The 124,772-nt window shown below is 45.4% G+C and overlaps 2 protein-coding genes across 5 annotated transcripts; both read left to right on the top strand.

The window, feature by feature from the left end:
• Positions 1–40,629: 40,629 nt before the first annotated feature.
• SEPHS1 (selenophosphate synthetase 1) lies at positions 40,630–68,114 on the top strand. 3 transcript variants are annotated; one of them, XM_084781792.1, is made up of 9 exons: positions 40,630–40,971; positions 43,488–43,758; positions 49,613–49,716; positions 52,010–52,117; positions 53,237–53,391; positions 56,992–57,082; positions 59,054–59,153; positions 64,181–64,393; positions 66,184–68,114. In XM_084781792.1, exons 2-9 carry the CDS (start codon positions 43,566–43,568, stop codon positions 66,396–66,398), a joined length of 1,179 nt encoding a protein of 392 aa, XP_084637918.1. In that variant the 5' UTR covers positions 40,630–40,971; positions 43,488–43,565; the 3' UTR covers positions 66,399–68,114. The 3 variants fall into 3 exon arrangements, with proteins under 3 accessions (XP_084637918.1, XP_084637919.1, XP_084637920.1); XM_084781793.1 differs by lacking the exon at positions 40,630–40,971 and adding an exon at positions 41,019–41,694; XM_084781794.1 differs by lacking the exons at positions 40,630–40,971; positions 49,613–49,716 and having other exon boundaries at positions 43,505–43,758.
• Positions 68,115–81,937: 13,823 nt separating this feature from the next.
• On the top strand, positions 81,938–109,547 carry PHYH (phytanoyl-CoA 2-hydroxylase). 2 transcript variants are annotated; one of them, XM_084781619.1, is made up of 9 exons: positions 81,938–82,093; positions 86,093–86,151; positions 87,644–87,754; positions 90,298–90,466; positions 91,710–91,791; positions 94,150–94,331; positions 102,656–102,805; positions 106,547–106,681; positions 109,099–109,547. In XM_084781619.1, the coding sequence occupies exons 1-9, from the start codon at positions 82,019–82,021 to the stop codon at positions 109,150–109,152; spliced, it is 1,017 nt and encodes a 338-aa protein (XP_084637745.1). In that variant the 5' UTR covers positions 81,938–82,018; the 3' UTR covers positions 109,153–109,547. The 2 variants fall into 2 exon arrangements, with proteins under 2 accessions (XP_084637745.1, XP_084637746.1); XM_084781620.1 differs by lacking the exons at positions 81,938–82,093; positions 86,093–86,151 and adding an exon at positions 86,228–86,517.
• Positions 109,548–124,772: the final 15,225 nt, after the last annotated feature.

The following is a 124,772-nucleotide window of genomic DNA, read 5'->3' as shown; positions in this document are numbered from 1 at the left end:
AGTGCATTAGAGGCCTGGGATGATAGCCTGTGCCGTGACAGGAGGAAGGTGGGGGCCTTTGTGACCACATGGCCTCCTCTCCTGATTCAAGCAAGTATAGCTCAGGGTCCAGGGTTCTGGACACATGAAGGCCACCAAAGCCACCCCAGGCCAGCTCCTCCTGGTGCTTTGTCTGTGACTTGAAGAATGAAATTCATATACAGGAGGGTGAATTTGGAAAGGAGTTTTGTTTGTTTTTTTTTTAATACGGTTACTGCTGGGAATTCAAAGGAAACAAAACAGAGCTGCCAACAGCAGAAATGAACCTGAGAAAATGAGGTGCCACCAAGCTGTTAGCCCAGGGGGTTTTTAATGGCAGAAGCTGGGGTACAGGGAGGGCTGGCTCATGAAGCGGGGCCATCCACCAGGCGCTTTCCAGTTTCCTTCCCGTTGCTCTGTTGTTTCCAGGCAGGCTTTCTCACTTAAGGGAAGACAGAGACCAACCAGACCTCCCTCCTGGTGCTCTCTGCCTCCAGGAAGCTCAGAAGCACACAGAGGACGAAGGTCATTTCCAGCTTCAGTCAAGGACAAGAGTCAAAATTGTCCGTGTTTGGGGACCCTACCCTAAAACTGCTTGACCACAGGAGAGGCAGGAGGATTGCTGTGAGTTCGAGGTTAGCCTGGTCTACAAAGCGAGTCTAGGACAGCCAAGGCTACTACACAGAGAAACTCTGTCTCGAAAAACTAAAACAAAACAGAAGAAAAGAAAAACCTGCTTGCCCGATGCTTATCTCCTACTTTCATCACCAGTACTCCCAAGGTCTGAGACGGCAGTATTGCTGTGAGTTTGAGGTCAACGTGGGTGACCTAGTGAGTGCTAGGCCAACCTGGGCTACAGAGTGAGACACACTCTCAAATAAACAAAACTCAAATAACGATCAACTAATCAGCAACAGCAAAAACCCCTGGAGCATAGCCTGGGACACTCCAGGAATGAAGCTAGATTCCTAGCACTGAAAAAACAAACAAACAAACAAACTTCATCAAATACTAAAAATAATTTGGTCCAATTGTCAGCACTGCAGAAGATTCTTGATGCTTCTCCTGCCAGACTTTTGACACTTAAACTCATTGATGCGCCTGCATCATCTCGAGAAGAGATTCTAAAGGCTTGTGCATATATTTAAAAAATGTGTCTTGTCAACACTGTTTTTGTCAACATTTTGGGGCCCCCCTCCCCCCACGGGCCCCCAACCTTCCTTCAAGGGTCTCTCACTGGAGCTGCCTCAGCACTGGCTCCTGCTTGCATCTCAGTCCTAATCTGTGTTTTTCCTCATTTGTCCCTTCATATCTATCACGGATATAGAATCCCTCTGTCTTCCTCGCTGCCGATACTTTCCTGAAGATTTGTCTTCTGTTCTGTGCAGTAATTTAGTTCTCTAATTTGCCTTGTCCTCGCTGACTTATTACCTCCACATCTTTTTCATTATCTCTGTCACATCCTCTCCCTGGTAGGGAAGAAAACACACAGACAGAGTCAGACATGGTGGCACATGCCCCAGTACTCCAGAAACAAAGACAGGAGGATCAAGAATTCAAGACCAGTCATGACTAAAACAGCAAGTTCCAAACCAAGCTGAGCCACCCAGTGTGTACGAGGTGTTACTATACTGCCCCAGTCTGCCTAACAACCTATGATGTCATTACCTGCCTGCCACTAGGTAGGCCACCTACCCAGGATTGTAAAAAGGACAAACTCACCTCTCTCTTTCTCTTGCTCCTCTTGTCTGTCTGTCTGTCTGTCTGTCTGTCTCTGTCTCTGTCTCTCTCTGTCTGTCTCTGTCTCTCTCTGTCTCTGTCTCTCTCTCTCTCTCTCTCTCTCTCTCTCTCTCTCTCTCTCTCTCTCTCTCTCGGGCACCCCTGCCACTATAATAAACCTCTCCATATCATATCTGTTGGGTGGCACATATTTCATATTTTATTGGTATTTACAATTGGTGGACCATACAGGGAAAGCAGTCCCAAGGTGTTTATCATGGGAACTTTCTCTACCTGCACACAACAGATCCGCTTTCTCAAAGCTCTATTCTCAGGTCATTGCCGGCCAGTACTCCCTCTCCCCAGTTGCTTGGCTTCTGCTCCGTCCTCCTTTGTCCGAAAGACTGTGACACCTGTCTGGTTCACTGGGAGCGGAGGTACCCAATCCCAGTCTACATGACTGTGGCTGGTTCTTCTTGCTGACCTAGAATTAGAATTTTTTCCACTGGGAAAGACTGCTGACACAGCTCTTTTTCTGCCGCTACCACTACCCACTGTCACCAGGCACTGCTGCCACAAATCCTAGTACTGAGTGGGCCGTGTCCTCAGGCAGCTCATCCACCGAGCCGAGCTCTCTTGGTGGCTGACCAGCACTGACGAGTCACTGGGACAGTCTGTACCTACCTTTTTTGAGTCACAATCCGTTTCTGGGGATTACTGACTTTACCTCCCCATAGGAAATAGTCGACTCATTCCCCACCTTTCCAGGCTACTCTGGGATGCATTCCGGAGAATTTCACGTCTCTATGCCCACCTTAAGGGCTTCTAAGCTTACACACCTCTGCAACCAAACTTGGACAGATCCAAAATGAGACCTCTTTAATTACCACCAACAATCGGGTAAAATGCAAGCTTTTCTGTTCTGTACTGCAATACTTCCGTCTCTGCTCGCTCTCCCAAAAGTTCTCCCTAACTTACTAACTTTGCCCTCTGCCCATCTATACGTTCTAGTATCCTGCCAAATTCCCTACCTATGACATCGTCAGAGCAGCTATCCAGAGGCGCTCCAGTCCAGCCTCACAGATGGTGTCAGCTGGACTGCATTGCCTTTCCCAGCTGCAGACGTTCTCAGACCCTGGACAGCAAACACAACAGCCTGCTCTTCCTGGGCCTGGCCAACATTTCAGCCTTTAACCCACTGTCGCAGCCCCACTGTCAGCAGGGAGCAGTCAAAGACATTGATTTCTTCATCCCTTATCCATTCACAAAAGGCTGAACTGGTGTGCCCCAGACCCGGGACACACAGCCCCAGGTTCTCCCCGCACTCCTCAGCACTATCTGCTGCAGGACATGGCTGACGTTCCCTGCCCTCTACCCTAAACTTCCCAGAAGAGAGCTCTAACTTCCCCTTCACCATGTAATCTGGACATTTTGTTGCTCTTGCTTTTTTTTCTACCTCCAATGAACCTACATTTATATATTTTCACTTACCTTACATGAAAAACAATCCAATACCCTCATTTTTTTTAATTATAGGAAAAAGGAAAGAATGTTAGCATATTGCCTTCAGTCTGCCTAGCAACCTGTGATGCCATTACCTGCTGGCCACTAGGTAGGCCATCGTCCCAGGATTATAAAAAGGACAAACCCACCTCTCTTTTTCTCTTGCTCCTCTTATTCCTCTCTCTTACCCCCCTCCCCCCCATCACTACTATAAACTTCTCCATATCATATCTGTTGTGTGGCACATATTTCATGTTTCATATTTTATTGCTATTTAAAACGAGGTCCTGGGGCTGGAGAGATGGCTCAGCAGATAAGAGCACTGACTGCTGTTCCAGAGGTCCTGAGTTCAATTCCCAGCAACCGCATGGTGCCTCACAACCATCTATAATGGGATCTGATGCCCTCTTCTGGCCCGCAGGGGTACAAGCAGGCAGAACACTGTATACATAATAAATAAATAAATAAATAAATAAATCTTTAAAAATAAATAAATAAAACAAGGTCCTGGTTTTGATTCTTTAGGACTGCAAAATAAATAAATAATATAAAAATTTAAAGGTTTTCCTTTATTTTTTTTAAACAGTCTCACTGTGTAGCCCTGGTTTGCCTAAACTACCTATATAAGCCAGCTAACCTCGCGCTCACCTACTTCTGAGATCAAAGGCCTATGATGTGTGTGTGTGTGTGTGTGTGTGTGTGTGTGTGTGTGTGTGTGTGTGTGTGTATGTGTGTGTGTAAGCATGTGAGTACAGGTGCTCTTTGGGACCAAAAGAAGAAATAAGATAACTAGATCTGAACTTTTAGTTGATTATGAGCTGCCAGGCTTGGATGTTCAAACCAAACGTGTGTCCTCTGCAAGAGGAACATGTGTTCTTAACTGCTAAGCCTTCTCTCCAACCCCCCCCCCCACACACACACAACATGTTTTAAAGAGGCAGATACACAGACATAGAGAGAAGACAGGAAGACTTTTCCCCCTGAATGCAACAGAGGATGTGGTTAAGGGATGGAGTGCTTGCCGGGTTCTAGTCCCAGCTGGGGGAGATGACATTTTGTGTACACCTCAGTCTGGCCATGTTTAGGAACTTGTGTGGTGGCCCAGAACTCTGACAGCAGAAAGCTGCACACCCAACCTGGGTACGCCTGGGTTCCTCACTCTCTCTGGCAGCCCCTGTGGGTGTGGCTCACCCTGGATTGGTTGCTTTCCTCTCCCTGCCCCCTCATCTTCCTTGTCCCTCCATCACCCACACCCTAGCCACCTCCTCCATCGTTTCACCAGTTCTATGGTCCGAAAGTCCTTGAATGACAATCCTCTTTTATTTCCCTGAACTTTTGGCCTCCTCACGCATCTTTTAACCTCTGGTCTTTGGTGATCAGCCTTGGCTTATCTTATTTGCCCTTTGGTCACACTGAAATTGTTGCTCAGAGACAAAGTGGAGTGACTAGTTTTCACCAATTCGCGGCTCTATTCCTCACCTCGGATCATACAAACATATGATGACTGGTTTTCTCCTTTTATAAACCTCTCTCTGGGGCCAGCAAGAGGGCTCAGCCAGTAATGGTGCTGGCAGCAGAAGCCTAGTGACCTAGGTTCAACTCCTGGAACTCATGTAAAGGTGAAAAGGAGAGAAATGAGTCCATCAAATAATTATTAATTAATTAATAAAATAATAATTAATAAAATAAACTCCGTCGCAGCTATCCCTTGTTCAGCTCCTCTGTGCTCTGCTGTACTCTGGGGAAGCCCCTTCCAGATGCTCACCTGCCTCTCCAGCCTGCTCCCTGACACGCTGGTCCAGCCTTTAATCCCCATGAAAATGATACCATCTCACTCCCACCACCACACCACACACACAAAGAATTTATACGGACTAGTCAGTTTCAAGAATCCCAAATTGGAACTGGAGATATATGGCTCAGAGGTTAAGAGCATTGGCTGCTCTTCCAGAGGTCCTGAGTTCAATTCTCAGCAATCCTCAGCTCACAGCCATCTACAATGAGATCTGGTGCCCTCTTCTGGCCTGCAGCTGTACATGCAGACACAACACTGTATACATAATAAATAAATCTAAAAAAAACAAAAAGGCCCAAGTTGAAATTCACAGGTTGTAGCTGGCATGGTGGCACACACCTTTAATCTCAGTACTTGGGAGGCAGAGGCAAGCGGATCTCTGTGAATTTCTAGGCCAGCCTGGTTACAAAGAGAGTCTGCAACAGCCAAGGATCAAAAGAGAAACCCTGTCTTTGAAAAACCCAAAATTAATGAATTAAAAAAGAAATTCACAGATGTGACTTCCCTGGCTCGGCCCTGCACCCTGGTAACCCCCACCGTGTGCTGAGATGGAAGGTTCTCTCACCTTGCCTTGCCGCGAACTGGGCCAGGAGCTCCCTCCCTCGGCTGCTGCTGCCCCACCTTCAGTACTGAGCCATATAGAGAGCGCATCTTTCACGGCCATCTGCTTTCTCATTTAAGACATAAATTGGTAATTTCCTGTTCAACTCCATGCGGTGCAATTATAAAATAAGTAAGAGGTCCCCGTTTTCAATCCTCAAATTTTTGGTGCTCATGAGGCATGTCGGGAACTCTCCATCTCTGCATCCAGCGATGAGCTTTTTCTAGGAATCTAAATTTCATAGTGTGTCTTTGGGGACTATAGTCAAGATTTTGTCATTTAAATTCTCCTCACAAAATTCCTGTTGTAGAATATTTTTCAAATGACAGAATATCCTTTCTAAACGGCCAATGACCCATTTTTTTCAGATCAGCCAACAACTGGTATTTTATTCAGTGAGTTTCCTTTTTTGTCTTCGGAGACATTTTAATAATAACAACAGCGCCCCTCTGAAAACCTGACACTTCCCAGTAAATATCACTTTTCCTCTTTTCTCCCATCTCATGTCAGCCTAACTATTCTCTGCATTTTATTTTTTATATAGTTTGTTTTATTGCTTTGTTTCTTGTCTGTCACTGAAGCTCATTAGGACACTGTTCCGGGGGCTACTCTCTGAAAACATCAGAATCGGTCACTCATCCAATCAGCAGGCATCCAGAGCAGGCGCTGGAAGGCAATGAATCTGTATGTCAAGCAATATGAAAACACAGGTGTATTTAGGTCCACAAGAGCTCCAGGACAAAGGCTGTAACAACAAGAAGAATCAACCCGAACCACAGAAGGATTGGGGGGGCGGGGGACGGGACCAATTCTCTGTTTGGTTGGAGGCTCCACCACTAAATGCTTTCCATGCAAATGAGGACAGCCCTGATTGGCTGATGTTTGACTCTGCACAGGGCAAGAAGCTCTGTGTGGTACCTATGAGGAAAATGTACTAATACCATTGAATTGTGTACTTTGGAATCCTTAGTTTTACCTTTCAATTGAAAGAAAAGGTAACCGGGCGTGGTGGCGCACGCCTTTAATCCCAGCACTTGGGAGGCAGAGGCAGGCAGATCGCTGTGAGTTCGAGGCCAGCCTGGTCTACAAAGTGAGTCCAGGACAGCCAAGGCTAACACAGAGAGACCCTGTCTCGGAAAAAAGAAAAAAAGAAAGAAAGAAAGAAAAGGTAGAGAGAGACAAACAGGTGAAGAAAATGCACATTAGATTAAACAGATTGCGCGCACACACACACACCCTTCCTTCTGATGAGGACCAGAATCAGGTACTTCACGCAAGGTCTCAGAGTCAGACATAAGCCTGGCTTCCTGCCCTCAGAGTTAGGCCCCTTCCCACTGCCCTAACCAAAAGAGCAATTGCTCTGGTCTTTAAGATCATATCTTCAATATCAACTTACTGAGTGCCCGAGGCAAGCCAGAGGCTGTCGACTACTTCCCCTCCTACTAAGCAGGTCTTTCCTTGCAAGTATGTGATTGAATTGGTCTTTAGAAGCCACCAATTCTAATTTTTTTTAATTCATTTTTAAGGGGCTCAAGTGGTACGTGATCTAAAACTGTTGCCATACGACTTAAAAGGAGTTGTTAGGGTTTTCTTTTGACTTCAAAACAACCAGCAGACAATTAAGATTAAAGAATCGTTGACATGTACATTAAAGACTTCTAAGAGATACAGAGTATTACAGTGGCTTCAAGCTCAGAGCAAGTCAGCAGATGATTCGGGTCAACTCTACCAGCATCAATGGACTGGCCACAGCACTCAAGGCCTGCTGCCCAACACAGCAAGGGGTCTAGGCAAGCCTGGCCCCTCACATTCATCATTGTCATGGACGCCATGGCGACAGAAAGGCATGAGGCAGAGAATAATAAGGGCTGGGAGGAGGGCGTAGACTCAGTGGTAAGGTGCTTGCATGGCAGAGACCTCTGGTTTGATCCTCAGCACTGCAAAATAGATCAAGAAATTAAAATGGGGTTAGCACAATCTGCCCTTAGGTCCAGACCAGTTCTCTGCTGGGAGCTGACCTGAGTCTGTCTAGAACAGAGAAGGGGGACAGTGACCAGGAAGGCAACCAAGGCTGACCCAGGAAGGGGGATATTAACATGGACACGTGTGGAGGGCAGGAGAACCCTGACAGCATCCGCTCCAGTTTGGACTGGGGACATTTGGAGCTAGCGTGCACTGCACAAGGGTAAGAGGTGGCATTTGCCCCCAATTTACCTCTGCTCTGTTCTGACATTCATGTTATTTTCAAATACACGCTGTAATTTCTTGAGCCCTAAACCATGAGGATCCCCTTACACACTGCCATCCCTTCCCCAGTACTAACATCTGGCCCAGTATTTTTCACCAAGTGGCTTCCCTGCCCCTCAAAACCTTTTTGTTGGACTACACACATGCATGTATGCTCCCCCCTCCTTCCTTGCTTCTTTTTTTTTCTTTCTGGTTTTGTGTGTGTGTGTGTGTGTGTGTGTGTGTGTGTGTATGTGTGTGTGTGTGTGTGTGTGTTGTTTTTCGAGACAGGGTTTCTCCTGGCTATCCTTGCTTTGTAGACCTGGCTGGCCTTGAACCCACAGAGATCCGCCTGCCTCTGCCTCCCAAATGCTGGATTAAAGGTGTGAGCCACGACACCCGGCTGCCACTTCCTTGATTCTTATTGCTCACATTATTTTTGGCAAGGATAAAGTTCAGCTTTAAAATGCAAGGGCACTCAATGACATGATATACTTTAAAATAATCCTAAACACTGCCCCAAAGTTAAATAATAATAATAATAATAATAATAATAATAATAATAATAATAATAATAATAATAGAAATAGAAGTTTGAGCAAACACAAATTTTGTATGCTTCAAATGAGGCTACCCAAAAAGAGTAAAAATATTTGAAAGGGAAAAATATTTGAAAAATCATATACCTAATATAAGTCCAATGTTCAGGAAACATAAACAAACTCAACTGTAAGAAGACAGTATAGCCTGGCGGGGTGGCACATGTGTTTAATCCCAGCACTTGGGAGGCAGAGACAGGCGGATCACTGTGAGTTGGAGGCCAGCCTGGTCTACAACGTGAGTCCAGCCCAGCCAAGGCTACACAGAGAAACCCTGTCTCAAAAAACAAAGAAGAAGAGGAGGAGGAAGAGGAAGAAGAAGGAGAAGGAGAAGAAAGTATAATTTTAATAGGCAGAGGGAGGGACGCCTCAGCACTTAAGAATTTTCTCTTCAAGAGAACCAGGGCTCAATTCCTAACTCCCACAAGGCAGCCAACAACTGTCTGTCCCACCAGCTTCAATGGGTTGACGCCTTCTTCTGACCTCCACTGGCACTGCATACATGTGGTACACAGACACACATGCAGGGGAAACATTCATACAGATAAAATTAAATCTCAAAAAAGTATTTTTTAATTGGCAAAGGACCTGAATAAATAGGCATTTCTCAAAAAAAAAAAAAAAAAAAAAAAGACACCAAATGGCCAATAGGCTGATGACAGAAGCTTAGCACCATTAGTTAGCAGAACAATGCAAACCAAAGAAAGCCACAGTGAGCTACATGTCTACTACTGGCTAGAATAAAAAAGGCAGAGCACAAGTTTGGGGAGATGTTAAGGAAGTGGGAGCCCTTATGCAGGTGTTGGTGTCAAGGCACCAACGTGCAGGCTCTTTAGAAAACAGTCTGGCAGCTCCTTAACCATTGCTGTGGAGATGGCTCAGTGAGTTGGTCAAGCCATCTGCTGCCAAGCATGGCCAGCTCATCGATCCCTGAGATTCACATAATGGAAAGACAGAAATGACTCTCGCATAAGTTGTCCTCTAGCCTCCATTTGCACACACACACACACACACACACACACACACACACACACACACACACATACACACTCACAAATGTAATTTAAATTTTTTCCAAATTAAACATAGCACTGCTATAGACATGAATGTCTACTCTTAGTGTCATACCCAAAGCACATGAAAACTAAACCTTCTGAGCCCCACAAAGTCTCAGAGCATCAGCGTTCACAGACCGTGGAAACACAAATGCTTCTCAACTGATAGACAAGAAAACACTATCCAGGCATAAAGAGGAATAAGTTGCTGGCTCTCAGGACAGCATGGGTGAGCCTGGAAAACAGTCTGCCCATTGAGAAAAGCACCGCAACACGGCCTCATGGTGTGGTTACTTTTGTAGAACTGGGCAAGTGTCTAGAGACAGAAAGTAGGTGACCAGTTGCCAGAGGCTGAGGGGGAACGGAATGAGGAGTGACTAGTGATGGGCAAAGTTTCCCTCAAGAGTGACAAAATGTTCTAGATGCAGAGAGTGTGGTGACAATTGTACAGCCTTGGGAAGGCACTAAAAACATCAGATTACGTACTTAGAAGGATAGATTTCATTATCTATGCAGTGTGTCTAAAGCAAAAAATCCTAAAGTATAAGCTAGTTTGACTCTCTCTGTGTCTGTCTTTCTGTCTCTGTCTCTGTATCTGTCTCTCTCTCTCTCTCTCTCTCTTTCTATCCCCTCTCTCTCTTCTTCCTCCACCTCTCATGTATGTGTATGTCTGTGTGTGTCTGTGTGTGGTACATGCATGTATATACACGTGTTTGCTTCTGCGTGCACATGTGTACCTTCTGCGTGAAGGTCAGAGGTGCCCTTTAGACGCACTCTTCACTTGCTCTCTATTTCTTGAGAGGTGCCCTTTAGACGCACTCTTCACTTGCTCTCTATCTTATTTCTTGAGACAGGGCCTCCCACTGTGAGCCCCCACAGCCTGCCCATCTCTGCATTCCCCCTCAGTGCTGGGGTTGCAGACACGTGCTGTCATGCCCAGCTTTTCCATAGGTGCTAGGGCACCAAAGTTACCTTCTCACGTTTGCACGACAAGCAATGCGCACACCGAGCCATCTCTCCGGTTCAGTAACCAGCTGCTTCTCTGAGAGCAAATACTTACTGGAGCAGAATTGAGGATGCGAGGGGAAAGGTCAGAGGGATCCAAGTTCACGGTACAGACAGGCCCAGACGGGAAGGTCAAGCCACCCTGCCCACACTAGTCTCCTTCTCTGCCTACCTTTCCACTCCCCCTGTCAAAGCAACATAGCCTCAACATTGGGACAGGAAGCAACACCCTGGGCCTTAAAGGTTGTTGCAGCCCCAAAAGCCCAACAAGGGACTTGGAAAATGACAACCAATGAAACACATACATGCTTTTCTTATAGCTAAGAACAGGAAAAGATAAGAGAAATGCTGGCGTTGAGAAGTGTACACTGGCCAAAACATAACTGAAAGCATGTAGTTCCCACAGACCTGGCCGGGTCTACACAGCAGTCTCAAGACTCCTGCTATGAGCTGCTGTGGTTGTTGACATAAAACAGGTTGCTGTCCTTCAAGGGTACCAATAGGATGGGTAGAGCTGGACTGCTTGCACCAGCCTTTGGAGAGGGAACCTGGGGATTCTGAGCTCTTGGAGCATCCTCGGGAGGCCTACTGGCTTGGCTCAGATGTCTTTGAACCTGGCTGGATTTGTAACAAAAGGAGATGGCTGATCAGTAACCTTAGAGGCAGACCTGACTTTTAAATTGTTAACAGATTTTGGATCAAGAGGAGCACTTGGCAGGGGGAAAGCAAACACACTTTTGAGTGAGTTCCACGGCAGCTTGGACATTCTGGAAAAACACTGAGCTGACTATACTCCCAAGGCTTCCCTCCCCCCAATTCGGTAGAGGCCAACAGTCGGCACTGGCTGATGGAACTGGCTTCTGACTTAGGTGAAATTACCCAGTGCCGATGATGGGCCATATTGATTAATACATAGGATTGTAAAACGATTTTTACGGAAGCGTAAGGAAGAATGTCAGAGCTAGTCAAGAGGAAAAGAATGTTTCGAGTTTGCCCCAAGCAGAACATCTGCATGTGCAGTCTTGGGGAAGAAAAATGCTGGTCCAAAGATGAGACATGGGTAGGGGAAGCCTGGAGGAGGGGTGTGGAGATCAGATGCAGACACAGAGTGAGAGAGACCTAAAACTGTCTCCAGTCGTGAGTGAGAGACATCAACTGAGGGCTGCTGAGGTGGCTCAGCAGGCAATGATGCTTTGGCACCAAGACTGATGACCTGAGTTTAAGACCCACATGGTAAAAGGACAGAATCAACTCCCATACTTACCCTCTGACCGCCACATATGAGGTGTGACATTAGTATGCAGACCTATGTGACTCTATGTGCACACCCATGTGCATACCCATGTGCATGTATACACACACACACACACACACACACACACACACACATACACACAAATGTGAAAAACAAATTTAAAATCAGGCTCAGAACCTAGCAGAGGTGCCCAACCCTTGTCCCTCAGGCCACACGTGGCTCAGGAGAGTTCATCAGGTCACAGTGTCATACAAAATAAATGTATGCGCTCACAATCCACAGGCTGCAGGTTGGACAACCCTGGACTTATTGTGTGGCCCAAGACAGCTCTCCCTAGTCTCAAGGGATCAAAGGTCGGGCACCCCTGCCTCACCCTCTAGAAGCATCTAGAAGCAACAACTGAGCTAGAAGCTAAGGCAACAGATGAGAGCAATAGAGTACCAGCTCCTGGTACTCCGCAAGTGCCTCTTCTCATCTCTGCCGAAGGACACTGAGCCGCATCTGAGAAGCACCACTGTACAGCGCTATTCTCCAAGCCGAACCACAACCACCTTTAGGCACCCTGCTGAGCCTGCTTGTAAAAGATCATCTCGGCTGGGCCTTCCGACCATTTGCTTTCCCTCATAGGAGGAGATAAGGAGGCTCACAGGACCCCTGAGTAGCCATCCCTCCCAACCAGCTGGATAAAAAATCTTCTCTAGTTAATAACATGGTCTCGGTGGAGAGGTTGGAGACTATGTGGTATGTGGAGGGTACGGGGGAGAGGGGAAGGGTCCCATCTATGCAGCCATCTTCCAGGCTGGGTACAGACTTTCCAGTGTGCCTGTTTTAAGGTCACCCATGCTCCTGTCTATAACCCCTCACCCATGGCCCTGTAAGTAATCCTAAACTCCCAGGTGCCCCTGGGTGAATTGTGCTGAAATGGTGCCTCAGTTTGTTTACTGGGACCTGAGGAGGGGAGCTGCCTTCGATCTCTCTCCTGGGAAGGGATTTTAGCAGGAGTGGTCATAAGCTTTGAGCTGATTCTTTTTTTTTTTTTAATGGACATCGCTTTTTAAATTTAACATTTTTAAAGTGCTATGTATAGGATAAGTGGTATGTGTGGTGTGTGTGTGTGTGTGTGTGGTGTGTGTGTATGTGTGTGTGTGGTGTGTGTATGTGTATGGTGTGTGTGTGTGTATGTGTGTGTGTATGTGTATGGTGTGTGTGTGTATGTGTGTGTGTGTATGTGTGTGTATGTGTATGGTGTGTGTGTGTGTATGGTGTGTGTGTGTGTATGTGTGTGTGTGTATGGTATGTGTGTATGTGTGTGTGTGGTGTGGGTGTGTATGTGTGTGTGTGTGTATGGTGTGTGTGTATGTGTGTGTATGTGTGTGTGTGTATGGTGTGTGTGTATGTGTGTGTGTGGTGTGTGTGTATGTGTGTGTGTGTATGGTGTGTGTGTGTATGTGTGTGTGTGGTGTGTGTGTGTATGTGTGTATGGTGTGTGTGTGTGTATGTGTGTGTGTGGTGTGTGTGTGTGTGTATGTGTATGGGGTGTGTGTGTGTGTGTGTGTGTGTGTGTGTGTACAGGAATGCATGGAGGCCAGAGGAGGTGCCACTGGCTCCCTCAATAACTCTCCACCTTATTGCTTTTGAGGCAGGGTCCTCCCCTCAACCTGGAGCTGGCATCTCAGATAGGCTGGCAGCCAGCAAGCCCCAGTGACCTCTGTCTCCTCTGTCCATCCCCAACAACACTGGGGTTAACCAGCACACACAGGACCACACCCACTTGTCACTTGGGATCTGAAATCTAGGCTCGGGTCCTCGGGCTTAAGCAGCGAATGCCCCTACCCACTGAGCCCTCTCTCCCGCCCACTGAGCCCACTGTTACCATTTTTTGCATAATGGTCTATTGAATTCTCACTTAACCTTGTCATCAGAACCTTTTCCTTCTGACATTCTGTCTGTGTTGGCTAGCTTTACTGTCACTGTGACAAAACACCTGACAAACAGCTTTAAGGGGAAGAAAGATTTCCTCTGCACAGCCTCAAAGGTTTCCATCCATCACAGTGTAAAGGGCACGGCTGAGCAGCTCACTTTGCAGCCAGCCAGAAGCAGAGTTGGGCGGCAGCAGGAAGGAAGTGGGCTAAGATAAATCCCTGAAAGTGACCATTTCCTCTAGCCAGGCCCTACCTTCCTCAAAGCCATCATTTCCCCAGCAAATTCAAGTTTTGAATCTATCCATTGAGTAAATCAGAACCCTGATGATGATCTAATCCTTTCTGGAAACACCCTCACAAATACACCCCGTGACAAGCGTTACTAATATCCCGTGTTCTTTTCAGTCCTGTGAAATTATCTATTGTCTTAGCTAGAGTTCCTATTGCTGTGACTTAAACATACCCAGAAAGAAAGCCGGCGAGGAAAGGGTTATTTGGCTTACACTTCCATATCACAGTCTAATCACTGAAGAAAGGCAGGACAGGAACTCAGAGCAGGAACCTGGAGGCAGGAGCTGGTGCCAAGGTCATGGAGGGGTGCTGCTTACTGGCTTGCTCGCCATGGCTTGCTCAGCCTGCTTATAAAACTCAGGACCAACAGCCTAGGGATAGCACCACCCACAATGCACTGGGCCCTCTCCCTTCAATATTAATGAAGAAAACGCCCTTCAGGCTTGCCCTCAGCCCAGACTCATGGAGGCACTTTCTCTACTGATGCACCCTTCTCTCAGATGACTTTAGGTTGTATCCAGTTGCCATAAAACCTGCCAGCACGTCTTTCAAGACTACCATCGTGATACTGTCAACTGTGTGCTGCTCTTTAAAGGGCCCAAGCTCAGTTCTCAACACCTATAATAGGCAATTCACAACCACTTCTACCTACCTCCAACTCTAGGGGATCCAACACCCTCTTTTGCATGCACACACGCACGCACACACACACACACACACACACACACACAATTAAAAATAAAAGTCAAAGGCTGGAGAGCTGGCTCAGTGGCTTATAATACTTGCTGCTCTTGCCGAGGACCCAGCACCCACACAGCAGCTCACAGCCATCCATGCCTCTAGTTCCAGGGCACCCAATGCCCCCTTCTGACCTCCAAGGGTGCCTGGCATGGGCATGTGCCAAGAGCCGCCCTGTTGAGGGGGCTCACTAGGCATGTGGGCTGTCTAGGAGGTGATCTGGTGTTTGCAAGGTCTTATACCATGATGTACCCTGAAACTACTTCCAGCCTCTAACATGCTGTCAGGAGCCATTGATTTGGGAAAATCCAGGAGGCATGAGAGATCTCTGGAGGTGATCCGATATTTGCAAGGTCTGTATCGTGATGTGCCCCAGAATTGCTTCCAACCTCTGACTACCCTGTCAATTGTGCCCTGCTGCATCTCTCTGAAATCTGGCATTAGAGCCGGGCATGGTGGCGCATGCCTTTAATCCCAGCACCCAGGGAGGCAGAGGCAGGTGAATCACTGTGAGTCTAAGGCCAGCTTGGTCTACAAAGTGAGTCCAGGACAGCCAGGACTACATTCATGGCCAGCCCGGTCTACAAAGCAAGTCCAGGATAGCCAAGATTACACAGAGAAACCCTGTCTCGAAAAACCAAAAATAAATACATCTGGCATTGGTGTGAATTGTTATTTTCTGGGTACTGACCAGCTCTGATTGAGCAAACTTCCTAGAGGTTCTTATTGAAGATGTACTTTTTGTTATCCAGATGAATTAATCCCTGATTATGGAATTCCTGATTTGGCTCAAATAGTTTTAAAAGTTAAAGTTCGTTTATGGCTGCAATAAATACCTTTGTGGACCTCCAAATGCCTCACTAGGATAGCCTACCAGCAGATTTGTGGCTTCAGATAAGCCTCCACCGCAGATGGCACCACGAATCCTGGTATTTGACCATAAATATAGCCAACTTTGTTTAAACTCCATGTGAACCTATGTGGAATGAAGTTACCTAGAGATGTCTGAATTTACTCTGTTTCTTAGAATGAGAAACAGACAAAATTATTGTCCTGAGCTCATAACGAACTAAGAGATAGCTGGATAATGTATAGTCAGGTCCATCCTAACTGATAAGTTGTATACTCTTGTAAGTTTCTGACCCTATTAACCTTAGACCCTGTCAATCTTTGTCATTCTGAACTCACCATGAACTTATGTAATGGATACATAGATAAGAAATGTTTAGATTTAAAGCATGTAACCTGTTGTATTTTAGAATTCATCTGCTTTTGTGATTAATTGTACTGTTTTGACTATGAGGTAATTCCCTGTTCTCAGAAGTATAAGTATGGTCTTCTACAATAAACGAGGAAGGAGAGAAAGGAGAGAAGGAGAAAAAGGAGAGAGAGAAAGGAGAGAAGAGAGAGAAAGGAGAGAGCGGGAGAACAGAAGAGAAGAAATGAAGCAGCTCAACTTCAGTTGAAGTTAAGATGCCTGACTTCATCCACCTTTTCTCCTGATCCTCTTCTCTTGAATGTATGTGTGTGAGTGGTTTATTTTCTATCTCCCTCTTACTTCTTATTTCTCTGTAGATTCGCAAATAAGTTAGCAGACTCAGGGCCATCAGCCTTCTATAGCTAATAAGCCTAAGTTTACACCAACTTATTGGAGATCTCCGTAAAGAGGCCTATCTACAGATCAAAGCACCTCCTTTTACGACCCCGTGCAGTTTCCAGCCAGAAGCCGCTTTTACAGCCTCAGCCATAGAAAAAAAGGTGGTCAGTTTAAGTTCTCCTCGGCCGCAGTACAGCCAGTCCCTAGAGAAGAAACCTTGGGCTCTTTTTCCCTTTCCTTCCTTTTTCTTCTTTCAATCCTGATCGGTTGCCTGAGCCATCAGCTCTGGCCACCCAAGAGATAAAGTGAACAAGAAGGGCACCCGCAATCCAACCCCAGAGAGTGAATCTACCCTGGACCCTCTCCAGAGCACTAGCCGGGCATTAACAACTGGCGCCTTCGAACAGGGACCTCAGATAGGTAAGTAATTGTGGGTTTGCCCTTCTTGGGAACTTAAAGAGGATAGATGAGCAAACAGAAAAAGAAGCATGAGTCTTGATATAGAGAAAGAAATGTCAATCGCCAGTCTAACTGGCCCCAGAAAAGAAAAGACAGAATTGTCAGTGATAGTCATTCAGATATAGAAAAAGAAATGTCGATCGCCAGTCTAACTGGCCTCAGAAATGAAAAGAGAGAATCATCAGTGTTAGACGTTCAGATATAGAAAAAGTAATGCCAGTCGCCAGTCCAACTGGCCCCAGAGAAGAAACAGTGGAAGAATCGTCAAGTCTTAGTAGTTCAGACATAGATAAACGCTAGTCGCCAGTCCAACTGGCCCCAGAGAGAAAGAAACAGGAAGAGTCGTCAAGTCTTGGTAGTTCAGATATAAAGAAAGAAACGCTAGTCGCCAGTCTAACTGGCCCCAGAAAAAAGAAAGAAACAGAGAAAGAATCGTCAGTCTTAATCGTTCAGATATAGAGAAAGAAGCGTCAGTCGCCAGTTTAACTGGCCCCGAACAAGAGAGAAAGAAGAAAGAATAGATAGTCTCAGTTGCCAGTCTTAGAGTCGAATTCACCTGCTGCCATCAGCACAGGTCGATAAGCTAAGTGCCATCAGCACCTAGCTGCGTTCGTGGGTACCAGAAGTACCCGATTTCTGTCAGGTGCCACCAGCCCTGATTTTATTGTGTATATCTCTTGAATAGCCCTCAAGATGGGACAAGGTAAATCCACAGATAGACGGATTTTCGCCGATATTATCAAACGTACAGATAAACAGATTTTCACTGATATTATCAAACGTACTCTTAAGAAAAAGGATAAAATAGAAACAGATATTAAAAAACGGTTGAAGGAAACTGGAGGAAAAGGCATGCCAATGACAGTGCTTACTATATGGAATGTGCTCAGACAGACATTAACAGATGAAGGAAAAACCCCACGTAAATCAGAGTCTCTAGCCTCTTTTCCTTATGAAGGAACCACTTTGTTGAAATCCCACGCAGGATCTAGGAACACTGTTTATCGTTTAGTAGAAAAGGACCAGGAAAGCAGTTCAGAGAAAGATAATGACGAATCAGGAGAGGAAACTTCAGCCTCAGAGGAGGAACTTGACTTAAAAAAGGAAACTAAAGTACATAACCCAAAGTGGTCTTCCTTGCAGCGCTTGGTCATAAGCCACCCCCCAGGATTACCTAAAAAACGTAAAAGGAAGCCAAAAGGACCTGTGGGATTTGCTGCTGCTGTTAAGCAGGCCCAACGACAGGGTGAACCACTGAAGTGCTTTCCTGTGATTATGGGAAATGATGAATGGAATGAGGAGCCTTCATGGGAGCCTCTGCCATTTAAACTACTTAAGGAGATAAAACAGGCCACATCTGCCTATGGACCCACTTCTCCATACACTCTCACTCTTGTGGAAAGCTTAGCCTCTAGATGGATGACACCTTTTGATTGGTTCCAGGTGGCAAAAACCTGCTTAGGAGGAGGAAGTTTTTTACTTTGGAAAGTTGAGTATGAGGACTCAGTTCATAGCAAATTGTCTAAGGTGACTGGAAAGAAGAGGGAAAGAAAAGAACTAACCTATGATATGCTTATGGGTGTGGGAGAATGGTTTGAAGCATCAGCTCAGCTAAAATTGCCTAGAGAAGCATTGCTGATAGTTACAGCTGCTGCTATAGAAGCATGGAAACGCATACCTGCAGGAGATACAGATACCAGCCATCTCTCTAGTATAAAACAAAAGCCAGAGGAGCCTTTTGAGGAATTTATTGCTCGGCTAACAGAAACAGTGGAGAGAATGGTTCCTACCACTGAAGCAAAAGATATCCTTTTAAAACGATTGGCCTTTGAAAACGCTAACCCTACCTGTCAGTCATTGCTGAGGCCAATAAAAAAATCTGGAAATATTTCTGACTTTATAAAAGCCTGTGCTGAAGTTACACCCTCTTACCTCCAGACCATAGCAATTGCAGCAGCTCTACAAAGTCAGACTACTTCTCGATTTCCAACTACCCAAGAAAACAGAAAGTCTGATCAGGGAGGCATAATCTACAAATGCTATTCATGTGGTCAGCCTGGACATGTTAGCAGACAGTGTTCCAATAAGACAAGAGGTCTCACTAACCTTCATGCTCCTAATCCCACTCAAGGTACAAACCCAAACTTGCCTGGTTCGCTATGCCCTCGCTGCCAGAGAGGATACCACTGGCAAAGTGAATGTTATTCTCGTTTTCATAGAAGTGGCACTCCTTTATCTAATATTGCTGTATATCCTAATAATAAAAAAACACCATTGAATCCAGGAACCTGGGTGAGGGGCCTGCCCCAGACCCCTCAAACAATTGGGGTAACTCAACTGCCTCAGACAAATCCCTTTGTCAACAGAGATCAATCCATCAGGTGCAGTGAGCAACTTCAGACAGTACAGGACCGGACCTCAGTGCCGCCTTTACAACAGTATTAACTTCTGATAATTGATTCTGACTTTACAGGAGAAATTAAGATTATTGTACTGCCTCCTACAAAAACAGTTCAGATTCATTCAGAACAGAGAATTGGTCAATTGCTTTTACTCTCATATCAGGTTTCAGGTAGCCCAACTACTCAGGCTCCACTCAGAACTATAAGATTTGCCTTAAGTGACAAAGCTTTTTGGGTTCAAAAAATTATACTACAGATTAACATGTTTTATCTTAAAGATCTAGAAATGACAGTTTACACAATTAAGCCACTGTCTTCCGAAGAAGTGCTTGTTTGCACTGATCATTCAGCTTCAAAAAAGACTACTTTGAGTGCTGATATATGTATGGATACTTATTTTCATATATTCATATCTCTGCCTGATCTAGAGATGCTTTCAAGGCTATAGTAACATTTTGGATATGCCTAGAACTTTAAAAACTTTACTGATTGTATTTCAGAAGCTTTTAAAAACTTGTTATCTAACATTAACATGTCACATTCCACTAGTACTCTCTGTAATTCACAGAGACAGGCTCAAATGCACAAATATCAAAAATTACAAATTGGAGATTGTAGATATTTATCTCCTCATCATACTTAAAATGATGCCTTATACCGCTTATGAAGTAAAATGATCACTAACCAAATGATAGAAAAAACTGGATGTCCATCCGGGGAGAAGTTTTGTTTATGTTTTCACAGGACACTGATCCACCTTCATGAGTTCCTGACCTGCTAATTGAACTTTATGGCAGACCAGTCCCAGACCGGATACATCCCAAAAATGACCCTCTGCAGCTCAAAGACTTCCCCCTGTTGCCTTCTTTATGCCTACCTCATCCATCAACATTTCCAGTTTCTCTGCCTGCACTGGATACCCCAGCAAAAAAGGACACTGATAACACGGTTCCTGATCATCCTGATGGACTCTGATCCTGTGTTATTTCAACTTCTACTATTATATATCCAGGGAATATAAGACACATATATGGACCTACGTATAACATTTCTATAAAAATGCTATTTGACTATTGTATAAGTCTCACTATAAACCAACCCTAATGTGTTTTCTCATCTGTACTTCTACCACCTTACCTTATCTCTTACAGCTTTAATGTGAAAACTTTACTACATATGCATTGTGTTGGGTTGCTAATGATCTTTTACAACCAAGTAGATCTATTACTACGCTTATTCTGGATAGTAGGATCTGTATGTCAGTCAGCTTCAGCTGCCTCTCTAGTTCAACAGATTCACTCTGCTAATTGTGTATTTTTTGATTCAAATGTTTCCTTAGCTCTGATTTCTCAAAATATATTGACCAAGGTTTTACAGGTAAAAGTAATGCCTTAGATAAAGTCATAATCTAACTCAGATTCTATATCTTAAGACATGTCTAACTACCTCATGTCATGCTGATTATAGATAGATTTGTGTTACTCCTCTGTCGTCTGTTAGGTCAGACATCTCCTGGGACCTGGCACACCATTGAGGCATTAGGAATGGTTCACAACTTGCTATTAATTGGAAACTCTACATTCTCAAATTAGTGCTATCAGTCATTCATATTTACAGGGTTCCTCTGTTAAGGAACTGTCTAGCAATATATTTAGGAATAATCATGGGATTGATCGTCTAACTTCTGTTTATTCTCTCAGTCATCTTCAGACAACTAGGAACTATGGTCCATTCTGCCCAGAGAGAAATTCACACTCTTCTTTTAATTAATTCGAAAGGGAGAGATGCCAAGAGCCGCCCTGTTGAGGGGGCTCACTAGGCATGTGGGCTGTCTAGGAGGTGATCTGGTGTTTGCAAGGTCTTATACCATGATGTACCCTGAAACTACTTCCAGCCTCTAACATGCTGTCAGGAGCCATTGATTTGGGAAAATCCAGGAGGCATGAGAGATCTCTGGAGGTGATCCGATATTTGCAAGGTCTGTATCGTGATGTGCCCCAGAATTGCTTCCAACCTCTGACTACCCTGTCAATTGTGCCCTGCTGCATCTCTCTGAAATCTGGCATTAGAGCCGGGCATGGTGGCGCATGCCTTTAATCCCAGCACCCAGGGAGGCAGAGGCAGGTGAATCACTGTGAGTCTAAGGCCAGCTTGGTCTACAAAGTGAGTCCAGGACAGCCAGGACTACATTCATGGCCAGCCCGGTCTACAAAGCAAGTCCAGGATAGCCAAGATTACACAGAGAAACCCTGTCTCGAAAAACCAAAAATAAATACATCTGGCATTGGTGTGAATTGTTATTTTCTGGGTACTGACCAGCTCTGATTGAGCAAACTTCCTAGAGGTTCTTATTGAAGATGTACTTTTTGTTATCCAGATGAATTAATCCCTGATTATGGAATTCCTGATTTGGCTCAAATAGTTTTAAAAGTTAAAGTTCGTTTATGGCTGCAATAAATACCTTTGTGGACCTCCAAATGCCTCACTAGGATAGCCTACCAGCAGATTTGTGGCTTCAGATAAGCCTCCACCGCAGATGGCACCACGAATCCTGGTATTTGACCATAAATATAGCCAACTTTGTTTAAACTCCATGTGAACCTATGTGGAATGAAGTTACCTAGAGATGTCTGAATTTACTCTGTTTCTTAGAATGAGAAACAGACAAAATTATTGTCCTGAGCTCATAACGAACTAAGAGATAGCTGGATAATGTATAGTCAGGTCCATCCTAACTGATAAGTTGTATACTCTTGTAAGTTTCTGACCCTATTAACCTTAGACCCTGTCAATCTTTGTCATTCTGAACTCACCATGAACTTATGTAATGGATACATAGATAAGAAATGTTTAGATTTAAAGCATGTAACCTGTTGTATTTTAGAATTCATCTGCTTTTGTGATTAATTGTACTGTTTTGACTATGAGGTAATTCCCTGTTCTCAGAAGTATAAGTATGGTCTTCTACAATAAACGAGGAAGGAGAGAAAGGAGAGAAGGAGAAAAAGGAGAGAGAGAAAGGAGAGAAGAGAGAGAAAGGAGAGAGCGGGAGAACAGAAGAGAAGAAATGAAGCAGCTCAACTTCAGTTGAAGTTAAGATGCCTGACTTCATCCACCTTTTCTCCTGATCCTCTTCTCTTGAATGTATGTGTGTGAGTGGTTTATTTTCTATCTCCCTCTTACTTCTTATTTCTCTGTAGATTCGCAAATAAGTTAGCAGACTCAGGGCCATCAGCCTTCTATAGCTAATAAGCCTAAGTTTACACCAACTTATTGGAGATCTCCGTAAAGAGGCCTATCTACAGATCAAAGCACCTCCTTTTACGACCCCGTGCAGTTTCCAGCCAGAAGCCGCTTTTACAGCCTCAGCCATAGAAAAAAAGGTGGTCAGTTTAAGTTCTCCTCGGCCGCAGTACAGCCAGTCCCTAGAGAAGAAACCTTGGGCTCTTTTTCCCTTTCCTTCCTTTTTCTTCTTTCAATCCTGATCGGTTGCCTGAGCCATCAGCTCTGGCCACCCAAGAGATAAAGTGAACAAGAAGGGCACCCGCAATCCAACCCCAGAGAGTGAATCTACCCTGGACCCTCTCCAGAGCACTAGCCGGGCATTAACAGGCATGGCCTACATACATGCCTACATACACACTGGCATGGACATGGCCTACATACATGCCTACATACACACTGGCATGGACATGGCCTACATACATGCCTACATACACACTGGCATGGACATGGCCTACATGCATGCCTACATACACACTGGCATGGACATGGCCTACATACATGCCTACATACACACTGGCATGGACATGGCCTACATGCATGCCTACATACACACTGGCATGGACATGGCCTACATGCATGCCTACATACACACTGGCATGGACATGGCCTACATACATGCCTACATACACACTGGCATGGACATGGTATACATACATGCCTACATACTCACTGGCAAAACAGTCACACGCACACACAGTAAAATAAATCTAAAGTTAAGAAAACAAAACAATGAACCATTTTACTGCCCCTTAGCAACACTATACTTGCCATTATTTTCCATGCAGCTCTTTGGTAACTTTTTTGGGTCACATCTATCTGGGGTGGGGACTCTCTGGTCTCAGTGCTGCCCAATATAGCAGCCACTATCCAGGTGGCTACTAAATTCTTAACAAGTGGTCAGTCCCAACTGGCATATACCTTGTGGTGGTTTGAATGAAAACGGCCAGTGTAGTCTGATCTATTTCATGTTTAGTTCCCATTTGGTGGAACTGCTTAGGAAGGATTAGGAGGCGTGGCCTTGTTGGAAGAGACGTGTCACTGAGAGGTGGGCTTTAGGTTTCAAAATCCCATGCCAGACCCTATCTATCTATCTATCTCTGTTTCCTGCTTATGGGTCAGGTGTAGCTTTCAGCTACTCTCAGCATCATACGTGTATGCCTGCTGCCTCTGGGGCACGATAGTCATAGACTAACATGCTGAAACTGTAAGTAAGCCCCCTTGCTTGCTTTTTTTGTTTTGTTTTGTTTTTCAACACAGGATTTCTCTGTGTAGCCTTGGCTGTCCTGAACTCACTTTGTAGACTAGGCTGGTCTCAAACTCACAGGAATCTGCCTGCCTCTGCCTCCTGAGTGCTAGGATTAAAGGCGTGTGCCACCATGCCCAGAAAATGCTTTCTTTCATACATTGCCTTGGTCATTGTGTCTCTTTACAGCTATAGAAAAGTAACTAAGTACCTAAGTAAAAACCACATTTCAAAAGTAAAATATTTTTAAAGTTTTTGGTTGCAGGTTGAAATGACACTATTTAGGATTTCTGGGTTTAAATAAAACAGTACTAAGCTTAATTTTCTGCGTCTCTTTCATCACTACTAGACCAGTAAATGTTAAAGCTATGGTTTGTTTCAACTCTGTTTCTGTTGGTTAGAGATTTGATTTCCTTTAAACAAAGTTACTCTGAGTTTGTAAGATGCTAATGGACATTATGAATCCCTTGAAACACAACAGGCAGGGTTTACAAGCTTATGTGACCACAGTGTCATAATATCTTCTAATTACCTAGTTTTCCTCATGAACTCCAAAAACATCAGCATTTACCACAATTCTCTTGATCTCAGAGTCTCCTGTGTGGAAGATCAGATGTTTCACACTCAGCCCAGATCTCTGCTTCCCCAAAACTTCAAGTATTGAAACAAAGTAGCTTGTTATTCCAAAGACTTTAACTTGGCCAAGAGACTTACAATGTGACTCAGTTGCAGCCAGCACACAGGAAGTACTGGGGTCAGTCCCCAGCACTGTCTAACCTGAGCCTGGTCTTGCATGGTGTCCTGGTTTGAATAAGAATGGCCCTCGTAGGTGTATAGATTTGAATGTGTGGTCCCCGGGGAGTGGCACCATTTGAAAGGACTAGGAGGTGTGGCCTTGATGGAGAAAGTGTGTCCCTGGGGGTGGGGTTTGAGGCTTCAAATGTTCAAGCCAGGCCCAGGGTCACTCTCTCTTCCTGCTGTCTGCAGATCCCAATGTACAACTCTCAGCCACCTCTCCAGCACCATGTCCACCTGCGTGTCACCATGCTTCCCACCATGACAATAATGGTCTAACCCTCCGAATATAAGCCAGGCCCACTTATATGCTTTCCTTTATAGGAATTCCCATGGTCATGATGTCTCTTCACAGCAATGGGGCAGTAACTACGACACACGCCTATAACTGCAGCAGGAACAGTGTCAGGAAGATCAGAAGTTCAAGGTTATCCTCGGCTACACAGTGAGCTACCTTGAGGCTGAGCAAGTCTGCAACGGCATGGCACTGTCCTGGCATTTGTGGCTCTGATTGAGTTGCTGGCACTGCAAAAAAGAGCATGCTCCAGGCCAGCAAAAGCATCTTCCAAGCAGGGGCTCAGGAGGCAGTAGCTCAGCAAAGAACAGTAGAGGTATGGTCCTACTGCACCCCACAGAACTGCAGAACCTGGGGTTTGGAAGGTAGCTACTCAATACCTAAAGTCGTAGTTAGCAGGAAGGATCTAACCAGTATTCAGACACCAACTGTCACCAATATGCGCTCTGTTCCGGGCACACACTTCATACCCACCAAACAACTCGGCAAGTTGGTTCTACTATGATTAGCCCAATTCTGTAGGTGCCAGCACAGACAAAGAGGTTGAAGCCCCTTCCTGAGGTCGCACAGCTGTGGAGAGGTCAGCATGCTCCCTTAATGTGTGTAGAGAGATCGGCAAAGACATAAGTAACACGTTCCTCTGCAGCAGATAGCAATATATCTTAATGTTTGCACCAAATAACGGCAACAGCACACTGGAGGATGTTATTCAATGTAACAACATACATACAATGTAGACATGGAAGGCCAAACCGGAGCACAGGCCTGTGACCTGGGTACTCTAGAGGCTGCGGTGAGTGAGGTCCAAGTTCAAGACCTTCCTGGGCTACAGAGTGGGTGAGTTTGAGGCTAGACTATGCAATTTAAAAAAGGACTGATAATAAAAACCAATGACAGAGTATGCTCCAGGCCCTGGGTTCTGTAAAGAAAACAAATCAGAAATTCCCAGGAAAATTCTTGTTTTGTTCAGATTTCTGTAGCAGTGGGAAGTTTGTCCGATTTCTTTTAGTTTAATTTCTCTGTATACTGGCATTCTACAAGGCACGCCTTCCTAGCTTTTGATTTTTATCTCTCCTGTGCATTCACATACTAGACTTTCTCTCGACAAGAATGGGAATAAGACCAACTCAGAAAAAGCGCTGAGCTTTTCAGATTTTACAGCCAGGTCAGAGCACAGGCGCACAACAGCATTGCATGCAGCTGCGCCTTCCACAGCGATGCCTGGATCGCCCACTGTATTTGCTGTCTTGAAGGCGTTCAGCTATTAACAACACGCACTCACACTCCCCACTACAGATAATGGAGGCGGGGGGGGGGGGGAGAAGGGGCGGGGGGGGAGAGGGTGCACAGAATTGAGGAGCGACTTCTCTTTGCACCAGACTCCAGCAATGCGAATCCTGACTCAGACCACTGGGTTATGCTGCCGCCTGCCGGCCAGAGTGACGCACTGCACCAAAAGCACTGGGAGGAAAAATTATAATTCAGAACTCAACTTGATTAACAAATAATACACAGACTCTCTTTAAGAAGAGTGATGGTAAATGTCTTTGAAATACATCAGCAGTCCCCAGAGTGAAAACCACCACTCTAAACGTTACAAATGACAAGGACGTGAGTGCAACAACCAAGCCTCAAGTTCCACGGGGAGTTATCGGTGGGAGTCCCCGAAAGGTGGGCGTTGGCTTATTTTTCCTTATTGCACACTTGGAGTCATCCCGGAAAAATCTTGCTGTAGTAATGACCCCTTGGCCAGGGCACCACTCCCCTCACTCTTAGTGCTGTTTATAAGCCCATTCTTACGCTGGTGTCTGGGAAAGCGCCCCTGTGTCTCGCAGGTATGGATGTAAATGTTTGCATGTGTGTGCACTGGGATTTGCGTGTGCCTGCATGTAGAGCCCAGAGATCAACTTCGGGTGTCATTCCACACTGTCCACCATGCGCTCTCTTGCTTTCGTCCAGAGTTTGCCGGCTTCTGCTGGCCGGTGAGGCCCAGCGATCCTGGCAGACCCAGTATTTCAAGCTCCTCCCATCCACGCTAAAAGAGAAGGACTTTGCCTGTTCTCCATACTGTGTCCCTTTCCCAGCGTCCTTTTCTGAGATGCCGCATCCGCAGCAGCTTCCTGAGAGACCTTCTTCCTGTGAAGGTGTCACATTGCTTCCTCCCCGCATTACTTCACTAACAGAACTGTCTCCAGACCACTCTGATTCCAGACTGTGACAGCTGCTGTCACCTTTTATAAAGCTATGTGCCTCACCCGTTCCAGCCACTGAAGGGCAAAACAGCACACAATCCACGGCTCTGAATAATACATGTTTATAGCCCTGCATTAGAAAATGTGCTTCGTGTTATTAAAGGAATCATCTTGACTATGATGTTTCGTTAAAGGTCCACAGCCTAAGAGGACACAGATAAACACCTAGAATTTGTGACAGGGTGTGATGGATAGATGGCAGTTTCCAGAAGTTGATCGGGCTCTGCAGTGGCTTCTGGCTAAAGCGGGAGGAAACGGTGTTTGAGGCTAATTTAAAGCAATAAGCCCTGTATGTGGATGGGGCAGAGGAGCTGTGCCCTGGGCAGCTGTTCCAGGTAGCAGAAAGAAAAAAATAGGATGAAATAATAAAGCTTAAGCCTCCAAGACAAGGAAACAAACACATCCTCTTAGCCAGTAGAAGTGTTTGTTTTTCCAGAACCTTATATAATCGAGGGGAGCGGGCAGAGAGAAAGAGAAGCCACGTCCTCAGGGCCTTTAAAAGCCGAGCTAAGGAAACTAGGGCGATGGCTCATAAATAGCTTACTATGCAAGCTTGTAAGGGTAGGCTTGATCCCCAAACCCACACAAAAGTGATGAGCGCACACTAGCAATCCCAGCACTGGGGAAGCAGAAACAGGCAGCTCCCTGAAGCTTGGTGCATGGGGCGGGGAGGGGGTGGGGAGGGGGCGGGGCGAGGGCAATGAGAGACCCTGCCTCAAAGAGGAATGTGGCATTCCTGAGGGTGGCGCTCAAGGTTGTTTTCTGGCCTCTACATGCATGCACATACATACATACATACATACATACATACATACACACACACACACACACACACACACACACACACACACACAGACCCCAAACACTAAAACCAAAAAATCAACTCTTTAAATAGTTGTTTCTCGATTAGGCAGAGACTTTGATTGTTTTGACAACAGGCCAGAGCGTCACACACCTCCTCCTCAAATGCTTCTAGGACTTAAGCTGTACCCCACCTTGCTGTGGGTGCTCTGAGATAGGCTGGTCTCTATTACTGGGTGAGCTATAGAATGCTTCCCAATGGGGGCAGTTTCAGGTGCCCACAGAGGCTGCCAGAGAGACCCAGGCAAGAAGAATTAAGATAGATCTTGCCGGGCATGGTGGCGCACGTCTTTAATCCCAGCACTCAGGAGGCAGAGGCAGGTGGATCACTGTGAGTTCGAGGCCAGCCTGGTCTACAAAGAGAGTCCAGGACAGCCAAGGCTACACAGAGAAACCCTGTCTCGCAAAAAAAAAAAAAAAAAAAAAAAAAAAAAAAAAAAAAGAATTAAGATAGATCTCATCCAAATTGGATCTCCGAACACCACAGGGCAGCTGAGCCCTAAGCAGCTAGAGCTGTCCCTAGGTGGCATCTGTGGCCCTGATGAAGGAGCAGCACATAAGAATCTAAAAAGAATTTCCTTTGTGATCCTTGCAGCAGCCTTTGGTGGGGCACCCAGCTCCTTGAATTGGGTGTGGGGTAGAGGGAGTGTGTGTCATCACATCAGAGCAGAGGTCACCAGACCCTGCACACTAGAACCCCCCCTCCCCAATGTCAGTCAACAGGTGAGGTACAGGAAGACACCAAATATGCCTCTCCACCAAATTCCAGGGGCGGGGAGCAGATGCAGTGAGTCTAGGGACTGGCTTTTTTTTTTCTAGATAGCGTTTCTCTGTGTAGCCTCGGCTGTCTCGCTTTGTAGACCAAGCTGGTCTTGACTCAGAGATCCAACTGCCTCTGCCTTCTGCCTCCTGAGTGCTGGTATTAAAGGGCTAAGCTGCTGCCTTTGAAAGTCACTGGAACAAGAATGTTGCCTAAGGTTAAGGTTTGGATAATAAAGTCCAAATGCTAAAGACTTGGTTCCCAGGAGGGCTGGAGAGATGGCTCAGAGGCTAAGAGCACTGCATACTCTTCCAAAAGGTCCTGAGTTCGATTCCCAGCAACCACATGGTGGCTCACAACCATCTATAATGAGATCTGGTTCCCTCTTCTGGTCTGCAGGAGTTATATGCAGGCAAGACACTATATGCATAATGAATAAATCTTAAAAAAAAAAAAAAGACTTGGTTCCCAATCTATGGTACTAACCGGCGGTGGTGGAACCTCCAGGAGATGGATCATGACTGCATCCCTCTCCTTTTCTCCTTCTTCTTCTCTTCCCTCTCCCTCTCTCCTGTCCAGATGCCACGACTTAGGCAGCGTTGCTCCACCGCACTTACAGTCATGATGCACTGCCCAAAGCAACAGGGCCAAGCAAGCAGGCATGGAAGCTATGACCCCCAAGTCAGCCTCCACAACCGGACGGTGATTATTCCAGGTAGCTTTCCACGAGGAAAGAAAGATGGCATCAAGAGTTCCAGACCGAGCCGGGCGTGGTGGCTCACCCCTTTAATCCCAGCACTCAGAAGGCAGAGGCAGGCTGATTGCTGTGAGTTCGAGGCCAGCCTGGTCTACAAAGTGAGTCCAGGACAGCCAAGGCTACACAAAGAAACCCTGTCTCGAAAAACAAAACAAACAACAACAAATAGTCCCAGACAGTTTTGTTGTGGTTAATTATCAATATGGCCTAATAATGTTTATTATCAGGCCTAAATTATTATTATGGCGGTATTTTCTAATCTGCTAGCAATCAATAGAGACACAGAAACTTATTATGTTTTTAAATAGCCTTAGTTAACCTGGGGCAGGGCAGATATTAATCGCCTAAACTACTTCCCATAGTGCGGTAGGTATCCCATATCTGCCCCAATCCATGCCATCTGCTTATAATTTCTATCAAGCTACCTCCCATCCATAATCCCAAATATTTGCTAATGTTCTTCATCTAGGCCAAGTCTCCATCCATGGCAGCCACGTGCTTCTCCTCTACTCGATGCATGGCACACACTTCTTCTCCCCCTCCCCTCCTCCGGCCTCTTCTCCCAAGATTCTCTCTGTCTCCCCAAGCCCTGGAACCTTAGCCACACCTATCCTATTTGCCTGGCCAGGTGTGATGACCTTTTTATTGGTCAAACAGTTTAGGCTCTTAGACAAGGTACAGGTGGGGCACAGAGACAGCAAGCAGTAATTAGCATCAAAATACATCAGACCAACCTCCAACACAGTTTTATTTACTTCAGTATCCAGCATCTGGCCAGGCATCTAGAACACAGAAAGCCCTCCAGATAATACCTAGGTAGAACTTGCTCAAATACACAGCACTAGCAGACCTAGGGAGATAGCCTAGTGCAAGAAGTGCTTGCTTCAAAAACACAAGGACCTGAGTTCAATCCCCAGAACCTACATTAAAAGCAACAACAACCCAGCGGTAGCACACACCTTTAATCCCAGCACTAAGGGAGGCAGAGGCAGGTGGATCTCTATGAGTTTGAGCCCAGTTTGTTCTGAAAAATTGAGTCCAGGACTACCAAGGCTAGCAAGAAAAACCCAGTCTTGAAAAAACAAAACCAGCTGGGCGTGGTGGCACACGCCTTTAATCCCAGCACTAAGGGAGGCAGAGGCAGGTGGACCACTGTGAGTTTGAGGCCAGCTTGGTCTACAAAGTGAGTTCAGGATAGCCAAGGCTACACAGAGAAACCCTGTCTCGAAAAACAAAAACGAAAACAACACACGGGAGGTAGAGGCAGGAGGACCAAATGTTCAAGGTCAGCCTCAGGTGCACAGTGAGTTCGAGGCCACCCCGAGCTAAGTGAAACTCTAGCTCATAAAACTAAATAAGAGAGAGAGGAATGGCTCAGTGGGAAGTGCTTGCTGTGCGGGCAGAAGGGCTCACGCTCAGATCCCACGCACCCACAGAAAAGCTGGCATGGTGTCATACGCTCCACATCCATAGCACTGTGGGAGGTAGAGACTAGAAGATGGAGTTTATTGCCCACACCAGCTTAAATCCCAGTTCAGTGAGTGACCCTGTCTTAAAGGGAGAAGGCAGAAGGCCAACCCCAACACCCAAGAACCTCCTTTGGCCACTGTGCTTTTACACGGCACACCCCAACACACACATGCATTTACATGATCCACACATGCGTATACACCACACACACACAGCTCTGTGTAACAGTCTCCTCTGAGATCAACAGTCCACCCTGTGGGCGAGCTTCTTAACAGGGAGGTAAAGAGCACAAAAAAATGGCTACAGGAACTCCCTGAAACTGACTAGAGTCATTAGGCGCCACCCTACCAAGCAAGGTAAACAGAACCCAACTCCAAAGAAAGTTCTCAGACAGAAAGAGCTGCCTGGAGGAGATGTAGACCAACCGAGGAGCCTGGAAAGGACGCTCCGATCTGCTGAGCTGCCTGAAGGCTGTGTGGTGTGAGCCACGTTTTCCAGGCCTTGTGAGCTGTCACTCAGGCTGGGGTGGGCCTTGGTGATGCAGTTGTCTTTGAGTCGTTGCTGCTCTCTGGCTCACCTGGGGGGAACTGCAGCTGTGCTGGTACAGACCATTACTTGTTTTTCTCTGCAGTTGAAACATTACTTGTTTTTGTCTGCAGTTGAAACATTGTGCTCCACTGGTTGCCTTCATTTTCCCTGTTTTTGAGTCTCATTATTTGGCCCTTGGTTTGCTCCCTCGTGGGGACTTTCCACAGTGCTGTTGGATTGCTGGTTGCTCCCCTACATAGGCAGCTCTGTTACTCCCAATAAACGACGTCTCTTAGCACAAATGACCCGTTGTTGTGTCGTCTTTTCAATCCCCAGACCCTTGCAGGCGCTGCACTCACGAAGCTAGACTTTGGTGGTAACTGCACTTTAGTCTTTAGTGAGTTCCCTGTAAGTTTTGTCACACCACACACACACACACACACACACACACACACACACACACACACTTTAGTTAATTTAATCAAAACCGAAGACTAGCATGGTGGCACATGCCTGTAATCCCAGCACTTTGGGAGGCAGAGGCAAGTGGATCTCTGTGAGTTCGAGGCTAGCCTGGTCTACAAAGTGAATCCAGGGCAGTCAAGGCTGCACAGAGGAAACCCCATCTCGGAAAACCAAATAAAGAAAAGAAATGAAATGAAATAAAGATCAAAACATAAAATGACTCAGCCTGTTCTTGACCTCCATAAATTTTGGTGTTTGTCATCTGCATTTCAAGGGTGGGGACAAGAGGATTCGATTCGGGTGACTGTGCAATGAGCTTTGATGTAAAGCATCAATGGCCTCAAGTTTGGGGACACGGGAACACGTTGGACTCTCCTGGGAATTTCAAAGGGTAGACCTAAGCAGGAATGCGGCAGACAGATGTGTGCCTCACCACTAGCTTAACACACTGGGTTCAAGAGTGAGGGCCTTTCTTCCATAGACAGAGGACCCTCCCTAGGTGTTTAGGACAGGGTACACAGCATTATCCGTGCTGTGTCTGGAATGAATAACATTGGGGGAAACTTAGAAGTGGACTAAAAGGGAGGGTGGGGACAAAGACTCATGTCAGGGGACTACAGCAAGTCATCCCTTTAAATCATCTGCAAATCTGGATGAGGACATGAGTGGATACAGTCAAGAAAAATTCAGAAAAGCAGATCCAACAAGATGCCAGGCCTGTTCAAGAAATTGCCAGTAGCCGAGAGTCAGGATGCACCGGCCCCTCGTGTGCATTGCATACTCTGCAAGTAAAAAAGGCTCTGAAGGCTCATGAATGCAGCCACCCATCTGTCACTTGGACCGCCCTGCTAAGCAAGGGCGTGGAAACCTCTCGGTCCTGGAAGGAAGCAACACTGGAGGCTTCCACAGGATCCTGTGAAGAACCGAGGAAGGAAGGGTGCTCAGAGAAACTGCTGCCAAGAAGCTCAAAGCTGGGGCTGGAGAGATGGCTCAGTGGTTAAGAGAATCCTGAGTTCAATTCCCAGCAACCACATTGTGGCTCACAACCATCTATTATGTGATCTCATGTCCTCTTCTGCAGATAAAGCACTCATATACAATAAAATAAAATAAATGCTTAAAAAATGTGCCAGAGTGCTGTGAGAAATTTGGACAAATCGTATTTCTTTTCCTGTCACTGTCCACTTCATTACCCTCAGCTTGCATTTTTGCTTGCAGTTTTGTGGTTTGTTTTGTGTGTGTGTGTGTGTTGTTTTTTTTTTTTTTCAAGACAAGGTTTCTCTGTGTAGCCTTGGCTGTCCTGGACTTGCTTTGTAGACCAGGCTGGTCTCGAACTCATACAGAGATCTGCCTGCCTCTGCCTCCCGAGTGCTGGAATTAAAGGCGCGGGCAACCACGCTGGGCTTCTATTTTGTTTTGAGACAGGCTCTTAGTATGCATGAGGCTTCTCTGAAAATCACACCATCTTCCTGCCTCAACCTTCCTGGATACTAGGATTTCAAGCCTGTGCCACCTTGTCCAGCCCTCATCGTTCATTTTACCTGTCAAGGTTTAATTCTGGAGACACAGAAGGCGGGTCTACTTGCAGAACTGTCTCTAGCTAGCATGTGGCTGAGGGCTGAGCAAATGCCAAGGACAGTGCCTGAGAGGCATGACAAATAGTTTGCAAGTCTTATCTCTAGCAACCTCTGGCCAAAGGTCATCACGGAAGATGGCCTACCTTAAGGCAAAGGGTAAAGGGTGCCTTGGATTCAAGGTAAGAAACCAAGAAACAAAAGCTTCCCCCTTTGCTTGGAGAACAGTGAGCTGTAGTTAACCCTGGAACATCTTGGAGCCAAGTTTTACTTAATGATGTCTCCGAGCAGACAACAGCAAGTCTGAAAAGAGCACCCAGTGTCTACCTCCTGTCCAACTACACTGTCTCTCTCTCTCCCTTACCTCTTCCCAGTTTTCCTTCCTACTATGCTGTGCCTGGCATCTAGTAGTCATCCTTTGTTGTAGTAGGAGCAAGAACACGTGGGTAACCCTAAACACTAGGGGACAAAGAAGAGCCTATCATATGTAACCCCGTCAGGGCTCAGGGAGCTACCCAGAAGGGGAGGAGAGGGGGCAGAAAGAGTAAAGACCACATAAGAACTCACAGAGACTGTGGCAGCACACACAGGGCCTGCTCACAGGTTCAAGGCAGACAGGGTCCCGGCACTGAGAGGGGGAACCGGGCATGAGCCCCCATCCCTAACTGTGACGCTATCTCCAATTGATCATTGTTCGAAAAGGAAAAAGTCATTTTCTCCGGTAGAGTCTCACAGGGTGGTGTATATGAACCACCCTTAGGGTGTGGCCCAGGGCCAGCAGCAGATGGCCAACACAAAACAAACGCAATGGCCTGGCTGGATACTTGAATTACAAGCCTGTGCCACCTTGTCCAGGCCCCATCTTGCATTTTATCTGTCGAGGTTCAATTCTGGAGACACAGAAGTCAGTTCTAACTCTTTTTGTTGTTGTTGTTTTCTTCAGTTTTACTCTTAACTCGGAACTGTCTCCACCATAAAGCTAGCACCCTGCCAACACAGAGTCAGTGCCAAGGGCATTTGGTCACTTTGTCAGCAGCCATGGTTTATTATCTCTTATGGCTTTCTCTCTTGTTTCTTTTTGTCCATTTAATGTTTCTGTGTTTTGTTTTGTTTTTTGGTTTTTCGAGTCAGGTTTCTCTACGTAGCCTTGGCTGTCCTGGACTCACTTTGTAGGCCAGGCTGGCCTCGAACTCACAGCAATCTAACTGCCTCTGCCTCCCAAGTGCTGGGATTAAAAGTGTGAGCCACCATGCCTGGCTCAAAGTTTCTGTGTTTAATCCCCAAGTAACCCCCTAATCTCTAATCCTTCTGTGAGATTCACCTGGTGGGACTGTTATTAAGATGCTAACAGAGAAAATGACTGACTCTGTATGAGCCCTGGCCCCAACCCACCCCCAGAAGGAAAAGTGCCTAATGCTTCCTACCTCAGGGCCTGTGGAGAGGAAGCACCTAAAGAGCAGTATATAAGGGACACATCTCATCCAATAGTAGGTTCTTTGGAGGGCTTTTAGCTTTTGTTTCTTTTTGAGACAGGATTTCTCTATGTAGCCTTGGCTGTCCTCAACTCGCTCCATAGACCAGGCTGGCTTTGAACTCATAGAGATTGACCTGCCTCTGCCACATGGATCACAGGTGTGTGCCACCGTGCCTGGCTTGGTAGTAGGTTCTAAACCAAGGTGAGCTGCTGTCAGAGGGCTGTAACTGGCCACCAGTTCCTCCCAGCATCCCTCAGTCCTTACCTGTTACAAGGTACAGCAGGCTTGGCCAGCCCTTTACCGCTGCCGCTAGGGATTGGGCTGCCCTTCCCCTTTGGAATTAGAGTTACCAGCTGCTGTAGAGCGGTGTGCATTTTTAAACTATGAGCCATCTCTCAACCCCATGCCTGGGCACTTTAAAGGTGATATAAATCATTTCGTAGGTTTCTGGAGGCTGGTTACTTGAAGTTAAGTGTCAGTGTGGGACAGAAGAGGAGAACAGAGAAAACCTGGGAGACATGGGAAAGGAAAGAGAGCCTGGGGGAAGCTCTCTCCAGTTAAGAATCCCAGCACAGCTGCATTCAGGAGGCAGAGGCAGGCAGATCTCTGTGAGTTCAAGGCCAGCCTAGTCCACATGAATTCCGGGGCAGCCAGAACTGCATAGTGAGACCCTATCTCAAATAAAAACAGTGGGGTGGCTCAGCAGTTAAGACTGTACTGCTCTTGAAGAGCTCAGTTCACAGCACCCCTGTATGATGGCTCTCGAGTGTCTATAAACCCAGTTCCATGGTATTTGACACCTCTGGCTTCTTCAGGTTCCAACCCTCACACGCACATACACATAATTTAAAATCTTGAAAAAGAACTTTAACATAGTCAACATTTACTTAATACCTTTCTCCCTTCCCAGATGTGATTTTTCTCAGACTCTTGACAGAAAGCTCCTTTACAGTAAAGGGACATGCTCTAATCCCCAAATGGAGTTGTTGTTTTGTTTTTGTTTTTTTAAAGGTTTTTCAAGACAGAGTTCCTCTGTGTAACAGTACTGGCTTTCTTGGACTCACTTTTGTAGACCAGGCTGGCCTCAAACTCACAGAGATCCACCTGCCTCTGCCTCCCAAGTGCTGGGATTAAAGGCATGTGTCATCACCTCCTGGCAAACTGCCTTTTAAAAAAAAAAATTTTTTTTTAATTTATTATTTATACAGTGTTCAACCTGCATGTGACCTTGCACGCCAGAAGAGGGCACAAGATCTCAGTATAGGTGGTTGTGAGCCACCATGTGGTTGCTAGGAATTAAACTCAGGACTTTTAAAAGAGCAGACAGGACTCTAAACCACTGAGGCAACTCTCCAGCCCCGAATGTAGTTCTAATGATGTATATTTTAACCTCAGCAGATGATAATCCCATCGAGGCACCATTGGACCTACCCTATAAATTATGCAAAGAAAGGAAAATGTTTCTTAGCAACCCTCTGAGACTTTCCTTGAAAGCCACTAAAAAGATACCTAAATCTGTTTTTTATTTAATTGAAATTTATGTGTGTTGGTGTGGGGGTATTAGATCTTGGAGTTATAGACAGTTGTGAGCTGCCATGTGGGTGCTGGGACTTGAACCCACATCCTTTGGAAGAGCAGGCAGTGCTCTTAACCGCTGAGCCATCTCTCCAGTCCCTGATACCTAATCTATTGTTAATTGCTTCTCTCCCCTGAGGACCCCACAGGCACACATGGTGTGTCTTCTTCCCAGAGCACCTTTCTCTTAGTTCCCCCATCTGCTCTTAAGATCTGTGTTTAAAATGCCATTTAATAAACTGTGACTTGCCAGGCATGGTGGCGCACACCTTTAATACCAGGACTCTGGAGGCAGAGGCAGGCAGTTCTCTGCGAATCTAAGGCCAGCCTGGTCTACAAAGCCAGTCCAGTACAGCAAGGGTACACAGAAAAAACAAAACTAAAACCAAAGCAAAAAAAACAAAAACAAAACACAACAACCGTGTCTCTGGCTGTTTCTAATATGTCTGTTTCTAATACACCCCAATTCTATTTCTGACCAGTCCTGAAATTACTTTGTGTGGAAGCCAAGGATCTGGTTTTACCTGAGTCAAGTTCCCTAAACAATCATGGGGAGTTCCTCAGGCTGCTGTGGGAGACAGTGATGCACTTTGTCCCTATGATGGAACTTGTTCCTTTTCCCTAGGGAAGACACCTTCCTTGCCTTTTCCAGGAGCTTGCTGATTGTCCTTGGGGTGTTTCCTTGTGGCTGTGTCACTATCTTGGCCATTGTCTTCATATAACTGTGTGTCTGAGTATGTGTGTGTGTTTTATGTGCCCATGTGTTCAAATCAACTTTTTAAGAAAATAAATTGGGGCTGGAGAGATGGCTCAGAGGTTAAGAGCACTGGCTGCTCTCCCAGAGGTCCTGAGTTAAAAGCCCACCAACCACATGGTGGCTCACAACCATCTATAATGAGATCTGGTGCCCTCTTCTGGCAAGCAAGCATACATGTAGGCAGAGCATTGTATGTGTAATAAATAAAATAAATCTTTGCCTACCAGTGGTGGCGCACACCTTTAATCCCAGAACTCAGGGAGGCAGAGGGAGGTGAATGCTCTAAGTTTGAGGCCAGCTTGGTCTACAAAGCAAGTCCTGAACAGCCAAGAGAAACCCTGTCTTTAAAAAAAAAAAAAAAAGGAAAAAAAAAAAAAGATTTATGTGAATCGGTGGTTTTGTCTGCTTTATGTCTATGTACCACATCCATGCCTAGTGTCCAAGGAGGTCAAAAGAGGACATGTGATCCTCTGAAACTGGATGTGTGTGTGTATGTATGTATATGTATTATATATATATTTTTAAATTATTATTATTATTATTATTATTATTATTATTATTATTATTATTATTTTGGCTAGGTCTCACAGTGAAGTCCAGGCAGGCCTAAAACTCAAACTCATGAAGGTTTACACAAACATGCCTAGCTCCCTTTTCTTTCTTTTCTCCTTTTGGTACGTGTTTGTGTGCGTGCCTATGTGTACGTGTGCCATGTTAGTCCTTGCCTTTCTACCTTGAGACAAGATCTCTTCACTGCCATGAAAGCCCAGCTGGCTGCCTCCCACCTCCCTTAAGGAACACTGGGAGCCTTTCTGTAGGTTAAGTGGAGTTTTATATGGGTTGGGGGATTCAAACCCAGGTTATCAGACTTGCGCAGCAAATACATGTACACCTGAGCCATCATCTCCCCAGCCTGATTCTGTTTTCTTGAACACCACCAGCCATAAAATTTAAAGTTGTCTTGATTCATTTAAAGTTGATTTCATTTGCAAGGACTTTTCTAAAGAGTCCTTTTGTACTGTTGTTTTCTGGCAAGACTAGAAATGGAACTCAGAGCCTCACACATGCTAGATTAAAAAAAAAGAAAAAACCAACAACAAAAGCAAACTAAACCCCCATCGAGCCCCATTTCTAAATAAGGTCACATTCATATGGTAATACAAGCCAGAGAGGCTCAGTCTCAGGGGGAGCCAGTAGAACCTGGGAGTTAACTAGGCAGGTGGCTCCCTGCAGTGGGGTCCTGAGGCCCTCTCAGGCGAGCCCTCAGGAGGGATAGGTTAACAGTAGCAAAGCAGCCTCCTGTGGCACAGAAGGGACAATGGTGCTCTGGATTTGCTAGCCTCAAGGCTCTGGTGTGTCTGTGGCTCCATCAAGAGTCTGCGGCCGACACTCCAGAACACCGTGTTGGTCTTGGAGTGTAGAGCTCAGTGGTAGAACATTTGCCTAAGACAGGCGTGGGTTCCGAGCCCAGAACGTGAGAAAGGCAGTTGTTTCAGAGCTGCTGAAGCTCTGCAGCCCTGTCAGGGCGAGGAAAAGGTGACCCTGGAGGTACTTGTGACCTCACAGGCAGGGATGGGCCTTTGCTCAGCTAGGCCTTGCATTTCCCACAGTGTAGTGCTCTCTCTATGACCTCCCTCTGAGGCTGAGGAGACGAGAGATTTGCATCTCAAACTCCAAACTGGTTTCTCAGCTACCTGGAGTGTTCAGGAGGTTTAAGTTATCTCAAAACATGTTTGCTTCCCCCTCGTTGCAATTTTAGAAGCCTGACTCACTTAGTCATGCAGTCCCCCAAATTAAAAACTGGAGCATCTTGATGCTTACTCCTCTCTTTGGTCCACATTAAATCGTTATCAAACCCTTCCCTTTGGCCACCCCTGGATGCTTTCAGTTCAAGTCCACGTGCAGGCTTAGTATAGTTTAATTAACAATAACCCCCTAGTCACAGCGTGGTCTCATCTCCACTGGGAAAGAACATTCAACATTATCACAGAGCTAAAACTTGGAGTGACACACAAATCTCGACATGGGGTCCTGCTGACCTCTACTGTGTTATGAATCCTCTACACTGCAAAGCTTTTATTTTTTATTTTTCTCATCGTGAAATCTTTAGCTTAAAAAAAATCGCCTTTAAAAAAAAACTAAGTAAGGGGCAAAAAATATTGTCACAATGTTTAAAATGCAAACTCAAATTTAAAAGGCCAAGAGGGGGGCAAAGGTATTTTTAAAATCCTTTCCTTCCGGTTCCTGAGTCCTGGAGAGGTACCTGGTGAGATTGTTTGTGTTCTCTCACCTGATTAGTGACAAGAAACTTTGTGTTCATCAACGAGAAATCGGTGTCCGGAAGTCTATCGCTAAGGAGTCCAGGTGCTATTGTATTCTCCCTAATGTACTGTGGAGAAAACACACAAAGACAGGAGGCGCCTGTGTCCATCTGGCCACACTTTGCATCCTAGATTCCAGTCCTAAGAAACTGGCAAACAATTTCAGGAATGAAAAGGACGTTATCTGCGAAGCGTGCAAACCTAAAAGCAGCTGTAAAAGCCCAGTTCGGTTACCCCTAACGATTCTGCTTCCCAAGACTCTGGAATATAAGAACCTATTCCAAACCATTTGTGCAGCTCGGCTTCCCAGGAAGTCCTTCGAATGGACGCACTTTGCACTAGCAATGCATTACAAAGTCGGAAACCTGCAGTTACTTCATGAGGAGAAAGCACATCACCAATGTCAATCCATGCACACAGATTAGTCTGCCATGTTTACAAGGATGTGGGAAGAATAAATGGTGTTACCCGGCAACATATACTCCCGATCCCCAAAATGCGTACCAAATATTAAGAAACTTTACAGGGGCATTTGCACATTTCACCAGGGCTCCAACGAATTGGGGACCTAGGCTTAAACAATAGAAGGAGGAGATTGGGAGTCACTGAGAAGGAAGCGCGGGGTTAGGTTGATTTTCAAATGTCTCACTGGGGGCTGAGGCGTTCGTCCTTAGCTCCTGCACTTCTCTGCAAACTTCTCACGGTCGCCGCCTCGCAGCAGCATCCGGGAGCAGGTACTGCGTCCCGTGGGTGTTGCGGGAGTCGCACCCGGCCAGGTTGTGGAAAAACAAATCAAAAAACAAAACAAAACTCTGGTTCCATCCGTGGGGTGCGAAAGTAGGTGGCCCCATCACTCAAGGTTGCGGGCAGTGCAACTCGCAACTTTTGAGTTCAATCTAACCCCCCCTCTTTTTTTTTTTTTTTCTTTTTTTGCATCATGCAACGGATGCCACCGTTCCTTGGGTTTGCAACCCCCCACCCCTCCCCCGAGACCAATCATTGCCGCGCTCGGGCCTCTGCACAGCGCCCCCGCCCCCTTCCCGGGCCGCACGCAGCCACGGCCACCGCCGCCACCGCCACCAGCAACACCGAGCCGCTCCGGCCACCGGCCCGCCGCCTCTTAAAGGGAGGTGGCCGCTCTTAAAGGGACCCTCGCGCGCCCGGCCGGCGGGAGCGCGGCGGCCCGGTTCCCGGAGGGCCGCGCCCAGCCTAGGCCGAGCTCCACGCGGCGTCCGAGCGCGGGGCCGTGCCGCTGCCACCGGGGGAGCAGCATTTTTATTCAGGCGACGCTTAAGGGAGCCCGGCGCGCCCAGTGCATTGTGGGAGCGCCGCGGCCCGTTTTCGGGAGGAGGCGGAGGGCGCAAAGCGAGCCGGTAAGCGGCGGGCCTGGCGAGGGGGGGCGAGACAGCAGGCTTAAAGGGGAATATCGGGCCGCAGGCCCGGCGCGGCCGTTGCAAATCCCCCTCCGGGCCGCCCGGGACGACTGGGGAGCCGTGCACCGGGGCCCTTCGCGCGCCCTGCCTGGAGAGGGGCCGAGCCCAGGGTTTGGTGGGGCCGCTTTAAAAAAGAAGCGCCGCCCGCGCCGCTGCCTCCTCCGCCGTCGCCGCCGCCGCGGCACGCGGGGCCGGGGTTAGGAGGGAGGAGCGGAGGGGGAGGGCGGCGGCGGCCACGCAGGGGTTAATCATTTCGCCCGCCGACATTTTTGTGTGGCGGCGCGGACGGGGAGCCCGCGCGCCCGCGCGCGCGCTGCGCCATAGCCGCCCGGTGTCCTGGCGCTGCGCCTTGGGGCCTCCCCGCCCCCACTCGGCCCTCGCGTCCCTCCGGTCCCCGCCGGCGACGGTCCCCGCGGCCGCGGCGACGCCGAGGACTGTGGTGTGGCATGGCCCTGCCGCCGGCGGCCTGCCCGCGCCGCGGAGCCGTACAAAGAACGCGGCCCGCGCCCTTCCGTGCCTTTAAAGGCGGCAGCCTGAGACTTAAGGTGTCCCCCTGAGTGGCACCCTCCGCGCCCGGCCACCATGGAGGACAGGGGGTCCCGGCGTGCACGCCCCGGCGCCCGGGCCTGTGTGCACGCGCGGGGCCTCGGGGCCGGCGGGGAGGTAGGTCTGCGGCCGCACCGCACCCGGCTGCCTGAGCCCGCCCCGCGCGCGGCAGCGAAGGGGTTAAACGCGGTTTTAAATATTCATGTCATTGTTTTAAAGGTGTAAACATGTGGCTTCCAGGTCCGGAGTACTCTCCTCCACCCCCCAAAGCACAGCCCGACTTCATCCTCCCCAGATTGCTTGAGTTTTCTTTGAGGGTAGGCCCGTGTGACTTAGGTGTCCCTTGCACTTGGAGTTTTCTTGATGTAAGGTGGTTTTAAACTTTCCTTACAGAAAGTGTAGGAGCTAAAAGAAAGGGACGCTTCAGAGTCCTTTTACTTACTGCGTTTGGTTTGGGGGCATGAGGATTGGAGGTAGGAAAATTGATTACTTAGGAAGTGCAGTTTTCCCCTTTTGTACCTTGTGGAAGGTGAGGCAAGTGTTAAAAGCAAGAAACTTCTTGCGAAGGAATTTGCCGTTACAAATCTTCCTTCGAAGTTGAGTTGTAATTTGCACTTTTTCCCCAACTGAAATGACTTCAAAATTCCCATCTCAGCAACTTGCTTGGCTCACATCGCTCTTTGAGAAGTTTGGTTTCTTTAAATGATGTGTGAAATCCGTGTCTAGTTTCCCGCTGAAATTCTTGCTCATGGCGTGTTTGTCACGACGGTCTGGATTCCTGCCCAAACTTGGGCTTTGAGAATTTTACTTTAAATGAGTGATGTACTTCCTGGGGGATGGAAAAACTCTATAAATGGGAATTATATTCTCAATCATAAATTTTATAGGGGAAACCGACCCTAAAACTTGGGGTGTCTGTAGCCCTATGCCCAATAAAGCATCAGCCAAAAAGTTTGTAAACCCCGGGAGCACTTCCTGAATATTGATTTACCTGGAAAGGTGCAAACAGAAGAGCTTGTGGGGACATGCAGGAAGTGGTAGCCAGTACCATAATACTAGTGATTTCTTCGTGTGATACTGTTTTATTTGTAATAAGCACCGCCGTGTTTTGTCACTGGTGTGTGTACTGGTTTGTTGGGCTGGTTCGGTGTTTGCTTTCTAAGAATGCTAAAAACAGAACTTTGCACGCGTTCTCTTGAACACTACTGTGTTTTACAGCCAGTGGAAGTGTTTGGAGTTTTTTGTTGTGTTTGCTTTTGTTTTAAGTAGTGTCCTTAAGTGACTTCTCCCATCAGTATGGTACTGTGCTGTCTGGTTCAGTGGGAGACTTGTTTTTTGTTTTTTAATTAGGATTTCGTATCTTGAAGAGTATTGAAGGGCAGAGTGGTGCATACAGTTCCCAAGCTCTGGAGGCAAAGGCAGACAGATGCATCTCTGTAAGGCCAGCCTGAGTGAACTCCAGGGCAGCCAAAAGCATGCGTTTGTGCTTCCGTTTCTGCGGTTTCTGGTGGCTGTTGCACTATTTGGTGTGAGAGAGCAAAAGACAGCCAGAAGTTTTCCAGAAAAATCACTGTAGCGAGGACCTCTGCGTTCTAAGCAGAGAACTTTCAGTTATAGTGAATCATGTTCTCTGAGCCCTGCATCCATGAACAACTTTGGAGAGTTCACTGCCAAGTGGCAGGTGTCACAAGAGCTTGCCCGAGGAGCCGCTGCTAGACCCACGAGCCCTATCAGGTCTTCCTAGGTGCCCATGACGGCATTACGGATCACCCTGACTGACTGTTTCCCTGTGGTCTCGGCAGCCTTGGCCCTGGTACTTTCCCTGGTGTGTGTGCATTTACTTGATTCTTGACAACTGCTGGCTCAGAGTTTTTTTTAACAGTGACTTTCTGTGTTTTGGTGGCACCTAGGTGGAGCACAAGTAGAAAGTCCAGTGGATCGGAAGAGGGAGGGCAAGGCTGAGCTGCGAAGAGTGTGGCCCCAGAACCATGTCTGCTCGGGAGGCCTTTAACCCAGAAAGTTACGAATTGGACAAGAGCTTCCGGCTAACCAGGTTTACTGAACTGAAAGGCACAGGCTGCAAAGTGCCCCAAGATGTCTTGCAGAAATTGCTGGAATCTTTACAAGAGAACCACTTCCAAGAGGATGAGCAGTTTCTGGGAGCTGTTATGCCACGACTTGGTATGTACACCAATGCTTTGATGCTCTAAGACGCAGAAGTGTGGTCAACAGTCAGTCAACAGCCAGATTCTCCCTTGTGTTGCTTTGACTTTTAAAGTTCTGTGGGAAGATCTCAATACTCTTAATGCCCCTTATCTAAGGGGAGAACTGGAAAGCCTCAGGGCATGTGGTTGGCAGGTTGTAAATTACAGGTATCTATGTGGCGGCGTTACACTACAGGAAGACTTTTTTTTTTTTTTTTTTACTTTTAATTTTTTTGGTTAGCTGGGGATAAGTAGAAGCTCCTTTCTGCCGCTCTCTCATGGCCTCTACAGTGTTGTGCTCTAACCCCGCCCTAGTATCCTAAGAACAGCATTACAGGGAGTGGCTGGGCCCTAGCAGGATGCAGGGGCTGAAAAGTTGCAGGTGGGCCACACAAGGCTGCCGTAGACTCAGGAGAGAAGACTGGAGAAAAATCTTGTTTGGTAAAGTTTGAGGACCTTAGTGAGTCTGATCCCCCGAACCCGTGCCTTTAAAAAAATGGGTGTGTGGTGGAGTGTGCTTGTAATCCCAGCACTGGGAAGGAAAAAACAGGTGTGTCCCTGGGGCTTGCGGGCCAGCCAGCCTAGCCTGCTTGCTAATTCTCAAGTCAGCTGACAGACTGTCTCAAAAAAAGGTGAACCATGTCTGGGACTGACACCTGAGGTTGAACTCTGGCCTGCACATGCATATCCACGCATGTGCTCTACCCATGTACACCGTCCAAACACTCTCAAAGGAGAGATGGCAGCATGAATTTGAAATTGACCCCAGAGTTCCGAGTGGCACTGAGGTCCCTGTTGTTTTCTTTTCTAAGTTCTTCATATCGTCCCTTTCTCAAACACAGAGCTCAGAAATTGCAGGCTCTGAGATATGGCTCTTCGGTGTATTTGATTATGTGCATGACGTAAAGCTGAGAGGTGTGGGTGTGTCCTGGGGTTGGATGTCTTACAGTTACAGAGTGACTTGATGAGCTTTCTTAGCTAAAGTTTGTATTTTACTTCCCTTGCCTGTGACTTTTTTAAAAAATAATTTATTTTTATTTTATGTGCATTGGTGTTTTGCCTGCATGTATGTCTGAGGGTGTCCAAACTTGGAGTTGCAGACAGCTGTGAGCTGCCATGTGGGTGCTGGGAATTGAACCTGGGTCATTTGGAAGAACAGCTGTAAACTGCTGAGCCATCTTTCCAGCCCTGCTTGTGACTTTGTTGTGAAGTCTTGTCTTAGCACCTTGGCTTTGCCCTGAAGCGCTTGTTTCTTCCAGGGATATAAAGCAGATGGTAAAAACAGAGTTGCTTTGGTTGAAAGGAAAATCTAAACCCCTAGACAGAAAAGCAGGTATAAGAATACAAAGGCCGCAGGTCTGATTACATAGAACTTCTCCCCCTCCCTCCCTTCCTCCTCCTCCCCAAATATGTATATGGGTGTTTTGCTTGCATTGTGTATGTGCACCATGTGCATGCCTAAAGTCCAAGAACCTCAGAGGACAGCATTGGATCCCTTGGACTGGGGTCACTGACAGCTGCCGTGTAGGTGTGGCAATCAAACCCCGGTCCTCGGCCAGAGCAGCCAGTGCTCTTAACTGCTGAGCTATCTTTCTGGTCCCCTTCATAAAACTTTTGAGAAGTAAATAAAATTTAACTTTTCCTCAGAAAAATATAAATCCCCTAAATTTGATCATAGGGTGATTCCAGGATTACGCCCTTCCCCCAGGGTGTCACTATATAATTCTGGCTGTCCTGGAACTCACTATGTACACCATATTGGCCTCCATCTCAACAGAGATCCCCTGCCTCTCCCTCCCAAGTGCTGGAGAAAGGCGTGCCCCACTATTGCTATTCTCTAAATGGTATTCTAGCTCTCTAAATTGTATTATTTAAAGGATGAGCCAAAAGACCCTTAAGATCTACATACTTACTAGTATTGCCCAAATGCCTTAGTTAGGGCTTTCATTGCTTGGATGAAACTCTATAGGCATGGTGTTCCTGTGCGCTGTGTAAATGCTGACTTCCGTGCCCTCATCTGGTTGCAATCCTTGTTTTGAGAATCTCCTGTCTAAATTTTACTTCCCAGTTGTCCCCTGACATGTTGATAAAGCAGTTTAACAGCCAGTCACTGAGGAGAGGAGAGAATAGGACCGGATCTACTGCCAGCCAAGGAGCATAGGAGGGAAAGAGAAGTGAGACTCAGCCTCGGGTAGAGAGAGGTCCAGGAGAAGCAACGAGGAGAGCACAGCTGGAAAGAGAAAGCCAGGAATGTAACTCTCTCGGGGACTTTGGCAAAGAGGAAGTCAGACTAGAATACAGTAATAACTGTGCAGTATTGTGCTGGAAAGCTTATTAAATAAATAACACAGTCCAGTCTCGGTTATTTGGGTGCTAGCCAGATTAAAAGAGAAACTGCAGCACACAATTTTAAAGCCAATACTAACAAAACACTATGACCAAAAAGCAAGCTGGGGAGGAAAGCTTATTCGGCTTACACTTCACGGCGCTCACTGTTCATCACCAAGGAAGCTTGGGCGGGAGCCTGGAGGCCGTGGAGGGCGCTGCTTACTAGCTTGCACTCCATGGCTTCCTCAGCATGCTTGCTCATGAATCCCAGGACCACCAGCTCAGGCTTGGCAGCACCCACAGTAGGCTGGGCCTTGCCACATCAATTCAGCCTTACCCCTGGATATTTGGTTTTGGTTTTGTTTTGTTTTGTTTAGAGACAGTTTCTCTGGGTGACCCTGGCTGGCCTGGAGCTAGCTCTGTAGACAAGGCTAGCCTTAAACTCACAGAGATCGCCTGCCTCTGTGTCTTGAGTGCTGGCATTAAAGGTGTGCACCAGCACCTCCCAGCTACAGCTTGATCTTATTTATTTATTTTTGGTTTTTTTGTTGTTTGTTTTTTTGTTTTGTTTTGGTTTTTGGTTTTTGGTTTTTTTGAGACAAGAGTTTCTCTGTGTAGCCTTGGCTATCCTGGACTCACTTTGTAGACCAGGCTGGCCTTGGACTCACAGCAATCCCCCTGCCTCCGCCTCCGGAGTACCACCACGCCCAGCATGAAGGCGTTTTCTTAATTGAGGTTCCACCTCTCAGATGACTGTAGCTTGTGTCAAGTTGACATAAAACTAGCCACTCCACTGAGTAAAGGAGTGTCAGGAGCTGGAGAGGCAGCTCAGTGGGCAAGGTGCCTGCTGCACAAGCATGAGCACCTGAGTTTGGCTCCCCAGCAGCCATGGAAAGCTCGGCATACCTGCTCCTGTCTACAGCCACCACTGGGGGAGGGGGAGCAAAAGCAGATAGATCTCAGGAGGCCAGCAAGTTTCTGAGTCTGAGCTTTCTGTGCAGCATGATAGAAGACAACATCCTGATGGGAAAACACACACACACACACACACACACACACACACACACACACACACACACGCTATTGAAAGTAGGTGTTTCTTAGAACCAGTCCATTTATTTTCTGTACTCGGAAGCTGTCAAGCATGAGTTACTGGTACTATAGTATGATCATAGTGTTCTTTTATTCATTCATTTGGTTGGTTTCTTGAGACACAGTTTCTTTATGAGGTCTTGGATAGTAGATTTCACTCTGTAGATCAGGCTGACCTCGAATTTAGAAACTCACCTGCCCCTGCCTCCCAGGATTACAGCGGGTGTGTTCTTGACAGAAAAGTTTCAGTCTTTGAGAAGACCTGGACTTTCGGTAGTTTAGCCTGAGCTTCGCACTCTTGCACTTAATCTCCCCTTGCTCTGTTCCTGTACCTGGACTATCCCTGACTTTATATTTGAAGCTCTGGTTTTTCGAGACCTATTGCAGGCTTACCCCTTCTTTCCTTACAATGTCAGAGAGGGGGTGTCTGTGTCTGTGTGTGTGTGATCAAATCCAGAGCTGTATGAATGCTGGACAGACACTCTTCCAGAGCAATAGCCCCCACTTCCCAGATACTCTCCTGGCGCCCTTTGTGATGGAGGTAATAGTCCTGAACGCCTGTGTCCTCTCTGTAGAGGTTCATCTTCTCTTAGCAGTTCTCTTTGTCATGACCCTCATGACGTACAGTAATATATCATTAACCTAATTACATCCACAGGCTAGGCTGGTACCTGGAGCTCTTCCTGTCAGCTACACACTCAAGTTTCAGGAGAGTCCTCTTAGCGAGCAGTGCTGGCGCACACCTTTAGTCCCAGCACTAGGGAGGCGAAGGCAGGTGGATCGCTGGGAGTTCGAGACCATCCTGGTCTACAAAGCAAGTCCAGGACAGCCAAGGCTACACAGAGAAACCCTGTCTCGAAGAAGAAAAAAAAAGAGTCGTCTTCTTCCATGTGCCTCTCTAAATTTGTCCAGATTGGACTTCATGCAGTGGTCTGGCCTCTCATCAGCTTGCCAAGGTCTCCCCTGTGTGTTAGTGCTTCACACATTGTGGCAGGGTACAGATCTGACCTGCCATGTGCTTGTGAATAAAATCACACTGGAGCGCAGCCTCACTCACGTGTGGACATACTACCTATGGCTGCTTTGGTGACAGTGGAGTGTTTGTCCCAGCTTGCTTTCCTGCTGCTGTGATAAACACCATAACCAAAAGCAGCTTGGGGAGGAGAGGGTTTAACACAGGTGTCCCTCAGCAAGGGAAGCCAAGGAGGGGAGGTACTGTGTGCTGGCTTGCTCAGCTAGCACTTTAAGCAGCCCACGGCACCGGCTCAGGGATGACACCGCCCACAGTGAGCTAGGCCTTCCTGTATCAATTAGCAATCTTGTAGATATGTCCACTGGGCCAGTCTAATGGAGGTAATTCCTTAGTTGAATCTCTCTCTTCCTAGCTCTGTCTAGATTTGTCTCCTGTTGACAAAAACTAGCCAGAACGTTGTCAACCGTAATCTAGGGCTGGCTATCTTTTTATAAGATCCTGCATTTCCAAAACATTTTTACAGCATCAGATTAACTACCAAGTCCCCAACTTTCCCACTCCAGGGAACATCAGGACGAGATATCAAGTACAGTGCTGTCGAAAGGAAATGGGATGGGCTCACAGCCAGCCATCCTAGCTGAAGCTGAATTGGTTGTGTCTAGGTTCAGTGAGAGGCCTTGCCTCAAAAAATAAGGTGAGAGTAAGATTGAGGAAGAAACCAGAGGTTGACCTCTGGCTCTGGGTGCATACATGTGAACATACAAAAATATGTATGAATACACAAAGATGTAGAAAGTGTTTTGGGAAAACTAAAATAAATGATTAAGTCATGTAGGTAGTGTGAGAATAGAGCACAAATACTTTTGGAAAAATAGAATAATACCTAGGATGTTATATAATGGCATCTAGGTAATTAATATTTCAAATAGCTATCAATAAAATAACAACAATTCCATTTGTGCTGTTGTCACCTTCAAAGAAATTCTCTATAAGCCCGGTGTGGTGGCACATGCCTTTATTTCCAGCAGTTGGTACACAGAGACAGTATGATGTCTATAAATTTAAGGCCAGCCTGGTCTAAATAGAGAATCTAGGATAGCCAGGGCTACATAGAGAGGCTATCTCAAAACAATAAAAAAGAAAAAAACCAGGACTATAAAATAATACAGGCAAACAAAACCACTTCAGTAAGGTTCAAATTTTATGCCATATTACAGTCTTGGTGACTAACAATTTTATTTATACTTTCTGTCCTCTGTTGGTTCTGTTTCATGTTTTTGTCAGTTGTGCTTTTGGTTGGCACATACAGAGTTTGGTTGGCAGTGTGGTGTTCGCTGTCTTATTGTAGACATCTTCCTTCTCAAAGAGCTACTCGTACAGGATTAAATGCCTTTTTTTTTTCTCCTTATTTTGTGGGTGCTGGCAATCCGCCTCCCAGGCATTGGGATGGATACGTGCGTCATTCCCTTGCGGCATGGTGGTCTTTCCTTGGTTCAAACCACGGATTACATCTATCCTATCGTCGACGACCCTTACATGATGGTAAGTTGGACCTCATGTGCAGTTGTCATTGGATCTACTTTATGTATTTAGTTTTGGTTTGGGCTGGGTTTTGTATGTGCCTTTGGGTTTGGGTTTTGTGTCTGCGTGTTGTTTTCCATTTTATTACTGTACCATGGATCCTACAGTCATGGTGGGCTAGCCTGCCTCTCCTCTCACACTTGACGCTGCTGTTTAGAGACAATGCTAGTGGTTAGTGGTGCTCTCTGCTCTCTTTGCTCCCTGACATTTGTAAAGTTTACTGCTCCTGTGTTTCTAGCTGGAAGTGTCGCTGTACTTTTTTATAACAAAAGTGTCATTTCTGTGTTTCCTCCCACAAATAAAGGAACGTGGGAATCTCATCACAATTGGACTTCCCCCACACCAGTATTTTTCTGTGTAGCTCTGGCTGTCCTGGAACTCTGTGTAGAGCCTCAACACTCAGAGGTCTGCCTGTTTCTGCCCCCACTCCCATGCTGGGATTAAAAGTGTATGCCACCATCCATGGCTCACTTAAAATTGGATTTCTTGAACCTTTATTCTTGTAAATGTTGGGGTAAGTGGGTTACCACCTACCCAGCCACCCACATGCCCACTCACCACTGGATTCTGTGCCACTCTGTGATCTAGCTAACCAGCACCCAAGTGAAAAACTGAGTATGGCAGCACACACCTCTAGTCCTAATGCTGAGAAGCAGAGCAGGAGGATTCCTGGGACTTGCTGAGCAGCCAGTCTACAGGTTCAGTAAGAGACCTTGTCTTGAAAACTAAGGTGGAGAGTGACTGAGGAAGACAAGGTATCAACCTCTGTCCTCTGTGCACACGCGCGTGCACGTACACATGGAGTTCCAGCTGCTGGTCATGCACTGTGAGGACACATTGTCCAGTCATTTGTTACGGGCTTCCACTAGCAGCCTTTTAGTCTGCCTAGTCTGCCGCCAACTTCTCTCCCAACAAGAGAAGCCAGTGAAGAAATAGGAATATCTCCCTTGTTTAAAGTGCAAGCTCCTTCCAGGGTGAGGAACTGAGCACACTTCCCTCTTAGGTGCAGGGCGAGGAAACAAGTCAGACCCTGCCCAGACTCTGTCCTTTTCTAGTTCTCTTAGAAGCATGCAAGAGCAGCCAATCCGGGTCTGCCCTGTGGCCCGTGATGCAACCTGTACTTCTGCTGTGTTGACCGTGGCACTGCAGAGCAGCCTGGGATGTGCTGCTTTCGTGTTGGTTTTCCTATGGCAGAAGAAAGCCTCCTTATCTTTCCCTTATTTTACTGTCTATAAAAAAGATAATTCAGTTGACAACAACTTCCAGAGCAGTAGTCTTTATCCCTCATAAAGCAATACTAGGAAATGCTTTCTTCAATCTTACTTTAGGCCCCTCTGCTTCTTATTTCTCCTCTATTTTTTTTGTATCCTGTTTATTCCTTACAGCTTTAAAAAGAAGCTGCAAAAGTTTCTCCCCTACTCCTTCTGTTTTTTTGTTTTTGTTTTTTGCTTTTGTTTTTTAAAGATTTATTTATTATGTATACAATGCTCTGCTTGTATGTACACCTGCAGGCCAGAAGTGGGCATCAGATCACAAAGTAGATAGATGGTTGTGAGCCATCATGTGCTTGCTGGGAATTGAACTCACGACCTCTGGAAGAGCAGTCAGTGCTCCTAACCTCTGAGCCATCTCTCCAGCCCCACCTTCTGATTTTTTTAGACAGGGTTTCTGTATATATAGCCTTGGCTGTGCTCGACTCACTTTAAGGGCCAGGCTGACCATTAACTTATAGAGATCCCCTTGCCTCTGCCTCCCAGAGTATTGGAATTACAGGCATTGCGCCACCACACCCCGCTTGCAAAAATTAATTAATCCAACAATTAAAAATAGGCGAAGGCCATCTCCTATTCTATAACCACCCAAAGCGACACTTCCTATGGTCTGCCACGAGTGATGGTTTCCACAGTCGCCTTTAAGTGACTATATCAGGCCTCTCCTCCCTGGGCTCTCCTAGGCCATCAGTGCTAACTGCTTCTCTTCTGACCAGCCCCCAGCCTCACACCCCACTGTACCCCAACTTCATCCAGGGCTCTGAAACTTAGGCTGGGAAAGAATATGAATGCTTTGTTCGGGGTAAGTGGGTGGCCTGACATGACAGTTAAGTGAAAGTAACCAGCTGAGAGCCACATCCTGGGAGATGCCCTTCCTGGAAAGTCCCAAGTTCTTGGAGACCATTGCTTTGTAGGCTCCATCTTTGTTTCTACAGATGGAAAATCCTCAGCTGTGCTTTCTCACATCTCTGCTCTCTTCCTAGGGCAGGATAGCATGTGCCAATGTCCTCAGTGACCTCTATGCAATGGGCGTCACAGAATGTGACAATATGCTGATGCTCCTTGGAGTCAGTAATAAAATGACCGACAGGGTAAGTCAGAGGTTCACTAACGGTCTTTGGTTTAACTTGGCCTTTACAAACATGGCCTCCCGGTATTGGGCATTTATCTGTAAATTAAAATGTACCTATCTGCTTTTTCGTCCTGTTCCTTTCCTCTCTTCTGGGTAGATAGAAAGCTCCTGCCCCCCCATGTGAGGAGGAAACTTAAAAGCTTAACTGTATTCACAGTATCTTAGTGCCAGGCCTGTGGCCCAGATACCTACTTGCTAGTTCAGAACTCATGATGCTCAGATAGCAAGCAGTCTGTTGGGGGCCAGGGCCTCATGCTTTCACATGCTCATGTTTCTGTTACTGTCTAGCAGTCTGTCCTTTTACCTATTCTTTGAACAAGGGATGAATTTCTATTTAGGTTGTTTTTATTTTTATTTTATGTGCATGAGTATTTGCTAACATACATGTAAATATGCTATGTGTGTGCCTGGAACTGGAGCTGGATACAGTTGTGAGCTGCCAAATCAGTGCTGGGAACCAAACTCTCTTCAGGAGAAGCCATGAACTTAACCATTGAGCCATCTCTTCGACCCCACTACTTAGATAATTCTTGACAAAATGTGTTTTTAGTTCTTTTCTCTTTACATATCCCCCTCCCCCAGTCAGCATGCATGATTTACTGATAACCCAGTTTTCCATGGACATTTTTCCTAGTAGTTTGTACTTTGACCAGTAGTACTTAGTTGTCTCAGCAAGGGCTTTGCTGGGGGTGTGTTACTTTGTATTTCTCAGCAAGTCTTCCCATTTCTTGCCTTGAAAACAGGGCTGCGTTTGTGTAGTTAGCTTGTCTGGTGTTCTTCAGGACCAGCAAAAAGCTGACTTCTAAAAGTCATCTGTCTCTGGGCCAGGCCTATGGGCCAAGGCTATATTATCCCCCTACTCTCTTCCCTGGGCTTCACTTTGTAACCCCGACACCATCCAGTATTTGATAACACATTTAGGGCAGGAAACATTCCCTTGCTTTGTTGCACTCTACCTTGTCTGTCAGCTTTGGTTCTTTAGAGGTTTTTATCTTTTTGTAACTGCAAATATAGGACCATCCTTTAGGGTTTTGAACAGAATTGCATGACTTTTCATCTGTGTTCTTTTAAACCCTAGGAAAGGGATAAAGTGATACCGCTAATTATACAGGGTTTTAAAGATGCGGCAGAGGAAGCAGGAACCTCTGTGACGGGCGGCCAGACGGTACTAAACCCCTGGATTGTTCTGGGAGGAGTAGCGACAACTGTCTGCCAGCCCAATGAGTTTATCATGTAAGTTGGCTTTTGTTTCATGCTGAAACCGGTTTTTCTCTCATTCTCTCTAAAAATAAAGTATATTAAGGCATCCTCCACTTGCTGTATAATGACTCATTTAAACTGTGCAGTTGGGTTTGGCCTCTCCAGGGTATAGAATTGCGAGTGTCCCTTAACCACTTTCATCGCCCTTAGCGGAAACTTTCCCACATCACTTGCTGGTCCTTCAGATATGTCTTGGTTGGTTTTACTTTGTAGATTAGCAAGTATTTTTATATTCATAGGTTTTGTAGCATATATCAATACTTCGATCCTATTCTTGAGCAATTTTAGGCTTTGTAAATTTCGTTTAAAATACAGCATGTTATTCAGCATTTTATTTGTTTATTTTTTTGGCTTGGCTTTTTGAGACGAGGAGTCACTCTGTGTCCTCTGTATCTCGTACTGACCTCAAACTCATCCTCCGGCCTCCACCTCCTCTGCAGCAATTGCAGGTACAGGCCACCTCCGCAGCTTTTTGGTTTTGCTTTACTTATTGTACTTGGGATTGGACACAGCTTCCTGTGTCTGCTAAGCAGGTACTGCACCACTGAGCTCTACCTCTGTGTCAGCGTTTTAAGTGTACAGTTGATTGGTTTGTGAGCGTAGTCTTGAATTGTCATCACCCTGTCCAGGGCCCAGAACGTTTGCATCCTTCACAGCAAGCCTGTCGGTAAGGATTTGCTTATTCTGAGCACTTTATATAAATGGAGCCATGCTCTGTTGGACATTCTGTGTCTGGCTTTATTCACCTGCCATGTCAAGTTGTAGCATAAATGCATGAACCCATAGTGTGTTGTTTTATTTATTTTTTGTTTGTTTGTTTGGTTGGTTTTTTGAGACAGGGTTTCTCTGTGTAGCCTTGGCTGTCCTAGACTCGCTTTGTAGACCAGGCTGGCCTCAAACTCACAGCGATCCAACTGCCTCTGCCTCCTGAGTGCTGGGATTAACGGCGTGTGCCTGTTTTGTTTTTTATTTTTAATGTTTTGTTTTGTTTTTCGAGACAGAGTTTCTCTGTGTAGCCCTGGCTGCCTGAGAACTTGGTCTATAGACCAGTCTAGCCTCGAACTTCCAGAGACCCACCTCTCTCTGCTTCCCTGAGTGTTGGCATTAAAGGTATATGCCACCACCACCTGTATCCATGGTGCTTTTTTTGTTTGTTTTTGTTTTTTTTAGAGATTTATTTATTATGTATACTGTGCTCAGCCTGCATATACTCCTGCAGGCCAGAAGAAGGCATCAGATCCCAGTATAGATGGTTGTGAGCCACCATGTGGTTGTTGGGAATTGAATGCAGGACCTCTCGAAGAGCAGACAGTGCTCTTAACCACTGAACCATCTTTCCAGCCCCTCCATAGGGCTTTTTTTATGGCCTAATAAACTGTTGTTTGTCTATACCACAAGTCTGCCCATTGATTGGTAGACTTTTCTAGTTGTTTTCTCCTGTTATTATGAACACCCTTCAGGTATAGTTTAGATTTGTTATTTTTTGTGTGTACAAAACACAAGTTCTCCACATCCCCTCAAGAAGTTGTTTGATGATGTCATTCTCGTTCTGCTCATAGCCAGCATAGTGAGTGTAGGTGGCTGTCTTAGGGTTTTTATTGCTACGACGAAATACCATGACCAAAAAGCCAAGTTGGGGAGAGGGTTTATTCAGCTTACATTTCCAGATCATAGTTGATCATAGGAGGAAATAAGGACAGAAACACCAAAACCTGGAGGCAGGAGCTGATGCACCAGCCATGAGGGTACCATGAACTATCTGCTTCTCATGGCTTACTCAGCTGTTGTGTGTGTGTGTGTGTGTGGTTTTTCGAGACAGGGTTTCTCTCTCTGTATAGCTTTGGCTGTCCTGGACTCGCTTTATAGACCAGGCTGGCCTCGAACTCACAGCGATCCTCCTGCCTCTGCCTCCCAAGTGCTGGGATTAGAGACGTGTGCCACCATGCCCGGCTCAGCTTCTTACAGAGCCTAGAGCACCAGCCTAGGGGTGGCACCACCCACCGTGGGCTGGGCCCTCAGCTGATCACTAATTGAGAAAATGCCTTACAACTGGATCTCATGGAGGCACTTTCTCGACTGAGGCTCCTTCCTCTCTGTTGACTCTAACTTGTGTGAGTTGATGCACTAAGCTGTCGAGTACAATGGCATCCCACTGTGGCTTTGATGTGTGTTTTCTTGATGACTGGAAATGGTGAGCTTCCTGTCTTGTAGCTCGCTTTCTTCAGGGTTGGGGAGCATTTCTCTGTATTCTTTGGAGAAGGATTTCAACACAGATTGTCACTTTCTGTGTTCGATGTTAAGAAAAGGGACCCTGCCCCATTTTTTGAAGCTAATAGAAATTTCATTTATTTGTTTTTACCTTTTATTCATTTATGCATTTGTGTGTGTGGTGGGGACAACTTTCAGGAGCTGATCCTTCCCTCCTGTCACATGAGTCCTAGGGATTGAACCCAGGTCCTGAGAGTTGGTGGCAAGCACTTGTACCCATTGAGCTGCCTCACTGACCTGTGTTTGAGCTTTTGATTAGTCACTAGTAGGTACTGTGTTAACCTGGTCAGAATTGAAAAGACTGGACAGTGCACGGCCCTGCCGTGTGCTGAGGCTCGTTCCCCGTCCCAGGCACCCTCTTACTAGTTCTGTGTATTTGCTATTGACATTTCGATTGTGTTTGGTTATGGTGACACTTCACTAATGCTCCAATTGTAACTCAGAACAGATCAATATGACTAGTTCTAGGAATCCCCAGGTCAGGTGGACTGTGCCGGTGGTAGTGGCTCTGCCAGGTTCACGCCGCAGTGGCGAACACACAGGCCAGGTCCCCATATCCTGACTGACAGTGGCTTTACAGACTTCATCTTTGCTCTTCTGCTTTGTGGTTTGTGCATGTTTGTTTTTCCAACAGGGAGCTGAACCCCAGACCTTGTGTGTGGCCGCAGCTCTCTCTAGAGCCAGTATTTAGGGCTGAGTAAAGGAGGCTTTGTCTTCCTGTCGTAACCTTCTAAGTAACTGAGGTGACAAGCGCAGCCTCCAGCTTCTGCTCGGTGGTTCGAATCTTGCTCCTAAGAGTGAAGTTGAGCACTGTTCACATTTCACTTTTTTTTTTAATTAGTGGAAGCTTCTTTTTCTACAGCAGCTGAAGGCATTCCTGTTAAGCATCCTGCATCTCAGTTGGGGCTTCCTTTTCCTAACAGATGGCATGTATGGGGCAAGTGTGAAGACCAGAGCTCTGTCTCCAGCAGCCACATAAAAGCTGGGTGTTAGTGCCCACTTGTAATCCTAGCAGGGGTGGGCGGACACTGGCAAGTCCCTGTTGCTCACCAGCCAGCCAGTCTAGCCAAAATGTTGAATTCTGGGCTCATTGAGAGACATTGTTTCAAAAAACTAAGGTGGAAAAGATGGAAGATAACACCAAGTATTGACTTCTGGCTTCCCCCTGACCAATACACATTCATAAACACCAACATCACCCCTAAAAAGAATTAGTGCAAAAACATTTAAAAAAAAACAAACAAGATTTCACGTTTGTCTGTTTGGTTAGTCTGACTGGAGCATTCTCTTTTTTCTCTTCTTCAGGCCAGATAATGCAGTCCCAGGGGATGTGCTTGTGTTGACAAAACCCCTGGGGACACAAGTAGCAGTAGCTGTGCACCAGTGGCTGGATATTGTAAGTAAAGCGCTGTTCAGGAGTGGGCGGAACACTTAGCTTTCAGAGTTGCTTTTTTGTTCTTTGTTTTATTTTGTTTGTTTGGTTGTTTGGTTGGTTGGTTTGGTTTTTTGAGACAAGGTTTCTCTGTGTAGCTTTGGCTGTCCTGGACTTGCTCTGTAGACCAGGCTGGCCTCTCAAACTCACAGAGAGCTGTCTGCCCCTCCCTCCCTAGTGCTGGGGTTAAAGTTAAATGCACCAACACGCCTGGCCCAGAGTTGCATTTTAGTTTCAGAGGGTTTTTTTCTGTTTTGTTTTAATTGGGGGACGTTAGGCAAGTAAAAACCTTAAATTTTACCCCATAAAGTTATCAGAAGATGACTCATCCGTACTCCTAATGGAGATGTGATTGAGCTAATGTTTGAAGAAGGTGAAGCCCAGTTTGAGGCATCAGATTAGTAGGGTCGGGGATTGATTGTGTTAGCCGCACTAAGAACATGTAGGTGTGGGTCTGGTGGAGAATGAATAGAAGGACGTTGCTCCTAAGGGTTATCCCACTGGGACTAGGCTGTATTTTTTTTTTCTATAACAATTTACAGTGACTTAAGATTTTGCTGTGTCCTCACATGTCATGGTGTATTTAATTTCTATAGCTATCACCTGAAACTAGTTGGGAAAAAAATACTTATGTCATTTATTGGCCTTTTATTGTGGTTTGATATAGCCACTAAGAAAGCTCAGAGCTGGAGCAGTGTCTCAGCAATTGAGAGCCCTGGCTGCTCTTCTCTGCACCCACATGGTGACTAACAACTCCAGTTCTGGAGGCATACCATGCCCTCTTATTTATGTTTTTCTGAAACAGGGTTTCTCTGTGTAGCCTTGGCTGTCCTAGCCTTGCTTTGTAGACCAAGCTGGCCTCGAACTCACAAAGATCCACCTTCCTCTGCCTCCGGAATCCTGGGATTAAAGACATGTGCCAGCACACCCGGCTCATGTGTTTTGTTTTGTTTATTTAAAAAAAAAAAGTTAGTTTTAGAATCTGTAGTCTGTAGAAAGGCAAAGAATAATAGGTACAGTCATCAGAGTGGATGCTCCTTCTGTGAGGAGTTGGAGTATTCCTGATGTCCAGCTGTGGGCGGGAGGTGCTTAGAGCCACACTCAGCCTCGCATGTGCATGCAGGCTCTACCATTGAGTATTGTTTAGTGGGTTCAAGACAGATAAGTGAAAATGCATGACGCATACAGCAGTTAGTGCCATGAGCATCATCATGGTGTTAGGTTCTTTGAGAATCAGACAAAGGCCTTTTTGTCCCTTTGATGATGCCTCATTCACATCCATGTGTAGCAGGGCAGCTTCATTGCTGCGTCAGTGCCTCAAGTAAAGAAGGTGTGACATAAAAATGGAGGCCATCACCCTCCTAGAGGAAACGGGGAAGAGAGCCAAAGGCATGGAGACAGTTCCACCCTTGCTTCCTGCAGTGTTGAAGGTTTTGTGAATTCCAGGCAAGCGCTTGCCTGAGCTATATGCTCAGCCCTCGAAAACAATGTTAAGGAAGGGATTACACTTGGCAAAATGAGGGCAGGTGGAACTGTGTGGCCTGCTAGGGTTACGTATCCAGCAAACTACGACATTCTACTGTGGGCACACAGGATAAGCAGACGATGCGTGATGACCGTCCCACTGAAAGATGCTAATCTCATATACCATCGACTTAGAACGTTGCTGTGTCTTGACATAGGAGGTAAATCAAATTTCCAGCGACTGAGGTGTGGCTCAGCGGTACAGGATATGCAGAGCAGGTGTGAGGCCCTGGGTTTGATCATCAGAAATATGCACACATAGAGACACACCCAGTCCCTGAAGATGACTAAGACAAGTATTCATTTTGCAAGCAGTTAGAAGTAAAAGTGAATCACATTCTCTCTCTCTCTCTCTCCCTCCCTCCCTCCCCCCCCCTCTCTTTTTCATCTCTCCTGTGTTCCTATGGCTAGCCTGAAAAATGGAATAAAATTAAGCTGGTGGTTACCCAAGAAGACGTAGAGTTGGCATACCAAGAGGCAATGATGAATATGGCCCGGCTGAACAGGACAGGTATGGGGCAAAAGCCATCCTACCCAACAATTCCACCTACTGGTAGCCAAATATTTGAATATATGACCCTGTGGTAGCCATTACTCATTCCACAATTACACAGGCTTTAAGAGATAGTGGTTTCTTTTACTTAAATTGAGAGATGTAAACAAAACAACCTTACTATGTAAGATTTTTATTCAATTATGTAAAAAAAAAATCACAAGTCAGGTGCTATATAGTAGTGAAATGTTGCCCTCTTTTCCTTTCATGAATGTACATGTTTGAAGTTGTGTAGGTGGGTATATGCATGTGTGCAGGCATAGAGAGCCTTTGCAAAGGTCAACTATGAATGCCTTTTGCCTTGATTTTTGAGTTAGGGTCTTACTGACCTGGAGTTCACACTTAGGCCAGGTTGCCAGCCTAGCCACCATGCCCAGGTTTTTTTACTTGGGTTCTAGGGGTCTAATCCATACTTTACTGACTGAGTCAAATTCATACTTTCTCCCTGGCCCTAAATATTGTTTTAATTGTAGTCAGAAAGCTTCTTTGGCCATAGACAAAACCTGTAAATAAGAGGTTTAAATAAAGTTACTCTAGCTGAGCGGATTTTGCCCACGGGCTTTGAAATGTGTCAAGGAAAGACAGGGCATTTGAAAACTGAACTAAGATGAACCGTTTGTGTGGTTAAGTGCTCAGGGGACCTATCCCATTTCAGGGAAATGTTTGCATTTACACTCACTGGTCAGGCAACACAAAGATGTCCAAGCTACTCATCACGAGCCCCTTGAGCCAGAGCTAAGTCTGTACATGCAGGTGGTGAGTTAGCCGGGCCATTCATTACACATGTCGCTAGCAGGTTTCCTCTTTATCACAGCTCCATGTTCTCTACTCACGTGTACAGTGTGCACTGTGGGACCACCCCTGACCTAGATCACATGTGTCATGTTCTTTTTTGAAACAATGTATCACTATAAAGCCTTAGCTAACCTCTAACACCCAGAGATGAACCTGCCTCTGTCCCCTCGGGGCTGGGATTAAAGGTGTGCACCACGATGTCCCTCCTCCTTTTTTGGTTTATGTTTCTCTGTGTAACAAGCCCTGGCTCTCCTGGACTCACTTTGTAGACCAGGCTAGTTTCAAACCCACAGGCATCCACCTGCCTCTGCCTTCTGAGTGCGCCCAGCTCCCTCAGATAATTTTAACAATGTGTCTCCCAAGCTTTTAGCTTAAAATGTGAAGGAGGGGCCTTTTTTTTTTTAACTTCAAAACAATAAATATTTAGGGTAAGACAAATTACTCATTTGCCTATGACCTCTTTATTTTTGTTTTGCTTTTTTGAGACAGTCTCTGGGGTGGCCTCCACTGACCTTGAATTTTAATCCTCCTGCCTCTATCTCCTGAGTGTTGAAATAGCGCTTACGTACTGCTAGGGATCAAGCCTTGTCTTCTGCAGCCTGACCTTACTCAGGCGTTTTCTTAATTGGTGATCCCTCCAGCTTCTGCTAAATTGACATAAGCCAAGCCAGCATACCAAGGCAATCACTTGATATAGTTTAATCTTTTTTACTATGTCTTCTTGTGCCTGTATATATGAAAACATGTGTGCCGGTGCCCTGAAGGCTAGAAAAGGGTATCAGGTTCCCTGGAGCTGGAGTTGGAAGAGCTTGTAAGCCTGTTGACATGGGTTCTTGGAGCCAGACTTGAAGTTCCCGGAGGAGCAGTACTGAACTGCCGAGCCATCTCTCCAGCCCCTGCTTTTTAGCATCTTAACTCTTTTATTGGTGTTTACACCATTTAAATATTTTATATTTATATTATATATATTATATTTTGTGAAATATTTTAAATATTTTATAATTAAGCAGAGAGCACTTACTTCTCTTGGGTCTTAAAAACTCTAAGCACTATTTCTAGAGTTTGTTTTTAGTTTTTTATGCACTGCTCCCCTGACCCCATCACTACCACTGTGTACCTATATGAATACAATATATGGATGGGCACTGTGGGGCTTACGTGAAACCCAGAGGACAATCTTGGTTTGTCCTCACCTCCCTCCTTATGTGAGGCAGGGCACATGTTCGCTGCCGTGTATGCCAGCTCTAAGAACTTGTGCCCCTGCCTCTTGTCTTGCCTTAGGAATGCTAGAAATGCAGACACACCATAGGGCTCAGTCATAGTCCATTCTAGGGAACTGAATTCAGGGTCATATGTTTGCATGGCAAGTGCTTCTTCACTCAACCATTTCTCCAGCTACTAGTGTCTTCATGTAGAAATTTGCTACATTTGGCAGTAGAGCAAACCTAAGCCAGCAGAGCCAGCTACTTAGGAGCCTGATGAAGGAGGGTCAGGCCTGCCTGGGCATAAAGTAAGTTTATACATCTGAGCGATGTGGTGAGGCCTTGTCACAGACATCTAGGAGGAAGAAAAATGATGCAGTTTTTGTTATTGTTTTGTTGTTGATTTAATTTTCAGTACTATGTATTGATATTACGTTTGTTCCCCTTCCTAGAAAAGTTTTAAAAACCAATACAGATCAATAGAGAAATATCAACCCCTCGTTACAGTCTCTTGTCTCCACTTGACTCCCATTAGAATGAGTTTACTTTTTATGACTGTGTGTGTGGTTTTCGAGACAGGATTTCTCTGTGTAGCCGTGGCTGTCCTGGAACTCACTCTGTAGACCAGGCTGGCCTCAAACTCAGAGATCTGCCTGCCTCTGCCTCCCTACTGCTGGGATTGAAGGCGTGCGCCACTACCACCCAGTGGCAGGGCTTACTTTTTTTTAACCTTTGTGTTTTCGCTTTGGGAGATTTTTACCTATGAGTACCCTACAATAATTAATCTCTCATTAATGGAAACTGTTTTAGGAAATGCTGTTACAATTCCACAAAATACTTGATTTAGCTCTTCACATAGGAGGAAAACAGTTAAGGAAAGCACTTCCCCGTGTAAAGGGAACGATAACCTGACGGTTGTGATGGTTCTGATAAGTAACCGATAGTGAGTCCCGCACACAGCCCTCACTAGCACTGCTTGAATAGCACCTGGGAGTTGGAGCTGCTTGTTACTTGAAAGGTCTACTTAAATTAAATTTCGGTGTATAGCAGTTGTACATGATGTCATGTTTATGTATCAAAATGCATTGAAATGTGCTCACTGAAATAGAAATGTAAAGATAGTTGTGGAATGTGTTTCTTGTTTAGAGCATAAAATATCTTTTGTTAAAACTTGTTCTAATTGAATAAGGCTAAATGAATACTGTAACTGAAAATATTTTGTAAGTCTTTGCAGTGTTTTTCTTTTAAAAAAAAAAACTAAAAACTAAAAAAACAGCTATTGCAAATTATATTCCTGATTACACAGAACTTTGTAGTTATTTTTAAATCATTTTTATATTTCCTTAAAATCAACAGCAAAAAAAAAGTACAGAAGAAAGTTATACATAGTTGTCCATCTCAAAACAGCTCCAGTTTGCATTTTTACATATTCCTCCAGGGCTTTAAAAATCATTTCCCTGCAACTTAGTTGTTGCCTTAAGCTAGTGGTCAATACAAGCCCACATGCACTGAGTGGCTGCTCTTCCTCCTGATCATTTGTGTGTCACTAAATAGACTAGCACACAGGTGACCAAATAATGCTCTACTAGAAAGGCAGTCTACTTCTGAACAATCCATTTTAAAATGAAACTTCTCATTGTCTTTCCTTACTAAGAAAGTAGAGCTGTGGCCGGGCGGTGGTGGCACACGCCTTTAATCCCAGCACCTGGGAGGCAGAGGCAGGCGGATCTCTGTAAATTCAAGGCCAGGTTGGTCTACAAAGTCAGTCCAGGACAGCCAAGGCTACCCAGAGAGAACCTATACACAAATGCAACCCAAACCCCCATACACATAAAATATTAAAATAGTCTTAAAATAAAAAAGCGAGATGAATGTCACCTGAGGAACACCTGCAGTTGCTTCTGGACTCCACATGTACACATACATGTACACACAGAACAAAAGCCAAGGCACAAGGTGGGAGAAAATCTTTGTGAAATACATTGCAGACAGTGGTCTGGTGGCCAAAATTCATGACAAATTCTTAAACCCCCAACATAAGAAAACAACAATTAAAAACAATTCAAAAGATATGAACTGACACTTCATCAGAGATGTCTTGGCAATAAGACATCCAGAGATGCTTAAGGTTATATGTCCGGTGACGTACTTAGGCATCTGCCACAGTTCCAAACTGCAGGCACCAACAGCACCAAATGCTAAGAAGGAACTCTTGTCATTTGCTGGTGGGAATGCAAAATGCACATCCACTTTGCACCACCGTTGGGCTGCTTGTTGGAGCACTAATGCTATTGTTAAACATATGATCCAACAGTGCTGTGCCTGACTGCCTACCCTAGAGGAGGAGTCACTCAGAAATCTGCACACATTGTTTACAGTGCCTTTGCCAAGCTTAGACACAGCCAAGACAATTGCTCAATGAGTGGACAGATAAAATGGAACATCCAGATGGTGAAATATTACTGAAAAGTGTTCAAAGGGGCCTGTCAAGCATGAAAGCACCAGGGAAAGCTTACTGCACATTGCTAAGTGAACGAAGTCTGAAAAAACATGACCTTCCTGAAAAACAAAAGATGAGTGGCTGCCAGGGCCAAGAAGGGAGGAAAGGATAGTAAAAGAGGCCCAGAAGGCCAAAGCAGTGACACTACTTCTCATGGCGCATGTTACACATTTATAAACACACAGTGGGGCTTCATATGGACCATGGCTCCTAGGTGACGACACTTAGGAGGTGAGACTTTGAACTCAGGCATTCTTTAAACATGTTAGTAGATTGTAAGTCAGCTGTGACAGGTTTCCTTCTGTGGAAACTATTTCTTCTATAGCCATTTCACTTTCTAGGAAGTTGGTCTTGATGTGGCTGAGTGGCGTAAGCTGCAGTTGGCTTGGCATTGACTGTTTTAACACTGCTTTCTTGTGCCGTCTCTCCTTATGGAGAATTTGAGTGGGGGAAAGATGGGTTTTCTCAAGTCCTTCTGCCTCTCTCAGCTGCAGGCCTCATGCACACGTTCAATGCTCACGCAGCTACTGACATCACAGGCTTCGGGATTCTGGGCCATGCACAGAACCTAGCCAAGCAACAGAGGAACGAGGTGTCGTTTGTGATTCACAACCTTCCTGTGCTAGCCAAGATGGCAGCTGTGAGCAAAGCCTGTGGAAATATGTTTGGCCTCATGCATGGGACCTGCCCGGAGACATCAGGTACAAGGATTCTGATCTCTGATTGAGGGTTCTACTCAGTGAAGCTAAGAAAGCAGTCACCTCGGGCACCAGAGCCCCACTTTGTATGGGGTCTGGCCTGATAGCCATGCCTACCTACCCTTCCTGTGATTGTAGTCTCCCCCAGTGTGACTGAACTGCTGTTTGGAGTTGAATGTACCTGTGTTCTCCTTTTTGGTATAGTAGAAGACAGAAGCTCAGGAAAAGATAGGTCACATCTGACTCACTGGAAACTTAATCCTTGAACTCAACAACCATGGATAAGAAAAGCCCACTGCTTTTTAAATTATTTATTTATTTTCCCCAAGACAGGGTTTCTCTGTGTAGCCCTGGCTGTCCTGGAATTCTCTGTAGACCAGGCTGGCCTCAAACTCACAGAGATCCACCTGCCTCTGCTGGGATTAAAGGCGTGTGCCACCATGCCTGACTTGCTTTTTTTTTTTTTTTAAACATTTAAATTTGGTGTTTTAGCAGAGCATCATGGGATACTACTCAGGAAGCAGAGCAGGATGGTTACAGGCCTAAGCCTGATCTGTATAACATAGCAAAGCTCCGACAGTGTCAAGAAAAGAACCAGGCATGTTTTGTAGTCTTAGTGCTTAGGAGGCCGAGGCAGGAGGGTGACATCAAGGGTGTGGTCAGCCCAGGCTATGCACTGAGACCTAGTCTCAAAATCAGAGTTTCTTTTAAGAGTGCAGTAGTGCTGTTCACTGTTGGACCATCTCTCTGGCCTCACACTACTCCACTCCAGAGCAGGGGATGTTTCTGGCACCCACCTCTGGCAGCTCACACCCGCCTGTAATTCCAGCTCTGGAGGAGCTGATATCTTGACCTCACTCACACCTTCACTCATGAGTATAGACTAATTAAAAATATTAGTGATTGTTTTTAAAGTGTGGTGTGGCACAAGTACTGTGTTTCCGAGTGCCATTTCCCTTTTGCCCGTGTTCTCCTTGACCTTGCTGCCTCTGCTGACCTTGATTTCTACTTACCTCTTTTTTCTTCAGTCTTTCTCATTTCCGCTTCCTTTTCACTATAACTATGTGTTCACACATTTCTAGACCCAGCTTCTAGGCAACTGGTCTGCATGGGCCTGGGTCCCTAAAAGAATCTGGTATCATGCGAGAGGTGGTGCCTACAGAGCCCTCTACCAGGACTTGGCATCCTCCGCTGCTCAAAGCAAAGGAGTTAGACAACCCCTTTAGCGGCTGGCTGGCTGGCTGGAGCAGTGTCTGCCTCCTAGTGGGGACCAAGTAAGCATCGCATGAATTAGCGACCACAGTCACTTGGTTTGTTCCTTTGTTTTCTAAAATAGAATGTGTTCAGTAAGTTTTTCCCTGTTACTTAGAAACTCACTTTCTGGGCTGGCTGGAATCATGAAGGAACGTTGGCATTTTTTAGTGTTTTGCAGACAGTTAAGACTAGTGCCTGGATGTCTTCAAGTAAAGACTCTTATGAGTTTTCAGGGTAAAAAGAAAGTTTAAAAAGTATTATTCTTGGTAAGATGAGGGATCCATGCAGGGAGCACCCTGAAAGGAGCTGTTCTCGTGTGCAGTGGATGGCCAGTGTCCTGTGTGGTTCAGATAGGTCGTTCTCCGTCTGACCTTAGCTTGGTTGTTAGTGTTTCAGTGCAGTAGGAGTTTACCAAGAGGTGGCTTAACTGTCTCCAAAGCAGACCAGCCTCTCGGTGTAAGTAAGCTTTGGTAGAGGCACAGACGCCGGCTGCTCTCCCAGCACCACACAAGCAGTGACCTCTTCGCTTTCTTTGCCAGGAGGCCTACTAATCTGTCTACCACGTGAGCAAGCAGCTCGGTTCTGTGCAGAGATAAAGTCCCCCAAATATGGTGAAGGCCACCAAGCATGGATTATTGGGATTGTAGAGAAAGGCAACCGCACAGCCAGAATCATCGACAAACCTCGGATTATCGAAGTTGCGCCTCAAGTAGCCACGCAAAACGTGAATCCCACACCTGGTGCCACCTCCTAATCTAGACAGAAATAGCTATTTGATTTTGTTTTTAAATAGATCTATTTCCTTTATCATCACTTCAATTAAAGACTCTAAGAACAACAAAATCTCATTGTGTCTACACATCTGGTGACCTTAGGTTGGTTTGTGAGTGGATGCAATTAATAAAATGAAATCCATGGCCTTCTTTTCCTGTTACATTAACTGAAGATGCACCCAACCTCGAGGCAGCTCCTGAGCTGAGAATGGTATTGTTATCCAGTACCGTTGATTCATCTTGAATCTTTAGATGCGTGTCTCCTGCCGCACAGGCGCTTTCTAAGGTGCTTTTCTGCCACACAGGCATTACTGAGAGGACTGTCACCCAGCAGTCACGTCTTCTCATTTTCTACTTACCGTATCAGTCTGGTCTTTTTTTTAAGTGTCTCAGTTGACATTCTAGAAAGACAGAATTGGTAAGTGACATGATGGTCTCCCAGTAGTCAGAGGGTTGAGTGATTTCCTTTTAAGTTTTTGATTTGTAAAGCTGAGTCTAAGAGCTGCAGGGCATTGCTCTGCCCCAGGACATGCTCCACTAGCTCTCTCAGTTCAGCAAGGCGAGGAAACTGCAGGGAAAGCGCTTGGAATACAAAAACAAACAACACAGCTTTCCTGCCACTTGCGCTAATACCATTAGCCGCTTTCCTTACCAATAGGAAAAAAGATACTTTTTGCAATGTAATTAGATGTTCTATAGTGTGACCAGGACCTGCCTTCCGATTAGAGGGTTCGTGTATAATGCTCATTTATACTTCAATATCTAATTTACTTTGCAAATAATTTTTAAATATAATCAATAATAAAGACTGTTCTGTGGATGGTAGGGTAGTGTTTAATACATTTTATATTTTGTATAGTGATTTCAGGCCTCTTGTTTAAAATCAGCAGCTATATAGCCTAATTCTTAGCATCATTTTGTCTTTGCCCATATTTTTTGTGCACACAATTTGTGATTTGTGTTTAAAAAAAAAAAACTCATTGCCAACATTGCAGCTCAAACTTAAAAGTTGTTATTCAAATAAATATTTAATTTTTTTAATTGCTCTTGTATAATCAGATGCCCTTTTTGGTATTATTTTAGAAGCATTTGGGAGGGTTTTGCCTAAAATACAATTTATTGGGGAAACTAGATTTTAGTTTTATAAACTTTTAAGTCTTTCATGGGACCTATATTTTCTTGAATTAAATTTTGTAGTTCTAGAACAAATAGGCAATCTACAAAGGTGTTATCTGTGGTTCTTAAAAACAGAGGCTTCCTTATCTTCCAGCCTAATAAGCAGCTGGGGGAATTCCCGTCTTTAAGCACAAGGGCACTGGGTCTGCAAGTACCGGTCTTCAAAGAGAAAAGCATCCCGTCTTCAGGTGTCACAGTGCTTCCTGCTAACTGGCCCCAAAGCGGTGCTCTGTAAGCTCACCAACTCACTCCTCAACACAGAAAACCAGGAAGTCACCGCTGGGCTAATGGAGCTCCCTGAAAGGAGGCGGCAGCGTACTGTGTCCTTCAGGAGCCTCTGGACCTCTTGTGTACACCCACAGCTGGAACTGAAGCCACTGAGTCTGGCCTGAGCAGAGGACGCTGTCACAGGGACACCGAGTGGACACTTTATAGCAATCTATCTGATGTTGGTGCTCAAAAGTACACACCAGTGGTCTGCAAAATAAAATGTGTTGGAACCCTCTTGAGTGCAGAAAGCATACTGTTGGGCTTGCTTCTGTCTTTATTTTTATTTGTATTTTTCCAAGACAGGGTTTCTCTGTGTAACCTTGGCTGTCCTGGACTCACTTTGTAAACCAGGCTGGCTTCAAACTCACAGAGATCCACCTGCCTTTACCTCCTGGGTTTTTTTTTTAAATAGTAAGTGAAACCAGAGCTAATTTTGTGTGGTTTGTCCCCAAAGCTGGTGCTTTTCTTGGGAACAAACCTGGTGAGAGGAAGTTAGGTGGTTAATGACCTGAACAAATCACTTTGAAAATAACAGGGACCCATAGTTTAGAGAAAGCCCTGGTCTTGACTAGTGTTGCCTTACAATCATCCTGCCCCTTCCCCAGACTCCCAGAGTCACCATTTCTGGCTGTGGAACCAGATGGTATGTCCATGAAGTGTACCCTTAAGGGCTTTGCATATTAAAACTTGTGAACCTCTAATCTTGAATGTTGGGGCCAGGGGCGGAGGCGTTAAAAAGTGGAGATGTCAGGATAGGTTTAGACTTAGCCATGTTCCCGTGTTTGACCTGGTCCATGCAGCAGGGTTGTGTGTGTATCTGTGACTATGAAGTTCCTTGACTCAAGTGTCTCATTGTAAGTTCTTGAGTTTGGCAAAGTCTATGTGGAACTCTTAGTTGATCTAGCAGTCACTCTGGTCTGTCTTGTGGTACCAGTCTAAGCCTTGACACTGGAGTGTGTTTCTAGAGAGCCTGGGCCCTGCTAGTGTCAGTTCCTCTCATACAGCCAAAGTTCGGGCAAAGGAATACCGAAAGTTTAGCCGGCTATTTCCACAGGTTAGGGTGAAGCAATAACATTCTTGTTCTTTGTGGCTCAGTATTTTGGAATACTGTAGTCTTGTCTTCCAGATTTTGCATGATTTGTAATGAACAAGTGGAGGTACGTGAATGAGCCCCTTGCATCTGAATTCAGCATTGCCTTTACAGTGTCCTGTTTTGAGCTGGTAAGATGGCTCAGTGGGTGCACGGTGCCAGCCTTGCAAGCCTGACTGAGTTCCATGCATCCCCAGAACCCATGTGGAGGTGCAAGGAAAACACCATGGCATATGTGCTCATCCACTTAACGATAAATACATTTTAATATATTTTTAATTAAGTATCAAGAGTTACAGCTCTTTTATTCTATAGAGACAGAAATAATAGCTAGGCTATCTTATTTTTAGAGATGACTAGCGCAGGCAAATGTGTTTGAGAGCCCTGATGATAATGTGCACATGTCTGCAAACCCTGCCTGAGCTCATTTCCACATCGGTCAGGCAGTCACCGACAACATACTCTGCTTCCAACAGTCATGTGTCCCTGTCTCAGTAATCCACATAAGAATCAGAGTCACGACACCACAGTAGAGTCCTGTTGCCGGTGGAGCACAAGCACTGTTCGGCCTTTGTGTAAATTCTGTGTGGAATGTGTAGGGGAGGGCGGGTTAGAGCGGCCCCCAGTGAGGTAAGATGGGCAGCGTTTCTAGTCCCCAGGCATAGTCAAGAACCACCAGAAGCCAACCTTGCTGCACAGGAGAGCGGTTGGCATTTGTTCAGCGTGAGGTACGTAGGATTTTGACACTTCTTTGTGAGGTACCCTATGGTTGGTAGTCCTCATATGTCAACGCTGTTGATGTTGATTGTCCTTGCCAGGTCATGTGGCCTTTTAAGGGAGTTTAATGCCTAGGAGAACTGCATGTAATGAAGCCAGAAAACTGTGGAGCTGGGCCTCTTAACACAGGGCTGTAATCCACATACTCAGGATGCCGAAGCAAGAGGACCACACAGTCAAAGTCTTCACGGGAAGCCTAATGAGACCCTCCTTTGCTCTCCTCCAGCTCATAGGAGAAGAAGAAAAAAAAGTCTGAGAGTATTGCTCAGTGGAGAGTACTTGCCTAGCATTCACAAGGCCCCAGAGCTAGTAGTACACAGTACTAGGAAAAACCAAACTTTCATGAAAATTCACTAGTTTACTGTAATGGTGTGATTATGGGAAAGGCTGATGTAGCTTCCATTATTGTGTGTCAGGAATAAAAACATGTACACAGAAATATATAGAATGTAATGTTTATCATCCAGGCATATTTTGCATAGTTTTAAAGCAAAGGTTATATAAAATTTGATGTTCAGGATATATTCCTCAGCTTGGATCCACTTTGAGAAATAAAACTACGATAGTTTGAACTCTCATGTCTCTGTTTGCTAAATGCTAATCTTTGTTAGTGGTACAAACAATTGTACAATTGTAGTCTCAGCAATTTGTTTAAAAAGCCAGGAATGCATACTTCTCAAGTGTTAGCATAATACAGCTTATCTGGGCAGGTTAAAAAGCTGTAAAAATCATTTACTTTCATCCATCCATCTGCAAGTCAGTTCAGCCTAGTGAGTGCTTCCAGACTTACAAAGTCCTAGTAACTTTGATAATGTAAACACAAAAACATATTTTTAATGAAATAAAAACTGTGAGTACTGAAAATGTTCATTTGTCTATGTTTTAACACATGTATATATACACATATATATACACATAGTAACTGTGCATGCATGCATATACATTATTTGCAGATACTTGCATAAGTGAATTGTTGATGTGGTTCGTCAGTGTGGGTGGATAAATATTCGCTAGTGTTTTTGGTTCAGACATTCAGATTGTCCTTCCCCAAGCTATGCTGTTCCCAAGGCAGTGGTCCTGTGCTACTTAAGAAAGCTAGCCAAGTATAAGCCAGAGAATGAGTGAACACACATTATTCTTCCCGAGTTCCTGCCCTTGCTTCCCTCAGTGCCAGAATGTGACGGAAGCAGAAGCTGGGGCTGGAGAGATGGCTCAGTGGTTAAGAGCACTGGCTGCTTCTCTAGATGTCCTGAGTTCAATTCCCAGCAACCACATGGTGGCTCACACCATCTATACTGGGATCTGATGCCCTCTTCTGGCATGCCGCTATACATGCAGACAGCATTTATATACATTAAGTAAATTTAAAAGAAAAAAAGGTGGAAGTTGAAATAAACCCTTTCCTCCTCCAAGTTGCTTTTCATCCAGAATGTTTGTCCAAGCAGAGAGTACACTAAACAGGGCCCAGGAAGAGGGCCAGTAAGAAGCAGCAGCCAAGTACCTGCAAGAAGACACCAGAAAAGACACCTTAAGGGTATGTCAGGAATGGTTTGACCTCACCAACTGCAGCCTCAAGGTAAGAATAGTTGAACTGGAGAGATGGCTCAGCAGTTAAGAGCACTGACTACTCTTCCAGAGGTCCTGAGTTCAATTCCCAGCAACCACCTGGTGGCTCACAACCATATATAATCTGATCTGACGCCCTCTTCTGGCCTGCAGGGGTACAAGCAGGCAGAGCAATGTATACATAATAAATAAATAAATCTTAAAAAAAAAAATAGTTGAACTCATGTCCCCCTAAGAAACTGTTTCCCCTACATTCAACCATCCAGGCACTCTGTGGCCACTGTAGCCATGGTACCTTGGTACCTTGGTACCATGGCTACAGCTCAAGAAAACAGTTGTTCATGTAATGGTTTTGCAATGTACAGATTCCTCTTGGATTCTTTTCTTGTTTCTTTCTTTCTTTCTTTCTTTCTTTCTTTCTTTCTTTCTTTTTTTTTTTTGTTGGTGTTTTGTTTTATTTTATTTTTTTCCTAGACAGGGTTTCTCTGTGTAGCCTTGGCTGTCCTGGATTCGCTTTGTAGACCGGACTGGCTTTGAACTCACAGCGATCCACCTGCCTCTGCCTTCCGAGTGTTGGGATTAAAGGCGTGCGCCACCACGTCCGACTGCTGTTTGTTTTTTTGAGACAGGGTTTGTTTCTCTGTGTAATAGTACTGGCTATCCTTGAACGCTCTTTGTGGACCAGGCTGGCCTTGATCTCTCAGAGACTAAAGGCGTACACCACCACACCCAGCTCCTCTTGGATTCTTAAGGATAGAACAACTTTCAACTAGATTTCAAAGAAAGGCCTGGGAGGCCAGGAAACGTACCTGAGGGTAAGAACCATTCCTGGCAGTTCCCAGGTATGATGGGTAACGCTCTGACGTGGAACCGGAAGCTGAACCATCAGTGGAGAGAGACCCCAAGAAAAGCTGTGAGCAGGGAGCCACCTGGGCTACTACCAACAGGGCTGCGCATGCTCCAGTGCAGAACACGGAGCTCGGTTTAATGTTTGTCCTGCTGAAGTTTGATCCTGATTTGGTCCGACCATTCTTTGCTATTTTCCTAATCCTTTAGACTAGATCTACACAGAATTAAAAATAAAAAGTTTTTTTTTTTTTTGAGAGTAAAAAAAAAAAAGTAGTTCTTAGCTTCCCATGGACAAAATGGCAGAACTGATTGATATTTAGGCAAAGTATTCACTCTGGAGCTAACCAGTCCACCAGCAGGTGGAGACCACGCATTCAAACACCGCCATGTTGGTGCTTCAGCTGCGGCACTTACTGCTGGTGCTGCGCCGCTCTAATGTTTTGCAGTAGTAGTATTGTGGGTCCAGACTTGTCTGACTCTAATGCCTGTGTCTCTTATGTAACTGCAACAAAGGCCCAGATACCAGCGTCGCATGGTGCTTACTGCTGCTTAGGGTGACGTGGGCCCTCATGTTTTGCAGACCTGTCAAGCAGCTCTTACTTGGAGAGACACACATGTGAATTACCTGAGTGCAGCCTAAATGAACGGCTATGAAGAATATGTCCGCTAGGATTCTTAGCAAAGACTTGGTGTTTTTAACCTGTGAGGATGATGTGTCCAGTTCTGGACTGATTCTTGCCCAAACCCCCACCCCCACCTCAAGTTTTCACAGAAGTGGAAGCTGGCCTCAGTCTGTCTCAGCTTCCCAGTGTTGGGATGTATTAAATTCTCTTCCTCCCTCCCCTCCCTCCCTCCCTCCCCTCCCTCCCTCCCTCCCTCCCTCCTTTTTGTGTTTGTTTTTCGAAACATGGTTTCTCTGTATAGCCTAGCTGTCCTGGACTTGGTTTGTAGACCAGGCTGGCCTTGAACTCAGAGTTCCAACTGCCTCTGCCTCCACGTGCTGGGATTAAAGGCGTGTGCCACCACTGTCCAACTTTTACTTCATTTTTTTGGAGACGTGGTTTCTCTGTGTAGTCATTCATGGAGCTCTCTCTGTAGACCAGGTTAGCCTTGAACACACAGAGATCTGCCTGCCTCTACCTTCCAAGTGCAGATTAAAGACATGCACCACCACCACCCGGCTAATGCTGTATCTTTTTCAGTCCCAAAGCACTGGGTCATTAAATATGTGTGTGAGGATGTTTATTTACCTATTCATTTGAGACAGGGTACTGCTAAGCATCTCTAGCCAACCTAGAACTCACTTTACAGACCAGGATGGCCCCAAGCCTGTTGTGACCCTCCAGTCTCTGTCTCTTGAGAGCTGAGGTTACAGGGTACATCCCCAGGCACATATATATGCATTTACGTATAGGGAACAACAGGAGTCGACATGGCTAACTCCAAGAAGAAAGTACACACAGCGGGCCGTGAAGATATGGGATTTTTCCAGTGACGTTGGCAGGGTAGGGAGCTCAAGAGTACAGTGTTTGCCTAGTAAACTCGAAGCCCTGGGTTGGATTAGTCCCTGGTACCACTAAAAAATGTTTTTAAAAAGCTAAACTGGGTGCTGGTGGCACACACTTTTAATCCTAGTATTCAGGAGGCAGAGGCAGGTGGAACTCCATGAGCTTGAGGCTAGCCTGGTCTACAGAGTGAGTTCCAGGACAACCAAGGCTACACACAGAACAAACAGCCAAAAAAAGCTAACCAGCTCAAGCCAATGGAACAAAAGGGCTTTCCAGAGTTCCAGCAGGCAGGCCCTCGCTCTCAGCCTCCTGCCTCTTGTGCTGCCTCTGGTTCAGATCTGTTAGGTCTTCTCTGCCTCGAGTCTGAGAGGCCACTGCTAACACAGATCATTGCCCTGCCTCTTGTATTTTCTAAACAACTCTGTCTATACAAGGCACTCTATGCTTTGTGCCAGCGGATTTAGCTCTATTGCATGCTCTGTAATTTACCCTGACTTTCTTGGTACCTCTCAGTCCAAACAATCCCGTAAGTGACAATTTTATTCTTTCATCTTCTCCCAGGTTCAGACGTGTGTATCTTTTAGTTTCTAGTTTAGGGTGAATGATTACAAATCTCTTTACACCCCTATCTTCCCATTCTTCAGACATGGCTTCATTAGAGCTGGCAGCATGTTTGCCTCTAGCCACAACATGCCATAATAGCACTATCTGGCGCACACACACACACACACACACACACACACACACTTTTTTCAAGACAGTTTCTCTGCGTAGCCTTGGCTGTCCTGGAACTCACTCTGTAGGCCAGGCTGACCTCAAGCTCAGACATCTGTCTGTCTCCAAGTTCTGGGATTAAAGGAGTGCGCCACTGTGTCTGTCTTTAAACTATTCTTTCTTTCTTTATTTATTTATTTTGGGTTTTCGAGACAGGGTTTCTCTGTGTAGCCTTGACTGTCCTGGACTCACTTTGTAGTCCAGGCTGGCCTCGAACTCACAGCGATCCACCTGCCTCTGCCTCCCAAGTGCTGGGATTGAAGGCGTGCGCCACCACGCCCGGCTTAAACTATTCTTATACAACGGATTTTTCATTGGACAGAACCTGAAATTGTGATTCAGGGCTATGGATGGAGAAAGAAAGAAATGTAAAATGTGAGCGTATGGGTTATGTCCTTCTTTAAGTTCTTCCTTTGCTACAAAATACTGTAGATCAGTGGCGGGTGGGTTGGGGGCTGTTTGGATGGTGCAGGGGTTATGACACGTTCTGCTCTTGTAGAGAACCTGAGTTCATTTCCAGCACCCACCTTAGGTGGCTTCCACTCACCTGTACCCGGAGTTCTAAGGAATATGACACCCATGGCTTCTGTGGGCACCAGTTCTCATACATACATACATACATACATACATACATACATACATACATACAGTATGCATGCATGCATGCATACACGTGCTTCACGTGCTTGAAAATAATAAATTTAAAAGTCTATTTTAGGGGTTGGGGATTTAGCTCAGTGGTAGAACACTTGCCTAGCAAGCACAAGATCTGGGTTCAGTCCTCAGCTCTGGAAAAAAAAAAATCTATTTTAAAGGAAATGATGGGAGTGGGACAAAGGGTGTGTCACAGTCACTTTGGGGAGATTTTTCATTGAGTTGATTTCAGGCACTAGCCTAAATGCAAAGGACCCAGGGTGGATGTGTTTCTTAGTGTCATACTGTTAGTACCAAACACTCTAGCGGGCAGGGTAACTTACAGGTAGACAGACTTACTCGGCTCCTGTGATTGCTTGGTCTCATGCTCTTGGTTGGGCAAAGTATTGTGGAGGGTGTTCTTCACTTCTTGGCAGACCAGAGTTAGATAGCAGGACAAGAAGAGACCTAAAGTTTGGATAGGAATGCCCCCCATAGAATGCTTGGCCCACAGAGTAGCACTATTAGGAGGGGTGGCCTTGCTGGAGTAGGTGTGGCCTTGTTAGAAGAAGTGTGTCACTGTGCGGGTGGGCTTTGAGGTCTCCTATGCTCAAGCTACCCTCAGTGTGACACCCAGTCTCCTGCTGCCTGCAGATCAAGATGTAGAACTCTCATCTTCTCCAGCACGGTGTCTGCCTACATGCCACCATGATGACAATGGGCTAAACCTCTGAAACAGTAAGTCAGCCCCAAATAAAGTTTTCTTTTATAAGAGTGTGGCTATGCTGTCCCTTCATAACAATAAAAACCTACTAAGACAGTATACACTCAAGTGGCCTACTTCCCCCAGTTAGGCCCCACCCCCCCCCATTTCCACAGCCTCCCAGGATGGTGCCATCTCTGGGGATGAAGCTGGATATGATGGTGCATGCCTGCAGTCTCAGGACTCGGGAGGTGGAAGTAGGAAAACCAGGAGTTCAGGGGCATCTTCAACTTCATAGTGAGTTCAAGACCAGCCTGAGCTGCAGGAAGATCTTGTCTCAAAGCGAAGAGGATAGAGAGATGGCTCAGTCATTAAGAGCACTGGCTTCTCTTGTAGAGGACTCAGAATCGATTCCCAGCACCTACATGGCAAGTTACAACTATTTGTAATTCCAGTTCCAGAGGATCCCACATCCTCTTCTGACCTGAGTGTACAAAGGACACATGTGATGCACAGACATGCAGGCAATGCTCCCATATACATACAAAGTAAAAAATAAAAATGAATTTAAAACAAAGTGCCACAACCTTACCTTAAGCTCCTTGATCACATCTGTAAAGACCTCTTTTTCCAAATAAGCTCAAATTTGCCTTTTCCTGGTTTTTGTGATGCCACCATCCCTTGCAGGAAGGATGGCATCTTTTGTGGATCAAGGTTAGAAATTCTACTTTTAGCTCTGTATAATCCCAGCACTCAGGAGGCAGAGGCAGGAGGGTCTCTGTGAGTTCAAGGCCAGCCTGGTCTACATAGAAAGTTCCAGGTTAGCCAGGCCTATATGATAAGAGTCTGTCTAGAGAAGGGAGTGAGTAGAGGGAAGGAAGGGCGAAGAGAATGTCTCCTTTGACGTGTTGGAACTCTCAGGGGTGAGGGAGGGCAGTGAGGTGGTCACCTTTGATCTCAGCACTCAGGATGCAGAGGCAGGTGGATTTCTGAGTTTGAGGCCAGCCTGGTCTACAGAGTGAGTTCTGGAACAGCCAGGGCTACACAGAGAAACTCTGTCTCGATGAGGAAAGAAACAGAAAGAAAGAGAGGGAGGGAGGGAGAGAGAGAGGAAGAAGGCCCCTTTGGACACAGCGAGCCTGGAAATGAACAGTCTGAGATAGGGTCACAAATTTGAGATCTTCACCTTAAGAATGGAGTTTAAGGTCTGAGCCTGGAAGAGATGACCGGGAGAGCTTGTTTTTACAGAAAGGAGATGTGAAAGGACAGACTACAGATATTTGGGGAAGGAGAAAAGGTCAGTCAGCAGAGGAGGCCGAGAGGGAGTGGGGAGGGAAGCCATTGCTGGTCCACATGCCACGGATTGCATGCAATGGAATGCAATGGGTGGCCTTGACAAGAGCGGTCTCATTCAGAAACCGCTAAGACTTTCTCTAAGTCTGGGTCTTAGAGAAAATAAAGGGAGAGAAATTTGATACTGCAAATATCTATAATTCTTTCAAGATTGGCTACCAAAGACTTTTCTTTTGTTTTTAAGATTAATTTATTATTATGTATACAGTGCTCTGCCTGCATGTACACCTGCACACCAGAAGAGGGCATCAGATCACATTATAGATGGTTGTGAGCCACCATGTGGTTGCTGGGAATTGAACTCAGGACCTCTGGAAAAACAGACAGTGCTCTTAACCTCTGAGCCATCTCCCCAGCCTTACACAAGTATTTTCTTTGTTTTAAATGCTTATTATTTTGTATTTATTGGTTTACTGTGCGTCTTTGTCTCCCAGAGGTCAGAAGTCAACTTAAAGGAGTTGATCCTTTCTTTCCAATACATGGGTTCAAGGGGTCATGTCATGCTTGACAGCAAAGGGTCTTCACCTGCAATCATCTCAGGGCCAGGAGAAATCATCACTATAAATTTTTAAGTAGCTGCTGGTGGTGGCGCACGCTTTTAATCCCAGCACTCGGGAGGCAGAGGCAGGCTGATCTCTGTGAGTTTGAGGCCAGCGTGGTCCACAAAATGAGTCCAGGACAGCCAAGGCTAACATAGAAAGACCCTGTCTGGAAAAACCAAAAAAAAATTTTTTTTAAATTAATAACTGGGCAGGAAGTTGATCAAAAGGCTGATTTTATAAGTTGGAGAAAATACACAGCATGCTTCTTATGTTGGTGGGCAGGTCCTAAGGAAGACGGAGGACAGAGGATTCCTGTTACATTCTTGACCAGACAAAACACGGGAGGGACATCAAAGGAGGGGGTTGATTTTCCTGGAAGCACTGGATTGTGGAAAAGAAAGTGAAGCCCTGCAGGTTGCAGACAGAAAGTGACCAGGCTCCCTGTGTAGTGCACAAATCAACGAGATGTACATCACACTGAAGTGGGACCCAGCAGCATACACTTACACCCCACAGGCAGGAGGCAGAGGCAGAGGGACAGCCGCAAGACTGAGGCCAACTTGAATTACCTTAGTGAGTTCTGGGTCAACCTGAGCTACATGGCCAGACCCTATTTTATAAAAGGAACAGCAAAGGAGAACTTGCCACTAGATTACCTGGCCTGCATTCATAGTTATGCTCACAATTTTCAACTTGGGAGTTGACTAAAGATACTTTCTCATTCCTATAAAATGTATCTCTTTTCTTTCTTTATTTCTTTTCAGACAGGGTCTTAGGCAGCCCAGGTTGGCCACACTGCACTGCCAATTCTCCAGCCTCTATTCCCCCCATGCTGAGGTTACTTGCATGCCTCAGCACACCACGTTTCTGAGGAATAGAGATTGAACTCCACAACTGACACACACTAGCAGCACTTTATCCCCTGAACTGCCTCCCCACAGATGGCAAGCTGAAATTCTCTTTGGTGTGCACAACTCTTGAATTTAATCTGGGGTGGTTTTTAGTTTGTACTGTTTTTAGCTGCTTAAATATAGTTATTGAAAAAAGTTATTCTGTTTAACTTAGCCATTTAGGGAAACTGTTCTGAGATAATTTGAAAGTTGTATTTAAAAGTTGTCTTGGCCATTTCTCTGCCATTTGGCTAAAAACAAGTGTAGGAGTTGTTTTCTTTTCTTTCTTTCTTTCTTTTTTTCTTTCTTTTTTTTTTTTTTTCTTTTGAGATAGGGTTTCTCTGGGTAGTCCTGGCTGACCTGGACTCGATTTGTAGACCAGGCTGGCCTTGAACTCACAGAAATCCCCCTGCCTCTGCCTCCCATGTGCTGGGATTAAAGGCATGGGCCACCATGCCTGGCTAGGAGTTGTTTTCAAAACAGCAAATCGGGGCTGGAGGGATGGCCCAGCAGCTAAGATCACTCGTTGCTCTAGTGAAGGACCAGGCCTCGGTACCCAACATCCACATAGTAGCTCACAAGCATCCATAACTCCAGTCAGTCCCAGAGGTCTAACATGTTCTTCTCGCCTCTGTCAGCACCAGGCATGTAGTGCGCACACAGAATTACAGGCAAAATACTGATACATATAAAATAAATAAATTCACTGGGGTGAATGCCTATTGTTCCATCTTCTCCGGAGGATGAGGCAGTGAAATACCAGAAGAACTAAAATTGAATTTCGGGGTTACTGGGACAAAGGTTAAGAAATAGACCTACAGGAGATAATCTGGCCAGCTGCTAAGAAGAGCCCCACCAGAGACAGCGTTGTCTAGTGACTGACCCCAAGGGAGATCCAATTTTGTGGCAACATTCCTTCCTGCCCACTGTAGATAGGGTTAATAAGAAACCAGGCACTTCCCTGGACAAGGTAGTTACTGAAGAGAGCAAAGAAAGCTAAACCATGGGCCATCTTGGCGCATTTTTCTGTACCCTGTCACCTTTAGACATTATACCTCCTTATGTTACTCAACCAATAGCTGCGTGCCAGGCTGGAACTCCCCTGCTTTGGGCCACTGGGAGGTATAGGAGCCTATAAATTTTCCCTCAGCTCAAAGTCCGGGGCTCTTTCTGGATACCACTGTGTTGGTGAAGCAGAACCCAGCTAGAGTCAAAAGAGTAAAGGTCCTTGTGTGTATTGCATTGGTATCGAGTCCTGGTGGTCTTTTTTGGGGGGCGTCTCGTGATCTGGGCACAGCAGCAGGAGGATCACGTCAGTCCAGAAGTTCTAGGCCAGCCTGGGCAACATAGTCAGAATTCTCAGCCTCCACCTCAGCAAAACAAAGCATGTTGGGCTGGCTTGCCTCTTGAGGGTGGGTGAGGGGCTGCTCTGGGTTCTCAGCTCAGTTACTACAAGAAAAACAAAGAATACAGGCATCAGATGCGTCACACATAGAGCCATGAGGAAATGCTGCCTCAGGCACCACAACCTTACACCCTGTGCTGGCTAATCTTATATCAGCCTGACACACAGACTAGAGTTATCTGAAAGGAAGAAACCTGAGTTGAGAAAATGCCTCGATAGGATTCGGCTGTAGAGTGTTTTCTTTTTCGTTTTTTTTTTTTTCTTTTCTTTTTCTTTTTCTTTGTTTTGTTTTTCGAGACAGGGTTTCTCTTGTAGTCCTGGCTGTCCTGGACTCGCTTTGTAGACGAGGCAGGCCTCAAACTCACAGAGATCCACCTGCCTCTACCTCCCTAGTGCTGGGATTAAAGGTGTGCACCACCACACCTGGCTAGGGCATTTTCTTAATTAGTAACTGATAGGGTAGGGCCCAGCCTGTGGTGGACTTTATATGTATCCCTGAGCTGGTGGTCCTGGGTTCTCTAAGAAAGCAGGCTGAGCAAGCCATGAGGGCAACTCAGTAAGCGGCACCCCACCCATGGCCTACTGCATCAGCTCTGGCCTCCATGCTCCTGCCCTGTTTGAGTTCCTGTCCTGACTTCCCTTAACACATGAGCAGTGGAAGCTGAATAAACCCTTCCCCTCCCCCAACCTGGTTTTTGGTCATGGTGATTTGTCACAGCCATAGAAACTATGACTAAGACACAACCCAAGCTGCTAATTTTCTCTGTTGGCTAGGAAAAGAAGCCACCCTCGGGGTTATGGTCTTGATCTTTCCCCTGGGCTGGAGGTGACCAAATTCAGGCTAATTTCACTTTTGTTTTCCTCATTCTCCCTGCAGCTCCCACTTTCATCCAGGTGAGGGCAGTGAGAAGACGCCTATTTCCCAAGTGAAAAGTTACAATCCTGCTTTTCAAGTGTGAACCACATAAGTCTGTCTCTCAGGGTGGGGTTGGACAGATGAGGTTAGGGGCCAGCAAAGGAAGGAGCCGGCCCTGGGAGCTTCAGCAAACAAGTGTCTAGTTCCAAAGGCCAAGGCCAAAGCCAAAGGGCAGTCTAATGAACCAATCTCTGCCACCCGAAATGGGAAGACGCTATCTGACGTATTACTTTTGGACTATGCACTGTCATCAAGTTATCTAATGAGATCGTTCGAGAAAGAAGAACATGTTTATGAAGAAACAATCTAGAAGTAAACTCTCTACAATAAAGAAATGAGAGACAGAGATTGAGGTTATGTGTTGTGGCTGAATGTTAAAGAGATTTTAGGAAAACAGTTTTTAGCTATGTAAGAAATTTTATGTATTATATTGGCTGGTGAGATAACAGCATTTAAGGGAGCTTGCCTAACAAGCCTGAGCATCTGAGTTCTATCCCCGAAACCCACATAGTGGAAGAAGAGACACAACTTCCCCACAGATTGTTCTCTGATATCCGCAAACAAGGACGCAAACACACACTCACACACACACACACACACACACACACACGTAAAACGTAATGAGAATAACACTGTGGATCGGGCTTCTGGGAGTTATCCCATACACTCTTAAAAAATAACGGCCAAACTGTCTAATATTTTAGGATAAATTCACACTAAATTAGATGGCTCTTTTGATTAGCACAGGTTACTTTAACTTTGTTAGTTCACAGTGGGAGGAATCGTCACATAGGTTGGTTGTTTTATAGATTAAAACCACGAAGTTAAAAGTGTGGCTCAGATCCCGAACTGCCTCAGTTTGCTGGGAGACATCGCCCCAGTCACTGGGACTTTCTACGTGAGTGCCTCAAGGGAGGATCCTTGCAGATTGGAACAAAGACACAGAGGCCTGGGGTATGGTCTCTCTCTCAGACAGCTTCAACCCCAGCTCCCCAATGCCTGCTCTCCAAGGCCCAGCAGGGCGCGGGAGGTGGTGGGTGTCGCTATGTCCTGCCCTAGGCCGGTCACTCCGCCCACTTCCAGGAGGCGGGGCCTTGCGATGAGTTAAGAAAGGCCTTGACCCAGCAGCTTAGTCGGCTGGCCTCCACCATGGACCTTCCGCGTGCAGGCGCCCGGCTGCAGGTCCTTCTGGGACACCTCAGCCGACCCTCGGCCCCAGCGATTGTATCCTTTGGGCTGCGGGAGGGCTCAGGCTGGAAGGACCATCTCCACCTTGGTGGTGGCTCCAAGGGCGCAAGAAACCAACTGCGCCGCCGGGTCTTTCCTGTCTCTACTCCCCGGGGGACATGGGAGAAGACTGCATCACCAAGTGCAGTGACACCCCCCCTCCCCCATATCCCCAGAAAATCCTTGTTTGGGCGGGCGGCGGGCTTGTGACTCTCCGGGTCTGAATGGCTGGTGCGCGGCCCCCGCATCATTTTGAGTCGGCTTACCACCGTGGTTTCTTGCTTCGGGTAAAGCAAGCGGTGGCGACGTCATCACAAAGAGGACTTTGCCATTTTCAGCTGCCTTAGCTCCCTTCGCCCCACCCCCACCCCCCACCCCTAGAAAGGCCAAGGGCAATTGCCCTGTAAACAGAGATGCGGAACGGCTTGCTTGTGATCACGGCAGGCAGGAATCCTCAGCAGGCAGGAGAGGGCGCCAGTGGTCAAGAAAGAGATCCATACCTCTGCCCAGCCCGTAGAAGCTCCGCTCTACCTGCCTTCAGGCCGTCCACTTTCCAGAGTATGCTCTCGCAGGGTCCTAGGTGTCTCAGGTCTCCCGAACTCTGCACACTTGTTTCCCTTAGCCTGCCTAGTTCCTTGGTCTTCAGAAGTAAGTGCCTGACAGAATGTGTAAGGAAGTCAGAAGTGCAGAAAGAGGCCAGAGTTCAGTCGATTAAGCGCTGGATAGTTTCACTGTTCAAACCCACTTTAAAAATCCAAGCTCTGGGGATAAATGCTTGTGATCCCACTAGGAGATGCAGACCTGAGGCTCTCCGGCTTGGTGACCCGCCAGCCAGCCTAGCTGATGGGTAAAAGTGAGAGATAGCGTCTCAAAAGCAAGGCAAGGCAAACCAACCCAACACTAAACGAAGGCTTGCAAGTAAGTATGCACATATGCACGCACGCACGCGCGTGCACACACACTCACTCACTCACACTTTATCTCAGGGTGGGAGGAAGTTTCAAACTGCTGGCGGCTCAACCAAGGGTTCTTGCTCTGGCAACTGCTAAAACCGACTGCCTGGAATGTCCCCGTAAGCAATCGGATTACACCAGTTCCAATGTCTTTCCTTTGGCACCTAGCGTAGTAGGAGTGTATTTGACCTTCCCTATTGCTCAACTGCTGGGTTGCTGTGGGTCTGTCCTACGGAGAATTTAAACTCTTGGCTCCAGGTTGATAGAGGTAAGCCATGATGTCAGATGATGGTGCAACTTCATTTTACATTGAGAAACTGGTAGGGAGAGATCGTATCATGTGGGGTGGATTACCACAGTCTATTTCTTCTTGGCAATTGGATGTACACCAGCCCCACAAAATGAAGTTGCGTCCTCATCTGGAATAATGGCTTTGAGAATGTCTGATGTATTGGCACTAGATATATTTGGAACGAAATTGTTGCAGTCTCTCAGTATTATTTTGATTTGTTTGTTTGTTTGTTTTGAGATATGATTCTTACTATGTAGCTCTGGCTGGCTGGAATTTACTGTATAGATAAGGCTGGCCTCGAACTCACAGAGATACACCTGCTTCTGCCTCTCAAGTGCTGGGATTAAAAGTATGCACCACCATGCTCAGCTAGGTACTGCTCAAATTTAACCTGAATAAAATTTCAATCTAAATAGCCAGATGTGGCTGGTAGCTGGTATTGGATTTTTTGTTTGTTCTTGGTTTTTGTTTTTTTGAGACCAGTTTTTCTATGTTATCCTGGCTGTCCTGGACTCACTTTGTAGACCAGGCTGGCCTCGAACTCACAGAGATCCGCCTGCCTCTGCCTCCCAGTGCTGGGATTAAAGGTGTGCGCCACCACGCCTGGCTCGGTATTGGATGTTGCACAGTACTGGCCAATAACCATAATGAGTATATTACTTAAGTAGGCCTCTGGAAGGTGTGGCAGTGGCTCCCAGATTTAGTTTGCTTGTAAGATATGTGGGTTGGAGAATTAAGAATGTTTTGTATTCACAGAATTCTACTATAGTTGCAGCTTTCTGCGTCCACTTTTCACTTAACCTCCCATCCTACTTTCAAAATCATTAAACATTTCTCCAACAACAACACAGTTGTAGAACAGCAGAGAGGGGCCCATGGAGACTGGCTTGGGGAACTGAGGTCAGTATGTTCTTTAGGCAACACTATGTTGAGAAAGTTGACCAAGAGTGTGAACGAGTACGCCTCTGAGGAAACACACAGTCATTAATTACTCTGATTCTTAAGTGAATGCCCTCTGGGACTGTCACCAAGTTATAGGAAAACATCAGCTAAGAAATAATAGACTGTTGGGTTTGGGAAGGAAGCAGAGAAAACTCACCTTAGAGATGGAAGTTTAAAAATGCGAACTATATTTTCTGTGCCTGCTGGGAGGTGGTCAGCTCAGGACCTCATCCCTGAGGGGAAACTGTATTGCATGTTTAAAGGATACAACCGTAGAGCGAGGGGGAGCGGGGTGTAGAGCGAGGGGGAGCGGGGTGTAGAGCGAGGGGGAGCGGGTGGAGAGCGGGGTGGAGAGTGAGGGAGAGCGGGGTGTAGAGCGAGGAAGAGCGGGGTGTAGAGCGAGGGGGAGCGGGGTGTAGAGCGAGGGGGAGCGGGGTGGAGCGAGGGAGAGCGGGGTGTAGAGCGAGGGGGAGCGGGGTGTAGAGCGAGGGGGAGCGGGGTGTAGAGCGAGGGAGAGCGGGGTGTAGAGCGAGGGGGAGCGGGGTGTAGAGCGAGGGGGAGCGGGGTGTAGAGCGAGGGAGAGCGGGGTGTAGAGCGAGGGGGAGCGGGTGGAGAGCGGGGTGGAGAGCGAGGGGGAGCGGGGTGTAGAGCGAGGGGGAGCGGGGTGTAGAGCGAGGGGGAGCGGGGTGTAGAGCGAGGGAGAGCGGGGTGTAGAGCGGGTGGAGAGCGGGGTGGAGAGCGAGGGGGAGCGGGGTGGAGCGAGGGGGAGCGGGGTGGGCTGTAGCATTGTCCAATCATATTTTTGACGTGAGGGGTTGAGCAAGGGAGTTTCCGTATATCAGGATAGGAGTTGGTCCCTGGGCCTGGGAACACGAACTTGTGTTCCCAGCAAGATAAAGAAATTGTCCTTGAGATGTCTGGACTCAGACAACTGCTTCCCTACAACAGAAGCTGTTCAGCTATTGGGAAGTTCTCAGCTCCTCCAGGGCCTGGGGCTTTGAACTTAGTTTCTCCCTATGATTAAATGGAGTCTGAAAATAAGATGGTGGTACTTAGAATAAGTTTCCTTTGCTCCTTCTCAACAAGGCCAGTTGGCAACCACCTTTAATCCCAGCAGAGGCAGAGGCAAGCAAGACTGTCTCTGTGAGTTCAAGATCAGTCTGGTCCTTATAGCATGTTCCCAGTCAGCCAGGGCTGCACCGTAGAATCCTGACTCAAAACAAACAAACAAACAAAACCCCGAAAAAGCAAGAAAAATAATAGACCACATATAGTGGTCTGTATTTCACATATCTTTTATTTCACCTCTTAGGAAATGGATGAGGCAGGGGGATCAAGAGTTTAAGATCATACTTGGGTACTTATCAAACTCAAGGCCAGCGTGTGTTACATGATACTCCATCATAAAGTAAAAAAAAAAAAAAAAAGCCCAGTAATGCGCAATAATCCCAACATTTGAGAGGTTAAGACAGGAAGAGGTTGAGACCAACTAGGCTGTTAAAAACTTCCAGGCCCAGTCTTAGTTATATAGTGAGGTCCTCTGTTTGAATTAATGACTGGACAAAAATAAACAATAAACAAATTTATGTGAAGTGATGCTGTGGGGTTGTTGCTTGGTTTGTTGGAGACAGGGTCTCACTGTGTAGACCTGACTGGCCTCGGTGACTATGAGAGGAAGTGACACAAGCACCAGCAGTGTTAGCTCTCCAGGGCCATGCAAACACTGCTTTCTCTCTAGGAACAAGGCTGGTGTTCAGCAAAATAGTTGGCTCCTACAGTCTACTTTTTTTTTTCTTAACCCTTACCTAGGTAGCTCATGCCGTATCAGGGCCGGCTTCCCCTGCCACCTTCTGTCCTCAGCAATTCCAGTAAGTCGGTCTCCTTTTAACCTGCAAGGACACTGTGTACAAATTCTGGCTAGTTTTATGACAGCTTGACACAGGATATCATTATCTCTGAATCTCAAATGAGAAATGCCTCCCTAAGATCGGGCTGTAGGTCATCCCTGGATCATTCTCTTGATTAGTGTTGATGGGGGAGGGCCCAGCACACTTTGGGTGGGGCCATCCCTAGGCTGGTGGTCCTGAGCTGTATAAGAAAGCAGGCTGAGCAAGCCAGTAAAGAGGCACCCTCCACGGCTTCTGCATCAGCTCCTGCCTCCAGGTTCCTGGCCTGCTTGAGTTCCTGCCCTGACTCCCTTCAGTGATGAGAGTGACGTGGAGGGGTAAAGCCAGGTAACTGTCTCCCTCCTCGGGTTGCTTTGGTCATGCTGTTTCATCACATCCAAAGAAACCTTATCTTCCATTCGAAAGACAGTGCTTATCTACTGTAGAAAATTTTAAATTCAGAATTTTGAATTGTTTTTGAAAGCAACTGTTGTTTTAAAACAAAATTTCTTTGCAACTGCTCTGACACTGAGTGACATCTCCATGCCCCGTCTCTCTCTCTCTCTCTCTCCTCTCTCTCCCTCCCTCCCTCTCCCCATCTCCTTTCCTCCCTCTCCCCCTGCATCTCTCTCTGTTTTGTCTTATATGACTTTAGTCATATTTTATTATAACGATTGTGCCCACAGTATTCTGCCCTTCATTTTTAAAAAAGAGCTTATTTATTTATTATATTTATTTTTTTATTTATGTATTTTGGTTTCTTCAAGACAGGCTTCCTCTATGTAACAGCTTTGGCTGTCCCAGAACTCACTCTGTAGACCAGGCTGGCCTCGAACTCACAGCAATCCTCCTGTCTCTGCCTCCCAAGTGCTGGGATTAAAGACATGTGCCACCGCTGCTTGGTTTATTTATTTATTTACTTATTATGTATACAATGTTCTGCCTGCATGCAGGCCAGTGTGCCAGAAAAGGGCGTGAGATCTCATGATAGATGGTTGTGAGCCACCATGTGGTTACTGGGAATTGAACTCAGAACCTCTGGAAGAGCAGCCAGTGCCCTTAACCTCTGATCCATCTCTCCAGCCCTCTGCATGGATATAATTCCTTGGTCAATATTTTCCCAGTAATACACCTTTTTTGGTAACCATATGTAATGTTTTGAACTTAACATTCTTCAAACTTTTCCAAGTTACTTCATTAGAGCCATGAAAATAGAAATGTTGAATTAAAAAGTATGAACGTAGGCCAGGTGTGGTGGCACACACCTTTGGTCCAAGGACTCAGGAGCAGAGGCAGGAAATGCTCCATGAGTTCAAGGCTAGCCTGGTCTATCTAGCAAGTTCTAGGCCAGTCAGAGCTGCGTACTGAGACACCGTCTCGCCCGCCCTACGAGTGCACTTCAGGTTCTTGCTAACACTGTTAGCTTGTAATTTAAAACGCAGACTTACTCGGAGATTTTTTTTTTCTTTTTTAGGTATACTTTGGATAATAATGTCCTAAGCCTGGAACAGAGAAAATTTTATGAAGAAAACGGGTTTCTTGTTATTAAGAACCTGGTATCTGATGATGACATCCAACGTTTTCGGTATAATACTGCTATTTATGACTTTACGAAAAACCATGTATTACATGACTGGAATTGGAAACGCAAGTTAGACTAGCTTCTGCATGTTCAGTGTGTGTGTGTGTGTGTGTGAGAGAGAGAGAGGGGGGGGTGCCGGGGGGGGGGAGAGAGACAGAAGGAGGTGTCTGGGAGTTGATGGGTGTGAATGCAAATATGCATGTGTGGAGGTCAGAGCACAGCCTCCATGCTGGTCCTCTTCTTCCACCTTGCTTGAGACAAGGTCTTCTCTTTGTTTGCAATTCCATATTCACTGCCTGAGAGCATCCTGACACTCTGTGCCTCTCTGTACATCTCACAGAAGCAATGCAGTGGGTAGAGCTTCACACTACCACAGCTGCCTCATGTGAGCTCTGGGGGTTCAAACCCAGGTGTATGTGGCAGGTGGCTTACTCACTGAGCCACCTCCCCAGTCACATTTGGATATTCTTTGCTTTTTGTTTTTTGTTTGTTTTTGTTATTGTTGTTTTGTTTTTGTTTTTTTTGAGACAGGGTTTCTTTGTGTGGCCTTCGCTGTCCTGGTCTACTCACTTTGTAGACCAGGCTGGCCTTGAAGTCACAGTGATCCATCTGCCTCTGACTCCCGAGTGCTGGGATTAAAGGCATGAGCCACCATGCCCGGCACCACATTTGGATATTCTTTTCTTTTTTTTTTTTTTTAAATTTATTTATTATGTATATAGTGCCTACATGCCAGAAGAGGGCACTGGATCTCATTATAGACAGCTGTGAGCCACCATGTGGTTGCTAGGAATTGAACTCAGGACCTTTGAAAGAGCTGCTGGTGTGCTTAACCTCTGAGCCATCTTTTCAGCTCTGGATATTCTTTTAATGATGCGATTTGTCTGGGAGTGTTTACAAGAGTGAGATCTGGAGCCATACTCTCTCACTTGAAACTTAGCCCTACCCCTAACATGATATGTTCTGTGGCAATCTGCATATGCCTCAGTATCCCCATTTGTAAAATCGGGCATTTAAAAAAAATCCTATTTAGTGTTTTTATTGGGACAAAATAAAGTAAAATAGATGGAGGACACTAGGGCCAGGGTTTGGCACTCTAGTGTTGCTACAAAAGTGTTTACTTTTCAGATTTCCTGTACTAGGGTTGTTAACCTGTAATATCAAATAAATTTCACTGCCAAATCTAAAACCTTTCTGAGCCATGACATAATTTAATAGCTGGGAAATCCTACATGGAACCTCGTGCGACAAGTTGAAGTGAAAACACAGGTGCACTAGAAACAGTGCATAAAATGCCTTTAGGTGGGCTGGAGAAATGGCTCAGAGGTTAAGAGCACTGGCTGCTCTTCCAAAGGTCCTGAGTTCAATTCCCAGCAGCCACGTGGTAGCTCACAACCATCTATAAGGAGATCTGGTACTTTCTCTGGCAGGCAGATGCATATGCAGGCAGGACATTGTATACATAATAAATACATCTTTTAAAAAAAAATGCCTTTAGGCCTGTGTATAAGTTGCGATGGACACACAAGTGAATCTTGTGTACAAACCTGGGCCCTATCTCCAGGACATCTCATTATGCATGTGTAAATATTCCAAATATTTTTGTAAAAATCTGAACTCCGAGACAGTTCAGTTGGGGCTGGAGAAATGGCTCAGCGGTTAAGAGCACGGACTGCTTTTCCAGAGGTCCTGAGTTCAATTCCCAGCAACAACATGGTGGCTCACAACCATATATAATATGATCCAATGCCCTCCTCTGGCCTTCAGTTGTACATACAGGCAGAGCACTGTATACATAATAAATAAATAAATCTCTTTTTAAAAAAATCTGTCTGTTCCCAGGCATTTCAGGTAAGGGACACTCAACCTCTACAGTTACAATGTCACCGTACCAAGAAATACTTCCAGACTCAGTAGGTAAAGTGCTTGCTGTGCAATCATAAGGACCAGAGTTCGAATCTCTGGCGCCTGTATAAAAGCCAAGAATGGCAGCATATTCCTGTAAGCCCAGCACTGGAGATGGGGAGAGGAACACACAATGTCCAGGCAGTCTAGAAGAAACCCATACACACACACGTACACACACACACACACACACACACACACACACACACACACACATACAACAACACACACACACCTTTCCCTACTGGTCTCCTGTGGATGAGGGATTTTTAAAAAAAGATTTATTTAATATGTATACAGTGTTATGCCTGCATGTATGTCTCCATGCCAGAATAAGGCACCAGATCTCATCGTAGATGGTTGTGAGATGTCATGTGGTTGTTAGGAATTGAACTCAGGACCTTTGGGAGAACAGTCAGTGCTCTTACCTGCTGAGCCATCTCTCCAGCCCTGGATGAGGTGTTCTGAGGTAATGGATGCAGTAAGGCAGGACAGCTGGCCATGTTCTCCTCCTCCTCCTCATGAGCATTATTCTACTAGAGCAGAGAAGCTCTCCAGCCTCTGCAAATCTCCCAACAGGGCAGGGCCAGCCAGCTATTTGGAGCCCGCATGATGACATTCCTTGTACATCTCATTTCTAGAGCTGAGTTTGAGAGAATCTGCAGAAATGAGGTGAAACCACCGGGAATAGTGATAATGAGAGATGTGACCATTGCCAAACTGGATCCTGTAGCAACTGAGAAAGTGGTTTCCAAGATCCAGGATTTCCAAGAAGATGAGGAGCTCTTTAGATACTGCAGCCTCCCCCAGGTGAGAGCCGGGCCTGCCTTCCTCCTTAATGCCCAGCCTGCAAGTCTGCCCCCAATATCTGCTCAGCTCACTCCATCTTGCCGTTGCCCCTCTCCTGTCAGCCTCATGGCAGGTCTGCCTCCACCCAGTTCCTCTCTACATAACATAACGTGCTGCAGCTATGCTCTTAGTGAAGATGACTTCCCTCCTCCACCTCCCCACCCTCACCCCCACCTTCCCTTCCCCCCATCCCCCCCACCACCAGCTATTGACAGCATCTGGAGACATGGTCAGTTGTCATGATGCAGTAGGGGCAGCTAATGATTTCTAATGGGTAGAGGCTGCTGATGCTACTAATAGGACCCAGAGGTTTGTGTAACACACAGATGAGCCCCCAGCCCAGTAAAGACTTATCTCACCCCAATTTATTTATGGCATCATGATTGAGAGACTTTCCCATGGACTGTGTTAATTGTGTTTTGTTGTGAAAAATAAGAGACCACATCTAAGACACAATAGTAAGTTACAAAGCTACTTTTTGTAAATTATTTTTTGTAATTCCTCTGGTTAGTAGAGGTATGAGATTAGGTTTTCTGTTTTGTTTTTGTTTTTGTTTTTGTTTTTTGAGACAGGGTTTCTCTGTAACACAGAACCCTAGGTGTTCTAGACTCTCTTTGTAGACCAGGCTGGCCTCGAACTCACAGAGATCTATCTGCCTCTGCCTCTCAAGTGCTGGGATTAAAGGTGTGTGCTACCACAGCTGGCTATGTTTTGTTTTTGTTCTTGTGTTTGTTCTTGGTGTTCTTGACCCAACTCAGGGCCTTGTATACCCTAGTCAAGTTGTTGTCTGCCTCCCCCCTTTTAGGTTCTGAAATATGTAGAGTGTTTCACTGGACCCAATATATGGCCACACACTCGGTACTAATGAACCCCTGAAGTACACTGCCAGCCCTGCATTTCTGTTTGTCACCTTCTTGTTGTTGTTTTAGACAGGTCTTTTATAGATGGTTGTGAGCCACCATGTGGTTGCTGGGAATTGAACTCATGAACTCTGGAAAAGCAGCCAGCGCTCTTAACCGCTAAGCCATCTCTCCAGCCCCGTTTTAGACAGGTCTTAACTCTGTCTAAACCTGACTCTGAAACCCCAGATCCTTCTGCCTCGGCCTGCTCCTCCATCTTGGTTCTTCTGTGTGTCATTGTACGCTGTGTCATTTGCTTGTACTTCTGATTTCCTGTGAGGTTAATTGTACTGCCTTTTCCTTAGATTCTGAAGTATGTGGAGTGCTTCACTGGACCCAACATCATGGCTATACATGGAATGCTGATAAACAAGCCTCCAGATTCTGGTAAAGGACTCATCTTTGTCAGGGAATAACAAAAGAGAAGTATATTGTTAGATTAAATATATAAAGCTGATGCTCAAACTCAGGTCATATGTACAATTATCAAACTTTAGATAAGGCATTGTATATACTTTTATTTAACTTTTAAAACAACTTTTAAAGAGGAAGGGTGGAAGAAAACCCAACTTATTAAAATGACACTGAAGAGTAACAGTGATTTCATATAGTGAAATCTATTTCATATGGAGGTATTGCTAAATAGTCACATAACAGGCTGTAAAGCTTAGAAAATAATAGTTTGTATATTATAAATTCCTCCTATTCAGTTTTATTTTGTTTTGTTTTTGAGATAGGGTTTCTCTGTGTAGTCCTGGCTGTCCTGGAACTCATTCTGTAGGCCAGGCTGGGTTAGAACTCAGAGATCCGCCAGCCTCTGTTTTCCCAGTGCTAGAATTAAAGGCATGCACCACCACTGATCAGTGTGTATAAGCTTTTTATTTTTTAAAAATAATTTTTTAATTAATTTATTCAGATTACAACTCAAGTGTTTTCCCCTCACTTATGTCCTCCTGTTCCTCCCCACTCCCACTTTCACCCTATTCTCCCCTAGGTCTGTGATGGAAGGGTACCTCCTCCCCCACCATATGGTCACAGCCTATCAAGTCTCATTTAAAATAATTTTTAAATAATTTATTTATTTTATATGATTGGCATTTTGCCTGCATGTATGTCTGTGAGAAGGTGTCAGATCTTCTGCAACTGGAGATGTAGACAGATGTGAGCTGCCATGTGGGCAGAAATTGAACTCAGGTCCCCTGAAGAACAGCCAGTGCTCTTAACCACTGAGCCATCCCTCCAGCCCTTAATTTATTTTTTAACTATGTGCATATGTGTGTTCATGTGTGCACAGGTGCTGGCACACGAACATGTGCTTATATGCACATGAGAGAATTTTTGTTGTGAACCTTGCTGTCCTTGGGAATCCTGTCTGTCTTTCTTGAGGCAGGATCTCTTATTAGCCTGAAGCTCACCCATCAGCTGAGGCTGCACGGTCAGTGAGCTCTGGAAAGCGTCCTGTTTCCTCCTTCCCAGTGATGGATTACAAGCACATACGATAGGGCGACATTTTTACATGGGTTCTGTCTTAGGTAAGGTTACTGTTGTCCTGATGAAGCAACGTGACCAAAGGAACTTGGTGAGGAAAGGCTTTATTTGGCTCACATTTCCACATCACGGTTCATCATCAAAGGAGTCAGGACAGGGACTCACGCAGGCCAGGAACCAGGAGGCAGGAGCTGATGCAGAGGCCACAGAGGGGTGCTGTGTACTGCCTTGTTCCCCATGGCTCGCTCTGCCTGCTTTCTTATAGAACCCAGGACCATAGCCCAGGGATAGCACCATCCACAGTGGGCTGGGCACTCCCACATTGATCACTAATTGAGAACATGCCTTACGGCTGGATCTCCTGGAGGCTTTTTCTCAATTGAATTTCCCTCCTTTCAGAAAACTCAAGTTGACACAAACGTAGCCAGTACAGGCTCTACGGACTGGACTCAGGTCCGCATGCTTGCAAGGCGAATACATTACCAGTTAAGCCATCAATGGCTCTCTGCTGTTCTTAGCTGTGGTAACCTAGACTCTGCACCCCTGACCTGGAAACATTATCATGACTAACAAAATCAGAGCCATTATTTATAAATCACACTTGAGTCCTTAAAGCATCTTGTGCTTGCCTACGTGCACACTCAAAGAACTCACTGTACCACAGAGAGAGTCCAGGTGTATGCACTTTAATAACTAGCCCCTAACTGAGACATCCTTCTGGCAGCAGCAGAAATGAGAGCCATTTGCTCTTTCCACTTGGACAAAAAAAGCATGATGTCACCGTGTTTCTCCCTCCAAGAGTGATGAGGGAGCAGATGGTTAGGGAGCCAAGGGCAAAGGGCAAAGCCAGGGAACGTGGCCATGACTGGATTCATGCCTCTCATCCCACTGAGGACAACTTCTGAGACAGCACAGGAACGGGGCTCTGTATTGTTATCCTTACTTTCATTGGTCCAGCTGTAGCAAGCTCCTTATGCTGTCCCCTGGCAAATCCTAGACAACCCAGGCCCTCTGTAGAGCAGGGATGATGATGTGTGGCTGTGAGGAAGGCTCACTAACCACCCCTCCAGTGGACCCTAGAACCGACATGGAACCCTCACCGATGCTTCAGCTTGCTGCTTTTCTCTTAAAGCGGATTTCCTGTCATATCGTTCCATTTATTTGGTTTAGGTAGATGGGTCAGTGTTCCAAGTTTTCAGACAAATAACAGAATTCCAAGGTTCAGCATCTCTTTTTTGACAGTGGATTCTGTTGCAGGCAAAAAGACATCCCGGCATCCCTTGCATCAGGATCTACACTATTTCCCCATCCGGCCCAGTAATCGCATTGTGTGTGCTTGGACAGCCATGGAGCACATTGACAGGAACAATGGTTGTCTGCTTGTGTTCCCAGGCACCCATAAAGGCACTCTGAAGCCACATGGTTACCCCAAGTGGGAGGTAGGTCTGCATAATTGCTGAATCTGTGTGTGTGTGTGTGTGTGTGTGTTTGTGTGTGTGTGTGTGTGTGTGTGTGTGTGTACATGCGCACAAGACATGTGGGTGTATGTGTGCATGTCACATGAATTCCTTAGGTGTCTTCCATCTTTTTTTAAATTAAATTTATTTATGTATTAACCTTACATCCAATCTCAGCCGCCTCCCTTTTCTCCTCCCAGTCCTACTCTCCCACCCACTTCCCCCCTTTCCTTCCCCTTCTCCTCAGAAAAGGGAGACACCCCTCTACAAACACACCCCAGCATATCAAGTTGCATCAGGCCTAAGTGCATCTTCTTCCACTGAGGCCAGAAAAGACAGCCCCGTTAAAAGAGAGTGATCCAAAATCAGGCAAAAAAGTCCATATCAGAGACAACTCTCCCCCTCAACCACTTTCTAGGGGACCCACATGAAGACCAAACTGCCATAGTTACATATGTGCAGGGGCCCTCGGTCCAGCCCATGCATGCTCTTGGGTTGGTGCTTCAGCCTCTGTAAGCCCCTATGGGCCTAGGTTAGTTGACTCTGTTGGTCTTCTTGAGGAGTTCTTGTCCTTTCCAGAACCTTCTATCTTCTCCCAACTCTTCCACAAGACTCCTGGAGTTCTGCCTAATGTTTGGCTGTGGATCTTAGCATGTTTTGACTCGATGTTGGGTGAACCCTCTCAGAGTACAATTATGCCAGGCTCCTGTGTGCAAGCATAGCAGGGTGTCATTAGTAGTGTCAGGGGTTGGCTCTCTCCTATGGGGTGGGTCTCAGGTTGGGGCAATCATTGGTTAGCCACTCTCTTAAACTCTGTAGGGTAAATTTTGCATCGAAGGTTTTGTGGGCGGATTGGTGTCCTCTCTGGATTGGAAGTCCTGCCTGGGCTAGGAGGTGGCCACTTCAGTCTCCATGTCCCCCACGGCTAGGAGTCTCAGCTAGAGTCTCCACAGTATCCTCCCAGCAGCCTACCCTGCCACAGGTCTCCAGCTTATCTCAGAGAAGCCCTCCCTCTCGGTTTCCCTTCTCTTTCCCCGCCCTCTCAGCTAAAGGTCAGTGTATGTACACAACCAACAAGAACCAGGGCAATATGGCACTAACATAACCCAGCTATCCTACTACAAGTCCTGGATATTCTAACACAGCTAAAAGAGAAGAAAATGATCTAAAATATATCCATATTATAGAGGCCTTTAAAGAGGAATTGAATAAATCCCTTAAAGAAACACAGGAAAAATACAATCAAACAGCAAAGGCCTTTAAAGAGGAAACAAATAAATCCCTTAAAGAAACATAGGAAAATACAAGCAAACAGGTGAAGAAAATGAATAAAATGGTTCCAAGACTTGTAAATGGAAATAGAAACAATAAAGAGAACACAAGCTGAGGGTATCGTGGAGATGGAAAACTTAGGGAGGAGAACAGGAACTACAGAGGAGAGCATCCCCAACAGAAGCAAGAGAGGGAGGACAGGACTCAGGCATAGATGGTATAATTGAAGAAACTGATATATATCTCTCAAAGAAAACATTACATCTAAAAATTCCTGACACAAAACATTTATTTTTTTGCAAAGCATGGTTTCTCATCAAGTAGGCTAATAGGCCACTGAGCCCTAGGGATTAGACTATCTTTTTTCCCCTAGCACTGTGATTAAAGTGAACATTGTCACACTAGCGTTTCCTCCCCCTTTCCTTCCTTTCTTCCTTTCTAAATATATTTTTATTTTATGTGTCTGAGTATTTTACCTGCATATGTGTCTGTGTACCATGTGTGTGACTTATGCCAGTGGAGGTTAGCTCTCATTGACCTGGATTTATAGATAGTTGTAGCCACCATGTAGGTGCTGGGAATTGAACCCAGGTACTCTGCAAGAGCTGCTGCTACTGCTCTTAACTTTTCTTTCCTTTCTTTCTTTCTTTTTTTTTTTTTTTTTAATATGGGTTCTGAAGACCAAACTGAGGTCCTTATGCTGGCACTCCTCCGCCTTCCTGCTGAGGCTTCCCAGAATCCTTTGCTGTTTTTGTGTCATGTCTGTGTACATGAGGACCCCAAAGAGGAGGTTATGCTTTCTTTCTTAGCAGAGTGTCATCTTGAGATATATAGTTAGAATCAGAGCAAATTTGAGGGCGTCAGGTAAAATATCCAATGCCATCTGTTGCTGTTTTTAAAAACAAAATTCCAATCATTGGATTTTACCAATAAAGACTCGGGAGCCAGATGGGGTGAAAACCTGATAGCTCAAAGAGGCAGAGGAAGCACCCAGTTGACTTTCCTACTCTACTGACATCTCAGAAGGAAAAAGGCCTTCCTACTCATCTTATATCCCAGATGGAGAAAGCCAAAAGCCCCTTCCTCTTCCTCTTCCTCTCCTCCCCTTCCCCTTCCTCCCCCTCCTCTTCCCCCTCTCCTCCTCCCCTTCCTCTTCCCCTTCCCCCTCCTTCTCCCCTTCCTCCTTCCCCTCCTCCTCTTAAATAACCTTCACTTAATGTTCCTCCTTTATGTTTAATCCCTGTCAGCTGGTTTCTTGCACCACTTCTTGACCTAGGGTTGACTTCATTTAGCTTTTGGATTAAAGGCATGTGCTAGGGCTGAGCCAAAACCACAAGTTCTTGTTTACAGTAAACAGACAACTCTTGGGTTAAAGGTGTGTGTTAGGGTTGAGCCACTCCACAACTAGAAACAAGTTTTTACAGTGACGTTGCTTACCCTGTCTTGTCAGACCTTGGCACTCAACAATCCTGTATTCAAGTTTTGCCCATGTCAGATAGCATTCTGTCTGCAGTTGAATAGGGACATTTCTTTGCCCAGTGGCCTCACAACATTTGAAGCCATCTCCTAATGGAGATTCTTTGATGCTAATCTTCTTTCAAGTTGAATGGGATACTGTCAGGAACTGACATGTCTCATTGACAGAAAAGCCTTTAAAAAAAAATCTTTAAATGCTACATTCTGTAAGTCTCTGAGGTTTTTGAAGACCATCCATCTATCTATATATATTTACATAGTGTTTAATCATTATCTATCTATAGTATATCTGAATAGGCAAACGTTGCTTGTTTCTAGCTATTCACTATCACTAGGATATATAATTTGTGATAAACTAGACTAGTGACTGACATGTCCATGAATTTGATTAACTCTTAATTTGCATCACTTAATTATCCTAAACAAGTTTTTTGCTTTTTTTGTTTTTTATTTTTGTTTTTTCGAGACAGGGTCTCTCTGTATAGCCTTGGCTGTCCTGGACTTCTTTGTAGACCAGGCTGGCCTTGAACTCACAGTGATGCACCTGCCTCTGCCTCCTGAGTGCTGGGATTAAAGGCGTGCACCACCACCTGGCTATGTTTTGTTGTTTTTGTTTTTGTTTTTGTTTTTGAGACAGGATTTCTCTACGTAGCCATGGCTATCCTGGACTCACCTTGTAGACCAGGCTGGCCTCAAATTCACAGTGATCTGCCTGCTTCTGCCTCCCAAGTGCTGGGATTAAAGGCATGTGCCTGGCCTTTTTTTTTTTTAATAGTTTTTAATAGCAGCTTTGAAAATGACTAGAACTTCATATTACATTTTAAAGAATTACATAGGTATAACACCTTAAAAGGAGTTGATGCATAGTATCTTGTAAGCAAATATAACCTTAATTTAGTATCAGTATAGAAAGATCTATACCAATGCAACCAAATACAACCTTAACTTTGTATCAATATGCAAAGATCTATAAGAATAGATTCAATAATCTCCTTTCCCCCTAACATTCCTATATTTTTCTGTGTCCTCCATTTTTGTCTAAATAAAAAGGAATGAAGCTGGGCATGGTGGCACATGTTAGTCGTAGCACTCGGGAGGCAGAAGCAGATGGATCTCTGTGAGTTCGAGGCCAGCGTGGTCTACAAAGAGAATCTAGGACAGCCAAGGCTCAGAGAGAAACCCTGTCCCCAAAACAAAAACAAAAAAATGAAACAAAACAAACAAACAAAAAAGGAATGATTTTAACTCTTATACAGTAAAATTATTTACAATAATGATGCTACTTTTGCCAAGCTTTCCATAATGTCCATCTTGGCTATATTTGATAGTCTTAGGATTAAATATTTTTGAGTTCAAAGTTCTGTAAAATGTTCATATTAGTCTCATATCAGCTCAGAAATTTGGATGTCCTGAGCAGTCTGCAGTCCAAAGCTAATTTTGGGGTGGTCTTTGTCAGCTTAGTGTCAATCGTGGCTAGGCAGAACATAATGGTCAACTCAAAGGTGTCCACTGTTTGCACAGAACCAGCCAGCAGAGCAAGCATGGAGCAGTTTCACCAGTGGTTGCTGTTAATAATCTAGGTGGATTCCTTGTTGTGCCTGCCCCCCTCCCCCACATCTTCTTGGAAACCTAAAAAGTTACCATTGTTGGGAGTGGTAAAAAACCTAACATTTTAAGTACCATATTCAGCAGACCTCAGAAAGGTTTGAGGACCACAATCTATTAAAAACATCTGAAGTACACGAACTTTGTTTCTAGTTACTTGCTTCAGACTCAAACCTGAAAACACGTACAGGAAGCTAGATAAAGCTTATTTCTAGAATGGGTTAATACTCTGCATAAGTACTAGAATCATGCAGAAAGGTTTACATATACATAATAATCTTACAGATTTTGAGATAATATTTATACCTTTAAAAAAGTTAGAGAATCAAAAAAAAAATGAGAAAACAAAACAATTATGAGATCAGTGGCAATAGAATAGTCCCTTATTTTTTGTCTTCCTCTGTCCCATACCAGGTGGTTCTTCTCATATGAGACAGAGATTTTGGATTTTCCATTAACAAGCATGTATGAGGTTAGAGAAGGAGAGAGAGCCACACTCCAATCCCAAAGCCAGCTTTAATTTTTAATTGATTTGTGACCACATCAAGATCATTTGCCACTTATGTCTGCAGAGACTGGAAGTGGGAGATACCATTTGGATAATTTACTCCTTTTCTTGGGACATTTTCTTTGATGATCTGTCCTTTTTCTTCAGATGTTTCTTTGTCCAGTGGCCTTGGACATTTGAAGCCATTTCCTAATGGAGATTCTTTGATGCTAATCTTCTTCAGGTCGAATGGGCTGCTGCCAGGAGCTGACATGTCTCGTTGACTGAAAGGTGTTAATAATAATTTAAAAAATCTTTAAATGCCACATTCTGTAGGTCTCTGAGGTTTTTGAAGACCATCCATCTATCTATCTATATTTACATAGTGTTTAATCATTATCTATCTATAGTATATCTGAATAGGAAAACTTTGCTTGTTTCTAGCTATTCACTATCTGTTTAACCTAAGATGTATATTTTGTGACAAACTAGACTAGTCCTTTCAACATGTGTTTGAAAGCCAAGCCAATGTGGGGGACATGGATACATGCTACATAAGTTCTTTCACAAAGGCTAGTCATAAACATTTTGGTCCTGTATGTATGTGATAAATGACTTGTCTTACTCACCAACTGATGATAAACCTCAGAGCAAAGAAGAGGGTCAGGCTGTCACCTACAATTGCAAAAACCAGAAGAGACACTAGCGCAGCAGTTTTCAACTTATGGGTCATGACTCCTTTGGGGTCAAGTGACCCTTTTACATTGGAAAACACAGATAGCTACATTATGATTTACAATACTAACAATATTACATTATGATGTAGCAATGAAATGATTTTATGGTTGGGGTCACCACAACATGAGGAACTGTATCAAGGGGTCACAACATTAGGAAGGTTGAGAGCCACTGCTCTAGACAGAGCTGGTGATTGAGTTGAGCGTTGAGGGACCTGGTAGAAATTCCTTCTAGAAAAGAGGCTTGGACATCAAGGGCAAGCATAGGCACTAAGGAGCATGAAGAGCTGGGTGCTCACAGTTTAGATTGGCTGCAGGCTGCAGAGACATTGAAAAGATTAGTAGAAGGAGACTAGCTTGAAAGGACCAGATTAGAGAAGAAGACCTTCACTCTGGCTCTGGTTTGCTGGGGTTTGTAGGCAGCTGGCAGAGCTTTCATTTAAAGTAAAGTTTACTACAGTGTGTTTAGGGTACGATTGTCATATAAATAACTGTACATAGTTTTGCTATATAGTGTAATCATTTGGGGAATACATACACACATTGGTTACCATCCTCAAGAGAATCAAAATCCCTCTTGGCTGTCAAGTCTGAGTGATCCCTGGGCACCACATGGTGGAAGGAGAGAAATAAATCCCATACATTGTCCTGTGATTTCCACACCAGTGCTGTGACATGAGCATCTCCTCCTCACATAGTAAATATAGTTGTATGCGTATCATTTTCTATATAGATAGAGATATACACATTCTTTTCCCTTTAAGGTGAAGTAAGGGTTGGTCCAAGGCACAGAGCTAGGCTGTGGGAATTTGGAGGAGTCACAAGCAGCAGCATTTCCAGGACAGCTTAGCTTAGGAAGGGCCACACACACTGAGGGGAAAGGTCCTGGGTTAAAAATTGCAACACTAGCCCACAGGAAAAATGGCCATTTCCCAAAAGAAGTTTGGGATAGCCTGAGTAAGAATAGGATGCCGGGGCCAGGAGGGTAGTCCAGGCAGTAAAATGCTTGGCTTGCCAGCCTGGGGACCTAAGTTTGATCCCCAGAACTCATTAAAAAAGAAAGGAAGGAATGGGGAAAGGAAGGAAGGAAGCAAGCTGAGCATGGTGGGCACACTGAAATCTCTGCTGAGAAGAGAGATAGGAGGATCTTTACTCCTCCTACCTTATATTTTGAAGTAGAGACTTAGCCAAGCAACTCCAACTGAACTCAGTAAGTCACACACAAAAAGAAGACATAAAGTAGGAAAGAAAATTGCTGCCAAGAAGGGCCACAGTTGGGGGAGGAGAGGGGGAATTGGGTCTGAAAATGGCTAAAAGTTGCGTGTGTGTGTGTGTGTGTGTGTGTGTGTGTGTGCGTGCATATGAACATACACATGTGAATGCACATGTGTACTTGGGTGTGAAATTGTCAAAAACAACAACAACAACAAAAGGCACAAAATGTATAAAAGGGGAGAATGACAGGCAGAAGCCGAGGAGCAGTGTTGTTGTAGGTTGATGTACGGATCTTGTGCCTCCACCTCCCAAGTGCTGGGATTACAAGTATGTGCCACCACCCCTGGCCTTTTACTCTTTTTTTTTTTTTTTTAACTATTCTTGTCTTACTTTGGGTGTGACATAAGCATTTTGTACTTCCCTCCTGATTTGGGGAGATGAATTAGCTTCCAATACGATACTCCTGACAGATGGGGGTGGGGAGGGTGATGATACATAGGAAAATCTGGATAAGGAGAGTGTCATGCTAGGAAAGAACACTACTGATTCAGGTTGGACAAGCCTAAGGCAAAGGTGTCCACTGCCTGTTGCGTTGTCCAGGGCTCTGTGGATGAGCAAAGCCAAAAGGATGGATGGGCATTTTATATATGCATATGCTTTGTTAACTCAGCTTACATTAAGAGAGTAGCAACTGTTATCCTTGCAGGCTGGGAGCTTCAGCAGTCAAAAGAGCCCCACAGCAGCTGTCTCACATGGTAGAGGCCAACCGTAGCTGCTGCCCAGTTGACCAGGCTGAGGGTCAGCAGTGCCAGTTTAATGTCCAAAACCTAGATGGTTTCTGGAGAGCCTTTGGTCCTAGTACATGATAGAGGCCTGGAAACACTGGTTCTAGCATCAGCAAAGGAGGCAGCAGCAGTAGTGGAAGGGATGATAAAGGACTTAAAGGCAGGTAGTTCCCCCAACCCCACACCTCCTTGCCTTTTATCTAGTGCTGACCCTACCCTAGAAGGTTTCCTACATCAACCAAGACAATCAGGACGATTAGGTGAGGGAGGCTCTCTGCTCAGGAGATTCTAAAACAGCAAGTTAACATTAAAAGTGAGCATCACCCTGTGTTAACCACAAGAGGCGGAGTGGTCTGAATCAGTGACAATTAATTTGCTGTTACGGGGCATGTGTGGATGTCAGAGGACAACTTTGAGGAGTCGGTTCTCCCCATGTACCATGGGTTGTGGGTTGTCAGGCAAGTACTTCTAACCAGTGAGCCATTCCATAGGCCCAACATGGGTGTTGTGAAAAGCAGACACCTGAAAGATTTTTTTTAATATATTTTTAAAAAATCTAGACACACTTTTGTTTTGGATGAAGTTCAAGGATTCTTGCCTCCCTGGATGGATTGATAATGTCTGCCTCCCCTGATGGATTGATGATGTCTGCCTCCCCTGATGGATTGATGATGTCTTTGTCATGGTACCTTGAGTATGAATTCTTGTGGATTCTCTCCTGTGTTCTAGGGAGGAGTTAACAAAATGTACCATGGCATCCAAGACTATAAGCAAGATAGTAATCGGGTGTACCTGACTATGGAGAAGGGAGACACTGTTTTCTTTCATCCTCTGCTCATCCATGGATCTGGTCGGAACAAAACCCAAGGATTCCGCAAAGTATGTATTCAGATCGCTGCATCTCTAAAGATGAGTGGACTAGAACAAAGATCTCAGGTGTATTAAGATAGCAAAGAATGCAAGACTTCTCACTGAGGGACTAGTTTATTGATCAGGATATATGTATATATTCACTCTGTTAGGTAGGAAGCTAAATGACCTTTAAGCCCCTAACCCTGTGGATACTGAACCATGACCATTCATGAAATGAATTCTGAACAAAAGTGTCCTTTTCTGCACACAGCTGCTCCTGAGGCAAAAAAACAATGGCTGAACTACCAAAGGAGTATCATTTGGAATTCATTTTGTTCCTTATAAGCACAGCAGGAAGGAAGTTTATAATATCTTCACTACTGAGAAAAACAGTATTGCGGTCTGAACTGCATATAGAAATAGGTTTCAGCTGGCACTCCTGTCTTTTCACTCCTTAGCTTCTGAGTGTATAAGCCTTAATACTCTGTTGCCTGCACTAAACATTTCCCCACAGATGCCCCAACTTCTCACTTTAACAAGTCCAGCAGAACTGCTGGTCCTGTGAGTCCACACTTCTCCATGGGAACATAGTGGTCCATGCCAAACATCAGGGCTCCTTTGAGTCTAAGTGCGGCTTTCTGTTTTGTCACATGGTTCCCACCCATCCCTGCTGTTCTTTGAGCACAAAGTTAAGGTGCCAGACTTACCTTCCATTTGCTTACATTCCCACTAGGTTCTCTGGAGCTTGGAGGTAGGCAGAGGGAGGTGGAGGAGCTGCCTTAGGACAAAACTTAAAGGGCTTCAAACAATCCAGTAGTCAAGCTAAATAATATTTTAATGAATCAAAATCAAATAGCCAGCTGCTTACTATGCCAAATTTTTAAATGAGAGGCTGGTATGGCCCTTAGAGTTGTGCAAGTATGGGGTATAAGCATTGTGATACAAATAATGTATGTTTTGGTATACTGAATTTGCCCTTTTCTCTAGTGTCTTGAATATTATAGAAAAATATTCGACATTGCTTCATAATTTGGAGTCAGCCACACTAAGTTCAGCAATTTCTATATGCAAAACAACTCTCTGCATATTGAGAGTCAGTAACTATATTAAGAGATGCAGGAAAATCTAATAATACCATAAAGATAGCACACACCTCTGATTTTTTAAACGGAATCATAAGAGCTTTGATCCACTTTATTTAATTTTTTCCAATTTACAACCTGCCTTTCCTGATTTATTTGCATCAATATAGAATTAGGGACTCCAGAACTTGGTGTCCCTTTTACTATACAAGAGAGAATCCAATTAGTTATGTTTATAAAATGAAGCCTCTTGCTTTTGGGGTGTCTGTTGTTAATCTCTACCAAAAATTTGCTCCAAGCTCTTTGCCAGTGTTCATCTTCTTCCTGTAATGAGGCAGTTTCAGCATTAGGAAAGAGTACCATAATTTCTACTGGCTCTATTCCTGCTAATTGACAAAGTCTCATTTTTCCTTTCAAAGTCAATTCAGAAACCTTTACTATATAAGTCATTAATTTTTTTTTACTCTGTGTGCTAAAAATATCCATTCTGAGATATTATCTTCTCTCTGCATAAGAATTTCCATAGGAAAATGAGTAGAAGGCAAAATAACCAAAATGCAGTCTAGCTTTGGATCCAAGCGTCCACATGTATATTCTGTAATTTCTTTTCTATCAAGGCCAATTCTCTTTCAGCCCCAGCTGATAATTTTCTTGGACTATTTACATATCAACTTGTAAGGTTTAAAATAAATTACTTAGCTCTTGAGTAGTTAATCCAGTTGTGGACCACAGCCAGTTAATATCTCTCAGCAATTTTTAAAAATCATTAAGAATTTGTAATTGATCTATCCTGATTTATACTTTCTGTGGTTGACTTTTCCGTAAACCTATCTTATATCCTTGATATTTGATAGACTTCTCTTTACTTCATTAAACATTTCCCCCCCCAAGATATCTCCATCTGAATCAGCCAATAAGATATAATCCATATAATCATAAATTTTAGATTGAGGAAACTGTCTAAGAATTATTTCTAATGTCTTTTGTATAAAATATTGACACAAGGTAGGATAGTTTAACATTCTTTGTGGTAAGACTTTCCAATGATATCTCTTTATTGGATCACTATTATTACAAGTAGGCACTGAGAAAGCAAACCTTTCTCTATCATGCTCCTGCAAAGGTATAGTGAAAAACCAATCTTTTAAATTTAGGTAATAAAGAAGGCAATGGTATTTGAGGTAGTAAAGAACCCATTGGCTGAATAATTTTTGGCCCTTAAATCTGTTAACATCCTCCATTTTCCTGATTTCTTTTGGTGCTGGTTTTGCCCTAAAGGTCTAACCAACTTTTTGCATTCTAAATTAACATTTTCATAAGCCAACGATTCTATTAGTTTTTGTCTGGTTTCCTGATACTATTCTATTTACAACTAAAGTCAATCTAAAAATAAAAGAAAGAAATCAGTGAAGGATTCTTGTGGGCCTTGTATAATTTTAGTAAATGACTGAGACCTCTTTTTTAATTCTTCAACCTTGTCCCAAGCATTTAAAGCTGCTAAACAGCATAGCAACAAGGTGCGATTATCAAATTCAAGTTGGCTTTGTAACTCAGCACATTGACCTTCACCTGGCAACTGATCCTGGGAAATAATAATAACTTTGGCCTGATTTTGTTGTCCTGTGGCCCTAGCTTCCTCTTTACACCGTGTTTACCACTGTAACTGAGGACCAGCTTCCAATTTTGCTGTTGCTTGTCTTTCTAGTCTTACTAGATCTGATGGCTTCTCAGTTTGTCCACAGTTGGTATGATTTCTCTGTGTGATTGTGCCTTGCGTTGAAATGCCAAGTATTGTTTCTAACAAAATCTTATTCATTCAGTTTTATCAATGAAGACTCTGAAGCCAGAGCCTGCTAGCTCAGAGAGGCAGAAAAAGCACCCAGCTGACCATCCTCTTCAGCTGATACTCCAAAAGAAATCTTCCTTCCCCCCACTGTCTGAAAAAAACCTTCAAACTAAATGTCCCTCCCTTCTACTTCCTGTGTATCTATCTGTCCTTCTGACTTCCTCTTATTCTCTATGGTTTTTTCCCATGTTTACTTCCTGTCACTTGGTTGTTTTTTACTCCACATCTTGACTTTGGGTTATTTAATCCTGCTTATAATACTCAAGCAGAAAGCTCTTGGATTAAAGGTATATGCTAGGGCTGAGCCAGGTTTTTCCAGTAAATAATTCAAACTTGGGGTTTGAAGCATGATCAAATATCCTATGACAGACTAGACTTCCTTAATATACCCTTTAAAAACAAGTATCACAACTAATTAAAACATCTTTTGTGGGCAAGTGAGGTGGTTCAGCAAATAAAGGCACTTGCTCTCAAGTCTCATGGCCAGATTTCCATCCCAGGGATTCACAGTGTAGAAGGAGAGAACCAACCCTCAACAGGACTCCTTTGAATTCCATGCAGACGCACGCACACACACACACACACACACACACACACACACACACACACACTTTTTTTAAATTAAAAATCATTTTTAATTTCTCAATTGGTCTTCAGCCTTGGAAGGAGAAGCTAAGCTATGTATGAGGAGACTGATTTAGGACATTATAGACCATATTTCAATTGGGAAATCAAATCCCAAGTAACACATTCCCTTTTTTTAAGGACTCTGCTTGGTTTGGGGCATAATGGAATTAATAACATGCTCTTCTCCAGTATCAGTCTATCCTTTCTGCACAGGCGATTTCCTGCCACTATGCCAGCTCTGATTGCAACTATATCGACGTGAAGGGCACCAGTCAAGAAAACATTGCAAAGGAGATTGTCGAGATAGCAGAGAAACACAGGGGATTCAAAGGCAGCATTGACTTTAAGGTACCTGCATGAAATCACAAAAGAAACACACTAAGGCTCTCTTTCTTCAGATTTAACTTAAAAGCAGACAGACTTCAGCTTCGTGCTCACCTCAGAGCTATTGCTGAGTCCAAAGGTGACAATGTGGGATCTATACAATCATCTAATCTCAATAATCAAATCACTTGGATCTCGGCAGTGGTGGAGCACACCTTTAACCCTGGCATTCAGGAGGCAGAAGCAGACAGATCTAAGAGTTTGAAATCAGCCTGTTCTACAGAGCAAGTTTCAGAACGGCCGAAGCTTAAAAAACAAATGAAGAAAGAGATCACTTTGGATAATTAAAAACAAAATAAGCCACAAATGTGTCCTGATCTGAAAATGCTCTGACATTTTTAGGCCCTGGAAATCATTATTTTTCATCTCCATCTATCCAGGACTTAAAATGCCTCACACGGATAGCTCAGGCTTGGATCTGACAAGGACGTAGTGAATTCTCCCAGCGCAAGGTTCCACATTTGCAGATTTTTGCCAACTGAAATACTGGAAAATATTAAAAGTATTTGGGTCTGTAGAGATTGCTCAACAGTTAAAAATGAGAACTACTGGGGCTGGAGAGATGAGATGGCTCAGTGGTTAAGAGCACTGACTGCTCTTCCAAAGGACCTGGGTTCAAATCCCAGCACCCACATAGCAGCTCACAACTGTCTGTAACTCCAGTTCTAGGTGATCTGACACCCTCACACCAATGCATATAAAATTAAAAATGAGAACTACTTTAGCAGAGGACCTAAGATCACCCCGCTACAGGCTTATAATGGCTGGCTCTGCCTCCAGCCTCAGGGCATGCAACACCCCTCACCTCTTTAGGCACTACGGTGACATGCACATACTCACACACACACACGACACACAACCTACATCCTTAAAATTATTTGAAAAGGACCCATATATACTGAACATATACAAACTTTTTTTAAATCACTCTTTCCTTAAGCAATAAAACAACTCTCTATATGACGTTTGCATTCTGACAGGTAGTGTGAGCAATCCAGAGATGCTATACAGTATATGGAAGGATATATGTGGCTCTATGCAAATACCATGTCAGTTCATACATGAGACTTACAGTCCCATGGATTACTGTATCCAAGATGAGTTCTGGACTGGGCATCAGGCTTGGGGTTGTGCTAAGTGAGACCTTGGGTATTGCTTTTAACTACTTAGTAAGTTATCAGAAAAAAAAAAGAAATAAAAAGCAAGTTATCATGGGCTGGAGAGATGGCTCAGTGGTTAGGAGCACTGTCTGCTCTTCCAGAGGTCCTGAGTTCAATTCCCAGCAACCACATGGTGGCTCACAACCATCTATAATGTGATCTAGTGCCCTCTTCTGGCCTGCAGGCACATATGCAGGTAGAACACTATACATAATAAATAAATCTTTTTTTTTTTTTTAAAAAAGTAAGTTATCAGGTTTATTTCAAGAACAAGACCCATTCCTGATATGTAATTATTTCTGAGAGACAAAAAACTTATATTCCTTACTAAACTCCAGTAGAACAGTCTGAGTAGCTCCATGCCATTTTTTTAAAATGGCAGAGGTGAATCTAAGTGGCAGAAATAGGTTTTAGAGCTGAACTAATTCTTCTTTTCTACCATACTTTATGGCTTGCTCAAAAGATAAACAATAAATAAGAAAAGATACATTGTATTATTTGGAATACAAATGAACTGGGCATGGTGGCTAACTCCTGTGACTGCAGTGCTCTGGAGGTAGGAGGCTCTTGCAGGTTCAGAGCCAGACTGGGCTACAAGGGAGACTCTGTCTCAAAAATAAAAACTGGGCCAGCAAGAAGACTCAGAAAGTAAAGGTACTTGCTACCGAGTCCGAGGACCTGAGTACAACCCTTCAATTCACATGTTAGAAGGAGTGAACCAATTCCTACAAGTTGTCCTCTGACCTCCATACATACTCTGGCACACATGCAAGCGCGCACACACACAAATAAAAATAAAATGTATTTAAAAAGCAACATCAAGTAAAACAAAGGGCGAGGGAACAAGATGTAAAAGCAAACTAGTGACCCACAGCATCTTTTTTCACTATTATAATCTAATCATGATTAGAATCTTCAACATGCCTCAGGCAGATAGCATCAAGGGCCACCAGGAAGACGGTAAACAGTTTGTACTGTGACCAAACATTGTATGGACCTAGTCAAATCAGTCAGGGCTGGTAGCTGGGAACCTATTAGCACAGTGAGCATTGTTTTAGCTATTGGTAGCTACAGTGATTGGAGACCCAGAACACACATTATTTACTAACCAACATAGCCAATGTTTTTCTTGTTTAACCATTTATAGAGGCTTGAACCCCTTTTCTCATGGAGGGTAGGCCAACGGAAGTGCCCTACAAACTCTGTTTGATGTTATTTCAGGATACTTGGATGTTCCGAGGCAGACTTGTGAAAGGAGAAAGAATAAACCTTTGAAATAACCCTTCAAGAGAGGTGTGGCAGTGAGTGCCTGTAATCCCAGCACTCAAGGAGCTGAGACGGGAGCATCGCGAGTTCAAGTACAGCCTGGGCTACATTGTAAGACAACCCCTGCCTCCTCCCCAAGCCCCAAACAAAAAGAATTAGCTCTTCCTTATGATTCTCTTAAAGGAAACATCAAAGCAAAGCAGGAGTTCTAAGGAAAATGTTTTCCTACTGAGATGATGTTATTAAAATCAAGCACCTGTTATTAAAATCAAGACACGTGTACTGGGGACTTGATTGCGTGGATTTAATTTTGTGGCACTATTGCTATAGCGGAGTGAAACATCACTGCCTTAAGAAAAACTAAGTTGGGTGTAACTAATAAAGGTGACTGAGTATAACGTAAACCTATCCAGCCCATTTCTTTTATTCCACAGCGTTCTACCCAAGCAGAAATTATTTCTTGGAAGTTCAGACTCCATCCGGTTGTGCATCGCTCCTCTCGCGAGCTTGCCTCCTCCCAGCTTCGTATTATAGGGAGTTTTGTTCTAATTTAGAACGAATAGTGAGTATGTACAGTTACTGGTGGAGGTGAATAAAGGCTGAGCCTCATTTTCTCACGCATGATGCCTAGCAAGACGCCCACATGACACCATTCATAAACACAGGCTAATTCACCTCCAGAGATTTCTCTTTGATGCCGAGGAGCTAAGACAGGGGTGCCTTGCCTGTATTTCCTGTTGGGGAGCGCATCTGAAAACCTACCCGCATGAGTGAGAAACCTCCCCCTTTAGGACCCTTTAGTTTCTGTCCGCATTGGAGCTTGGACTCGGGTGACTGCCGCATCCTTATTTCTCACCAGGTGGGGGCAGCAGAGAGATGCAGTCCTTCGATTTCCAAAGTTTAGTTAGCGCTTTGGTAAGGAAACAGTAGCCAGCTCCGCTCTAGATCTTCGGCTAAACACCAGTTTTCCTGAGTTCGGTATTTTGTGCTTATCAGTTTCTTTGTCAAGACATGTCCCGCCGCCCCCGCCCCCCATCCCTTAAGCCCAGTTTCAGTGAACCCAAAACTTTGGGTATGCTAGGCACATGCGCCAACCCTGTGCTGGGTCCTGAGCCCTTCGTTCTTATTTATTTTAGAGTCCTTGCTAAGTTCCCCAGATGGCTTGAAACTATGTAGCCCGTTCCGTCCTGGAAGTTGAAATCCTTACAGTTGCAGTGACACTTTACCCTCCAAGCCCCAAATTGCTTTGTTTCTAATTTATCTGTATGCCTTACTTTGTAGCGCCCCTCCCCCTCTCTACCGCTCCAGGCTCTCCTGTGCCATTAGCCACTTTTTTTTTTTTTATTAAACAGTCTCATCCCAGGCCCCTCCCTCCTCTCCTCCCAGTCCCACTCTCACACCCCTCCTCTCCCTATTCCCTCCTCTCTCTCTCTTCTCAGAGAAGAGGGGGCCCCCAAGGGGTACCAACCCACCCAGGCACTTCAAGTCACAGTAGAACTAAGAGCATCCTCTCCCACTGCAGCCTGACCAGGTGGCCCAGGTAGGGAAGGGGACCCAGAGGCAGGCAAAAGAAACAACCCTGATTCCGACTCCCTTTGTTAGGGGACCCATAGGTTGGCCAAGCTACACATCAGCTACATATGTGCAAGAGGTCGAGGTCCAGCCCAGCCTGTGCACTCTCTTTGTGTGTGATCCAGTCTCTGCGTGCCCCCATGGGCCCAGGTTAGTTTACTCTGTTATCAGCCACTTCTTCAAGGAGCCCAGGCTCCCTTTTCTGGCTAATGGTATTAGAAACAAGAATCTAGGTGCTAGGTATAGGATCTATCTGGGTGCTGGGTGCTTGATCTGGGTGCTGGGTGCTGAGTACAGCATCTAGGTGCTGAGTGTACTCCTGGTACCCTGTGGTCACACTGTGTAGTGATGGTTATGTACTTCAATGCTGGGAGTCCCCGGGGCAGCACCGCTGGAGGTGACAGGCACCTGGCCTCAGAGTGCCTGATCTAACGGTTTCTGTGTGTTCTCAGAGACTCCATAGTGCACTTAGTCTCCGGAATTATCAGACTTTTAGTCATTCTCCTTGATGGTGGTCATTTTCCTGGAACATGATGTGTGCTGGGGAAATGAGGGAACAGAACCTTTGTATTTATTTGATTTCAGCCGAACCACGTGACCTATTTGGAAACTAGAACACATCGTAAACTGAAGCAATTAACAAGCAGAAAGGGACAGTGACCAGACCTCAGAAATACAAGCAAAACTCACAGCCAGTGCCTCGTTCAGCCTTAGGTCAGGCATCACACTATCAAGAGCTATAGAGCCAGCTTTGTTCTCAGCCCAGACACTTCAGCTTCAATGACTCAGCTCTGCCGTTGGAGCAGGTAGGTGGCCAGAGACAACACAACTAAAGGAGTGTGACGGGGAACCAAGGACACTATTTGCAAAGACATCCAGGCAGCCAGGTTTGCCCACAGGCTGCAGTTTACCCATTCAGTTCTAATGAAAGTACAAATTCAGGAAGCAAGCAAGTGCTCTGTGGCCCTGGCAAGATGCACCCCAGCACCTACAATACTTATGGGGCTGGGGCTGCACAGGGGCTGTGGGAAGGCTGGGCAGGTGTCATCTCCCCTAACCCCGAGAACAGTCTGTATACCCAGGTGTGGGGCATGCTGAGCTCCCTCCCCCATATGAGCATTTAAAATTTTTTATTTGTTTATTTTTGGGTGGTTTTGTTTTGTTGTTTTTGTTTTTGTTCTTTTTTGAGGCAGGGTTTCTCTCTGTAGCCTTAGCTATCCTGGAACTCACTCTATGTAGATCAGGCTGGTTCTGAACTCAAAGAGACTCTCCTGCCTCTGCTTCCCAAGTGCTGGGATTAAAGGCATGTGCCACCCGGCGGTGGTGGCGCATGCCTTTAATGCCAGCATTTGGGAGGCAGAGGTAGGAGGATCACTGTGAGTTCGAGGCCACCCTGGTCTACAAAGTGAGTCCAGGATAGCCAAGGCTACACAGAGACACCCTGTCTCGAAGAAAAAAAAAAAAAGCATGTGCCACCACTGCTCTGCAATGTGGCCAGTTTTTAATCTAGGTTAAATTTGACATAGCACTTAAAGTTTATACCCTAGAAGGGGAACAGTTAGAGGAGAGATAAGAAAGGGTAGATGAAGATGTATGGACGTGATCAAAGCATATTACATAGATGCCCCCAATGCATAAATATACCTAATGTTTTGTACAGTTTGTACCTACCAATAAAAAAGACTCTTCCCTGGGATCTCTGAAACATCGGTTGTAACCCAGGAAGGACCTTCTCTGAGGTGTGCTGGAAGATGAGCAGACAATCCTGGATCCCAACTGGATCCAGCAGTCAGAACAACAGAAACTAACCTTGACAATGAGAAAAATTTGAGGGAATTCAGGAAGTCCAGGGTACAAGGATGTCACACAGGAGGCCAAAGCAGGGGCAATGGATTGGTGGCTGGGGGGTTGACATGATGGCCACGCCTGGCTTCCTGACTTTGGAATCGAAGTCCCAGGGGTAAGTTCTCCTGGATGGATGGGAGCCACAGGCTGCCTACAGGTTGTACTGAGTTGCGGGGCAGGGGGGGGGAAACGTCCTTTCCTTTTTTTATTTTTAATTTTTATTTAATTTTTTTGTATGTTTTTGTTATGTAAAGAAAGAGTCTCAGATATCCTAGGCTGGCCTCAAACTTATGACTTGGAATTTGTAATCGTCCCATCTCCTCTCTCCAGGGCTGAAGTCATAGATGCGTCCCACCATGCCTTTTTTATGAGGTGCTGGGGGTGAACCTGGGGCTTCCCAAATGTTAGATAAGTGCTTTACCAACTGGGGTACAGTCTCAGGCCAGGCCTTCCATGTCTGTGCCCAAGACGCCATTGTCTCTCCCAAGACCATACATTATGGTGGAGCAAAGATGGACCCAGAGCAAGGCCATCTTGAAAAGAGGGAGAGGCCTGCCAAACATGGCACTGCCCACTGCAGTACTCAGGACTTGCAGACCCACAGCTGAGGATCACAGTTGGTTTTTGTACAGAAGTTTAGATTTGTGATTCTTTTAAGTCTTCATAAGATTACTTTTTAAGATAAACAATAAAATAATTGATTCTTTCTTTGTAAGTAAAATCACAGCCTACCAGTAAGAGAAACTAGATGAGAACATTGCCTTGCGTACTTACACTTTGTTAATCTATAACAATTACTTAGTTACAAATGTATGTAGGGCTGGGTGTGGTGGCCCAAGCCTTTAAGTCCAGCACCAGGGAGGCAGAGGCAGGCAGATCGCTGTGAGTTCAAGGCCAGCCTGGTCTACAAAGTGAGTCCAGGACAGCCAAGGCTACACAGAGAAACCAAACCAAACCAAACCAAAAACCCAATGTATGTGGGTTCATGGGAATAATTTTTTTTACCCATAATACATAAAATATTTGATCATGTGAGGGGATTGTGGAACATGTTTTTCTACATATTCTCATTGTAATCATTTACTGAAAGAAAAACAGAATGAAACCACGTTGTGATTTTTGTACTGGTTGAAAGTTTTTCTGGGATATATGTGCTGTGGGAGAAAAAATAAAGTTGTTAGAGCTTTGCTCCATCAACCAAATATGTGTGTGTGTGTGTGTGTGTGTGTGTGTGTGTGTGTATGTGTGTGTGTGTGTGTGTGTGTGTATGTATGTGTGTATAAAGTGGTTGGAGCTGTTGAAACTTTCTTTATCCACCAAATGTGTGTATATGAATGTATATATGTATGCATGTATGTATGTATGTGTGTATATAGATGTATGTAAAGTGGGTTGAGCTTGTAAGAGCTTGCTTCATCCACCAAATGTGTGATTGAATGTATATATGTGTGTGTGTATATACATATATATATATGTAAAACAGTTGAAGCTTGTTGAAGCTTGCTTCATCCAATGTGTGTGAGTGTACGTATGTATACATGTATGTATGTATGTGTATACATGTAAAGTGGTTGGAGCTTATTGACACTTGCTTCATACATCAAGTGTGTGTGTGTGTGTATGTGTGTGTGTGTGTGTGTGTGTGTAAAGTGGGTGGAGTTTGTTGGAGCTTGCTTTATCCACCAAATGTGTGTGTGTGTGTGTGTGGGGTATATGTGTATTGCTTCACCCTTTTCGCAAACCCAGAGAGTATTTTGATGGTCCCAGGGAGTTTCTTGCCAGCTCTAGAGAGTATTTTTCCCTAGGGATTATTTGAATGGCCCTAGAAAATCAAGTTTTGTTTTCTCAGAGAAAAGTCTGCTGAGTGATCAATCAATCAATCACTGACTCCACGCACTGACTCAGTTTACCCAAAACGTCAAAGCTGGTCTTTGACAAGACCCTAGCTCTGAAATTAAATTAAGATAAACAAAACAACTAAAACCAAAAATTCAAACCAGGAACTAGGAGTGTATCTCAGTAAGTAGAGCCTTTATTAGCTTGCATAAAGTCCTGCGTTCGATCCCCAGCACTGCATAAAGCTGAATGTGGTTGCACACACCAGTAATCTGAACACTTGGGCGGCAGAAGCAGAGGAACAGAAATTCACCGCCATCCTCAGCTGTATAGTGAGTTGGAGGCCAGCCTGAGGCACACGAGACCCTAACTAAAAACAAGTAAAACACCCGACCTTCTCACAAAGGAAATGTACAAAGCCCTCCCACATCTGTAACAATTCCTTCTAAAACTTTGCCTGAACCATGGGAAGGGAGGATCCTTCAAAGCTACACACCCTCAAGTACCCAAGGGTCTTCCAGTTCCCAGAGATCTGAAGGCCCTTTGGTAATTCCAAGAATGAACACAAAACCAAACTTTCAGTGGGACAAGAAAGGGTTAACAAGGAGTTAATATAATTAAATTTCATTGGGTAGATTATGAAAATGGCATATTGAAATACATTACTGTGTGTAATTAATACACGGTAATAAATTTTTAGGACTGTGAAACAGAAAAGTCATAGTCTATTTTTTTCAAGAACACCTGGGCCACATGTATAAATTGTCTGTTATTGGGGCAGTTTGCCTTGTTAAATTCTCATTCCTTGAAAGGGATGTGGGAGGAAAAATAATGAAAGGGTTAGAAATGATGATTTCACAAAGGGCAAAACCAGCCAGAGGAAATAGTCTCAGCCTGTGCAAGTGTTGAGGGACCAGAAACGTTTTTGTACATTCCTGGCGTGCCTCTAACCAGTCTCAGAGTCTTGGTGCCAACCATTTCAAAGACGTCCCCGTCCCTCGAACAAGCCCCCTTTCATGCCTCCTCTCACGGGAGACTTGCCTTCAATCACTCACCTAGTCAACACTTGAGCTGTTCACAGTCGCCCTTTCATGCATTCCCTCACGCCACACGTGTGTGCGAACACCGAACACCAGCTTCCATCCTGGTGCCCTCTGCTCTGCCATGCCACGGCTCCTCTTCTCCCACACACTACCCAAACATCCCCATGCTAATCTCCTCCAGCAAATATTTACTGACACCATGTGTCCAGCAGCGTTGGGACACCTGGGAGAGGCAAACTGAATAAGGCCTGACCTGTGTTCAGGGAGCTGGGTGTGCTGGAGAAGGGGTTCGGGCAACCCCCATAAGATCTTGGGTAGAGAGAGGCAGGCTGTAGAAGTGAAGAGAAGCACCAGAAAAGAGTAAAAAGGGGGGAAAGAAGGAGAAGGAGGGGGGTACTATAAAAGGAAGATGCTATTTACCTAGAGGCGAGTAAAGAGGCATTGAAAAGAAAAATCATCAAAACTATTGAAGATTGTTTTTTTTTAGAGACAGTTGCTCACCAAAGTATGCACAGAAGGGGATTCATGGGCATAGCCAGAGTGCACATACAACATCACGCAGTGGACTTGGAGTAAGAGTTCAAGGACTGAGAGGGAACTATGTCCAATTTCTAACTGCTAAAAAAACAAAACAAAACAACAACAAAAACACCACCACCACCACCACAACAAAACCCCTGTTCATGTATATGGAAAAAAATAGCTAGCTAGTAGTAGCTGTAAATCTACCACTGCATTTGGAGTCCACTGGATTCACAATGTGGCCGTTTTACTTAAGATGTTGATGGCTAAACGTATTTATAATAACTTCAACTCAAAAGGTTGTCTTCTGACCTTCCCATACCTGGGGCATGGCACACACATGCCCACCCACACAACTGTGTGTATGTACATACACAAATAATAAAAAAAAATAATATAATAAGTATGTAAAGCCCTTCTCTTCAGAATGTGTTTTGTCTTGCCTTCATTTCTGCTTTCACTGAAGGACAGCAGGGACGTGGTTGTCCAAGGTCTCAAGATGTCTGAGCACTGTGAAACGTGGAATCTGGTGGGTACGGTAATTTGAAAAGAAAGGTTTTTAAAGCCCTGAGATTCTTGCCACTGGATCTTTTAGGCAAGACTGGAAAGGAGAAGGGCAGTGGGTGATGTGCAGGGCAGAGAAGCAGCCGCTGGCAGGCCAGGAAGCGGGTGACAGGGCTGATCCTTGAGGCTCTGGCCTTGGACTTGCTGAGGGAAGCTAGGGAGAAAATGGAGGGGTAGTGGATCTTGGGGAGAGGGGAGATGGTGGTGGCGGGGACTAGGAGCAGTGGAGGAAGGGGAAACCAGTTGGCATGTATTGAAGAGGGAAAGAAGGAAAGAGGGTGAAAGGGAAGCAGGGAGGGACCCAGCAAGTGGTTGAGGTACAGCTGGAAAGTTACAGAGCACAGTCTCTCTGAGTAAGATGGCTTTTGACCTCTATTAGGAGAAAAGAATCAGCGGTCATCAGAGCCAGGGTGACCATTTTCCAATCTCCTTGTTTCTCTAGGCCCTCCTAGGGCTTTACCCAGCAGAGCCTCTCTGCACAAGGCTTGCCCTCAAAGCCACGGCCAGGAGGAGAAGAGTGGGTCCTGTGTCTTCTTTCCCTTGGCGTGACTCAGTTTTCCTCAGGTGCCTCCTTGCTGGACCTAACTGTAGCGCAACCTGGACACAGTCCTGGCTCGGTCACACAGACCTGATGAGAACTCGGAGCATAAGCCGCACATTCACAGATTCCTGGAAGGCCAGGGGCCCCAGTCAGTTGGGTAGATGCTTTTTACCCACACACCTTATTTGTGTGCTCCTCTGAAGGCTCTGCCAATGGTCCTTTCCTGTCTGTTTCCCATAAATTCTATCATGAAGTCAGAATGCAGGCTTATGTCTGAGGGAGAGGAGGGAGGAAGGGAGGAGGAAAGAAGGGAGAGCGGGGGAGCATTTCCAACAAACTCTTGTTCCGCTCTCAAGCGGGCACACCACACGGTGGTCCTTGGTCTTTATGTTGATTGTATTCAACCTTGCATTTTCATAGATGAAGATGCTCAACTTGCTTGCGGGTCAGTTTTTGTAAAGAGATGATGAATGTTGATGGGGCTGGGAGTAGAACTTCAGGACGGGACACAAGAAGAGATGGGGAACGTAGGACAAGTTCAGGAAACCTGTGAGCAATAAAATGTCCCCTTGAATTCAGAGAAAAATTAAGTAGTATTCCATAGTGTAAATGTAAACTTCGAACCCCTACCCAGATCTACCCAATGGACAGGACATTCTCCACAGTTGAGTGAAGAGTGGGGTCTGACTTTCTCACGAACTCTGGTGCCCCATATTTGACCACGTCCCCTGGATGGGGAGACCTGGTGGCACTCAGAGGAAGGATAGGAGGCTACCAAGAAGAGACTTGATACCCTATGAGCATATACAGGGGGAGGTAATCCCCCTCAGTCACAGTCATAGGGGAGGGGAGTAAGGGGAAAATGGGAGGGAGGGAGGAATGGGAGGATACAAGGAATGAGATAAGAATTGAGATGTAATATGAATAAATTAATAAAATATATTTTAAAAAAATACTTCCCAGGCACAGGACAAACATTTGCCATCTAGAATCAAGCCTCTCTGTGGACAAAAGCAGTCTTCTGGAAAGCTGGGCCAAGTGTCACCCTTCAGGTAACGGACTGTGGGAGGTGCGGAGGGCACGGGGACAGGGTTCAGGCAAGAGGCTATTGATCGCTGGATAAGGACTGAGGGTGGAGGCGGTATACATTGACCCTAGGGCCTTATGCATGATAATGGATGCACTCCTGCAGGGGCCCTGTCCTCAGCCCCCTCCCCCCTTTTTAAGTTTATTTTGAGACAGAATCTAAGTTGCCCAGCTGGCCCTCATTTTAGGATCTTCCTACAGTAGCCTTCCATGAGTAGCTGGAAATACAGCTCTCTTGGCTGGCAAGGAAGTATCTTGAATAATTTGTGTGGCTTTAATAGTGCTTATGCCCTGTGATAGTTTGGTTGTCAACTTACAGTCTCAGTGAGGGACTGACTGAATAATGTTGTCCTGTGGGTATGCTTACGGGTGACTCTGTGTGTGTGTGTGTGTGTGTGTGTGTGTGTGTGTGTTAGGGGGCTGGAGAGATGGCTCCCAGTTTAGAGCACTGATTATCTTTCAGATGACCTCGGTTCGATTCCTAGCATCTGCACAGCTGCACGCTACTGTCTATAACTCCAGCTCCAGGAAATCTGACACCTTTTCCCAGCCTCTGTGAGCACCATACACGTGTGATGCACAGACCGTCACAAAGGCAAAGCACTCATAAGCATAAGATGAAAACAAATTGCAAGTGAACTGAGCCAATTATTCCCTAGTCAGTACAGTGTAACAATTGCTTACATAGGTTGTACATTGTACTGGAAATCATACATAGCCTAGAGATAACCAGAAGTCTATGTTAGCCAGGCATCTTGATGCAGGCCTACACTCCCAGCGTGTGGGATGCTTAGACTTTAGGATTATGATTTCAAGGTCAGCCTGGACCACTGAGTGAGTCTGAGGTCAGTTTGATCTACAGGGCAAGGCAACGTCTCAAAAAACAAGTCAAATGAAGTGCATAGAAAACGTGCATAGTTTGTACACATGTGTGGTACCACTTTCATACAAGGACCCCGAGCCCTTTGGCTATCCACAGGGAGGTCTGGAACTCACTCACCTCAGTCTGGGAGAATGTATTTTCTCAAGCAAATGCTCCATGAAAAGTTGAGTCGGGGGCCTTGAGGCAGGAAGAGATTTGTCTAAAGTTTGGCTAAACTGGAGCGTGTTAACAGCATCTTGATGGTCCTTTTGTGCAGTCCTTCATAAGTGCATCCCCAAATTCACTCTTGCTGTTTGAGAAGGGACCTTGTCCACAGGAACATATGGTTGTGGAACTCGCAGGTCCCTGTGTGAGTTCCTTCTCATGAATGGCCCATTGAGATGGGTGCATGAATGTTTCCTTTTAATGCTCTTAGGTAAGGGTATTTTCATTTATGAGGGAGCTAGGCTATGCCAGGTGGCACGTTAGGCATGAACCAGGTGGAAAATCCCCTTAAAGAGACCTCAAAAGAGACAGATGAATAGGACAGATGAATAAACAAAAACATTAAACATAAAGTTCTCCTGAAATGCAGACATCCCCAAGAGAAATGAGAGTATGTGCCCAGACACACAGCCACACACAAAAGGTCACTGTGGCATCATTCAGAGGGAGCAAAGGGCAGAATCAACACATTGAACCGATGACGGCAAACAAAATGAACCACACCTTATTATCAGCATTAGTCATCAGTGAAAAGAAAGGAAGTTCTAATCCATGCCACACCGTGAGTAAACCTGGAAAACATATGCCACGTGATAAAGTCTAGGCACAGAAGGCCGCGTGTTGTATGATTCTATCCAGTAGAAACGTCTAGACTAAGGCAAATTCATGGTCGCAGAGAATGCATGAGAGGCTGCCTAAGGCCTTGGGCTTGGGGATGATGGGATGGCTGCTGACGACGGAGGGTTTCCTTTTAAAGAAACAAAGTGAAGCTGATTGCGGTGAAGGATGCCCCGTTCTGTGAATAGGCTGAAAACTGGTGAGTTGTGCACTTTAAATGGGTGAATTGTATGACCCACAAATTCCATCTCAAAAAGCTTGTCACACTGGGGCCTGTAGAGATGGCTCAGTGGTTAAGAGCACTTGCTGCTCAGTCCTGAAAAGCGAGTGCCAATCCCAGCACCAGCACTGGGCAGCTCACAGATGCCTGTAACCTACGGAGTGGTGGCACACACCTTTAATTCTAACACTCAGGAGCCAGAGGCAGGTGGAGCTCTGTGAATTTAAGGCCAGCCTGGTTTACATAGCAAGTTCCTGTCCAGCCAAGGCTACAGGGAGACTCTGTTTCAAACAACAACAACAACTAAAGCAAGCAAACAAGCAAACAAAAATCCTAAATGCCTAAAACCCCATTTCTAAGGAATCCGATGCCCTTCTCAGGACCTTTCAGGCACCACACACACCTAGGAATACACAAGCGCAAACACACAAATAAGATAAAATAAAATCCTCATGTTCGGAAATCAAAGAACCTGGTATGGTATGTGGGATTCAAGGGGAAGTGAAGACTAAGAGGTGCAAGTGTGGAAGGTGAACGTGAAGGTTTTCACTGCCCTTTGAGAACAGAGGACCCATGTTAGACATGAGCTCATGGGCACCTCTTTTCATAGCCTCAGGCAAGAGTGTTTTCCTTGATTGGCTCAACAAACATTAATAAAGCAGCTAGTCTGAGCTAGGTATCCTATGAGGGATGACCATGATGTGCATCTTCCTTCAGAGAGATACCACCGCTCTAAAGGAGATACTAGCAGAAGTTATGGAGCCCTGTGAGGATGAAAGGCATTGCCACAGGCCCAGAACCAAGTACCCCTGAGGGAATGCAGGCACCACGGTGGTTCCAGAACATCGGAGTCTGTGGAGGGACCAGGGACAAGCACTGCTTGGACACAGAGAGAAGATTGACTTTCATCCTCCTCAGAAACAGAAGAGGCTGACAGGTTCACAGACCTCAGGGCCGGACTACTTGGGCTCAAGTTCAGCTTTGCATTTATGGCCTGAGCAAGTCACTTTTCCACCCTGTGCCTTAATCCCCTCCTCTGTTAACCAGACTAGCAGAAGAATTAGCATCGAGCTGGCATCTGAAGTCTTTGCAATCAGGCCTGGCAGGCGCTGAGCCTTTGGGCTTGTGTGTTGATGTCACAGGGTAATGAGTCGCTGGCAAGTGACCTGAGGACTACTCATCCACATGATGCGGAGGATGAAGTGATGACGTGGGGAGGACTTGCAGTTGTCCATGGCGGATGATGTCTGGGAGGTCAGAAGCAGCAGGGATGGCAAAGAGAGAGAGCATTTGAAAAGACTTAAGAAGAAACAGTAGGGTGTGATGACTAGCAAGCTAAAGGCAAGGAATTAGGTGTGCCTTTAGGCGGCTTCTCAAGGCCGGTTCTTGGTTTTTCTTTCTTTTTTGTTTGTGTTTTTGTTTTTCAAGACAGGGTCTCTCTGGGTAGCCTTGGCTGTCCTAGACTCACTTTGTAGACCAGGCTGGCCTTGAACTCACAGAGATCCGCCTGCCTCTGCCTCCTGAGTGCTGGGATTAAAGGTGTGCGCCAGCACTTCCTGGCATGTTTCTTTCATTTTCAAAACAGGGTTTCTCTGTGCAGCCCTGGCTGTCCTGGGACTTGCTCTGTAGTCCAGGCTGTCCACCACTGCAGGGCTTGATTCCGAGTGTCTGGTTTGGGTAACTGCTAGGTTTTAGGTTTGGATAGCTGGATGGAGGAATGGTGGGATCATTCATGAAGATGGAGAAAACAGAAAAAAGAGAAAATGGCAAAACTCATGTCACTGGCCAAAACTAGGATCTTGTGGGATCCAAATCAGGCCTGTTGTTGTTGTTTTTGTGTATATTATTTGTGCACAACAATTTTATGTGAATTTTTCATCATGTATATGCCTTGATGATTTTCACCTCTGCTTTCCTTCTCTCATCCCCTCTCACCTCCTAATAGCTCCTCCTTATCTCCAATATAATCTATATTACATAAAACATACACGTTACAAAACGTTGTCTATACAATCTATGTTCCGTCTACGAGAGAAAGCATTTGGTAAGTCTAAGTCTGGTTTTTTTTTTTAAGACAAGGTCTCTCTGTGTAGCCCTAGCTGTCCTAGAATTCACTAAGTGGCTTAGGCTAGCCTCAGACTCACAGAGCTCCACCAGCATCCTCCTCCTAAGCACTGGGATTAAAGGCATGCACTACTGTGCATAGCCTGAGTCTGGCTTGCTTTATGTAATGTGATCCCCACTTCCATCCATTTTCCTGCAGATGACATAATTTCATTTTCCTTATAGCGAAATAAAACTCCATAGTGTGAACCTCCCTCCTTCCCTCCTTCCCTCCTTCCCTCCCTCCCTCCCTCCCTCTCTCCCTCTCCCTTTCCCTCCCTCTTTTCCTTCTCTGTGTATGGTTTGATTGTTTGATTTTTGTTTTTTTTTTAAGACAGGGTTTCTCTGTGTAGCCCTGGCTGTCCTGGATTCGCTTTGTAGACCAGGCTGGCCTTGAACTCACAGCAATCCACCTGCCTCTGCCCCTCTGTGTGTATGGTAAGTATACTTGTTAGCATGCATACACACACGTGTGTGCACATGCATGAGGAGGCATGAGGCTAACACCAGGTGTCTTTCCTCGATTACTCTCCTCCTTTATCTTTTGAGCCCGTGTCACTCACTGAGTCCATTAACTGCTAGGCTGGATGGCCAATGAGCGTCAGTGATCTGCCTGTCTCTGCGCCCCTGGGCACTCCCTCCCTCACCTTATACACAGACTCGAGGGACTCAAACCCGGGTTCTCATGCTTGCTCTGAAGGCGTTTTAGGAACCGAGCCATCTCCCCATGCCATCTTCTTTGTCTGTTCTTTTGTTGATGGGCAACTAGGCTGATTTCATAACTTGGTTCTTGTGAACCGTGCCACAGTGAAGGCAGGTGTGTGCCTAGCTCTTCCGTACAGTGACTCAGATGCCTTCGGGAGTAGACACAAGAGTCAAACTGAGTCTTCTGATTCCAGATCCAGAACATTTCTCATGTGCTCCCCTTCCAGTCTCTAGAGTCCCTGACCCTTTCTTCTTCTTCTTCTTCTTCTTCTTCTTCTTCTTCTTCTTCTTCTTCTTCTTCTTCTTCTTCTTCTTCTTCTTCTTCTTCTTCTTTTTGGTATTTCAAGACAGGGTTTCTCTGTGTAGCCTTGATTGTCCTGGACTCACTTTGTAGTCCAGGCTGGCCTCGAACTCACAGCGATCCGCCTGCCTCTGCCACCCTGAGTGCTGGGATTAAAGGCGTGCGCCCCACCATGCCCAGCTTTATTTATTTATTTTTTTTTTAAGATTTATTTATTACGTTTTGTTTTACGTGTTTTTGCCTGCGTGTGCTCCTGTCCACCAGAAGAGGGCACCAGACCTCATTACAGATGGTTGTGAGCCGCCATGTGGATGCTGGGAATTGAACTCAGCACCTTTAGAAGAGCAGTCAGTGGTCTTAGCCTCTGAGCCATCTCTCCAGGCCCCCCTGACCCTTTCTTGAGGCAACATGGCTTTTTGTACTTACAGGTGTACATCACGAGGCAGCCAGCTCTGCTGTGCACCTAGCCTGGTGGGCAGCCCTGGGGCAGAATGATGACTGAAGTGCATGACAACCTGGGTGCCAATGGTTTGGGACAGAAGCCATTTGGGATAGTTCTGAGGGAACTGGGAGACTGTGGGAAGCCGCTACCAAGCTGGGGACCAGCACAGTTGGCACGGATCTAAGACCAACAGCTTAGAAATGTGAGGTACACATTGAACCCTCATTGTGACTTTTCATCTCTGGCCATTTTCTTCCAGATTGGTTCTAAGAGAACAGCATGGAGGTTATGCCTTTGGCATAGGCAGTTGATGTACAAGACCCCAAGGTGGGAATAAGTGACTTTGGGGACATTGGTAAAGTTTACCCAAAGCTGACTGGTCAGTGACTAGTTACAGGTACTTGAGAGAAAGTCAGTGCTCAAAAAAATGTCTATGGTTGAATGGAATGTTTTTGTTTTGTTTTTTGAGACAGGGTTTCTCTGTGTAACAGCCCTGGCTGTCCTGGACTCACTTTGTAGACTAGGCTGGCCTCCAACTCACAGAAATCAGCTTCCTTCTGCCTCCCGAGTGCTGGGATTAAAATCATACACCACCATGCCCAGGCAAATGGTACGGTCTTTAAATAGGCAGTTTGATGATGTCCAGGTTGCCACAGGCCTTTCCCACATCTACTGTCTCCCACAGGATTCCTGTCAAAATGGCTGTGCTCTAAGGCTCAGTCCTCTCCCTGGACAAGCTGGCTAATCTGAGATAACTCTTGACATGTCCTTCCTCATGCATGTGGACCCTCTGGCATCCGTTCTGAGAAGCCAGCACCTCTGGTTAAAGGCAGGCCACTGAGAGTCCAAAGAGAGCCCCAAGAGAGGCAGTGTTGGCTGTGCCTTCCTCCACTGGAAAACAACTGTCCACTTACTGTGCCCTTATAAATATATGTGTGTGTGTATATATATATATATATATATATATATATATATATATATATATATATATTTTTTTTTTTTTTTTTTTTTTTTTACCAGTGGCATTTATTCCCCAGGCATGGTCAAATTTATGGAGGATATTAATGTAAAATCTTACGAGAGGGGCTTCAGATAGGCATGGTTCCGGAGCCAACAGTGGTCACTACTGGAGGAATTCCAGTTG

The sequence above is a fragment of the Acomys minous genome, assembly GCF_964271855.1.
Source record: "Acomys minous genome assembly, chromosome: 5".
Classification (NCBI taxonomy): domain Eukaryota; kingdom Metazoa; phylum Chordata; class Mammalia; order Rodentia; family Muridae; genus Acomys; species Acomys minous.
This window is presented reverse-complemented; position numbering and strand designations above follow the sequence as displayed.

Excerpts from the sequence above, each read along its gene's own strand:
- PHYH (XM_084781619.1), top strand. The coding sequence starts at position 82,019 with ATGGACCTTCCGCGTGCAGGCGCCCGGCTGCAGGTCCTTCTGGGACAC. Across the intron at positions 82,094-86,092 it reads GACCCTCGGCCCCAGCGATT|GTAGCTCATGCCGTATCAGG; the intron begins GTATCCTTTGGG and ends ACCCTTACCTAG. Across the intron at positions 87,755-90,297 it reads GATGACATCCAACGTTTTCG|AGCTGAGTTTGAGAGAATCT; the intron begins GTATAATACTGC and ends TCTCATTTCTAG.
- SEPHS1 (XM_084781792.1), top strand. The coding sequence starts at position 43,566 with ATGTCTGCTCGGGAGGCCTTTAACCCAGAAAGTTACGAATTGGACAAG. Across the intron at positions 53,392-56,991 it reads CAGCCCAATGAGTTTATCAT|GCCAGATAATGCAGTCCCAG; the intron begins GTAAGTTGGCTT and ends TCTCTTCTTCAG. Across the intron at positions 64,394-66,183 it reads GACCTGCCCGGAGACATCAG|GAGGCCTACTAATCTGTCTA; the intron begins GTACAAGGATTC and ends TTTCTTTGCCAG.